The sequence below is a fragment of the Epargyreus clarus genome, unplaced genomic scaffold, assembly GCF_041222505.1.
Source record: "Epargyreus clarus isolate Ecla_fem2 unplaced genomic scaffold, WU_Ecla_fem_2.2 ptg000015l, whole genome shotgun sequence".
Taxonomy (NCBI): Eukaryota; Metazoa; Arthropoda; class Insecta; order Lepidoptera; family Hesperiidae; genus Epargyreus; species Epargyreus clarus.
The window spans coordinates 4140560-4262455 of record NW_027332223.1 but is presented as its reverse complement, the minus strand read 5'-3'; the positions used below and the strand labels follow the sequence as shown (position 1 = coordinate 4262455).

Here is a 121896-nt window from a genome sequence, read left to right as displayed (position 1 = left end):
ATATACGCGGTTGGTTGGTACAAGATACTATAATACATACTATAGTATAATACTTAATTCTAATTTCATTTCTTCAATTCATGTTAGGTATTAGGTACTTAATTCTAATTTCATTTATTCATTCATTATATCAATCTAATGCTTCAAACTGAGTTTCATCATTAAATTTAAATTAATTTCTACTATTTTTTTTACTTAAAATATATTTTATGTAGATGTACTTATATTGGCTAATCAAGATAGTCAGCGGCGGTTTTATTTGTTATGTTAAAATTTAACAAAATTATTATTTAATAATAGGTTGGGAATTTCGCACTTATTTACTGAATTTTCTATGACTGCAGTAGCTAACGAGCATGCAGTCACTGCTGCTCATGGATACCTGACACCAACTCCATACAGCAAAGGAACTAAAGATGATTTGCCACTTTTGAGGACTAAAGGAGGGTCGGCTGATACCAAAGATTAGTAAAGATTTACTCACTCCTAATAAGAAAATATAATCAGTTTTGACATTTGAAATTGTCACTGTCATCTATTTTCGTGTTAAAAAATATTAAAAAAATGTAGTTTTTAGATCATTTACGAATGAAACGATATTTCTCCGCACTTTTTCTTTCTTCGATTTCGTGTTTTTGCACCACTTACCTGCACATGTCGGCATTGTTTTAAATGGCTGCCACATTGTCAGCCGTTTAAGCCATTTAATGGCTTCCTTCAATTACAAGGCGGTGAGATGTCTTTACTTATCTATGGCTGATACGCAAGGCAGTCACCATCTACACCCTTCCACCAAAAGCAAAATAAACTTTACGCTATAAATCCTTATTTATAGAGTGAAGCCTTTGATAAGTAAAATAAAAAGAAACTTCACCGTCTAAGTTGAATGAAGCTACAAAATGATTGTATCATTTATTATTTCAATTCTTTACAAATAAAAAAAACATTTTTAGAGAAAATTTACGTATAAATAACTAATACTTCGTAATTTACGTAATAATTGAATCCTTATTCATTCAGACGTGGCAACACTTTATTTACGCATCAATTTCAATTCTTAAAACTGGTTATACTTTCTTATTAGGAGTGATCAATCTATATATTTTACTCATCTAAGAGTGAAGCAGATTGCTCTTGTAGATTTTATTGATGGCTTTGGAACGAAGGATTGATGTAGGTCGTGGAAGCTGATTCGTAGTGGGGGTTGATGCTGACGGAAGTCTGCAACCCTTGTTCTTTGACGAAACGCTTATACTCCATACGATCACGGTGCATGGTAAACAGTTTCCAAATTACTATAGTGAAGAGCCCAATAGCGATTAGAGCCCCAAGACAAGCGCCACCATATACTGTAAGCAATAATATTCATTAGCATAACATAATTAAATAATTGGCCAAGTTCAATCCGAACGCACACGAAGGAGTCCGTATCAACTAAATTTTCATTTTTTTTATTTTTAATATTCGTTATTATGGCAAGCATTGAAGTAAATGTAAAAAATTGAACTGTCTACCTATGACGGTTCAATAGAAAAAGCAAAAAACGTCGAAAAATAGCGGTTTCTTGTATGGCGACCACCATTTGATTGTTATTTTTTTATTTTCAATATTTGTTATTGTAGCGGACACCCTTATACCCAAGATAGAACCCTGTGACAGACGGACAGACAGCGGAGGCTTAGTAATAATTCCGTTTTAAGTGCAAGGGATGGTGACGCAGCCGGGCAGGCCAGCTTAAATAAATAAAATTACTTACATAAAATAATTAAGGCTGTTCGAATACTTACTAAAGTAACTATCAGCGCAGTCGCGTTTGGTTTGAATTATAAGATTTATTCCATAGCTCAACTCGTCGTATCTATAAGTGTAATTGGTGTAGCATCCAACATCTGCTCTAACGTTGGAACATACGTGCCAGTCAGTTAGATTCAGGTGAGCTAGACTGCTGACGGAGGTGACATTGACTCTATCCTTGCATAGCGAGTTACCATTTCCTCGTCCAAAAGCGAATGGTTTCAGCAAATTGCACTGCCGCTCGTGGCATTCTTTAGCCGTGCCTGAGCAAGCAAGAGGTCGGCAAACCTCATCATATGAACTCCTGGCGTCCCATTCGCACATTGATGAACATTTACAATGACCGCATTTGCATTCTCCGTAGTCGAAGCAGATCTGAGAAAAAAAAGTTTCAGGCTGCAAGTGGTGTCTGACTGACCGTCTAGTCCATAACTTTATTTTACGGCAATTTTGCTTAGATTAGACTCTTAGATTTGGATAGGTTCTACGAACGGCACACGAAATTAAATAAAAAATTACCAACCTTTACATCAACTTCGATTGGCAACTGATAAATTAATACGATTTCAAATGCTTCAATTTATCAGATTTATGTAAAAAACAAATAAGACAAATTGATTTTAATTGATAGTGAAGCATATTAAGAGGGAACAGGGTGAAAAATACTCACATTACTATTACTCTGACAGTTTTCTGTGTGTTCATAACAGTTGCACACTTTGGATCTACTGGCTTCACTGGACCACGACCATCCATCGTAGCATATGCAATTACCACACTCACAAGTACCGTGTCCTCCACACATGCCATTCTCGTCCGAAGGGCAACCCATATTGTCACACTCGCAGTAAGCACCTCTATACCTCCTGTGGAATAGAATCAAAGATCCATTTATAAATGTGTTTATAGAACTCTTCGGGACTCGATTCCAGAGATACCATTACCACACTTTTTTATATGATCGTAATAGCAAATTAGCTTGTAGTCCAAGTGATGTTAAGTAGTCACTGTCGCCTATGGACAGCTGTGTCTATCTCCATACAGAATAATGACTACCTGAAGTCGATCTTAGTTGCATGGCCATTCCTGTAGACTAATATAATCGCCTTCATCAATTCATCGTAACACTACAACTCTTTTACGCAAGAAATAGAAGGTATGGTGTTAGTTCATACCTCCTTCATTGAATAATACACGTTCTCCTTATAAATTAATGGTATTGTAATGCTTTGTCTTATTTAGTATTTAATGAACAACATACCCTTCACAGATGCAAGTACCACACAAGCACGAAGCACGGCCGTTACAGATGAGATTGCTGTTCGGTGCTTTGCAAGTTGTTTCGTCCTTGATGGTACTGTTTGTTGAATCACAAGAGCATAGATCACCGTACCTGTAACACCGAACAAAATTAAAAGAACTTGTCCATCACAACGTATAGTAACATTACTGCTTTGTGAGGTATTTCGTTCTTCAAGAAGCTGCGAATGAAACTCATTACACTTATGTGGTATTGTTTCATCGTTTTAACCAATTTCCCAAAAAAAAGAGGTTATCTATTCGTCGCGTATGTATTTTTTTCTGAGGTAGAAAATTATTTTATATGATTTGACTTTTTACACATTTCATATTTGGATACCGCCAATGATAATGGAAACCGCCTGTTTATTTAGGTATACTTGTAGTCTTAATTAGGTTACAATGGAGTATTTTATAAAATACTAGCTGACCCGGCAAACGTTGTGTTACCATATAAATATCACTTAGAGGTATGAGAAATAGATAGTAGCCGATTCTCAGCACTGAATATGCATATAAAATTTGGTGAAAATCGGTAAAGCCGTTTCGGAGAAGTACGGTAACGGTACCTATATATAAGATATTATAAAATAATTCTTACCTATTTGGGGGGCACTCACAAACTCCACATCTTCGTATTGCTCCCCCTTTACATGGGTTATCATTTTCTTTCGTGCAGCTACATTCACTTATTACCTCTAAATCTAATATCAGTCTTTCTTTTATTCCTTTAATTGCTATTTCAACAATGACGTTACCTTCTATATATTCTGGGACCGTTATTTTACCAACAATATCTTTTTGTTCCCCAAGTTTTACTGTACATAATTTTTTATCAATATTGACATAGCAGTCAGGAGCGAACGATAATTTAATTTTATTGCTGACGACGTTTCCTTGTAAATAAACTTTGAATTGTAAAGATTGAGTTATTTTCTGCGAAATAAAATATTTTTAACCAGATATTAAAAGTTATGCATATTTTTTAACGCAATATCAGCGATATTGAATAAAAATAAAAATTAAAACAGTATCTTAGAAAATTTTACCTCATATTCCTGTTTTAATATCTTTGGTATATCCGATTTCTTGCCTTTAAGTTCAACAATGCGTGCACCTAAGTCTCTTGCCAGAAAATTGTACACAGCTTGCACTCGTTCAATTAAAAAAACTATTGAGATTTCTGCGTCAGACGCTAATTTATTGATTATACTTGGTGATGGATAGTCCATTATTGCTTCGTTCTTATATAAATTGTCATCGAATGTGTAGCATTCGCCATCGTAAGGGTTAACTAAACCAGCCCATTTTCCGTCACCTACCACGTGGTACGGACCATTTGCTACGTATAGAATAATTTTTCTGGACTCCCCTCTCCAACCAATTTTATCCTTACAAACGATTGCTTGTGCCAGCGCATCTAACCCAGCTTCAGGCGCGTCGTAATTATATCCAAAAGGCGTGTCATTAAGCAAATTCCTAAATTTTGTGTGATCTTTAGATAATGTCTTTAGATGCTTAAAAGAATACGTCTTATCGCTATCCTTTTTCCTAAAAGTAAAATTATAAATATTATAATTACCACTTTCGTTACTACATTGTTATTAAAGTTTTAAATCATGAATATTGTATAAAGTAATTAATTTATGGTTATAGTTTAATATAAAGTTTCTTTTATTCTTTTTAGAGCATTTAAATATTTGAATATACTTAAATATATATTAATTTGTGAAAAGAGAGAGTATTTTTTTACTCTGTGACTTACATTGTAAATGGTGGTAAATTTTTGTCTACAAAAAAACCTAAACCTAATTGGACGTCTTGTGTTATTTCATTAATGGCTTCAACAATTTTTTCCGTCTCATTGTAGACTTTTTCCCGAACATCGCCCATGGTTTTCGACGCATCAAGTAGAAAATATAAGTCAACTGGATAATTGACGGCTGGTTTGACATAAAACTTAAAATCTAACGTGTCTCCTGCACGTATGGCCATTTTAATTCTTTGCGGTTTTATTTGTACAATTTGTTTATTTAAATCTGAATTAAAATCCACTTCAATTAGTGGGTGTTGTTTACTTTTAGGATTTTCAGGAGAAGAGCACCAGTTTTCGGGAGCTAGGTTCGGAGACACACATCTACTTCCGTTTATTTTCTCGTCCTGTAATGGAAATAGTGTCAATATCAGCAGGTTTTTAAGAATCGTCCGTATTTTTCAAAGTTTTATTTAAAAAAAGGTGAAAGTGAAATCCGGTTAAATCGTACTTGGTCAGCGCGGTGCATAGTATAAAGGTCTCTCGCTCTGAATATTGTTCAAATACGCTTTTACTAGTCGCCTCTTACGACAGGCAGGGGATACAGTAGCCCTATTCTGGTCCCGGAACTACAGGGACAACCTATTTCTGTTTATTACCTGTTTATTACCTAATAACAGTGTTAAGCGTTGTTGGGTTTTGGTGTGGTAAGGTAGACATACTTTTCAGATATATTTCTCTTAGTCGTCAGAGGTAGAGGTATCTCAGGTAGGAATCTAATTTTATATGGGATTGATTATAGATGTCTATGGGTAGCCACTTATCATCAGGTGGACTGCACGCTTGTCTGGAAGTCCTTCAATCTGTTTTTTGGTTTCAAGTTTATATGTATCTAACTAACAAAACGAAGAAACCGGAGTCCACAGCGGGGCATTCAAAATTAAAGGTAAAAAGGGCGTGGCAATGATTATCTAGGTTATTGTACTCACCGAGCACCAAGCACATCTCGTAGAATCCCTAATGCATTCATAGCATATTTTGTGATCATTACAAGGATCCAATGAATAAGTAATTTGAAACACTGTGCAAAGACACAAACAGATAATTAATTTCATGTTAATTTTACGGGCTAATGTTACTTATATCTCAAAATACATAGTTATGTCGAATGAATAATTTAAATTAAAGTGTTACAGGAAAATAACATATTACTCACCTCGTGTTAGGGTTAAGGCACATACGCCATAGGTACAGGTTCATAAATGAATCTTTCCCATAACAATATTATGTAGATTGTTTTTGTAAATTCCAAGTTCGTCGTGGTACTTACGAGACACTCGGTATAAAAGGCTTAAAGAATTTGCGAAACATGTTAAGTCTATAAGATAACTTAATAATGTAACCCCTAAGATTATTAGGAGAATAAAACGGAGCACGGCAGTGCTGAACAATGTCGTTTGTTACCACAGAGAAATAAGCTCATACCACTCCTTTCAAACAGAACGCAGCAGTGTTGAACAATGAACACTGCTGTTTTCTGTTTGAAAGGAGGCATTAGGCTGTAATGAAGTGGCTATGGTGCTTCCAGTGTCGACCCACAAAGGTGTCTACCACCTTCAAATATTGTGCTGTACTAGGTATTATATATATATCCTCACAATTTTATGTCAGACTTCTCCTTAATATAAAAGGAAATATAACAACATTTACAATTATATATATAGAACTGAATGTAGCTGACGCACTCAAATGTGGTTTATGATACCTATTTTTTAATATCAGTAATAATAATGGTATTTAATAACTTACTTCAACGTGCTAAGGTTCAAAATCCTTTTCATATATTTAAGGACGTGTTTATAGTTACTGGATTTAAAGTTTTTATCATTTGACAATATTCACATGTATACAATGGCATGATTTATAAATTTAATGAGTTATTCAAACGTCCAGCTGTCGAATGGTTATGAAAATGAATTTAATAATCTTAATGTTAATGTTAAAATTAATTGAAATAAATTGTGCGTCGTATTGTGAAAATTTAAAATCGTGTGGTGAATGTATAAGAAGTACACGTGATAACTGTGTTTGGTGTTCCCATGTAAGTAACTTTAAATGACAAGTTTCATCCATTTATGAGTAACTAGAGAATTATAGAAAAACATTCATAAAATACCAACTGCTCAAAGCACTCGTAGCACTCCCAAAATTTAGATCCGTAAAACTCGTAAACCCGTTTAATCCTTAAAAGCATTTGTGCATTTGCATTTGTAGGGCGTGGCAAGTAATGAGACATACATAGGTACATACCTACATTCGTTCGAAAAATCTTACCCTCCGCTATCGGATAAAAAGTAGCCCATTCCTTCCCGTAAATAGTAATAATAGTTTTCGAGATGATCCCTTATAGGCAGACAGAAAAGAATCTTCTTAGGATATTTTCATCGATTTCGTATGTTAATATTATACCTGTGGTAAGTACCTAGTATTGTAAATTAATGACATTTAACTGGACTTAGCTGAAATATAAAATAGTATTTACGTAATTTAGACGACAATACAATAACATCATATTTTTGAGTTGATATGATGACGGGTCCGGATGCTGATTATAGCAACGCCTCAACTAAACAAGATAATTATCCTCGTCCCGTTTTTACCCAAACGCGTATGAGTTATTGAAACAATGATTCAAGCAATTAATATTATTAATTGTCATACGATGTATACACCTGCACATGCTTGAAAAATTTCACCTCAAACGGATACCTGGAAATGGCTCAAATTTGACTAGGAAGGTTTGACCCGAACTAACATACATATTATACAAGCATATTATACATGTAAATTACATACAATACAAGTTTGTAAAATACATTTTGTTTTTATGTAGATTCTAATAGTAATATCCCATATATTATTGGTCACAGATGTCCGTGGGCAGGGTAAATAGCGTGACCACTTACCGTCAGGTGGACTGCAAGCTCATTTGCTACTCTACTGTAATGTAAAATTGATTACAACATATAGATAAAGACCAAAGTTATTCAAGGTGGTAATAAGATCTAATACGAGTTTTATTTTTAGGATGATCACGTTGGAAACAGGTGCAAATCAAAGGATTTAATTAACAGTGACTGGTGTAAAAGTGCGATATATGATCCTCAAGTTGAAAACACGGTCGTAGAGGATGCCAACTGGAATGCCGGTGAAGATGGCGCAAAGATAGTTCAGTTTAAGCCACAATTTGTTCGAATTAAAGCACGACCGGGTGTTCCTGTGGATATTAAGATGTCTTACAAGCCCGCGAAAGACACGCAGTTAGATGTCTACTATCTCATAGATGGCTCAACTGCAGCTAATGCATATATCAAACGAATACAAGAACAGTCTCAGAATATCTACGAAACACTTACTAATATAACGAATAAGGTAATTTTAGGGGTTGGAAGTTTTGTGGAAAAACCTGCGCTACCATATTCTGAGTAAGTGATGTTTCCTTATTTTCTTATCTACTGGATATTTTATTGTTTTATGTAGTTTTATCTTACCTACCATTCTGTCACATTTGTCGCTGAGTCATTACCATTATTTCGGGATTTGTAGTGCAATAAACATTTAAAGTACCCACCTGTGATAATTATACTTGAGACTCCCGTATATATGGTACTTTGTGGCTTGTGTGAATAAAATAATTTAAATAGTAAATAATGTGTCTTGCAATTAATGTGCTTGATAATATATTAGTGTTACTTTACATGCATACTCATACAGAATCTATTGTTACTATGTAGCATAACCAGTAATATATAATTGATACATATTTTTATAGCCCAAACCTGATGAATGCGTACTCCTTCAAGAATAATTTACCTTTAACCAACGATATAACGAAGTTTAAACTTGCTCTGAAGAGTCGAACGGAAGGTTCTAACTACGGTACCAGGAGAGCAGTCTTAGATGGTTTGATGCAAGCTATGGTGTGCAAAGATAAAATTGGCTGGAGAGAACATTCGCGTCGTATTATCGTCGTCTTCACTGATGGATTCTACCACAGCGCAGGAGACGGTAAAATTGCAGGAGTCCTACAGCGGCATGATATGAAATGTCATATAGACGATAATATGGACACGTTTCTAGATTATCCATCTATAAGCCAAATAAACAGAATAGCCAAGGACAATAGTTTCACTATAATTTTCGCTGTTCCCGATAAAGTAAAAGAGGACTATGAGGCATTAACGCGTAGTATAATTGGCGCAAAATATGTGTCCGTTGACGGAAAAGAAGATGTTGCAAAAATGGTAGCAAAGGAATACCTCGTAAGTTATTTTATTATTATTTAAGTTAGTTAATTTTATTACATTGATTAAAATATATATTCATTACTAATAATGCTTATGCTTATATTATTAGCCCTGTACAACTCTTATCCACCAGTCTTATATTGATACTCTTAATTTAGTGGCATTCATGAATTACATGAGATTGTTACGCCGTTTGTCCACCGCCATCGTCCCCGAGCCGATACCGATAATTAATGACGGCGCCGAAGTAGCGTACATACATTTAGTATAGCCGCTTGTCCACCGCACGTCATCCCGAGCACCCGAGCACCCTCATCCGGCCGCCGATATTTCGAGTAGATCGGCATGACCGCTAGATCGGCGCCGAGATTAGGACGGTCCGATGTGCTGGCAATATCAAACACGTTGGGATTTATCCATACCATGCCGTCACACGCGTGATAGCTGGAACAAATTAAACCGCCGATATCGGTCGCGGTGGACAAACTATCGCCGTCACGACGTATTAAAATCGGGCCGAAATAATCTCGTTTTTGGTATCCGCTCGGTGACTGTACGAGCGGATACCGACCTTAGGCACTAAATGTTGCAAACATGTTTCTTCTATATAAATACTATTATGGCCGTTCCTTAAATATTGTAATTTGTAACAATAATGGTGAAGGAAATCTAGCAATTTGCACTTGGCCAGCGCGGTGGACTATGGCCCATTCCTTCTCATTCTGAAACAAGACCCGTGCTCAGTAGAGTAAAAGTAATAGGTTGGTAACGACGAAGACAAATAAAAAAAATAAAGAGACCATGTATTTATCGATTTTAGGATATTATTGAAAACGTTGAAATTACGCAAAACCCATCCCCGTACATCGAAATAAAAATAAGACGAGATTGCGCAGATTGCAAGGCAACGTCCTTGAAACCAGTGGACTTTATTGCTACATTAAGAGTTTCTTCCTGTCCACCTTCGCACCCTAAAGAAACTGTAAAGATTGGCCCAATATCCCTAAATGAGGACTTAACAGTTGAAGTTGAATTTCAATGTGAATGTGATTGTGAGAAGGAGGAGAACCGACAACCTCGTTCAAATAAATGCAACTTGGCCGGAACCTACCAATGCGGTATCTGTCTATGTGACCCAAACAGGTATTATATAAAATATATTCTATAACTACTAGCAGTAATAACCTAGTGGTTAAGAAACTCGGCCTCTCGATCGAGGGGTCCGAAGTTCAAATCCCAGGCACGCACATTTTTCAAAGTTATGTTAGATATTAGAAATTAATTAACACTTGCTAAACGGTGAAGGAAAACATCGCGAGGGAACCTGCATATATGAGAGATTTATAAAAAAAAAGTCTCAAATGTTTGAGAAGTCTACCAATACGCACTTGGCCAGCGCGGTGGACTATGGCCTAATCCTTCTCATTATAAGAGGAGACCCGTGCCCACCAGTGGGATAGTAATGGGTTGATGATGATGATGATATTATATAATGCTTGTTATAATAGAAGACAATAAAACTAAGATAATAAAAAAAATATCATAGGTAGAAGGTACTTGTTACACTGATTTTTTTCAGATATGGCGATGACTGTAAATGTGAAGGCGATACTTTGAATATCGAGGACTTTAATAAATGTAAACAAAATAGTAACGAGACTTCGTATTGCAACGGACGTGGACTCTGCAGGTTAAGTTATTTTGAAATCCTTTTTGTGTCTCACTAAGCACGGGTCTCTCGCGAAAACATGGGCTAGGAGCGTACACCACTAGCTCTAATGATTGGTGCAGGTAAGAATAATTACCACCTGTGGCCACGTTGGACGTTTTCAAACCGTATCACTTTCGAGAAGACTAAACGATTGCTATTCAATGATAACAACCGGATCGACGGCGTGCCCTCCGAAGCACAGAAGCCTGCCTGACACTTAGTCTTGACTTGACTTGACTTAGACTTGCAGTCACTTATTCAATTCCCAACTGCGCCTTTCATTTACAATTTAGACCAGTATTAAGGAGCTATTTATGATTTATTTTTATTAGTAAACGAGTTTGCTGCTTGCAGTCCATTTGATGGAGTCCTATATTGTAAAAAAAACTTCCATCTTTTTCAGATGTGGAAAATGTGATCCGTGCAACGATGGCTTCTCTGGTCAGTTTTGCGAGTTCTATGACAAAACATGCAAAAGTCCTAGAGGCGTACTTTGTTCCGGGAACGGAGTTTGCACGATGGGTGAATGTGTTTGTAAGCCCAATTGGTCAGGAGATGACTGTGGACGCTCAACTGACGAACGAGCTTGTATCGCGCCATATTCCCATAAAGTAGGCAATATACCTAAGATTAATTATAATCATCATTTTTATCAATCCATTACAACTGAGTTTAGTTCTCTTAACGGAATAAAAGGCTAAGGCCTTAATCCACCATGCTACCCAAGCATGGATTGGTAGACTTCAAATATCATTCAGAACTTAAAAAAAGCTCCCAGACATGTAGTTTTATCTCTAGAGTTGGAATGTAGAACATTTACCGCCATACTTATTTTATGTCGCAACGTGACGATTTACCATAAGTTGGACCAAATGTTCCGTTGGCTACCACTGCTTTTCATATTATACATATTCTAACTTCACTTTAGATACAACAATTTAACTAATAATAATAATAAACGTTTATTGCCATAATAATACAGTTTACACAAATAATAAATGTACATTTACAGTAATATTAATATGACAAAAGGACAACAATTTGAACTAATGTAAAAAATCATTTTTAAATTAGTGTAATGTCCTTTAATAGGTATGCTCAGGAAACGGTGACTGTTTCAACGGCAAATGCGTTTGTAAACCTAAAAAAAATCCGGATGACACCTGTAGAGGACGATACTGTGACGATTGCCAGGAATTCGCAACGAAACGTTGTGAAGAATTACACGGATACGCCTATTGCCTTTTCTTGAACGAAACTCTATGTAACAATATGTTGGCCAATGAGACAGATACGCATGTGGTTTTTGTGAATAAGAGTGAAATTAATTCGCCAAACCGTGATTGGTACCTGGCTAATTGGTGTAGAATGAAGAAAGAAGATGGTAGCATCTTCGTTTTCAAGTACTATTATGTGACAGATGTGAAAACCGATAAGACCACACTCCAACTTGTCATTCAAAAGGAGTTAGAAAAATCGCCGCCGGTGAATGTTTTGGGTAAGTTATCTGAGGCCTACCATATCTGGTACCTACAGTTTATAAGTTTATAGGTATATTAATTAATTAAATTTATCAGGTGGCGATTTGTGCACTACCGTTTTAATTATACTACCTTTTTCAATTATAATTGCGATTGTCAAGTAGCTTCTAAATATGTCACTTCCCAAATTGTTTTGCCTCTGCTGTTCAACTCCAGAGCCACCATAACAAAATCAATTTCTATGTACTTAATAACGGCAGTGTAATAAAGGGAATCATAATTATCCGAGGCACACCAGCTTACTACCAATGCACAGGTAGTAATGCATTCATGGCAGACTTCTAAGATTCTAATCTTAAGTGGGGTGATTATATATTCCCATGGGCAGCGTGTTACGTAATGTTTAGGTTAACTTTTTTTATATAAAAGAATTTGCAAATGAGCATGCAGCCCACTTGATAGCCCAAGTCATGGATATCTGTAATCAAATCCAGACAGGAATACATTACATTACAATACAGGAATAAGTTGGAACGCCTCGAAAAAGTATGACTCTTTTACTACACCCTTCAAACGCGAACACGGCAACTCTACTGTTTCTAGGCAAAAATTGATGTGGCGGTAATGCCATCAGAGTCAAACCACAAAGGGTTCACCTTAGAAACTGGCTGTCTTCAAAAAATCTTTAATATAAAATAACTTCGATGACTAATTCTTATTAGTGATCGAAGTAAAATAACCATGTTTCTAAAGACACGTGAATCGTTTCAGTTGCGGTGGGCAGCTCCCTAGGCGGCATCCTGCTGTTAGGGATACTATCGCTCCTGCTTTGGAAGTATCTTACGAACCTGTATGACAAACGGGAGTACGCACAGTTTATGGACAAGGCCCGCAACGCCGGATACGACGTGATCGTCAACCCGTATTTCGAACCCGCTGTAGTCAGTTACGTTAACCCTGTTCATAATAAAGACAATTGACAATTTAAATCTTCAAAATTATAAATTTTAATTTCGCTTACAAAGTACACACGGAACTTTATAATGTTTTTTTTAATAAGATGTACAACGCAGTTGTCACTTTTTAAGCTATTTGTTCAAATTGCGATTAACTCAGCGATAATTCCCCGAAAAAACGACTATTCGTACCAATTAATCTTAGTTGCATATCGTCGGTACCTCGTATTTATCGTAACATTATGATTATTATGTACTTATTTTATAAATAAAAAAAATGTTCTAATGAGTATTTTCTTTTGAATTTAACACGTTAATACTATACGTTAGGTTACAGGTGAGAAAATAAGGGTAATACAAAGTTAACATTATATTATGTACAAGTGCGTTACACTATAGGTACTTACTAGGTAGGTACTTGGAATTATATTAAAAAAAATAAACAACGCCATCTATTGACAAACGACTGATACTGAAGCGTGCAAAATTTTCACACGACTACAAAGAAAAATACTTTACATTTTCACGTTTTATTTATGACTCCAATAATTTATTGCCTTACAACCAATAAATACGTATAAACAATATTATAAAAATATATAAAAGTCCGTCAAAAAGCTTATGTACACCCAACAAATAATATTATTTGAGCTAAGTATATAGGAAATATTTAATTAACATTGTAAACAATTTTTCCTTGTAAATTAATTTTACCAATCATTTTATTCGGTTTGTTATGTCCGAAAACTCTAGGGGTGTCAACACTAAAAAATATGTGGTTCGATTTTTATATAAACAATAAAAACCAAATAATGTCTCGTAATTTATGGGAAATTTATAATACGTACGTGTCAACATCAAATAGAATATGAGTTCCTACTCTTGATAACTACGTTGTAATGTTGGTAAGAATATTTGTTAAGCAAGTTTAACATATGTTTATGTTATTGTGGCAGGCATCCAAGTGCTTACACCCATTAAAGTTCGAGTGCTGGGATAAGATTTTACATGTCTTTTTTAAGTTTAATAAACTTTCGTTACTTCAAGGTCTGTATTGTTCTTGAAGTAAAAAACGCAATGATATTATGCATGTCTAGACATTTCACTAGGAAAAAGGTATGCCGAAAAATGAAAATCTTTTATATTTTAAAATTGGATGTGTGCGCTCCTACACTTTACATGCGTTTGTGTTGTTGAGCGTTTAACACGTCTAATAAACTCACACTGTAATAGTTGTGATAGCATTATTTCTTTTTTATTTTTCCGGACACGCTCTAGACATATATAATTTCTTTGGTACTATAGGACAAGTTGGGTCATTTTTTTCTCAACGTGGGTCGGTCGTGCGACCTTTTCAGTCGAATAGGCGGATCATCATAGAACTTTTTGTCTCGCCGATCTTCGGAATCTAACTTCGCTAAGACAGCCTGAAAGAAAGGAATTAATCGTGATGTGGTGTCGAATGTTGCCACATTAAAAATAAAATGGCCCATTTACTTCGCATTTCACTCATACTGTCTTACTCTAACACCGATTTTTCCCTAACGACCGATTTTACCTATACAAAAATACACTCTATTTTTGTTTCTCGTTCGTTTACCGGCTAGGGAAATAGATTAAAAGCAAATTAATGATGTAGTTTGCAGTTAGTTTCATGAAAATCGATACAGCATTACCCGTTAACCTTTATAGTTTAGGATTGCCCCATGAATGCACACTTGAAAAAATCACGCCGTATAAGAACTAAAAATGTATTGAAAGTAACATACCCGGTTGGTTTCAACCTTCGTCCGTTTGGTCTTCGACACACCCGATAGCGCCACTCCGAGATCACCGGCGGATCCCCTGCCACCGACACTTGTGTTGCACCCGACAGGATTGCAACTGCAACTGAAAATAAAATAATTTGCCAAGTGCAAGTTAAATTCGCAACCGGGAGATTCCGTATGATCTAAGACCCGAGAGACCCGATATATGACGAATTTCACCGAGCCGGTTAATGAATGAAAAGTATTTTAAGACGAATTAAATATGTCGATATTTATACTGCAAATTAGTTGTCTAAAAAATTTCAGTCCAGAATATGTTTTTTTTTATATTGAACACGCTGTTTACGCCGTTATCCAACGAATATATTGGGCGCAGACTTCAGAACTATATACCTACTAAACCAACATTTATTTCAATTGTTTTTTACTTTCTTACTTTTAGAAGTCCGTTGTATTTTTCTGATATTTTTTTTAGTAATTGTTATTGTAATACATGTATTGTTAAAAGTTGTTCCTTGAAGACTAAGTTAGAACGCCTTGTGTTAGTCAGCTTTACGACACACTACAAGCCTACAGCTGTCCCTGACTTTGCCTTTATGAGGCATAAATACCGGAGTTAGGTTGTAGAAGAATTTGCCGCGTTCAAAATCAAAAACCAAAATGCACCATTAGATCAGTCTTCTCTAGTTTCAACCGAATTCAAAAATAAGGTTCTCTATTCGACCTATGTATGAATGTATATATTTGTATGTCTGCGATTTTCTCAAAAACTACTGATACAATTTTGATGGGGTTTTGGTTATAAAAAAGTATGTTTAAGTTGAGGTAGCTAAATAGATCTTTACATGTTCTTGTCACACGTGGTGGTTGGGTTGGCTTGGGGCATTATGGGTTCCGGGCTGACGTCACGCGACCCGTCCGGGGTGTTCCGACAGACAGCCTCCCGGACCTCTTGCAAGCGGCGCCTCTCCTCAGCCACCTTGCGGTCTAGTTCTGCCACTGTGTTGATAACTTTTGTTAAGTAAGCTTACTTCTAGTCTTTTATTTTTATTATTTTATTTATTCATTTACGATATAGGAGTAGCAGACGAGCATAAAGTCCACCTGATGGTAAGTGGCTACTGCCACTCATGGATATTTGTAATCAACTCCAGATAGGATTAAATATACCTACCTGAGGTCAGCCACACTTGCGACGCTACCCCTGAGGACCAAGCGGGAAAGCTCGAAAATGTGTGTCTCCCGTACCACACCCTTCAAACCAGAACTCAGCAGCGTTTAACATTGCAGTTATGAGGCAGAAATACATAGGTGGTGGCGCCGGATTCGAAATAGAGATGTGCCGAGTCAGGTCGACTCGAGTCAGTACTCGAGTACTAATAAGTGATACTCAAGTACCAGTGATACTCGATTACTGATTCTAGTCTCAGGTACCTTATATATTATAGTAAACGAGTGAATTTTGCAAGTTACAACTTTTTTAATTTTTTTTTCAGAGAGTTACCTTTTATTTTTTTGCTCTTCGTGCTATTGGACTGTGTGATACGAAGTACTCGAATACTTCATGCTCACTCGAGTACATTGTGAATACTCTTTACTCGAGTCCTGACTCGATTCTTTGTTTTATGAGTACTAAAGTACTCGAATACCAAAAATGGCCGACTCGGCACACCATTAGTTCGAACTACAAAGCGTTCTACCATCTTCAAATCTACTGGAATAATGGTAGTGGAGCTGTAACAGACCATTATTCCCGATAAATAAGAGAAATCGAAAAAGTCACCTTCAATTGTATGGTTATTATATAAATACTACAGACCAAGATGTACCTCAAGATTACCATGTTACAGTATACGGTAAACTTACTGTGTTGTTGCGCCTGACGTTGCTTGTTTAATAGTTCAATTTCCAAAGAATCAATCCTTTTTTGCAGAGCTTCTTCTTTGCTAAGTTTTGTTTTCCATGTGCGGCAAACTTTTAGATGCAGAAATGAGAGTTCTTGTGCATCCAGAGCCTGCTCAAGGATACATGAGTATAATATATAAACAGGATAAGTCTTTCCAATTACTCTCGAAAAATTAGAATCGGATGTTTTTAAATTGCTCATAATATAATGCGTCCGACAACATTTACTAGTATAATAACTAAGCTAACTTAGTTCTGGTACCTAAACTTTTTTATTTTTTTTATTTGGAGGAGTGGAGCTGTAGATTGAAGGATTTGGAGTTATAGATGCGACCTACGGATCTCGACTGGTGTATCTTTCGCGCAAAGCTTAACTTATATTCTTTGGTAAGCATTTATCTTGCACGCCGCTGAGCTACCTCATACATGTACATACCAATGAAAACAATGGGGAAGCGTGAATGAAATTTAGCCTATAGTGATAATCTTTTTTAAATTTGTATTTAACTTAATATTGTACGTCTACTGGGCAGGTATAAGCAAACATGAAAATACCTCAATGTTATTATTAGATATCTTGTTAGCGATGTATTTTAAGTACGCATTTTCAGCTACTTTCCGCTGCTCTGCATCGACTTGCTCGAATATGTTCCTAATAGTGTCGGATATGTTCATATCGAGGGAACAGGTGCATGGGCCGTGTGATTTGGTTTTTGGTTTCACGTTAAATGCCTCTACATTTGTTTTAGAAAGCATTTTCGTGTCTAATCGAGAACGACCTCTTCGTTTCTTAATTTCAGGTGTAGATATTTTTACCGGTTCCTGTAATTTATTTGTAATAGGGTATTATTATGATACGCTTAAATATTTTTACTATAATATATGTCACTCTGTTTTACCTCATCATACGCAACTGGTGGATTTTCGTAGATTTTGTTTTTAAGAGTGTGATTTTCTTTCTCCAGTTTTTCTACTTTACGCAAAGCTTCTATACTCATGGTTCTTAAGTTTTCAACTTCGTTTTCATGTATTTTAATAACGTCTTGCAAAGTTTCTTCATGGAGACCCTGTATGCTTTTGACCCCTTGGTTATGTTCATTGATTATGTTTTTAATATTGCTGTCATACTGTACTTTAACAGCGTCTATTTTCTTTTTGTAGTCCTTTTCTATATTTTCCAATGCCTTCGATAGATGTCGTATTTTGTTCTCGTAATCATAGACGGAATCCATTTTAACTAATACACCAAAGTCACTAAATGATTTCTGATGACCTTTCCCTACTTCATGAATATCATTAGAATTTGAAGTCATTTCCGTTTCTGGAAAATTGTCGAATGATTTCAGTGGCTCTAATTGATTACGATTCTTGCTGCTATTATTTTTACTCCTCGGAACTGTTTTTAATTTATTGTACAATGCAAAATTTTGAGGATTATTTTCACATTTCATAGTATCTAAAATATACTGCAAGCCAAAGTTTTCAGACTTCAGAGTCTCTTGACTATCGTTGGTATGTTGTGATGATGTGGTATCATTTGAACATTTTTCATCTGAATATTCTACTAATAAAACATTTGCTCCAACCCGGGACAGTTTATGGTGAGAATCCCGTCGAAGTTTTGTTCTTTTGGGTGTGATATTATTATCATTTTCAGCGCTAGGTTGATCACTGCCTAGTCTTGATAAGCTTGCATCAAATTTATTCGATAATTGGTCATTTGATTCTACCCTATTCCGTCCATTGGACTGATTGTTGAAAAAAATATCATGAATTTTTTCTTCGTGAGATAATTTATCTAAGGTGTCTGGAGAACCATGTAATGGAATATTTGACGAATCTTGTTTATTTTTAATGTTTGTATCTGAATAAGTCCGTTTAGGAGAACTGTATATGGCATATGTATATGAATCTAAAGATTTATTATCTCCATCAGAAGTCGTTATTATCGACGAACTTTCAGGCACTATTCTAGGTAACTCAATTTGTAACTTTGGTTTATTGTTATTTGTTTCATTTATGTTTTGGTCTTCTATTATTTGCGAATTACTTTTATTTTTTGAACGCTTTTTCTTTTTATTTTGTGAAGTTTCCGTTATATTTATATTATTATTATTTTGTAATTGATCTTTATTATATAGTTCCAATATTTCCAGCTTGTGATTAGTTTGACTTGTTATATTGCTGCTGCTATCTTTATAAATAACAAATAAATCTTTATCAGATTTATGTTTTTTAACATTTTCAACGTGATTTCTATCATTTTTCAAGTCACATAAGCTTGAACTTTTTGATTGATTAATAAGTATTTTTGATTTTTTTATCGGTTCGATGCGATGCGTTTCCTCTTTAGTGCTTGGAATCTTTTGGGAAGAACTTAAGTACACGGGTTGTAAATTGTAAACATCAATTATATTTGAAGTTTCAGCTTTATCACGCTGTTTTAATGGTTTCCTTAAATCAGAACCGCTAATTACATTATTTGGATCTTTAGATATTTTTTCAATACTAGAATCTTGGCCATTACTCACACTCGATATAGAACACTTTTCCATTGGCCCGTAATTCAAGCGTTTCATTTTGTAATTTCTGTAAGCATTATTGGTTCCATCTAATGGTAACATATCAATATTAGCTCTTAGTATTTGTACTTCATTTAAAGAATAAGGTTCATTTGTAGGCAATATTTCCGATATTACTTTGTCCTTTGATTTTTTTGTAACCTTAATATTAAGATTATTATCATCGTGTTCTATTTTTTGTATTGTTTCTGATGAAATAGTTTCAATTATATTCTCATCCCAATACTCTTTATTTGTTTGCGTTGATTGATCGCCATATTCATGCATAGGTATTTTAACTTCTGTACTAACTGATTGAACTGATTTATTCAATAAGGTTTGAAGTTTATCTTTTAAGCTTTCTACTTCCTCACATTTCTCGCGTAATGATAAATTAGCTTCTTCAATAAGTGCCATTTTTTTCTGATTATCCATAAAGTTGCTTTGTATTGTGGCTTGTAATTCGCCTACTCTTGATATTGATGTTTCATACATTTTTCGTAACGACTGTATTTCTTCTTCTAACTTTGAAATATAATCTGCTTTAGATTTGTTTATTTTATCAATTATAAGATTTTGATTTGATATTTCTGCTTCTAGATCATTTATTATGCGTCTGTCTTGAGAAATATCTTCCTCATACTTATGTTTTAACTCCATTAATGTCTTTTCCATATTCTGTAAATCTAGTACAGCTGCTTCTTTTTCATTAATCAATTTTTGTTTTTCAATATCAACGGTTTTCTTTTCTTCATCAGCTTTGTCTAATACAAGTTGGAAAGAGCTCTGTACTTTAAGTAAAGTTTTTTCTAGAGAAGTATTCTTTAATTCTCTTGATTCTAAGTATTTCATAATTTTGCTTATAGAAGATAGAATATCTTCAACGGTGCAATTGGTTGGTGACAAAATACTGTCTCCAATACTTTTTATTTCTAGCTCTTTAATATTTTTAACTACTGCTTCTCTTTCATTTTGTAGATGTGTAATTTCAGTAATATATTTGTTCATGCTTCGGATTGACTCTTCACTTTTTAGTTTAGTTACTGATAATTGATTTTCAAGCATATTACTCCTATTTTGAAGCTTTGCTAATTCGACACGCATGTTATGTGTGGCTTTGGAATCTAAAAAAAAATTAACAGAGTACAGATACAAACGCGTGACTTCTACGTTCATCTACATTTTACTTAAAATTAATTATATTTTATCTTCCAAAATGTTGTCATTTAAAAATGCAGATGTATATAGAAGTCATGCAGTAGGATTTTTAAAATATTATTTTATCAATATAGCATGTGAAAAATGTTACGGTGAGCTTCCATCCTTTTCAATGACTGGTCAATATTTTGTAAGCTATAATCTTTAATTTCTTCACTAGATTCCGTAAGTTCATCTAAAGTGGTGTGTAATCTTCTGACTTCATCTTGCAATTCATTGATATGATTTTCTAATAACGATATTTTATCATCCCGGGCCATTATATCTTCAGTCAGCTTAGAAATAGTGTATTCCTGAAAATGAATCACCTTTGTTGTAATATAAAAACTTAGACTAAAACCAAATAATTGTTTAAAATTATGTCCCTAAATACCGATTCATCAAGTTTATCCAGCAGATTCTTTATCTTTTGGTGATTCATATTTTTTTCTTGTTTCATATTTTCTATTTCTTTTCTAATATTCAAAAGCTCTTCAGGCGAACTCTTGTCGGGATTTGATAAATGCTAAAATAAACCAAGTTGAGACTTAATGTAAATAAAAATATTGATTAAGAACAGACAATATATTGATTTTATTATTGTACAAAGAAGATGTCTTTTTTTTAAACCAGCAGTAAATGGCGAATCCAAGATTTTACTAGTATTTGTTAAGGTTATAAATTTCAACATGAATGACATAAGTATAAAAAAATCTGTACAACAATATGCGAAATAAAATAAATAACCTTGTTTCTGGCTTCGATGAGAGCCTTCTCCAATTCTTCGTTATGAGTTAGTAAATTTTGGCTATGATTATTTAATTCCTTGTTTTTATCTTGTAAAATTTTAAAGTTAATTGTTTGTATTTCTATGTCGTTTTGAAGTTTATTATTTTCAGATTTAACTTCATTATAAGCAAGTTTTAATTCTTCCAAATCACTCAATGACTCATAATATTTGATTTTGTCGATCAGTTCAACACTTTCTTTTCTCATTGTGTCTAAATTGGTTTGAAAATTTATTTTTTCATTTTGTAAGTCAGCGATACTGTTTTTGTTGGAAACATCACGGTATTGAAGATTTTTTATTTGGTTATGTAACTCACGATTCTCTTCAATTTTATTTTCCAAATTGTTATATAAATTGTCTATTTCTTTTGTTTTGTTGTCAAAATCATTTTGTAACATATTTTTCTCTACTATTAAATGTTCGTAAGCATTATTTAAATTTATGAACTCTTGTTCCAAGTTGTATACGCGTTGCGATTCTTGACGCAATCTTTCGTTTTCTTTTTTTATATCATTTAAAGAGTCTGAAAGAATTTGTAATTGCGCGTCTTTGTGCGATAAATCTGATAATAATGTATATCTGTCACTAACAACTTCTTCATAATTATCATTTAATTGTTGTTGAACACTTTCTGATTGCTGCAGTCGGTCCATTAAAGTTTCGCTTTCTCTTCTTGTCAAATGTATAATGTTATTTAGTTCACATGTTTTGTTTTGTAGTTCTTTTTCTAATCTAATTTTATCTGCTAATAATCTATCATGAGACTCTTGTAGGTTATGAAATTGTTGCGATAAAGTTTCAAGATGCAGAAGTTTATGTTTTAATACGACGCTTTCCTTTCTTAAAACTTCGAGTGATTTTTTATTTTGAGTATTTTCATCTTGCAGTTTGCTAATGTTGGTTATGTTATCTGCCCGAAGTTGCTGTATTTCTTGTAACAAAAGGGAATTTTCATTATCGTGATCTACAATGTTCATTAAACATCTTTCATTATCTTCAATATCACGCCTATTACTATTATTGCCATCATCGTGTTGATACAAATGACTATGGGGTTCTTCGTAATGCTCTATTAACTTTTGACTATCAGTTCTGGCTAATTGTAACGAAAACAATGCATTTTTCTTTTCATTTTCCAATGTGGAAATGTTTTTGTCTAGGCTTTCCGTCGTGTTTTGTAATTGTAAATAAAGTTCCCTATTTTCATCTTTCCTGTGTTCTAATTCTTCCATAAGCTCGTTTATTTCCTGAGATTTATTATTTATTATACTTATAAATTTATCAATATCACCTGATTTTACACGAATCTCTTTTGATAGAGATTTATTTTCTTCTTTTAACATTTGAATTTCGTCTTGGTATTTTTTTGTATATTTCTCTAAGTAAATATGTTGATTTCGAATAGTATTTTCGTAGTGACCTGGATTAGAAAATGAAAAGAATTTCATAAAAAGCAAAAATTATATTTTCGGAAATCTTAGCTATGGAGCTAGAGATATTTCGATAGACTTAAATACTTATTATAGTGTTGAATTTGTAACATAGTGGACCATTGTAAAGTTTTATTTACATTAATTCGTATTATGTATGCTATTTTATTACTATTTAATAACATTTCAAAATTCAATCTTACTTTTCTGATCTTCTATATCCATCTTCAGTTCGTTAATTAGTTCCAGTTTTTTCGTAAATTCGTCTTGCAATTGTTGTTTTTCCTCATCGTCACAAATTAATGCGTTTTTCAAATTTTTTATTTGTTGGTTTAGTGATTCAATTTGATCAGTTAATTCTAGTGTTTTTGTAGAGTCAATGTTAGATGGTACCTGAAATGTTTATTAATTAAGTTATATTTAATTTCATTTATTGCATCTATTGATTTAACGAAACACTCACCCTATCTTGTTCAAGTAGTTGATCTATTTGTATCGATAAACTCTTGATTTGTTGCTCTTGACACATGATTTTACACTCACATTCTTTTAATTTGCACGTGAGAATATTTTTTTCTTTTTCAAAAGATATACCCATGTCGTTAACTTTCTTTTCTAATCCTATATTTTCATATCGAAGCTCATCAACTGCTTTAGATTTTATCCTATTAATTTCTTGTTCAGCTTTGAGTTGCGTTTCAATATTTAAGGTTTCTTCAGATAATATAAGAAATTTTTCTTTCAAAGAATCCAAATCTTCTGAACGTTTTCGATAATGCTCTTTTTCATTCCATAATAAGTTATACTCATTCAAACGACTTTTTAAACATTGGAATTCCTTTTCTAATTCGTCATAATTTTTACATTTAAGTACTAGACAATTCTTTTCATACTTTAAATTTTCGTAGCAATTTAATAAATCCTCATAATTTGCTTGCAAATTCTTCAAACGATGTAAATTTTCTGTTTCAATACTATAGCTATCGATTCCAAAACTTTCGTCGACTTGATCCTCGTCTGCTTTGGAAGAAATACTATTTTTACTTAGGATTTCTTTTATTTCTTGATTTTCCATTATATCAGCAACAAGTAGAGCTCTTTTACTGTCCAAATTTGTGTTTCTTGTTGGTGACGTAAGCGCGAACGTCGTTTCTACATGGGCGATTACTTCGGCCCGATAACAAGAGCAATCTACTTTAGATTGACTTGGTTGTTCTTGTGAACAGGGTGCTATTAAAGCTGTTGAAAATTTTTCTAGAACCTTTAATTTGAAAAGTATTTTTCCTTTTACATCAATGGCACGAGTGTCTTTTCCCGCGGTCTGCGAATTGTAATGCAAGATTAATTCACTCAGGTAAGACATATAGATTCAAAGATTATCTTACTCAGTTTTAAGGGAACTCACCAATAAATCCAAATATTCCTTATACTTTTCGTTCTGGCACAATATTCCAAAAATCTTTTCTAACGCCGTGTAAATGTGAGCATATATGCAATAAGGTTCACAGATATCGTTTTCCATTACCTGCAACAGAAGTACAATTTTACTAATTTTACCTAGTGCTAGAGTTGATTTTTTTTTATAATATAAGAGTAGCAGACGAGCATGCAGTCCACCTGATGGTAAGTGGCTACTGCCGCCCATGGACATCTGTAATCAACCCCAGATAGGATTAGATATTCCTACCTGAGGTCGGCCACAGATGCGCCGCTAACCCTGAGGACTAAGCTGGAACGCCTCGGAAAAGTCTGTCTACCACACCCTTCAAACCGGAACACAGCAGCGCTTAACTCTGCTGTTAGTAGGTAGAAATAGGTGTGGCGGTGGTGCTGCCGGAGTCAAACCACAAAGGGTTCTACCACCTTCAAATAATTAATAAATACTTACAGCAATGGTGTTTTGCATAGCACTTAATTTAGCATCCTTTGTAATAATAACGTCTTGTAGATCATCTATTCTCGAGTCACGTGCAGCTAAAAGTAAATTTAATTAATAAATAAGTTATTACTATAATTGGTACTACTATTCGTTATAGTAACACTAACAAACATATAAAATTTGTTTCAGCGATGTACATTAGATGTGCTCAAGAAGACAGCACCAATCCCCTAAATTGAAAGGTACATAATATTTCCGAATAGCTAGAAAAGTGTTATGCCTAATCGTGGACCCCGGTTCTTGAGCAGGAATATCAGAATTTTGCTATTGCTCTCGTATGTTCCGTGATATACAAGTACGAGTATACAGGGTGAATTTTTCAAACGGACCTTCAGAGCCAAATCTGAAACTATAAGGATTAGCGAAAAATGGAGAAAGAAGTTACGAGGCCGATTTTGATAAAAACTAAAACGGCATCATTGCTTTTTTTAAATATCTTTTTCCCTAGCCGGGAATCGAACGAGTTCATTTTGTAAAAAAAAACACTCCCTATATTATTCCACTATCTGATAGTGTTGCTTATAAGGATCAAATTCTGCGAAGTAATGATAAATGACAAAGTAAAGGTCGTAACACCTTCCAGCAGTTTTCGCTAATTCTTATAGTTTCGGATTTAGCCCTGAAGGCCTATTTGAAAGAAGACTTTAGTTGCTGTGACCGTATCCATTCTACTACTACCTGAACCGTAGTACGTGCTACGTCGCGTTAATCACCCCGATGTTAAATAAAATCGTAGACCTCAAAAGACTGAGGGATGAATATCCAATTATTAAAATCAAAGATATAATATTACATGTGCTCGCATCACGTGGCGTATGTGATGGACCAGTCTGGTTGGCTTTTGACTCCAAAACTCGTGAAGATGCCTTCTCAAACTCCCACTGAAATAGCATTAAAATATTAAGCATAAAATGATCTCGGATCCTCACACTAAGGATTAAATTTATTTAGTAAAAAAAATTACCTCACTTCCTTTTGTTCTCGTAACCTGAAAATATTAGTGTGTTAATAAAGTAGTAAATTACAAATAGGTATATTTTTATTAATATTAATACTAAAATAGGGTCTTTTTGAGGTTTGGGGGATTATTTCAATTTATATTTATGAATTAAAAAAAGTTAAAAAAAAACCAATATCGCACAAGGAAAATAGCAAACCCTGACGATCCTCATGTGGACAATAGAACAAAACTATTAAAATCGTGTGTTGTCATCGATTCTTGATAATTTTTAAGAATTTTCAATCAATCTGACCGTTCAAAGTGGATAAAAATCGAGTTAAAAGATTCCGTTAAATACCAAGATACATACATGTACATATCATACATACATGTACACATCCATCCAAACATAGGAACAGGTCAAGCTAATAAAAGCATGATCAAATAATATTCATACATTTTTTATACAAATTAACAAAAATAAAGTTTACTACTAACGTTTATCGATAAATCATTGTATTGGTATTATTAAGTAATGGTCATACATTATCACTCGACTTCGGTACCTACGACCCCAGCAGACATGCTACTTTTAGCATCCGCTATCCGCGTTTTTGCGATTGTATTGTCTTGCTGCGTTCGGTCTCGTGATATTCGCGCGCGTTTTAACGATTGCATCAATGTTGCATCGCCATAGAAGAGAAAAGTAAGTTTCTGTTTCATGTGCCAACGCCTTTTTCGCGTCGAGCTGTATCGAGCGTAGGTCCGACAGGCGCCTTAACGTGTGCAGGGTGTAGCATACCTAGTTGCAGTATTTATTCCTAAACGACTCGATTAACGCGACGGTATTTTAAGTCCATGATGTAGAGCGACTGATCGCAGCATATTGTTTCCTAAATTAATTTCACTTATCGATCACCGATGTTAATAGTAGTATGTCTAATAAAGCTTATTAGTGATAAACTTTACCTCATGGGCCGTGTTGACCTGAAAAAAATAATTAACAAAATTTAAGCTTTATTGTAGAACAGTATTATGTTACATCGTAATTATATTTAATAGGTAGGCAACGTATTTAAACATTATGTTTGGACATACCTCATCTCCTCTCGATTTTCCTGTCTGAAAAAATACATAATTATTAGAATTTTTTTATTAAAAAGTCGTATGTTATCCGATTATATGATTTCTACATTTATCTGATTTTTAATAACGATACATTTGAATACATATATCTCATTCTAGCAAATTTATTATTATAAAATCAAATATAGGTACTTATTATTAGAAATAATTCTATTATCATGATCATATATTTTACCTCAAACGCTTCAGAATCAATTCCCTGAAAACATTAAAAAAAACGAATTATAAAATTACATTAATCAGAATTTCTAAATTATTACGAATAATTCTGGAGATAATTCGAAGAATGTAATATTCTTGTTTGATACGTAAGAAGGAATATTATTAGATTAATTCCCCTTTCGATAGTTGGTTTCAAACATTAAAGGAAATGACGCCTAACAATCACTTCAGAAAAACAGGAAACGCAAAACTTAATTTAGTTGCAATAACACGCAACTGTAACTTTGGGAATGAGATATGCAAAATAATTAAAACGTACCTTTATATACCAATTCAATATAAATGAAAATAAATAGATTATACCTAGGACGACCTAGGTATGTCTCGTGTACAAGTAGATATTGGAATTAAACAAAATAAACATACCTCGGTGAATCCAGAAAGGTCCAAATCTAAGCACTGTCAACAACAAATAGGGATAATTAGATAAATAATTTATCGATAGGTCCACGCTAAAATACAATTAATCGGTATTTTTAATTCATAACGGTTTTAAAAGTTAAAGATTTTTGTCAAATGCCCTAGTAGCAAAATACATATAGCAGAGGAAAACATGAAAGTAGAAGGTAGTAGAAACCTTTGTGGTTCAACTCCGGCGGCACAACCGCCACAACTATTTCTGCCTCATAACAGGAACGTTACGCTGCTGTGTACTGGTTTAAAGGGTGTGGTAAGGGAGACATATTTTTCCGAGGTGTTCCAGCTTAGTCCTCAGGGGGAGCGGCGCATCTGTGGCCAACCTCAGGTAGTAATATCTAATCCTATCTGGAGTTGATAACAGCTGTCCATGAGCGGCAGTAGTCACATACCACCAAGTGGACTGCAAGCTCGTCTGCTACCCCTATAATATATATTCTATGTTAATAAAAAGCTAACCAAATCATCCAGTTCTTTATTCGCTGCTTTTATTGCGGCATGCTGAAACAATAGATCTTATTGTTAGATAAATAATTTAGAATGTTATTTACGATTTCATATGTAAATCGAGGCGAAATCTGACTTGGCACGGAAGACGCAATACGATGTGGAACACGTCGTTTTCAACGGTTTTCTGATTGATTTAAGCCGATTCCACGTCGATAGAATTATGTAAGTGGAACCTCTCATCAATTACCTCAAAATGGTCCATTGGTAAATATAGAAAGGATTCTTTTGGCTTAAGAGATTATTTTCGTTACCGATACTTTCTTATAGTATCTTATAAGAAAGTATCATCCTATAAGAAAGAAGCATCCTATATCCTACCATATAAAGAGTACTACAGTTACTAATTATCATATTCATAAGCAGCCACACTTAAAATTTCATATGCATTTTTTTAGTTTAACAGAAAATCCTAACATATTTTTTTATAAAATATGCCTCTTTATTTTTTATGTCTCTGGTTAACAACAAAATCCATATCCAAATCAAACAAAAAATGTTGTTCATATGTTATAGTAACTGCCGTGCACAGATGTTAAAAATTGCAAAACGAAGAATTAACTTTATTTCTTAACTGATGTAGGTTATGTAAGTAGAATATGTAAAGAATACGCCTAGCGGTGTAGTAGATTATGAATAGTATATTAACGTTTAATATAAACAAAATATTATAGAAGAAATACGTACTGCATTCGCTATTTCGCATTTCTGGTCGCAAGTGAGCTCCAGTTGGTCGTACGCAGCCAACATCTGTTCGAACGACTCGATCTTGCGTTTGAGGCGACCGATTTCAGCGTTTTTTGCCGCCATCAGCGTGTTTACTATCGCGTCTGTTGGGACATACTTCGGCCGACAGGTTTCATTGTTACGTTTTATAATCTCCACCAAGTGCTCGCTCTTGTCAGAGCAGAAATGGGACCACGCCCTCGCGTCCGTACAAGACGCATACGCCTTCAACTTCCCTTCATTCCTCGGTGGTAAATCAAATATATCGTACTCAGTAAACACGCGCTCCCTTTTCGTTATGAAAGACATTGCCAAGTTCTACTTTCACGGTCAATACGAATTTTCTAAGCGGTTAAACCTCGCCGCCGTCCATTTTAAGCTAACGATGTGATTTTTAAAAGCTTTAACTTAATGTATAATAAATATATATCGAAATTACAAATATTTTGATCTGTCATTAGAAATCAAGTCGAAACGGTTTGAAATGGAATGTCATTGTTTAAATTTCTTTTTTACTACATTAATGCAAATTTTACTAACCAGAATTACTTATATTTTTTTCGTAATTATTTATAATTACTATAATTATTTTTTTAAGATTATTGTGAGAACTCCGCTTATTGAGTGTTTATTAAGCTATTATTCATATGCGAACGACAAACCAGTCGGGCAGATCAAGTGCTAACTGGCCCTAAGAATTAAGGTACCACAGACAAAGTACTTTTTTACATCTGACGCTGTGGTCAAACGTATAACTTTGTCAATTTTTCGTTTATGAATACGTTCTCAAAATTACAGTACATCAATCCAGTTATTATATTTTAGACTCAAAAATGTGATAGGTACAAGCGTGGAAATTCAATGAATTACGTACGACCGAAACTGCGACTAGCGGCACGTAACGAGGGAAAGATAAAATCTTATGATTCTTGCGTCGACGTGAGGGCATGGAGTCATGATATTCGGAGACGGGATCGATATCTTAGGGATTGGATTAAACGGGATATGCCTTTATGCGTGTTGCCTGTTTGTACGCTAGCTAGCATCCTAACTATCATGGCCTGCAGGAATCATGGAAAGGTATGTTTTTGTGGCAAGAGAAAAATCACCAATCAATATTTAAAAAAATATTGGCTAAAAATAATTAGTCTATGCCACTTCCACAATTTACATGAACACATTAACACCGTACATGTTTCAATCCGTTTGGTTTGAAGGGAGTGTCAAGGAATGAGACATTTTTACATACTTAAATTCATACATACGCAAGAAAAACATTTTGCGGTATCATATACGAGTAAATATATAAAATTGATAGAACCCTATGTGAGTCGACTCCGGAGGTACCACCGCCACCCCCATTCCACCTCAGATATGACTCTAATCTTGGGTCGTTTATAGTTGTCAATTGGCAGCAATTGCCTCTTATCATTAGACTGACTGCATGCTCGTTTACTACTCTATATCTTATATATAAAATTCTCGTGTCACAATGTTAGTTACCGTACTCCTCCGAAACGACTTTACCGATTTTCACCAAATTGTATATGCATATTCAGTAGTAGGGATTCTCCTACTACTGAATACTATCTATTTTTCATACCCCTAACTGATAAGGGTTGTTCACCCTTAACATTTTTTTATTTATATGGCAACACAACGTTTGCCGGGTCTGCTAGTAATAAGATAAAGATGAAGTAGGTAAATCAGAAAATGAAATTTCTTTATCATAACTTCATTAATTCAATTGTTCATTTCAAGAATCATAATTAATTTCATAAAAGAATTTCAAAGGGTTGATGTGCATTGTGCAACCAGAGATAACTCAGTGTCTGCAGTGTTTGCTAGAAATATTTTTTGTAAACCAGGTGCCACCAACCCGATGCCACCCGAGTTGTCACTCCAAATTACTACTAGAGAGTATCTGTTCTTCATGCAGTGTCATGAAGGACTGCCTCAAAAACAACAAGGAATTTGAAAAGTTCTTGAGGGAGGTAAATTTAAAATTCTGTGATTTATCAAATCATTACCATCATCACAATATTTTTAATTTTTTATGAATACATTTGTATCACCCTTGGGCGCGTTTTTCTAAAACATTTATATATATCTATCAGTATAGTTTATACAACTTGTATGCTTGTAGTTAGCTTTAGTGGGTGGTAGAATCCTTAAATAGTTCGAATCCGGAGGCACCGACGCCACAACTATTTTTGCATTGTAGTGGTAGTAGTGGCAAGCTCTGCTATGTTTCTTTCTTGTTTCTTTAGATTTTTTGAGATTGTGAGGTCTTCTCACTATAGTGATGTTTTATGGTTTAGTAAATTATAATATTTTATTTAATTACTGTTACTCACCACACGTTTTCAGGAAGATATCGAAACGATTCACTGGCCTTGTGAAAGATGTTTAGAAATACTGAAAAGTATTAAATTGTTTTGGAAAATAGTAATTGAAAAGGTTTTAAAAATACACATTCCAAAAACGCATGAATTTAAAAGTACACATACAAGCATTCGAAATGTAGCGAAGGAGTGGCGAAACGAAATAGCTAAAGATGCCATGTTTGTCAAAAGTACTACTCTTTTATACAAGCAAAATGAATTGGATAAGAAAAACAGCACTTCAGTAGATAAATTTGAAATTAACGATAAATATACATTCCTAAAGACTAAATCGACGGAAACAGAATACGGGGTTAAATCTATAGCAACTCAAAAAGATAGTATGTCGGTGCGCAAAAAGATCAGCAAATGTACTTCTACTAATATACAAACAGCAGATACGGGGCTGGATGCGTATTGTGAAGAAATTAATGAAGAATTATTAAAGTATGAAAATGATATGGAAAATTTAGAGGAGCAATTTAATTTAAAAAAGCATGAAGTGGATCTTCTGAAACAGGAGAACACGGCGCTGAAAATAGAGTTACAGGAAGTTTGTAAAATTGATTCATTATTGTGTGATCCTAAATCTTTAAGTACAGCTGACAACACTGTCATACAAGTTCCTAATGTCTTTGGAAATGACTCAAAAGAAATGTTTGATTTCGATCGAGCAAAAGATACCGACTCCGAAATGATAATTACTCTCAAAAATTGCAAAAATGAGGTAAAGTTAATATAACGTAATATATCACATCGTGCTTTATGTACAGAATTTAATAATAATTATTTAATTTATGTTTGCAGACCTTCCGGCACGTATCGATGCTACAAGTGCTTCATAAAACGAACGGGCGATTCCTTAACCTAAAAGAGAGTATTTCTTGTAGTAAAGGAGAGGACCCTGTGGAAATATTGAACACAGGTTATTTAATTTTTATTGTTACAAAACGAGTATTGTATTTTATCATTCAATGGCTCAATTCTTTCAACTTACACATAAGCAAAAATATAAACTAAAATTTATATATATATTGCATTTACTACAATGTTGCATTTTTGCAATTTATGTTTTCTGTCCTTCTATATGACGCTTACTCATATTTTCAGTGCAAAAAACATTTGGAGCAATTGTCAACAGAGAAATGGCAATAGCAAATAAGACTAAAAACTTGAAGACTAACGATGTGGAAATAAAAGCTACTTTTCGTAATGTTGATCTAAGCAAGTCTGCACCATCGTGTACTGCGTCGTCTAATTCTATGCCTTCTGCTACTTTTGTAAGTATATTTATTCGTACAGCATAATATTGATAAACTTGTTTTGATTATCCTGAAATTAAATTCATTTCATTCACAGGAGTCAGCAAATGAACAAGGTGACATAATAATATCTACTTAGCTGTTGGTAATGTGAAAATTATTGTGTGTCTGTTTCATTGTATTCGTGTTTTGATAAATAAAAAAGTCAAAAACTTATTTTTGTGTATATTAATATGTAATGAAAGATACAGTACGATTTATAGAAATTGGGCCATGATATTAATTACCCGATTGTATATAAGTTTTTCTGCGTCGTTGGCGAAAACAAAGTCTAGATGGTTAAATTTAGCCAGTGGGACTCGGAATTTTCCAATTACAGATTGAACTTCTCCCATAAGTTTCTCAACATCAGGTGGAGTCGACAGCCAGTCATTATCAGCATAATGTAGAAAAACGGGTGTTCTTATAGCACTTAAATTATAGGCTGGTGGTTTAAAAGAACCATATTTAAATTTGTTTGAAATCCATCCATGGTCGAAATTTGTAAATTTATTGGAGTTGTATATTTGTCCAAAATGAATCATTTGTCGTGTTGATGCTCCAGCCGGGGTGTGACCAAGGACTACGGGCAGCATGGTCTGAAAAATCGTTACACATATAATTATATCGTGTGAAATATTTTACTGTAAATTTTGTGACAAATAAATGACAAGAGATACACATTTTAGCCTTGTTTAGTGTCTCCAATGTTGGGGAATACACCTCTAATAGCTCATTTTCATCCGTTCTCAGCTACTTTAAGAGTATTTTCCGCATTGTTTAAATTCTATCTCTGTAACTTAATTTAAACTGTTTTCTTCCTTTTATTATTGACTGTGATTATAAACGCTCTGCCACTAATCTCCACATATCTGCAACTTTTACTTTTGAAAACAGACTTACAGTATTGAGTTGTTCGTCGTTGAATCCACAAAGGAGGAAAAGGAGATTCTTGCACAATACTTGGGTAATGGCTTCCTCGATACAAAGTCGTTCTCCAGCAAGCTCATTAATCTTGCCGTTAGGTAAAAATTCATTAGCTCCAAGCAATCGGAGTACTCGCTGAAAAAAATATATTAAGTTTTTACATATCGATACCTTAATTCGCAAATCAGCCAACTTCACTTTTTGTCAAAATGTTTTTTTTATTTATTTTGATAGTAAATGGCGTTGGACGAAATCAAAATAATTAAAAAACATTTTGACAAAAAGTGGAGTTGGCTGATTTGCGAATTAACGTATCGATATGTCTTTTCATAGTAATTGGACGACGTCATTATTTAAGATTAGATGCTAACAGTGGACGTTCCGGTTACATTTTTGTTCTGTTTCATTTACGTGTCTACCCCAACATGAACTTAAAATTGTACAAAGTTTTTAGTACTTACTGGAGTATGTAGTTTTTTGATATATATTTAAGGACTTAGGTGATATTTCAGTAATACTGACAACTTCTACCACTTTCTAGATTACCAAATAGTGCTAGTAGCACTTGTTGATAACATTGTTAGATAATCATTTATATCCTTACACCCCATATTAATCCACATTCCAAATACTTTACACTGTTTGCTGAAGGATACAAGTTACAAGATAATACCACTTCAGATTTTCCGGTAGCTGGTCTAATCGTGTTTGTTTATGGAATGACCTATTTCGCATGTCCGTTTGTTATTATCCATCATATTTATCAAATCCATATTATCCTTCAGTTGGGCATACATTTTTTGTAATAGTGAAAGGGATTGTTATTCATAGTCTACCACGATGGTCACTTTCGGAATGATAAAGGCCCTCACCCTTAAAAACTTTTTAACAGAACTTTCATTCATGTAATTTTTTTTAGTGTTGTTTTTTACCGATAATTAATTTTGAATATACACATTATCTTCAAAAATCAGAGGTGATGACCTGAGATTCGAACCTGCCCGGAGATAGCCCAAAATTCATGAACTAAACTATGACTTCGCTTCCTGTATCACAATCACATCATAAGTTCAAATTTCGTTGTCTAAATACTTACTTCTAAAGAATTTGTGAATGGGCCTATGGCCCTAACAAGAGGACTTTTAACATTGCCGATAAAAGCGACTGGAGCAAGCGCTTGCATGGCCGTTACTTTATCATTGTACTCTGGTCTAGTAGACGTCATAACCCAAAAGGCAGTGGTTCCTTGAGAGAAACCAATGTATTGGATCTTAGCGACACCAGTTTCTTTGATGACGTAATCAATCATGGCAGGGAGATCGTAGTAGCCGATCTCGTGCCAGCTGAACTTCCAGAATGCTGACGAGTCAGGTTTTAAGGAAACGTGACTTCGGGAGTATGTGTTGCCTCTAGCGTTTCCCATCCACACGTCATATCCTGCTTCTGCTAGAAGGTACGCTGAAAATACTTTAAGATTAAGCGAAGTCATATGATAATATGAAGGTTTACCATCACCTTGAAATTGTAGGTATACCTACGTGAAATTATTTAATCAATCAATATTTTCTTATAACATCAGAAATTAAATTATTATAGAGATGTCGTTATGATCGGGGATCACAACTCAGTGCATGGCAGATTGATCACTACGCCTATTTAGTCGTCGTAATATTTTTCAATTAAAACAAATAACTTGTGAGCTAATTTATGAATTCGTGTAGTGTTTCGTCGAAAAATAACTCGAATCAATTTTACGACTAATAATAACTACTGTACTTATGTATGTCCATTATGAGCAAGAAAATTAATTGGTATGTACGGCTATTCTTGTGAGTTAGCCATCGTTACTTCTTTCTTTTTTATTTAATGGAAATAAGGATTTATGAATCTGGATTTTCTTACCAAAGCCTTTGTCGGGAGTCATGAGCACCCATTCCGCAGATGAAGACAACAGTCCATGTTGCAAGAAGACCACTGGTCGGGGTTCCTTCGAAACATTGTTTCTACCGTGTGGTACTCTGTGTATTTCGAGTATGTACTTGTCTTCAGTGTGGACACGGTGAATTTCACAGGGATATCCATATTTTCTTATTAAGGAAAACTGGGAAAAAAGAGGATGTCTTAAGACAACGTACGCATGCAGTAGGCACCTAATACTTAAATTAACATTTCGTAATAACAAAAAATATAATAATACTGCCATTAATATATTGCTGTAAGTAAATAAATGTAATATTTGTTTTTTGAAATTTACCTTCTACAATAATAGGCTTTTTTTCCGAACGTACTTCAGAACAACTTGTAATTCAATAGGACCTGTTGTAAGTAAGACATCGGGAGTATATTTATCTACCTCATCTTATGTAAATGGATAACAATCATCTATCGATATCTGAATGATAATAATTTATCTCCAAAAACATTATCAATAACTAAATAAAATATCTAAATAATAAATATACAAGTCAGTAGGATAAATGAATCTTGGTTAAATTGTTCTCGTCTTTTTTAAGTTCCCCACATAATTTAAAACAAAAATCTGTCACAAAAATTCTTTGTAGGTACTTGTTAACTTTCTAAAAAAGATAAGAATAATAGTCTTAATATTTTTTAAACTTACTGTATCTAGACCGGCATCTTCGATTACGCTAAAGTCAGTTTTAACATCCTGAAAAGGGTTCTGGGTTGTGGACACACATTTCAAAAGGAAATTAGTGATGATGTAAAAGTATACTAGCCTCATTCCTCTAGTATTAGGAATGTTTGGAACAGGAGTCAACAACACCACAGTAAGACGTTGACTAACAGTTAATAAAAACAGTTTTCAGAAGCCGATATTCGTTGATAAGCGATATCAGGTGTAAAACTAGTAAGAGTGTTGTTAAATCGTATTAATTGATAAGGCATCATTTAATCTGTTGTCTTTGTTGATTATTGTGTCATATTTTTTATATCTGTAAAATATTTTGACGCTGGGCGAGATATAAATTGGAATGCCATAAGCTGACCTTGTTTTATAACACAGTATTACTGGGAAATTAAGATAGATGGATGGATGTAGTTAGGTACGTAGTTTGACTGCATAGCACCGCCACATTTTGCTTGTTTTATAAGATCGAAGTGGCATACGTGCATGCACTCCACATGATGGTAAGTCACAGCCGCCCACAGCTGTAGCTAGTTCCCCTATTTTATTCACTGAGCCAATTCTATATAAGATAGGGGTTTTACCTGATGTCGAATTGATGCGTTGCCACTATAGTATAGAGGTAGTCCCCTTATTGTGATGATCTTATAGGTGAGGCGGTGGTAAGCCCCATTCCTTTTAAAAATTATAATTAAATAACTAAATGTGAATATTGAACGTCTCAGCGTTGTTTACGCGTGTGACCAACTTTCATTAATTCATCATTGACCTTCATACTAATACTAAACCAGACAGTTTGGATTTTATCTCCTTATCTCTAATAAAGAGGTCATGCTAAATAATTTATTATTAAAAATATGTTATAGTTTCGAAATGTTGATATGCCATTGCATTGAGGAAGTTTTCAAGGTAAATGGTGACTGTCGATTACAAACGGATGTGTACTTCAATTTTACCTACAAAATTGGCTGAGTATTGTTATGCGTGTATTAGAAAGTCATTATTAAAACATCGTGAGGAAACCTAGATACAAATGAGAGTTCTAAAAAAATCTTAAAGGTGATGAAAGTATTGTTAGGCACTGTTCGTTCACGTAAAGGGTGAAGGGGACGTACCAATCTTTTAATCGACTTTAGGCAGTAAGTAGGTGCCTAATTTCATTTTATTTGGTGTCATGCCCTGATATAGCAGTGGTTACTTACCTAATATTGGTTGACTGTCTTAATCTGTGAAATAAAAATTAACAAAGATGATAATATCATTATTAACACATAATTGAAGGTGGTAGAACCCTTTGTGGTTCGACTCCGGCGGCACTCGCGCCACACCTATTTCCGCCTCAAAACGCAGTGTTAAACGCTGCTGTGTTCCGGTTTGAATGGTGTGGTAAGGGAGACATATTTTCCGAGGCGTTCCAGCTTAGTCCTCAGGGGCATCTGTGGTTGACCTCAGGTAGGAATATCTAATCCTATCTTGGCTAGATTACAGATGTCCATCAGGTGGGCTGCATACTCGTCTGCTACCCCTATATTATAAAAATTAATCAAAATTTTATATGATTACCAAGATCTTATTATTTTTATTAAATATCAAGGAAAAATATAAATGAATACGTACTCGTATATCAAGGATACGTGCGTAAAATGCTAAAGGTAATTTTATAATTTAAACGTACCTACGTTTAATAGGTAACAGTTATAAATAACTACCTATTCATTAGTTATTGTCATAAATAAGCAATGTGGTAAATGTTTTCCTGGTCCCATTATATTATTTATAGTGACTATAACAGCAGTTCAGAATTGGGTTTTGTTATTTGGCACTCAAAATTAATCACAGTAAACAGTATATTTATCACAAAGCTTGTACTTGCTTGACTACTTAGCGCGCGGTTAATTGCATGGTTCTCTTCTATATTTAGTACAAGCAAAACATAAACAGCAATATAGAACCTCCTAATTTTTCGAAGTTTAGAATTGGGAACAGTGAGTTAGATTAATTAGAATATTACTAAAAAATTCAAACAACAGACGATAAAAAAGCTATTTTAAAGGTATGCTATTAGTTACTAAAAAACCCGAAATTCAAATTTATTTTATTTTGATAGGTTATATATTTTTTTGGTAACGTATATTGGTACTTCGCGCCAAAATGTACGTTATTTTTTTCTAATATCCGTTTACGGACATTGAGTTTATAAGACGGATATATCGAAATCCTTGCAGAAGTTTTTTTGGAAAATACGAGGTAATAAATAAATTTACAAATATACAAAGTTTTGCGCATAAACATAATCGGGTAATAAGCGACGAGTTACTTGACCACAACTATTTCTATTCAATACTAGATAGCGCTGTTTTTGTTTAGTTGTCCTATTAGATGGTAGATGGTGCTAATTACAGTAGACTATAGTAAGTAATATATAAATAATGTGTATAATTTTTTGGGGTATTTTCTTTTGTAATAATAAAAATATAATATGCTATCCTGGATATTGCCTACTTATTTGAAAAACAAAAAAAAATATATTTTGTGGTATCAATTTTGTCTATTACAGTATTCCTCAGTAATCTGTGCTTCCGCGAGTCTATGACTGCTGTCATTCTTAATCCTATCAAGCAGAAGTTGCATTTTTGGTTTGTTTGTTTTTTCATTTACGTATTCTTTCGTAAACAAACTTTCTGTATGTTCACCAAAGGATCGCTATGGCAAACCAGGAGATAAGTTTAAAGTGGAACGGATACCAGAGTAACATATTGTCTAATGTAAAGGAATTATTTAAGGACGAGGGATTATCAGATGTCACCCTTGTGTCCGAGGGGCAGAGTTTTAAAGCGCATAAGGTGATTCTTTCAGCTAATAGTTCGGTTTTCCGGACTATTTTCCAGGTAACGACCTTAATTTGTGCGTAGTTGTGGTATAATTGTCATATATTGATGTCGTATAGACTAACGCCCACTCATTTTTTTCGTAGCAAAACCCCCACAAGGATCCTATTATAGTTCTTCATGACATCAACACTGCGTCCTTACAAACGCTGCTTACGTTTATGTACAACGGCGAAGTAAATGTTACTGAGGAGTTTCTTCCGATTCTGCTGAAAACAGCTGAAACATTAAGAATATGTGGACTTTCGACTGGTAATGAGTCCTCTAAGGATGATGAGGTAAGTTCCGATATTGCAATAGCTGCTGCGTACATATGCCAAGGGCCAGTGACTTATTTGTGGCCAGCCTCAGAGTATGACTCCAAATCAATTTGTTGACTGCTGATTATGGACTGACCTTTACCTTTACCTTTACCTTTTACTATATCCTTTCAGGTAGTCTGCAAGCTAATTATTTCAATTCCACAAATACTCAATAGGAACACTTTGTGGTTGAATTCTGCAGGCTCCACTGCCAAACCTAGACTTATATCTTACTAAACTCATCTACGACTCTATGCCATAATACTATTATTATTTTTACAGAAAACAACCGCTACTCAAACGAAGAAACGTAAAAAAAGTGAAGCAGAAGACAACAATAATAAAATCAAGAAGCCAGCAATAGGTGCAACAAAATCGGACACTGCTATCAACCTTGTGAGTTCAGATTTAATTAAAAATGTGGGTGTAGGAGTAGTAAATCCTTTATTCAAAGCTTATAGCTTTTACTTGGGTAGTACATGCAGCATATGGCAGGATGCAACTAGTTGCAATAGTCTAGAACTAGCAGAAAATTATACTTTATTATTCTAAGCTTTTACTGGGGTAGTACATGTGACATAATTATATACATATATACATGTGCAGGGCACAGTTCTGTTATGCTGGATTGGAAGAAATTAAATCCTTTTGTTCCTTGTTCCTTTATTAATATTGCTCCATGGGTATTTTGCCAGTACTGAATGATACGGCCAAAAAATTGGCCTATTTATATCCTAGAATCATGAGTCACAACTACAAGGAGGTTCAGCTAGGGATATAGGCTTTTTAGCCAATCACAACTATTTTCTATGTCTATCCCTTTTGCTCTATTTTTAAACCTGTATGAACCTGTTCAAATCGTGGCCCTGAACTGAGGATTCACAAAAATAATGATAATTATCTATTTACTTTGTTTGGAAATTTACATATTTCTATTTTCTACATCAACAAAACCTAAACTATCAAAAAACATAATACAAATGACACTTATACCTATACCCTATAAAACTATTAAAAAATCTTTATTAAAATACAATTGTAAACATGAAACTATACTATATGTATAAAGTCTATTCTTCTAGTTCTTTATGTATAAAACATCTATTCTACTAAGTCTTTTATTTTCTTATAAATTACAAAACAATGAAACATAACTAATAACATTAAAACTATCAGATGTTTACAATATTAAACCCTATCACTATGATACAAGTATACAATATGTTAGCTGGCGTAAACAATGTTAAATTTATTATTAAGTATTGAGTTGGAGTCAGCTGTTTGTGTCGTCCCGCATAATAGCAGAATGTACTCGTAGTTAGTTGCGATAGTCCAGAACTAGGGTAAAATTTTTAGCTGTTGTCAATGTTATGAATCTCTTAAGATGATACCATTGTAAAAATTATAAAATGAAATGCAATTTAATTTGGCTTGCAAAATAATTTGTAGATATTATTATAACATGTTTACTTCATTTATCATAAATGTTATGATCATCAACTTCTTATAACTTAAATCTTACAACACCCTATACAATATTTCAGACAATTGTTCCCAAAGTTGAGCCTGTGGACTCTCCATTGACAGACTATTCCAATGAGAATACCAATGACACAGACATAGCGGTACTTGAAGACAGTTTGGAGAAGAAATATTCTGTGAGCCCAGAGATTCTATCTAGCAAATCTGTGTGCACGTCCGTCTCAAGCGATCGCAGCGTCAAGAAATGGATTAACGAAGTTAGCAGTACACAGCCATGTCTAAATATTAGTAACGAGAAAACTAACGGGATTGATTTAATAGAAGATGACAAGGATAGCATTGAAATTGATAAAGAAGTGGAGACAGTGTTGCAGAGTGGAACGATTGTTGAATCGTTGAGTATTACGACAGAGAATCTTAACTCAGTGTCCAGTGAAGCTCAAAGTATAAAAGGTATTAATCAGTTTATAATTTAGCTTTGGAAGGTAGTAGAGTTAGTGTGGTTGGTACGACTGTCACACTTATTTCTAGCGTGAAGCAGTTCTGAGTTTCGATGGAAATATGTGGATGATGGTTGACTTACATAATTCAACCCCTTCTACGTATAGTATCGTTTTCGTTGCATAAATTACCTTGTTTTAATGTGTTTTATCAACACCAGTAACTTTATAAAGCGTATAAAATAAAATATATATGCCAAATTTCATAGAGATACTGCAGAAATGCAGATTCTATTCGCATTTTAGTATATTCGAAACTTTGAAACTCTCTCTTGTAAAATTGTCATTTTGCAGTTACAATATTATATGTAGAAGGGGTCGAATATGAGGTGACCTATTGGTGATCTTAATTTTCAGGATTAGAAACACATCCATTATCAACTTCAGATAGAACCAGTGTTTTATGGATTTGGTTACAGATGTTCATATGCAGCAGACACCATTTACCACCATGTCGACTGCATGTTTGTTTGTTTCTTCAAACATATTTCAAGTATATATTGAAAATAAACAGAACTCATTGTAAACTGACTTTTTAAAATCATTTTTTCAGATAAGGCCAATACCTGTTATGCTAGTCCGTCATTCCCATGCCCATTTTGTCCCCGAGTCTACAATAGTTGGGGTTATAGAAGAAGACATGTGAAATCAAGGCATATGACAAACAGGTATGATACATCACTTTTCAGTTTATAAGTTATATTGTTATATCCAAAGTACCCTGATGGAGGTAAATGTAAATCTAGTATGTTTAATGGTACAAAAGATTGACTTGTTTTCACATACAATAATAGGAAGTATCATCACATACAATTAGTGAAAGTCAAACTCTCACCGATTTTTTTTAAATTTTATTTATTGTTATTATAGCAGCCATTAAAGTACATACATCGCAAAAAATTGAACTGTCTTTCTATTACGCTTCAATAGATAAAGCGAAAACCTTCGAAAATAGTTGTTTCTTGTATGATGAACCCCCTTTGTTTCCACAAAAAATTGCGAGTGTCTATCTATTACGGCTTAGAATATAGAACCCTGTGACGGTCGGACAGACAAAGAAGTCTTAGAAATGTACAATTTCTAAGACTTCGTTGTCAAGACAAGTTGTCTTCGTGAAATATACAAAATACTAGCTAACCCAGCAAACGTTGTGTTGCCATATAAATAAAAAAATGTTAAGGGTGAACAACCCTTATCACTTAGGGGTATGAAAAATAGATAGTAGCCGATTCTCAGACCTACTGAATATGCATATAAAATTTGATGAAAATTGGTAAAGCCGTTTCGGAGTAGTACGGTAACTAAAACTAACAGTGTGACATGAGAATTTTATATATAAGATTAATTTCTATTTAAATATTTTGTATTTTGATTTTATTTCATTAGTTTTTCAATGCTTGATCAATGTAGGTATATGTTTTAATTACGATTTTTTTAATTAAAGATATTTTTCCAGTACTACAGCTAATAACAACACATTTTTATCGCCTTAAACCAATTTTTATGTTTTTATTTATTTCTATTCACGATGTTTCCAGTCTATCGTGCAAGTGGTGCGTGCTGGTGCTGCCGTCGACGGGCGCGTGGTACTCGCACGCGACGCGCACGCACGGCGTGCCGCACGAGGAGGCGCGCAACTCGCTCGTCGTGATGGTGGAGGCGCACGCGGTGCTCACGCTCAACGAGCCCAGCGTCGCCCAGCTGCTGGGGCAGGTCGGCATGGATGGGAACGGTGGTGTCACGGAGAAGAGCAATTGATTGATTAAAGCCCATGGTATTTGTGGGGGCGCTGGACATACAAAGAGGAATTCATATTAATAAGATAGAGCTGAAGAGTTTGTTTGTTGGAACACTCTAATCTCATTAACTACTGGTTCAAGTTGAGAAAATATTTTTGTGTTGAATAGTCCATTTATTGAGGAGGGCTATAGGCTATATATAACATCAGGCTATGGAACTCGATGGCAAAAAACTAAAGTCCACGCGAACGAAGTCCCGGGCGACCACTAGTACAATAAGTAGAGGAATACAACATGTCAAGAACAAAAATATAAATCTATCATTAAGATCTTTGTCTGGCCAGGGATTAACGCGATGCTCACTATGTGTCATGCCGGTGTGGTAAATGCTCCGCTACGCTGGTTGTTATTAGTTGAAAACCCAAATTTGTGTGTGATGAACTTGAGATGTGCAATAGATTGATAAGGGTGATGTAGTGATGGGCAATTGATTGGTCGGACATAAATGCAGTGATTGTGAAGTGCAATTAATTGGTCCAATTATGTTGATGTATTAAATTGACATGAACTGCGTAAGTCCCTTTTACTTAGAAGAAGTTAAATAAAATACGTAATAGGTGTAAGGGAGAAAAGCAATTGATTGGTTGAATACTTTGGATAGCAAGATGCCACAATCAAGGAGTTCAATTAATTGGTCCAATTAGGACTGAAGTATTGTAGTGATGTGAACATTAAATCCGTTTTATTTACAAAATGGTAATGGTATGAGAAGACCAATTGATTGGACCAATTTTCCTTAGAGGAAGGTGGTAAGGAATCAGCTGAGTTTATATTCCAATAACACATGAAAAAAAATAACTGCTTTTTAGGCAAATAAGGCAAAAGAATGAGAAACAATTAATTGGTCCAATTTGATTGAAGTATTCCAGTGAAGTGATATGAGCAAAACTCTATGTAAGTAATTATTTTTTAATTTTCTATAAAATATAGAATATAGGGATGGGAAAATTATCAAAATCTTAGTCATATTGGATTTGTTCTGAAAATGTGCATAAAATACATATAAACGTGATGTTTGTGGAAACTTAAAATCGGCTATGTTCTCCACATATAAAAGATATTGGAAAACATTAATATAAAATAATTACATAACAACACAATAATTATATTAACAATTTTATTTGGAAACAACTAAAAAAATATAGTTTTCCCATTTTATTACCAAATTATAACTTGCTCTAATTTGATAAGATTGTGTGTGGTGTTGGTAGATTGAAAGAAAGATATTGAAATATAGTTGCAGCATTATACTTTATTTAAAAATAAATATAAAATGAATTTAAAGCTGTACTTAGTGTAGGTACATGCAGTTTTAATAGTTAGATTGTTTCATTTGTCCGTCTAAACCAGTATTTTCCAATCTTTCTGATGGCCTTGGCCCCTTAAAAATAATTTCTAAATCCTTACTGTCTGTAACCTTCATTTAACCAGTATAACATTTTTGTTTCTTTTTAATTAATAGGTGTAGTTAAAATATCTTTTGGACTAAAACTTTATACGCAACCCCATTATAGGCATCCTTAGAGGCTTCATTAGAGGCTTCCAAAAACACTGGCCTAGACATTGTCATTGCAAATTCATTATTAAATTGAGCATCATATTTATTAAGAGTTGTATAATCTTACTTATTATATTTCTATCATAGTGTGTTTTGAAGTGAGTGTGTGAATTTTATTGCCATAATGAATTGTATGGAGATGTTATATTTTTATACTTCAATAATATAGTAATCTGTCAGACTTTGGCTGAATAAATAAATTAGATCCATGGCATATTTGATATGCCCCATAGAAAGATATAGAAAACTAATATATAACCTAAATTAGACTATAAAACATTTTCATATCAAATATCATGTTCCACTTAATATTTACAAATATTATACTTGACTATTATATTCTACGTCTATCTCACAGGAAATCCATATGACTGTGGTTATTGCAATTGTTAAGTGGAATGATCCATTTATATAAATGGTTGGGTAAAAATAAATAATATATTGCCAGTAAACATATTTCATACACGAATAATATTACTATTGAATTTAGGCATTATTAAGCTATGATTTCTAATGATAAGGGTTTTTGTAGCCGATTATGGCATTAAATTTAAGGTCAGTAAAAATTTGAATATTTGCATTATGTAATAAGTTTTTATAAAGATTTTTAAGGGCATATATTTTTGTACTCGTAAGGGTTTTTTACTTTAATACATCTATAATGTATGCGTTTATGATCTCAAAACAAATAAGTCAAACAGTAATTAGTCATTAAGCTCCGTAATAATAGAATGTCAAAATATTTTATTTTATCTTTATTTTGTTTCTTGTCTTTCGCTGTGCATTCTTTCTTAAAAAAATATCTACTTACACACTACTATTTAATTTTAACTCTTACTGCATAATAAATAAATAGCAATTTTGTTTGTACTGCATGTAGTACATATTTATATGAAATAAGAATTTTTAATAATATTTTTCCTAAGTATGCGAAAGACGGCATTATTATTAAATTTGTAATACATTATACATAATACCCTGTAGGGTTGTTCAATGGGTAAGATTGGTACTCAGTTTCTGCATAAAAGAAAAAAAAATCTTCATTCCTTTGTAGATTTTTTGAAATTGATTTTTTTGCTAGACTTGTTTGATGACGCAAAGCATAATTAATATTTAAACTATAAAGCCCATCTTTAATATGGTTAATAAATTTTCACATACACGTCATTTCAGGATATTATGTATGACTGTAACAAAACATTTGAAATAACGACTGAACACTAAACAATAGAGCTTAGGAATTACGTAATAATAAAAACAAGATATTTTTATAAACATCTAGTTACATATGTTTAGTTTGTAAGTCAATTATTATGATACTGGGCAATAACTTAGGGTGTGATGTCTATATACGTAAGATATACATTATATTTGATAAAAGCAATATTTGGACTGTATTTATGAGAGGCCTAAATTTTAAATATCTGATAGCAAACGAAATTGATTTAGGAATCGAAATATATTTTTTTAAGTAATTTATAAATAATATTCCTTGTATGTATTTATAACGCATAATAAATATGTAATCTTAATGTTGATATAATGAAACTGCTCACACTTTAATCTATCTTATGTCATTGTAAAATCCGCGCCAAACTGCTAGTCCGCTCTGAAGTTAATGCGCTCAGGCGTAGGCAGAGGGCCAATGAAGTGGAACACAACTACAAGCATATACTCCATAGCAAAAGTAAGGGCACACTAACGCAGCTGTGTACCCGTAGGCGCGAGCGGGCAGCGGACGAGTGTCGGGGGTCCCGCGCTGTCTTCGTCACCTTAATATCTACTATTTGCTGTTGCAACCCGACTCATTTCTATATTCTGAGCGGACTACCAGTTTGCCGCGGACTATACCCTTCTACTGTTTTATTAACAGGGGTCATGTATGTTATGTCACATGTTTAGGGGAACAAGGGGTTTATAATATACTCTTTGCTTAAATCTGCGTAAATCTGACAGTACTTGACAGGGAGGCTATAACCAAAATTCTTCATAAACATAAAAATCATTCTAATATGTGATTCATTTTCATCGACCCGTTAGAGTCCCACTGCTGGGCAGGGGTACTCTCATAGATTTGGAAGGGTTTAGGCAATAGTCTTCTACATTGCCTAAATAGATATTGATAGATATGTTTTTTTTTTGAAAATATTATGTAGTGTGGAAAGCTTTCAGGTATGTTGGTTACCTCACGATACTTTTTCATCGAAAACACTAGCGATGACTCAGTTCTTAAGTAAATAATAATTTATACAATTAGTACATAGTTTAATCAATCGCAAACTAACATATGAAAACATTTTCTCAAAACATGTGTGACAGAATCACGTCTGACCTCTTATTTATTTTATACTATACCTAACTATAATTAAATATAATTTGTATGGCATATTGTGTAACATATCAAAATGTACAAATCATACAAACGAGCTTCATAAAAATAATCAAAGGGTACCAAACTGATATGAGTGTAATCATACAAATTAACTCGGCAATAATTTTGTTTTTTCATAATTTTCGGATTTAATTTCTTACCATAATTATATCCAATTTTAATCATTATATAGCAGTAAGATACAAAAGAGTGAATATAATAAAGTAATCGACATAATATACAAGTGTATGTAATTATAAATAATGATTTTTACATATAATGTATGTCTGTCAAAGCTCTATCATAGAATTAGATGTATGTCATGATGTAACTGGTAATGCTTAACAGGAATGTTATCTGCAATCACATAAATAGTACATAAATATCTCGTCTGTTTCATGGGATGGAATGGAATTACTAAGATTGTAACGCCGTATATTGTTTTTATGAATGAAGTTTATATAATGGAAGTTTAATTACACGCATGGCATTCAATAATAACATTATTTCTAAAATTTTCTGGGCACATCATGATATGTCTGAATCTATGATGTGTCGCTGTCTATAATAGTTCCAATAAAAAGGTACTAAGAATATTATTGTGATGTATAAATAAAACAACTTTACAACTGCAATTCTTTATTAGCTCTGTATGTATGAAATGTAATACTTATACTACAATCCGAATGAAACTTCCTTCCAAACACACATTTTATTAATAATAATCTTGAATGATTTGAATTATTTATTTCAGTATTGTATTCCTTCATATAAAGATATAATGTTTAGTATGTATACTACCGATTATAGTTTCTCCTTTTCTACTATGGACCATTACATTGTCTAAGTTATATGGGTCTATTCACACTGTTATCCGGTCTCGCTCCGTCATCACATAACAATCCAGAAATGTTGGAAGTCTTAACCAATACTTGAATTTCAATTCATGGATATATTTTTTATTTTATATCATTCTCGCTTTCTGGACTGACACTTGACGACAGTGGTTATAGACCCTTAATAAATATGACCACTTCTTTAATTTTAAGTAATGTAAGTTACCAAAGCAATTTTGATTAAGATGAGATATATTTTTATACGAAGTGATGAATCGCTAATATTTATTTTTAAGCGATACTATCGTGTTTAAATTTAAACTTGGATACGCCATCATTTAGCTACGTAAGATCTTTTGTATCTAATATACTTAACTCTATTGAGACATAAATTATATTTACTTAACGAGCATAACAGTATAATCTTATGATGACTTAATTAACACGTAACTTATGGCTTTAAAAATTGATTGTCAAAAATAATAATAGTTTTATGCCATAATAGAGATGTATGCGATCCAATGCAATGGAGATTAAATATATTTTTTACAATTCGAGCATTGTTTTTCATTTACAAGTCAGTTGCGGTTCCTTCTAAGGTGATTCCTGGCGCGATTTCAACTTTTTCGGAGTCTGCTCTGTTAGAATCAACGATGGAGTATAGATTCGATCTGGAATCTTTCCGAGCCGCCGCCATAATGAGGTCTCTTGAACTTTTCCTTTTGACCATCTTCTTTCCTGATGGCGGTTGGCCAGAAACGTTGGGATGAGAAGAAGTCTGCGGATGCACAATGTGTCTAGTTGGTCTTGATTGTCTTTCATTATATTCCTGGAAATCGTCTATTTCGCCATATCGCTTCATAGATGCTCTGTTTTTGGGCGTCTTTTTTAACATGGCTTGGAAGTTGTAGGGTGGCGCATCATCGTCGTTAAGGTTGCCAGTCGATTTGGCAAGAGCTTGAAGCTCGCTGATCGGATTCGGTATGTCGATTTGGTTGACGCCGTACATAGATCTCGTGATGCTGGCTTTGCGGAGACCCTTTGGAGCACTATTTTCTAGAACATTTTCATCAGTTGGAGCGCTCCATGGTTCTGGCGGCTGATAGTAGGTTTGTTCTTCGGGTTCGGGTTTCTTCTTGTACACCGCTGGTCTGTCGCTCGGTGCTTCTTTAGTTTTATCAGGCTTGGGAGGTAGTTTTGTTTCCACCGGCTCAGGTAATTTTGGCAACGGTTGGTCGGGATCCCTTACAAACGGAATACAAATGAATGTTTGCGTGCTGACTGACATTTTCGCGTTTATTTCTTCGACTAGCGCCCTGTGCTTTAACGGCTCGTCCCATTGCTCCTGGTCGGAGTCGTACTGGGTGGCAAATGTATCGCTGAAAATAAACCAGTTTGAAAACTACTGGCTTCGTGGATTAAAGGGATTCCATGGGATAGATTCCAAGTTGATAGAATAGCGATCTTAGGGTATTTACTGTTTTTGTGCTTGGACCTATTAATTATTTATGGATGGAAGGGTATTTGTGTGCAAATGTCGACGGCTTGCAGTAGTCACATTATATTAAGTGGACTACCTAGAACCATCTTAACGGAAGCCTTAGCAGTGTATACCTACATAGGTACGTTTGTAAACGTGTATGTTTAGATAAGTCTTCATATGTGTGTGTATCATAAATATGCGTGTTAAACTTACTTGTATTTAACACTAGGGTCACACATATAGGATGTATCGTAGTATTGTATTTGGTCGATTCTGAACGGTAGCTTCCAGACGGTCGGTCGCGTAGAGCCCAGATAGTCGGCTGCTCTCACTCTGGGATCTACGCGGTCGAGCAGCACAGGGACGCTGTTGCTCCCGAAACCTTCGAGCGCTGCTTGATTGTATATGTGCACCTGGAAATGGGGTCCTTACTGCTTATTGCGCTAGGGTACTTATCCAGGTACCTTTTATCTGTGTAGATACCTACCTTACTTAAATAACTTAAATGTTACAAGACTTAAAGATTTTTAAATCTGATTTGGTAATTGGTATAATTTTCGCGTATTTTTCTATTCGTGTACTGTAAGATAATTTTGTACTTACAACCATTATTCCTGCACAAGTGACCCCGAACTGATAAACCTCCTCTGGAGGTTAGTTTTTAAGATACTTTCTTTTATATAGTGCTTAAAAATCTAATATAAACTTGAAGATTAAAGGATTGTAGTATATATACCAGAATACTATAATTTTAATGTTCACTTTTGTATAAAAGATAGGTACATACGAGTAGATTTTAAACGCAACTATGTATGCCCTAGATTTAGTTTAGGCACACCACCCACTAACCACTTACCTGTTGTGAGAAATGGACGAGATCTTGATAACGGACAGCCCGATACTGTAACAAAACTTGGAACATAGATCGGCTTTTCCATTTCATTGCAAAACGCTTCAAGAATGCAGCCGTTTCTTCGTTGATTTCGGTTGAAGTTTTACTAACGAGCGGACCGTAGGCCTTACGCACTACGTGGCCTCTGTACGCTGAAATTATACATATCGAAGTTTCTGTCCCGCTATCTCAATCTGCCTTACTTGGATAAGAAAAGCAGATGTAGATAATTATAATTAAAGCTATAGCTGCAGCTGTAATCATTTGCATAGCATACTCCTAAACATAACTCTTGTATAATTGTGTGTCTGTCTTTACGCGATAGGTAATCTTGTGAATAACTGAATAAAAAAACATAGCTTGGGTCTAGTCATATTTTTTGGATTTTCAGCAATATTTTTATGAATTCTGTTATTAATTTAGTTTATTTTATGTTGCAGTGTATTACGTACCTTTCTGTATCAATAGAGCCGCGTCATCCTCAGAAAGATCTTGTGCTGTTTGTGACTGTTGTTTTCTCAGTTCTCTTACTGCAATTAAGTATGTTAACATTTTATTTTTTTTATGTAATTCCAATTACAACTAGTAAATTTGAAGAATTTCACCATACCGTGTTGTTGCTTAGATTTGTCCTTTGTAGCCTTTCGTTTCGCTATAAAAGCTCGCATCATGCTTTGCACTTTAACAATCTTTTTCACTTGTGTTTCATAGAGCCTGCCGAAAAATTTTACATTAGCCATTATGTTTATCAATCAATGAACTCTTAATTATCTTACTTACCTGGATAAGAACTCTTCATTATAGTATTTCAAGAATACCTTTGTCTGACCTAGTTCCCAACCCTCCATTTTTAGACGAATCAACAGCAATCTGCAGTTATCTTTCGTTTCTTCTACGTTCTCGTCAAAATCGAATGCTAAAAAGCGGTATCTGTAAAATAAATTTCGTTACGCAAAAGTAAACAAATAATATGTCTCATATGCTCAAGGAAAAGTGTGAAAGACGATATAGGAATTAATGAGAAAATTAAAATAAGATTTTTCAAAGTTTTGCCAGATGTCTCCGATGGAGGTTTCTATTTTTTTTAAGTTTAGGGCATATCCCCTATATATATAGAAATGGGTCTCTATATGACATATTTCTATTTCACAGTATAACTATGGTGAAACGAGGTTCAAAAGTCATGTAACCTACATCTTACCTACGAATGAATTCTGCGAAGGGAATTCGGCACGAGAATCCCTTCTGGCGTGCTTTGGCAGTGTCCAAAATGCCAAGCGCTCTAACTTGTTGCATCACCACTTCTACTTGGAATCCCCGAGGTTTATCGTTCAGGTCGGGTCTGATGCAACGTACGTAGTGGGTGCCTCCACTACCAGCTCCCACTGCCAGTTGCTTCAGCATCTCTAGACTGGTGGCTCGGTATATCGCAGCGGCTGTACGCATTTTGTGCACTTGGGAATACATGCCTTTGGAACCTGTGTTGTATTTCTGTAAGATTATTGTGGAAAGTTACTAGGTGTATCACCACTATTAATAAAATGTCTAGGAATGTAGGTACTTAGTCCCGTAAGAAAAATATCGTCCTATTCCCTTATATACGCCCATGGGTTTTCTTAACGGGTTAACTCTATCTATGGTTTTAAAGCTTACCCTTGTTTTGACATTTTGCTTCTCTTTTTCAGATTTTGTTTTAGGAGCTTCGGTTTGTGACTGACTTGAAGACACGGTGAGATTACCAGATTTGGTTAATTTGTTTTTGAACAAATGATGTAGGTTTAGGTTAGTTGAAGCTCGCATAGTTTCGATCATTTCTGGAGGAAGGAAGTCTCTGTTCTTGTCTGCCATCTCCCTGGCATCGTAATTGACTTTTCCTGTGTAATGAGCTACGCAGAATTCATGACTTCCAGCCAGCTTTATATAGGGACCTTTGTAGAAGGTCTTTATTGCGGCTAAAAGATAACATTCCCTTTAACAATTAATTGTATTTGTGTTATTAACATCTATGTATGTGATTTTAAACTTACTCATTATGAAACCTTGACCTCTTCCTGTTCGGCTCGCCTCATCTAAAATATAAAAAAGACCACGAGGTCTACTCATTAATTGGTCTACTGAATGTTTGTTGTCATAAAAATGAAATTCCTCAACATCGATTCCTTCTTCTCGTTCTTCTTGCATTTCCCAAACAAATGTTTTCTGATTGTACAAAAACTGCATTTGTTCATTGGTCGTATTTACAATCAGTTGTTCCAGGCGGTTTCGATAAAAACATTCGAAACCAAACATATCTATTAACGTTACGCAGAACTTATCACCGCTGTAAGAAAAGTTTATTGATATCTTCACTGAACACTTATAGATACCTAAGTATATGAAAGCATAATATTTTAGTTATAAAATGAAATCGGCACTTACAACACGGATCGCATAAAGGATAACTTTGAATTTATCAAATTTATCATCCAATCAATAAGTCTTTTGTACAAAGCACTTGCTAATACATCTCTGGCATCTCTTGCATCGTCTGTACTATGCGTCTTTTTGAGGCAAGTACCCTTTTCAATTAAACAATAGTTAAGTAAACACCATAAAAACTTGTTTTCTTGGAGCGACAGTAATTTGGCAATCTTTTTAGCTTCATCTACATTTTCTATCTCAGCTGTTCCACTTTTACCATCACGAAATCGTACATTACCCAAAATGAGTATAGCAGCAAGAACGGTTTCGAAGAATGTTATGTCTTCCTCTTCCCAATTTAATATTTTCAAATTATCTATGAATTCCCTATAAAGTCGGACATTTTCTTGGGGAGTTTCTCGTACTCCCTGTGGTCCTTTTATTGGTTCCTCTGACGTTCTTAAATATCTATGTCTTCTATCGCTTTCAAGATGTAAAGCATTTAATCTCCCTGTTGCTGCCATGGCATCATAAAAATAATATAAAAGGTTAAAGTTTGCGTGGGTCCTGTAAATTTAAAATTAATTTATTCAAAAATGTATGTATGATGTCTTGTATAAATTGTTCATGATTAAGATATACTAAAATAACATATTTACATGTCAGTAGAAGAAATACGCCATTTTTCTAGCTGGTAGAGCCAAAATATTGCACCACTTAATTTTCCAGAACTGCCGTAGGTTACTTGAACTTGAAAGATTGCACGAGTGGAATTAGCGTTAACTGGTGTTGCGGCATTGATACAGTCTTGTATTACTTTTGCTGCTTTTCGAATTCTCTCGGCTGTGTTGTTTTTCATAGCTCCTAAATAAGTGAGATGAGAGAGTGCATGAACCATATTTGTTGATTTCCCTGCTTTACTTTCGCCAGTAAAAACAATATACTGTGGTTCATTGTGATGTAGCGCATCTTGGAATGCACTGTCGGCCACAGCAAAAATATGTGGTTCGTTATCAGATCTCGATTTACATTCGTATTTTCTATGGTACTGAAAAATAAATGTTTCGTTTCAGTTAATAAACTGTTACCTAACTTACGTTCCATTTGTTAAATGAAATAATTTGCCAAAATACTAACTTGTTCGTTGTAAATATTATCATTTGTATTTGGATTTAATATAAGTAAAATATCTCCAATGAAAGATGTGAATGAACCTTTTTTGAGTTTTCTTTGAAGTTCAACTAACAAATATTTCTCAGATAAATGCTCTAAAGCAGCGAGATCTTCAACTTGCATAATCTCAGGTTTCCCGCCTTCGTTAATTAATAGACCGTTTTTGATGATACGCTCTAGTGGTTTTTCTGGAGTCACTTTGTCTTTTACATCCATTGCCAACTTTTTCAGTTCTGTCGTTATCTACAAATTAATTAAAATAATGAGATTAAATGGTATCTTCTGAAATAATGTGTACTGAATATAAATGTGTTTATGCTTACATGAAAATCATTTTCCGGTACAGATTGAATAAATGGATGCTCTGCTAGTTCCACCATAAAAGGTCTATGCTCAGGATTCTTTTCCAAACATCTGAAGTACAGTGTAAGAGCAAGTTAGTATAACTTCCAACTATATTAATAAAAAAGCACAAAGAATATCAAACTTACTCGGTGATAAAATCGTTGATCTCATTGGAAGACATCGATGGTTTCAGAAGACTCGGTGGAGGATTTCTGACTATTTGAAACAGTGCTCTAGTCGGATGCATATCTTGGAAAGGTGCCTTACCATCTACCATTTCAATAGTAGTTATACCTAAGGCCCAGACATCTGCTCTATTGTCATATCCTTCTTCGGTGCATGCGACTACTTCAGGTGCCATCCAGCTCGGTGATCCTATGTTGTTTATAGTTTTACCCATCTCTTCGTCCAACATACAAGACAGTCCGAAATCCGCAAGCTTAACGTCGCCGTCTTTGTTGATCATTATATTATCACACCTAACGTTACGGTGCATGATTTTGTTTTCGTGCAGATATGACAGCGCCTAGAAATATATGGTGTCGAATAGGATCAATTGGACCAATCGCGAGAGTCAACACTCAATTTTGACAGGGAGTGATGGAACGACCGCCCCTAACGAATGGCCCGTCTCGCCGCCTGCCGCTTGTCGAGACGGCTCGGCGATACTAATGTCAGTGTCAGTCAAGTGGCCCACGCCCATGAGATTCATTGGGAGCTATTTGCATACATATCAAGGCTGGGACCTGTCGCGGACTCCCTGTTAGCTCCCTTTACTGTCTGACGTATCAGAGCGCTTAATGCGTTCATTACTGTCGTAAAACATAGGGTTGCTAAGTTTAATGTCGATAATTTTAATCGATTCCATTTAATTTTACTACTGTAATAATGATAATCGTCACTAAGATTAAAGTTTTATCCTTAAATATTTTATCTTAGATGTGGTTACGTAATGAAATGCTTAATAGAAGCATTTAATTTCAATTTGTTGTATGTGAGTATACGTGGTTATTACTTAATGGGCGTATTTTTTATATGAACATAATTAAATTAGCATAAAAGTTGTTCTGAATGTCTCACATGCGATAAACTAACTACTAATTAATAGTAGTAGGTATGTATATTAACGGAAAACATGTAATATTTAATGTATTTAAATTGTATTGGATGAGAGGGATGGGGCATAAGCCGCATAAGTATAGCGAGGAAAGTGGTTTGCATAAAGATAATACGCATTTAACGTCTTCTAATTTCTTTGGAGCCTTAAGTATTGGATTGTGTTGGGGATTGGAGCCTTTAAGGCGAGCGTGTAAGAGGCATTATGGGTCGGTGGGAACGAGCCTGCGGGATCATTGGCTACCGCCGCAGAGGTCCGTATATCTTGTGTGCGCGAGCATTATTTACGATAATTGAGCGATGCGTCGCGATGGGGGGCCATCACGGTGTTGTCGGGCACGCTTCGACATTCGCATCGACAACTTCGACTGTTCCGTCGCGAATCACATCAAATAAAGCGGCATGCATTTTAAGTAATGGCCCTAGATAGTATTTCAACGTACGTGGATATTCTCGGCCATATTTTACTCCACGTCACGCGAGCTCCGATCTCTGGGACACGGATTCGAGAACAATTGAGTTTGCATTCAAAGTACCCTCCAATTGATTCAGCCGTTGAAAGGTGGACTGGCAGGCCCTTTGTTTTATAAACAGCCATCTCGACTCGGATGTGACGAACGACATGTTTATAGTCAGTCGAATATGGGCTTACCTTGATCGTATGTTTGAGTATGAAAGCGATGTGGTGCTCGGACATTTTTTTGTCCGCCTCTTTCAGTTTTTTGACAATGTCCAGGACAGACCCGAATTCGCATAGCTGGAAAGTAACGTAAATCTTAGTGTCTTATGCAAGTGATAGTCATTGATTTATACTCAATCTCAGATTCTTCATTACAAAATAAAAATATGATGTGATTTACCTCGGTAACGAACCATACTTTATCTATTTCTTCAGTATCATCACAGAACACGCCGTAGAAGTCTACCATATTGGGGTGTTCTGTAAAATCTCTTAACATTTTATACTCATCTTGTATGTAATCTTCTCTGTCTTCGGTATACTCTTGTATTTTGACACAAACTTCTTTGCCAGCGGCCTCGTTATCGATAGCTTTGTAAACGTCGCCAAAGACTCCAGAGATCAGCTTCTCGTCAAGTTTGTATCTCTCTAAAGGGCTTGGTAAGGACGATACTAGTAAACCGTCCTTCATTTTGTCTCATTACAGGTTCGATGACACTATAATGAAAATGTGTGTTTAGGGAAAATTATGTGTTACAATACGTACAATACATTTCAGGTAACATTAGTGGGACTGTGTTTGCTTAGTTTAAAGTCCATGTTACATGTTAAAAACAAACTTAAGGCAAAAATTTTGAAATTCAGGTTTTGGTTTGCTATTTGCAAGATAAGGTTTGATACATAGGTGCTACAACAAACGACTACTGTACTGTGTTTTCCACCTCCAAAATATAATAACTTTATTTCGGCTATAGTTATGTATCAGTTATAAGTCAGAAACTCTACCAGATCGGCGTCTTAAAACAATTCATACATTCACTTACAAAGGTAGGATGAGTATGGTTCAATCCGAGAGGAATCCCGTGATTCCTATGTGGCAGTCCACATCCAATTTTTGTATGGAGTAGGAATAGGAATTATTGCATGGCCTCAGGAATGGTAACGCATCTTCGACCGAAATCAGAGAGGAATCTAATCTTATTTAGACATTACAGATGTTCATGGGCAGCAGCAGCAACTTACCATGAGGCGTTGTATGTTTAACATTAAAAAATCTTCGCTTTCTACTTCGATAAAATAAGGAACTGTCAGGTAACAAAACGAAATTAATATAATTAAACTTACCAGTAATGCGACTGGACACGACTGATGCTCTACAACGGAATGGCTCTACGACAAGAAACCTTGTCAGTGTTGGGGCTTCGCGTATTAAGCGCAACTGAAATCCCTTAACGCTATTAGATCATAAGTCTCACTGACCTTATTGTATTTTGATTACTACTGCATGTTGATTTCTTACAAACGGTGCGTGAAAATACCAAAAAAACAGATTTTCATTTTTTTTTTCAGTAGAATATAAAATAATCCAGTGAGATTCTCTGATAGCCATGTGGTATGAATTTCGCCTCTACGTGCTGGAGGTTCAGGGATCAAGTCACGGACATATCGGTTTTTTTTAATTTATTTGGTTAATAGAAATTAATTATTACTTGGTTTATTGGTGAAGAAGAACATTAGGCGTAACGTATTTTTTATTTTAGTCTTTTAATTAAAATATGCTTGAAGTATGATCTAAATCCATTCATTCTGAGAGACCTGAAAAGCGATGAGATCTGCGTTCAGCAGTTGGACAATAGATGACTGATGATAAATCGGTTTTTATTATTATAATTGCTTTACAATGATAGCCTAGTGGTTAAGAAACTCGGCCTCTCGATCGAGGGGTCCGAGGTTCAAATCTCAGGCACGCACTTCTGATTTTTCAAAGTTATGTGCGTATTAAAAATAATTATCACTTGCTAAAACGGCGAAGGAAAACGTCGTGAGGAAACCTGCGTACCTGAGAGATTTATAAAAAAACATCTCAAAGGTATGTAAAGTCTATCAATACGCACTTGGCCAGCGCGGTGGACTATGGCCTAACCCTTCTCATTATGAGAGTAGACCCGTGCCCAACAGTGGGGTAGTAATGGGTTGGTGATGATGATGAATTGCTTCACAAAAAGCGTGGAAGAAATTCTGTACAGTGAATAAGTACTAGATAACATGTCCATTGTAAATAGGTACATATTATTAAACTACACTACTACTGCTAAAATGTCCATCCGTATTTACTACTACATATCTATTGTGTTAGTATTCATAGTAGCGGTTAAAGTACTACGATAAAAAAAATAGTTTATTTTACAGAACAAATTTTGTAAAACTAACAGATTTATTCCAGTTTTACAGTCTGATAAAATTGTGTGATTACCTGCTGTAACCTTGGTGTAGGAGGTCGTGGGGATAAGCTAATAATCTAACGTAATCTGACGTGTGTACTATTTATAAATAAAATGAAAAAGTCTGTCCGTCTGTTCTTTTATTTATCGGTAGGTTTAAATGCATTCAAAACATGTTATAGTTAAGACCCGCTAAGGGGGAACTGAGACATAAGTTTAATTAGTGCTCACTATGTCATAATGGTAAAATATCGAATAGTTGGTAGGTTCTTAGGTGGTAGAATTCTTTTATGGGTCGACGCCGGCGGCATCACCGGTATCCTATTTCTGCCTAATAACAGCAGTTAGGCGCTGCTGTGTTCTGGTTTTAAGGGTGTGGCAAGGGAGAGTTATTCCGAAGTATTCCAGATTAGTCCTCAAAGGTAGCAGGCAACGTGTGGCCGACCTCAGTGGGGAATCGTATCTTATCTTAATCACAGATGTCCATGGGCGTCAGTAGCCACTTACCATCAGATGGACTGCATGCTCGTCTGCTATTCCTATATTATATATGAAATCGTCTATTCGTCTAATGATTTAAAACCGTCCAGTATTGAAAGTTTAATTGCAATCCAAGATAATAACGGGGACGGAAGGTTTAACGTCTACCTACGTACATCAATAAACCTACTGAAGGGTTATTTATACAAAACAACATCGATACTCTTACTTATTTTCTCTTTATTATTCATAAAAAAACAGTTGCGAACAAAAAATATATTTTGAGCAACTTCTTACAATTCTGTAGTATCTTTGCGATTCAAATAAACATCTTGAACGGAACGCGTCGGAGCATCACAAAGGGCTACTTGAACTAAGTACCAAATTAGCTGGAAGTAAACGGATAATTGCAGGAGTATCCATTGAGCCGTCGCTTCAAGACATCTCGATGATTGATTTAATCGATTTTCAATTTTATGTTCTTGTGCAAAAACTGTGTAACACCCTTGTAAAATGAAAACATTTTTTTATTCACAGTGTATTGAATAGATACATTATTCTTCATATCGTTGTTTACGAAGAAACGGTACCTAGTATGAAATTGATATGTCTTATAAATAAGTACCTATACCTACAAGTAATGATCAGCATTTTAAAAGTGTATAAGAGAAGCAACGCGTCTGTAATTAATTACCCTCAGATACTACTCGTATCAGTGAGAGCCTAATGTTTAAGAAACTCGGCCTCTCGATTGAGGGGTCCAAGGTTCATATTCCAGGCACGCAACTCTGATTTTTCAAAGTTATGTGCATATTAGAAATTAATTATCACGTACTTAAACGGTGAAGGAAAACATCGCGAGGAAACCTGCACACGTGCTGCACACAGCTGAGAGATTTATAGAAAAAAAATCTTAAAGATATGTGAAGACTACCAATACGCACTTGGCCAGCGCGGTGTACTATGGCCTAATTCTTCTCACTCTGAGAGGAGACCAGCAATGGGACAATAATGGGTTGATGATGACTACTCGTATAATTAGGCAGTGATACCACCGATCGAGTGGTTGAAACTCAGCCCCTCAATCAGGGTGTGCGAGGTTTGAATCTCAGACACGCATTTCTGGTTTTGTAAGGCTAAGTTTCTGTTTTTGTATTTACTTATTAGAAGTGAATTATCACACACTATACCGGTGAAAATATCGTGAGTAAACTACATGCCCGTGAGTTTTTTTAAATAAAAGTTCCTACAAGGGTGTAAAGTCTATCAATTTGCACTTGAGCAGAGGGGTGAACGACCAAAAAGCTTTCTCATTCTGAGTGGAGAGCAGGCTCTGAACAGGACGATAGAGTACCTATTTGCAACCCAAGCGTCAAATCTCTTGACGATGAGTTATTTTTTGAGCTCACTTGTAGATTTCTACAGTATACCACCATAACCTCAAGTAGCCAACATCCACGCTTTTACTCGATAAAAATTCAATTAAGTAGGTACCAACTTAATCTTTAGTGATAATAGGTTTATAAGGACTGACTGTCTTCACAATATACTTTAGAAATTACTTTAGAAATTAGAAACTGGGTACGGGACTAAAAATGATAATAACAAAGATTTTCATAAATATTTTATTTTAAAATACAATTAACCCGAAAACATCAAAACCGGAAAATAGATTACATATTATTTTGTATTTATTTTTGTATATTCCACGTCATATTGGTTAACGCTCATACAATACTGTTATCCATCCATAATTGGATTTAAGACCTCTGAGATATGCTACTGTTGCAGGCCATAGAACTCAGTTGGAACACTGTGTCTTACAATATTGTGGCGAGTTTCCGCAGATCACCAAGAGATGGCGCCACACGCATCACTGAATCACGTTATCGAAGATTTCTCAACAAACTTCCATATATAAAAGTTTTGAATTGAAACACAGAACACGGCTACTCACAAGAATTCAACAACGCTTAACACTGCTAAACTCTTGTTTTATTGGGATAGGGCTATAATTAACTGTAATACATAATGTCAATTCCAATCTTTTTAGTTTAGTTTTTGTCGAATCTTTTAGATTCTTATATATAAGGAATAAATAAATTTAATGAATTCTTTAAGTATGTGTCATCGTTTAGGTGTGTCGGATAAAATATTTCATTTTCTTTTTTCATTCTTACTCCTTTAAAAGTAAGTATGATCTTAATTTCAAACATACATACGAAATGGTCATTTTGTAAGCATTTCAAATCATAACCAATACTTAACTCTAAAAATAAACATATTTTTTACTTATAATTAAGCGCAATCCAAACAGATATAATACTTGATATTGATATAAACAATTAGCGATAGTGCAGTTAATGTTCAAATACAATAAATATTATGTTGAGAATGAAAAGAAAATAAACTAACTTAACCTAAGCTTCATAGACTTTTATGTATCTTAATATTTAACCGTCATGGAATTGGATGAATATACTTTTTTATAATATGGGAGTAGCAGACGAGCATACAGTCCACCTGATGGTAAGTGGCTACTGCCGCCCATGGACATCTGTAATAAACCCCAGATAGGATTAGATATTACTACCTGAGGTTGGCCACAGATGCGCCGCTACTCCTGAGGAATAAGCTGGAACGCCTCGGAAAAGTCTGTCTCCCTGTAGAAATAGGTGTGGCGGTGATACCGCCGGAGTCGAACCACAAAGGGTTCTACCAACTTCAAAACGACTAATGTGTGTGCAAAAAAGGTAATTATCATCCATTATTGTGAATGATTGAAACTATGTGATGATAGTGATAACTAAGCTTGTAATATAAAGATTATATTATTTTATGTTATTCTACTCTACATTTTCGTGTGACGTATCATTACATTACATTAATTACATTAATGGGGTCAGATTTATTTATTCTGTATAGGTACATTTTGATCGCACATTTCCTCAGTTAATATAAATACACAAATCATGTACTAATTAAAATAAGGTTTTAAATTGCCTTAATAAGTCTGATTTTTTACGTGTAATAATGAGCCATTAGCGATTATAAATGTAATATTATTATGGCAGTGTAGTGTTAATGTTGTCAGAAATACAATTAGGAAATGATCAAAGAAAATTGATGAAAAGTATAGAACGGCGCTTAAATAATATAAATAAAATTAATCAAACACACATTATTCTACTACTTGGGTTACTTATACCATTGGATTATTTTTATCAACAACTATTCCATTTAATTTCACAGATGCATAAAAAACTGTCTCTTTGTATAATTCCTAGAATTGTTGGTTACTTGTTCACATGATTATTATCATAAAGAGCCATAAAGGTATGTTGGTATCTTAGGTAGGTAATTTAGTATCGAACAGATATAATCATAGCTTGAACTAAGTATTTCATTTTATCATCATTACACACACGTACCTTATAATTATTATTTTAACAAAGGAGGACAGAATCAGTGACAAGTGTAATTTCTGTAATTACTAAATCAATATTTCGACTTATTGTTTCCAATTTGGTGAAATAATTTTATTGATGACCTTACAATTATATTGGTGTTTTATTTTAACCATTTTTCTAATACTATATGATAATACCTTTTCATTTCATAATGTTAACACTTATTTTAGATAGCATCATGATTTTTACTTCTTTGCGGCCTTTCGTTTTGCTAAGAAAGCTCTCATCAAGCTTTGCACTTTCACAATCTTCTTCACTTGTGTTTCATAGAGCCTGCCGAAAAATAATATATTGGTTACCTTATTTGTCACAAAAAAAATTAACTTAACTGTGCAGTGAACGTGTAGTGGTTGAAACTCTGCCTCTCGATCGAGGGGCGCGACAACCTTTCAAAACTAAAGTTCTCAAAGGTATGTGAAGTATAAATACGCACTTGGTCAGCACGGTGAACTTTGGCCTGATCCTTCTAATTTTTGCAGCAATGGCAGTTGACAATGAATTAGACTTACCTGGACAAGTATTCTTCGTTATAATATTTTAGGAATACTTTAGTCTCGCCCAGTACCCAACCTTCCATCTTAAGACGAATCAGTAGCAGTCGACAATTATCTTTAGTCTCCTCTACGTTCTCATCAAAGTCGAATGCTAAGAAGCGGTATCTATAATTTAAAATAACAGTTACAGCTTCGCTTTGAAAAACGTCAAATATAAAATGTTGACTATGTTAGGTATTATTATTTTTGTTAAAGTGACTAGAAGATTGATGTCACTTAAAAATATAAAAAACTGGATCATATTGTTAACCCCCAAAGAATCAAAAACATCCAGTAGAATTAAATACTTATCCTACAAAAATACGACCGCTTTGCTAAGAAAATAGCATACGACATTTTGTCCATAAACACACTGAAGCGGTGTTATCGTCGAATACAATATTATAACCTGAAAATCTTACCTGCGAATGAACTCAGCGAAAGGAATTCGATAAGAGAATCCGTTTTGACGTGCTTTGGCAGTGTCCAAAACACCAAGAGCCCTGACCTGTTGCCTCACCACTTCGGAATTGAAGCCCCATGGCTCATCAGTCAAGTCAGGTCTGATACAGCGCACGTAGTGGGTGCCACCACTGCTGGGCCCAGATGAAAGATGCTTCAGAATCTCTAAACTGATTGCCCTGTAGATGGCAGATACGGTACGCATCTTGTTTTCTTGGGAATACATGCCTTTGCAACTGGTGTTGAATTTCTGCAAGTGTTAGATGAGACGAAAGATATGTGTTTGTATTAACATTACAAATAATAAAAATACAATTAATGTAGCATTTAGCTGATGATTTAAAATACTGTAAGTACTGCAATAATATATTTTGCTTCAAACATTATTTCATTGGCCATTTGATACATAATATAGCATGACGTGACATATCAATCTCAAATGGGCATTAAACTTATTTTACGTTTATTTTTTTAGTTTTAACCATATTATTAATACACCACATTATGACGTAAAATTGTCATAATTATTATTTATTAGCAAAACGATTTACCCTTGTCTTCACATTTTGAACTTTTTCACCTTTGGAGCCTTCTGGCATTAATTGGCTTGTAGATATTGTCAGATTACCAGATTTGGTTAATTTATTTTTGAATAAATGTTGAAGCGTAACATCAGAGGAAGCACGCATATTTTCGATGATTTCAGGGGAAAGGAAGTCCCTGTTCTTATCTGCCATTTCTCTGGCATCGTAGTTTACTTTTCCAGTGTAATGAGCTATGCAGAATTCGTAATCTCCAGTGAGTTTTATGTAGGGACCTTTAGGCTGCGACTTAAGATTGCCTGAAAAATAAATAAAATATTATATATCTTTATCTAATATTATCGTGTGTATATGTATACCATAACATACAAAACTTTGTTGTAAACAAGCAAAATTCAAGTAAAGTTATATCCCAACCCAGTTCGGTTATAGATATGTGGTAGAATATATTTAACATTTGCTCCGTATTTCATGTAGTCCACAAATATTTTTTGTTAATCAATAATGAGAAGAAAATGCATCATAAAATGAAATAAGTAACTTCATTCCAATTATAAAATTTCATTTTGTGATTAATTTTCTTCTATTTAACAATTAAAGGTAAGTGTCTACACTTTCAACATAATTTAATTTACCTTAATCGTCCTAATTTGTAAGTGTAATAATTTCAAACTTACTCATGATGAATCCGTATCCGCCTTCTGCGCGGCTTGCCTCGTCTAAAATATAGAAAAGACCTCGAGGTCTACTTATTAATTGGTCAACCGAGTTTTTATTGTCATAAAAACGGAAAGCCTCAATAGTAATTCCTTGTTCTCTCTCTTCTTCCTCTTCCCAAACAAATGTCCTTTGGTTATACAAAAATTGCATTTGCTCATTAGTAGTATTTACTATAAGTTGTTCCAGGCGATTTTCGGCGAAACATTCGAAGCCAAACATATCGAATAAGTTAACGCAAAACTTGTCTCCACTATAAAGGAAAAAATGGTTTTAAATGTTTTGAAAACAAATGGTCTAGTAGACTTTTATTTGTCACATAACTCTAGATTAATAAAGGATTTTTATAATTGTACGTGTAGTTACAAAACTCTTATACAAATAAGAAATTAATAATTATATTTTATGATAAAGTATTTACTTACAATACTGATCGCATAAACCATAACTTTGAATTTATTATGTTAATCATCCAGTCAGTAAGTCTTTTGTACAATGCACTTGCCAATACATCTCTGGCATCCCTTGCATCTAGTGAGTTGTGTTTCTTTTTAATGATAGTACCTTTATCAACCAAACTATGGTTAAGCAAAGACCACCAAAATTTAGTTTCATCAAGCGACAGCAATTTAGCAATTTTTTTGACTTCTTCCATGTTTTCTACCTCTGCTGATCCATTTTCGCCATCGATGAATTGCACGTTACCGAGAACAAGTATAGCAGCAAGGATATTTTCGATAAATGTTATATCTTTCTCTTCAAAATCTAGTTCTTTCAAGTTGTCTATGAATTCCTTGTAATGAGCGACGTTTTCTTGAGGAGTTTCCCGTGCTCCTTGCGGTCCTTTCGTTGGTTCGTCTGGTATTCTTAAATATGCGTGTTTTCTTTCACTTTGGAGACATAAATCATCTAATCTACCTTCTGCTTCCATAGCATCGTAGAAATAATACAAAATATTGAAGTTGGCATGATTTCTGTAATTTAGAATAAAATTTATTATTTTATTATTTTGTTATGAGGTCAACACTCAACCATGTTTAATTAGTATTTAAGATGAAAGATATAAATATATATTTACACGTCAGTAGAAGAAATGCGCCACTTCTCAAGCTGGTAAAGCCAAAATATCGCACCACTTAATTTTCCCGAGCTACCATAGGTTACTTGAATTTCAAAGATTCCACGAGTAGAGTTAGCGTTAGCAGGTGTTGCAGCATTAATGCATGTTTGAATTACTTTTGTTGCTCTTTGTATTCTATCAGCAGTATTATTTTTCATAGCTCCTAAATAAGTGAGATGAGAGAGTGCATAAACCATATTAGTGCTTTTTCCAGATTTGCTTTCACCGGTAAACACAATGTGTTGTGGTTCATTATGATGCAAAGCATCTTGATACGCGCTGTCGGCTACCGCAAAAATATGGGGCGTGTTATCAGATCTTGATTTACATTCGTATTTCTTATGGTACTGAAAAGTAAAACAATTTATTTAAACATATTCTAAATATTTGTATTTCGATATTATCAGTCAGATACTAACTTCTTCATTGTAAAGATTATCATCGATTGTGTTTGGATTTACTATAAGCAAAATGTCTCCAATAAAAGATGTAAATGAACCCTTTTCAAACTTGCTTTGTAGTTCGATCATAACTTGTTTTTCAGTTAATGTTTCTAGGGCAGCGAGATCTTCAACTTGCATAGTTTCGGGTTCCTTTCCACCTTCGGTAACGAGAAGACCGTTCTTTATTATACGTTCTGGTATCTTATCTGGAATCGTTGCTGCTGTCACGTCACTTGCGAGTTTTTTTAACTCTCCTGATATCTAAAATTTAAGTGAATATATAATATCGTGTAGAAATGGTAATAAAGAAATTCAAGTAGTAATTTCCTAAAACAGCTTACATGAAAATCATTTTCTGGAACTGATTGAATAAATGGATGCTCTGCGAGTTCCATCATGAAAGGCCTATGTTCAGGATTCTTCTCCAAACACCTGCAGTGCGATTGAAATATAAGAAATAATATGATACATAGTTTTTTACATTTTAAAAAACTTACTTACTCGGTAATAAAATCGTTTATTTGATTTGTCGACATTGATGGTTTCAGTACGCTGGGTGGAGGATTTCTGACTATTTGAAACAGGGCTCTAGTCGGATGCATATCTTGAAAAGGTGCCTTGCCGTCCACCATTTCAATAGTTGTTATTCCTAGGGCCCAGACATCAACCCTATTGTCGTATCCTTCTTCTCCGCTGGTAATTATTTCAGGAGCCATCCAACTTGGTGATCCGATATTATTCACGTCCTTGCCGAGTGTTCCTTCTACGGTACAGGACAGTCCAAAATCCGTAAGTTTAATTTCACCTTCTTTGTTGATCAAAATATTACTACAACGCACGTTGCGGTGGAGGATTTTGTTTTCGTGCAGGTACGAAAGCGCCTAGGAATAAATGTTGAAACCAGATCAATATGATAAATTTTCGAGCCGAAGTTTGATATGATTTGACGTTTTACCTAAAAATATGTTATTTTCTGTTTGTGGCGTGCTATATTTAGTATCGTGTAAGATTTTTGTTAAGAAATTTAATCATATACGTTGCTTAAAGTAAATACGACTGTATCTAATAACAGATGATTTGGTATCTCGAAATACTACTTTTAAATATTACTGTTACCTATTTTTCTTAAAAATAATTGAATCTGGTCTTACATTAATCGTGTACTTGAGTATGAAAGCGATGTGCGCCTCGGACAGTTTTTTGTCATCTAGTTTCAGCTTTGTGACTAGATCCAGGACAGATCCCAATTCGCATAACTGAAAACGAAACATTTTAAAATTAACCAATTAACTAATATTTGGCTTCACATAATTACACTATGATATAATGGCTTTCATTAGGAATATGCAAAGTGAATTTTTAACTGGACGGAGATGGGGAGATCCGAGAGTATAGATTGCGAAAAGTTCTCGAAAAAAATACGGGACCAATTTTGATATCGTGATCCGTATTCAATGCAGATATCAAAAGGCTAAAGTATTTAAGTGCCAAAGCGTTTCAGATAACTAAACTACTTAATTTATTTAATAAAAAATGTTTAAACACCTGTTTCTTTGCTGCTGCTTAAGAAAGTATAGTTATATAAATTTACCAAATTGGCTTTGTGTAAGTTGATCAGTAGGGGGCTACTAGATAATAATAGATTGAAATCTCTGCATTCAATAAAACAATTAATTAAGCAAGAAAAGATCAATATTAAAACCAAGTTTACCTCAACAACGAACCATATTTTCGGTATCGGCGCGGATTTATCACAGAACGCTCCGTAGAAGTCAATCAAGTTGGAATGTTCTGTGAAATCCTTAAGTATTTTATACTCATCCTGTATTCGGTCTTGTCTGTCTTCGCTGAGCGGCTGTATTTTAGCTGCAACTGCTTTGACACCAGATTCATTATCTATGGCCCTGTAAACCTTGGCGAAGATACCAGCGCCAATCGTCACGTCAAGTTGGTACCGCTCGGACGGACTTGGTAATGACGTCAACTCTTCACTCATTTTGACTGAGAATTTTCCTCATGGACACTGTAATCACATGTCACTCTTATATGTCTACTATGCCATGAAGATATACGAGTATGAAGGTGTATACACTTTATAGACATGCAAGCCGTTTTTTTTGAAAAAGTGTTGTATCATTAATGTTTGGATGTCACTGTGGTACTTTGATGTATTTCTTACAGTCTAAACTCATTACAGTCTCACTGCTGAGAATGGAAGCTCTAAACTCCTCTAGAGAATAAGTCGAAGCTTATAGCAGACTTCACATACCTTTTGGGAACGCACAGATGCATCTGTATTCTTCACCTCTACAACGGAATTAAATAATACATTCAATACTATAAATACTTAATTAATTTGAACTGTAGATGCTTGTGGTTGCGAATATTTTTTACACTTCAAAACCAATAACCAAATATGACAAACTATTAAACAAATATCAAATTATCTATATTTAATTATATATGTAAATTAAAAAAAAAACAAATTTTAAAAATAATAGAATTGAAAATTCTTTTTAATTACTGGAAAAGCTTGTTAAGAAACCAACAAGTATTTGTAAGGCACTTCCAAAATTTTACAAAGGTATGCAAAGACCAAAAATCTGGACTAGACCAGGGACTATAGCTTAGACCCGTATACAGTGACACAGTAAGAGTTAAAGACGATGATATAATGTTAATAAAATGCCACTTACCCACAATACGACTGGGTTGTCTTGATATCCACGACGGAATGACTTGCCCGTCGCGAAACCCTACGAATGGCTTTGGGAATTAAGACCAACTGAAATCCCCTAACCCTATTAGATGATAAGTCTCAGCGACCTTCCGATGCGTGTCCTAACACTTCTTCAAATTGATGTCTATGTTACGTAAAAACATTTTATCTGTCAGATGTTTCTTTGAATTATTGAAGAGTGTTATTGAATATATAGGATTGAATTTTTAGGTATATATATATATATATACATATATATATATATATATATATAAGTAAGTAGGGTTTTTGGGCTATTAACGCCTTTAATAATAAAATCAATTGATGCCCTCAGAGATCGCATCGAAATTTGACAATTTCTGCCTTATAGTAATTTTCAAATCAAATCAAAGAAATCTGATGGAATGATTATTAATAACAGGCGTACGTAAAATAAATCTCAATCCGAATGCGTGTAGTGAACTTATAAAATTCACTACATTTAGTTTTGATGATGGTATCATACAAATGAAGGCTACAAAATTTTATTGCTGCTGTTATGAAATCACAAACGGATAGGTACTTCAATTTTATTTAGTTGAACAGATTATAAAAATAGTCAGCCGTAACTAACAATTTGTTTCCGTAGTGTCAAGCGCTGCTGTGTTCTGGTTTGAAGAGTGTGGTAGGGGACACTTAGGTTTCCGACGAAACAACTTACCATCAGGTGGACTACATGCTCGTCTGCTACTCCTGTATAATATATCAAAAAATATGCTTGCTTGCATATGTGTGTGCATGGCAATCACAGTGCACAAAATGATACTGTATTATAAGTAGTGCACATTGTTTTGAAGTATTTTTATTATGGCCAAGTAAACATATATGGCTCGCAGGGCTTGCTGTAAATCCTTTGCGAGAGAATCCATTCAAACGTCGCTCTGTTATATACCTATATCTTAAGGTTGGCTTGCACTTGGGGTGCTATATTCATCAATTTAATATGTGTAAAGAGTTTATTAAGCACTATTAGGATTTATTAAGCAAAAAACCTTTAAAGAAAGTAATTCCTACAAGACCTTCAAAAACTTTAAGCAACTGACAGTGACTATAGACATAGCAAGACCCTTCATTCGGAATCGTTTCAAGTACCTACAGCATCGAGAATTCATGGATAGGAATACCCTTATAGGAATAAGTGGGCGCAATAAAAAGGTTTCTGTAAAAATATTTTCCCCTAAACAATACAGCTTTGTTAATTTTGAAGATGGTAGAACCCTCTGTGGTTCGACTTCGACGGCAGCACCGCTACACCTATTTCTACCTTATAACAGCAGTGTTAAGCGCTGCTGTATTCTGGTTTGAAGGGTGTGGTAAGGGAGACATACTTATTCGAGGCATTCCAGCTCAGTCCTCAGGGGTGGCGGCGCATCTGTTGACCTCTGGTAGGAATATCTAATCCTATCTGGGGTTGATTACGGATGTCCATGGGCAGCAGTAGCCACTTACCATCAGGTGGTCTGCATGCTCGTCTGCTACTTCTATATTATAAAAAAATTCAAGTCCGTCGTAGTCGTCGAAGTAGAACTGCTTCACGCTCAATATAGGTGTACGAAGCATAGCCGTTCCATCTTCCTATCATTTAGTTGTATCTTCTACCAAAGTTCTATCTACCAAAGTTCGTTCTACCCGTCTGAAGAAAAATCCCAGCCTTAGCAGTAGGCAGTTGTGCTATATGAGCGTGATACATGAAGCCAAAAAAATTAAAACCGTGTGTAGGAATGTATGTGTTCACAGAGGCAACTGTACGTAATGCAATAACTTAGTATATAATGTTTTGTTATATAAACTAACATAAGCCTACAAATCCTTTAAGGTTTCTGTGCTACAGAATTGTTTAGAGATGTGCGTAATGTGTGTAATACTGAAAATCGTTGAAAATACATTAACATCAGACGCACAGCATTATTAAGGGTGTTTACTAAGGGTGCGTCATTTTCAAAAAATATTTTCACAGGAATCATTATTAAATCTGCAATTATTTTATCTAAAGAGGGAAATAATAATAATCAGCCTATATCAGTACTATATTTAAGACGAATCTAATGATACCTCGTATGTATACATTTTTTTTTTAATATGGGAATAGCAGACGAGCATGCAGTCCACCTGATGGTAAGTTTTTTTTTTATAATAAAGGAGTTGCAGACGAGCATGTTGTCCACCCGATGGTAAGTGACCTCTGCCGCCCATGGACATCTGTAATCTACCCCAGATATGATTAGATATTCCTACCTGGGGTCGGCCACAGATGCGCCGCTACCCCTGAGGACTAAGCTGGAACGCCTCGGAAAATCTGTCTGCCTTACCATCGGAACTACCCTTCAAAACGGAACACAGCAGCGCCAAATACTGCTGTTTTTAGGTAGAAATAGGTGGGGCGCTGGTGCCGCCGAAGTCGAACCACAAAGGGTTCTACCACCTTCAAAACATACATGGTCGAAGAACATTACCTTCCGCAGTCGGATAGTAATCAATAATAACACTAAATATTTTTAAGTAATATATTCTTAAATAAAAAAACTGCTGGTACAAATTTGACTTAAACTACAATAAATATTAAAGACAATAAATATCACGGCATTGGGAATGTTGTCAATGAATGTAAAGAAAATATTATGAATATTTACACTGAATGGAATGACATTCTACCTTGTAACGAGATTAGGTACATTTTTCCTAAATTTAATACTGATTGAATTAAACTACGCGAATAACTTAACACTAAGAATATAGTATAGAGCCTAGTTTCAGTCCCTTTTGCTATGTCTTTCACAGTTAACAACTTTGTGCTTATAACGTAAAACGATAATAGGCATGATGACAAATTTTGAAAACCCCTTCTATAACGTAGGTACATGTCTACCGATTCAAAAAATCGTATTATTTCAGTTATAAATTCAGTATTAACGAAAATAATAGCATTTGCATTTGTTTATAGCCATTTTGAATTAAGCGCGAAAACGTTCGCGAGTGTCATGGCGTCCGTTGGTGACGTCACGTTAGAACATCCCATACAAAATTTCAAGCAATTCAGTGATATACCCAAAAATGACGTCATTCGCGCCCCGGTGTTTCAGACAAGATGGCCGACTGCAATATTTTACACTTTTATTTAATTGAAAATATAATAAATCTTAAAGTTTTTTTTTAAAACAGAGTCATTTTTGAGAATTCTTTTAAATATATTGTGTTTTCTTAAATCATTTATTCTTTGATTTTTTAATACTGTCATCATGCCAATTGTCTGTCTTTGCGTTCCTCTTGATGATCATAACAATGACTGGCAAGATATTTATACGTCTGTCGCCGTTGTAGCCATTTAGCGGAACGTTCAATTTGTTTGCAGTCAATTCCTTAGTAAGAACGAATAAGTACATACATTATCTTCTATACATCAGCATCAAATAATTGAGCGTAGGTACTTTTCGCCTTTTCTTCATTATACAAATCTTTTCTTGTTTTCTTTTTTATTTTCTTCAAATACAAATGTAAAAACATGTTTTTCTACTGAACTCATTCACTTTTGTCTTTGCTTTCTACGCTTCATACAGGAATTTGAGTTCATTAGATTATTTGGAGCTGCATTTGGTACCAGTATAATGTGGTCTTGATCAAATCTTATTTGCAAACGGCAATCCATTTATCATCATGACATCTCTCGCAGTCAACGCGACAGCACCAATGGAAGGTGCAGTTGCAGGGTTTGATGCTGGACTTCCTCATGAGAGCGTGTCCTCGGCCGCAGCAGAGGAGATCACAGGATCCGGTACGAGAAGTCCTGCCAATGCGACAGACACGGCTTGAAGTCCCTGCTGAATCCATTTTGGGATCTGCTTCGCAGAAACTAGGTGACCTGGATTGATTTACAAGGTTTAAATATGGTTTTCATCGGATAATGTTAAAATATCGTAGAAACTTGTTTATAAAAATATTATAAACATGTGGGTAGTATTTCGAATAGATCTTGTGTTCAGACGTGGAAGAAAACAGTCAGTAGCATAATGGTACTAAAATTATTTGATGTATTTATTTAAAATTAACTAGTATACCTATGTGTAAGTTTTGTGCATATTTTAATAATTTGGTCTGACTTACTTTTCGAAAAATAGTAGACTGGTTTTCGGTGCTGGTCTCGCCCGACTTCGCCTTCGTCCTCGTGGTCTACCTCTCAGAACTGAATAACCGTTGTTCAGTTCTTCTTGTGCTACCATTAGCGCCTGTGTAAAAATAATGTTTGTTATAGTACCTACTACATTAATGATCTATGGGTTACTATTACTTGAATGATAGTCGGACAAAATTTTGACGATTAAACTGATAAATAAAATTATTTATACTATTTTATTAGAAAAACAAACTGCTAATAGAAAGAATCGCAGAAAAGTTTGACAGTTGCATTAAATATAAACTTAACGCTAAAGTTGCTCAACGATAGTCGCTAGTGTTAGTCAGCGGTAAGTCGTAGATCATAAAAATGTGGTACATCAATTATCTTATCCGTCACTTATTTTATTACATTTAAGAAAAATAATATGAACAAACTTTTAATATGCCAATTGAAGTATCAATGACGATAACTAAGCCCTCGAGATACTAAGAACCTTGAGTACCTTTCGATACTGCCTCTTAATAGTGGAGGCTACTATTCTGAAGTCAGGGGTGGCTCGCCAACACGTCCTCAACTGGCAGCTACCGGAGAGACCATGGCATTTACAACGGACCTCCATGTGCGATGATAATATCTGAAACAAATATTGAACATGCTGAAGATGAGGATATCAACTATTACGGTAAGTTACCAATAATATTTCATACGTAGGAGTCTATGCGCTTTGTCCCTGTAGTTCCGGGACCAGAATAGGGCTACGGTATCCCCTGCTTGTCGTAAGAGGCGACTAAAAGGGGGCTTCCAGGGTTGCGGGCGGCAAGAGTGGGAGCGCGAACCGCCCGGCCAGTGGCCCTGGGAAAGACGGCGGTATGTATGATCGCATTCCGTCGTACGCACCAGACGCTGTGGCGAGCGTAAATCTCACCTGGGCGGAGCCCGACGGGGCAACGCGCTAAGAGGACTCCAGTAACGTTCCTTTGGAGATCCCGAAGCCCTCTACACATACCCTGTGTCGCTCCCACAGCACCGGGTACCTTTTGAAGGTTCCCCCTCGATAACAAAAAAACAAAAGGGGCGTCTATGCGATTAAGCTTAAAACTTTATTCATATAAAATATATTATTATAGTGGCCTATTAGATGTAGATACTTTATTTAGTCTCATTGCTTGTATCTTCATTTGTAGCTAATTACATTTTTAACAGAACAGGTTTGTATATAATACCTCGGTACAGGAGGGCCCTAAAGAAAATAACCTCTAAGTGTGTAATATAATCAATCACATCTCCAAGCGCAATTGAAACTATCTCGATCCGTTCACGAAATTGCTCACTGCATTCCGTTGCATCAGTTTTCAAAGGCGGCATCACGGAATCATAAATCTGGATTGTCCTACGTGACCGCATCTTTCGCACAATCACGGAATTGCGCCACCCACCGCTAGTTCATAACATTTACATAATTAAACGCCTCGCCGCAATCATGCTGACGTCTTAATTTCGCGAATGCCGCGGGCAGAACAATTTCCCAAATTGAGTCGGAGCAAAAATTCAAATAAATCGGTGTTTCGGACCGCCCTCCGGTCGGGTGCGCCTTAATAACGTGGTATTAAGAGCGTTCGCGATAGAATTCGCCACCCAAGACGTTTGTAATACGTAGTAATGAAGCTGGAATATTAAAAATGGACCCGAACCGCTTATTATGTTCTCACCTCGGCTGGCGGCTCGTGAGATACGGTGTAATGTGGGCCTCACAGGGCCGGCCACACCACACTCAATAGTTTTAATAGTGGCGCCCGATTTAACTTAGATCCGGTTCGAGAGCCAATATTTTTCAATGTTCGAGTTTTGAAGGCCAATCTAGCTTGGACTTTTGTTCTTATTTTTAGGAATTTCGAAATCTGAAAATTTAGTCATTAGTTTTGTTATCGCAAGTAATTGACAGTTTATTTTACTAATAAAATGACAATTTTTAATCAGAGAAATAGTAATTTTTATACGTGTAAGTATTAATTTTATTATAGATAAAGATCATTTTTTTAGATGCTCGGTAAAAATAACTAAAACAAATAGAATAAGTATCTTCAATAGGTTTAGGTTTATAACCTATATTAATAAATAAATTATTATAACTATAAAAAAAAGTAACAAAAAGAAAGTACACGAAATTGTTTATGTCAGGTGTGGGGTTCGAACCCACGCTCCCTCGCGGGAACCAGAGCTTAAATCTGGCGCCTTAGACCACTCGGCCAACCTGACACAATAACATGTGACGAAATTTGCAATATAAACACTTACTGTACTTCATAATTATTTGTAACCATGTAATGAAATTTAAATAAATGATAAGAATAATGGATTAAGGATGGACTAAGGATTTTCAAATAGATTTATAATTTGAGAATGCCACGTCACTATTTCTATTAAAATCAGTCTAACTACAGTACTTACAATAATAGAGTATAATTGTTTACCATCAATTTCCAAGAACCGATTCAATTATCATGGTGAGTATATTTGACGGCATATAACCATCATCGCCTGCTCAATGAAACACTTTTGGTAGACAGGTTGTTTGTTTGCTAGACGAGGATTGACGTGGCTACCAGCGCTCATTTCATTATGACAGACAGAAATATAAATATGGTGTCAACTAGAGGACGTATACCGTTGATAGATTAAAGTATAGACGAGTATTAATCATAATTATAATATAGAGGGACTACAACTGTAATTGTACGTGCGTTTATAAGTAGGTATAGTCCGCGTCAAACTGCTAGTTCGCTCTGAAGTTGTTGCGAGCAGATGTAGTCATTCATATAACCAAAATGGGCAACTATATTGTGCAGCATGCAACAAAATTTTTAAAACCAAATTTGGCTTTGCAAGTCACCTCAGGGCGCACGCCAAGTGCACTGCTGAAGGGTCGCCGTAGACGGATACGTCTTGGAGGACAACAACAACAACAACAATTTGCTATGGCGACGCGTGATTCATTTCTATGTTCAGAGAGGACTGACAGCTTCGCGCGGACTATACTTGTATACTTATATCAAAGTTATCTTCGCAAATTGCATCCTGCATTTTTTATTGTATTTGAGGAGAAAAAAGAGCTTCCAGTTCACGCTATTGTAAGAGGTCTCTCCCGCCCATACACACTGAACAAAAATAACAGATTCTACCTGAAGTTGATCACAGACGCGTTGCCACTTCAAAGGACTAATGAAATGAAATATTGATCAGCTGCATCCACACCTTTCCACTGCGTGTTTCAAGCTAGAAAGGTGTGCCAGTGAAAGATCCCTGATCGAACCATACCGACTCCACCACCCTTAAAATTAATTTATAGTTATTCCAAAATGGTGGCTCGATAAAACTGGGTCGATTTTTAATGAATACGAACAATAATCGAGGATAGTTGTTGTCTAGTTTGTTGGATCATAGTTTTTAACGGATTGTGTGTTTAAGTGAGATTAGGTATGTCAAATCTTATATATAAAATTCTCGTGTCACAATGTTAGTTATCGTACTCCTCCAAAACGGATTTACCGATTTTCACCAAATTGTATATGCATATTCAGTAGGTCTGAGAATCGGCTACTATCTATTTTTCATACCCCTAAGTGATAAGGGTTGTTCACCATGAACTTTTTTATTTATATGGCAACACAACGTTTTCCGGGTCAGCTAGTAATCATTTAAATGTATCAAAGTCACACACTATCTTAAATTTATTTATTTTAAATTATAGCAAGTAATCTCACAACCAAAAAAAATCGGACATATTTTTTGACAGATGTGTCTTTTTGCGGTTTGAAATGTATTTGGTGTGGATTATCCGACAATCAATAAGGTTTCGTATTAGATATCAGTCATTAATTCTCTAATCTGTATTAAGCCAATTTTATGAACACTTACCTTTGAAAGCTATAAAGGTTGTTTCACTGTTTCTGTTAAATTGAATGTATCAATGAAATTGAATTGTATTTAAAGATAGATAGATAGATTTTCTTTATTGCACACTTCAACAGATCATAACAATAGTACACAATTATATAGGTTAATTGTATGCAATAGGCGGCCTTATCGCTAAGTAGCGATCTCTTCCAGACAACCTGTGCATGGAAAAGTGGGAAAGGTAAAGAGGATAGTGAGGAAAGGGGGAAGTGTGTATGAAGTTAGGGAAGGAATATTAAACATAGTATACTTAATATAGTACACAAACAACAAAAAAAGAAATAAACACAAACACATAAAGCAAATCACAAGATAATAAATATTGATAGTAGAAAGCGAACATAATATATTTTTGAACATAATACATATATGCAAATGACGATAGCGAGAAGGAAGGTCATGGATATGAATAGAATTTCATAACTTCCTTTTTAAAAGTATCAAGTGATATAGCACGACGTATGGGGAGAGGCATTCCACAAGGTAACAGCAAAAGTAGAAAAGGAATTTTTGAAGAAGGATGTAGTATGGGAGGGAGTTTGGAGTGAGAGATTTATAGAGGAGCGAAGACAGTGATCATGAGTAAGGTGGAGGTACTTAAAACGATCTTTTAAATAGGAAGGAGCTTTGGAGCTAAACAGCATGCAGTAAAGTGCAGAAAGTATATGCACATTCCGGCGAAGTCTGATTGGAAGCCACTTGAGTTTAGTTCGATAATCGGATATGTGTTCATATTTGCGAATCCCAAATATGAAACGAATGCATAAGTTTTGAAAACGCTCAAGTTTATTAAGTTGCTCTTCAGTTAAACCAAGATAGCAAACATCGGCAAAGTTGAGAATGGGAAAGAGTAAGGATTTTTCAACGCAATTTTAGTTGCTGTTGGGAGAAAGTTACGAAGTCTCCTGAGCGAGCCCACCACGGAAAACATTTTCTTACTTAGCTCATCAATTTGAGGTGCCCATGATAAGTGTTTGTCAAAGTATAAGCCGAGATTCTTGACTTTATCGCTATATGGTATGCGCAATCAATTAAAATTTACATTAGGTAACACATTGAGATCAACCTTAGGTAATAGGCGAGAACTACCTATTATAATAACCTGTGTTTTACTAGGGTTAACTTTTAGGCCTCGAGCATCACTCCAAGCTAAAATACGAGCAAGATCATCATTTACCGAGTGGATGGTGTTAGGTAGATCTCCTAATGTAGTTTGCTGGTATATTTGAAGATCATCTGCGTAAAGATGGTAGGAGAAGTTAAATTGTGACTTACGGAGTTAATAAAGAGCGAAAAAAGAAGAGGGGACAACATATATACGTTATAATACGACTTATTTCCATACGTCTGTCTAATTTAGTCCTCAAGAGCAGTAATGTCAGTTACAAATATCCGTAATAGCAGTTTGTTGCACAATTTTATTATCATTGAAATTGATAATCATACCAATTTTATTTCATTTGTTCACTCTACATAGCTCTGTTACTCTACCTTCTTGTTTCTCTTTATAACGGCTAGAAGTTCCTATTTAAAAATAATTAATACTTATGTGTACTTATATTATATTTTATTGTAAATAAATCATAAAGGAAATACTCGAGATTCTCAAGTCGTGAATCCCGGTACAATCAATTCGAGAATGGGTACATCACTAACGCTAATAGGTTTAAGATGACCGCATCTAATCCGAACACATATTAACCATTACTTAAACCGCACACGGTGGTACGAGTGAGAATGTGGGAGTGGTACAATTAAGGTTTGATTTTAAGAATCATTATACCATCAGATTTGTTTTGACTTAGGCTTTTACGTTCGTCACGATCGTTCAAGCACCTACTTCACTTCAACAACCCATCACTGTCCCACCCGTGCCCCGCGTACGGGTCTCCTCTCAGAATGAGAGGAATTAGGCCATAGGCTACCGAGCTGGCTAAGTGCGTATTGGTAGACTTCACACATCATTAAAAACTTTTTTTTAATATTTCTCAGATGCGCAGGTTTTCTCACGAACTTTTCCCTCACTATTAGATAAAGTGATAATTAATTTATAATACGTACATAAGTTTGAAAAATCAGACCTGTATGCCTGGGATTTGAACCTCGGACCCCTCAATTGAAAGGTCGCTCAATAACTAGTCTATCACTGCTGTTAGAAGGATTAAAAGGGTTGCGGGTAATATGGACCGATAACGTTGAGGTTACGATGTTTCAGCACACATGTTTCACCTTTACATACAGGCTTTTCTGAAAATAATATTTAAGGGGTCTCCAACTGTTTTTGATCTTGATAGATGAAGGTTATAAAGATGCGTAAAACTCAATGAAAACAAATGTGTTTGGTTATGTATGTAAATATTATTATTTTATGATAAACAAAAATCTTTTGGGATATTATGTACTTATTATGAATTTATGATTATATATTTCACTGTTTATCAATAATTACCGTCGTATTGCAGCAGCATGGTGGAATATAGGTACTCTAGAACTCGTCTGGTGAAAAGACTTATACCCGGCAGTTGGAACTAAAAGGCCATGTGTTAATAATCGCTATTTTCTCTAAATCTAACCACAAATAACCCTCAAAACTGTAACAGTAACATTAAAACGTCTATATAACAAAATATTAACATCGAATCCACTTTTTGTAACATAATTATCACCTCTGCTCTCTAATGTGGTACCTAATTTCTTGTGTGGGTCCGCCGGGGTCTTTATAGTCCCGCTGAGGGAGCGGCCGCCACTCACACTGTGTTGTAAGCGTTTTTATAAGTGTTATAAAATCTTAATAGAGTTTTTTGGCGTGTAAGTCTATTTTGTTTTCTTGTAATCAGAGCTTAAAGGTTTTGAGCGGATAAGGAATTCGGGGATTCGGTACTAGTTCTTTTTTATTAGGTCATTGAATATAAATTATTTATTGATAGAAAACAGTCACCGGGAATGTAATTTTAAAAGTATCCAACGTAGCTTAAAGTGCAAATAAAGTTACTTCGTTATTTCAAATCATGACAATTCAATAAACAAAGTATTTAATGAATACCAACCACAAACAAACGAATACACAAGATAAAAAAGATATAAAATATAAAAAGATATATGTATATGTCTATTCAAAAATATCTAACTGGGGATTAAACCTGAGATCATTTACAAGTCGTGAAATGAAACTCATTAAATACTTATTTCACTGAAACACTTAACCATTTAGCAATCAAAGTAGCGAATAGAAAAACGATGCTCCGCCCGGCGTGAGGGCGGCCGACTTTATTTTGACATTAATAAAAATATCATCGAGGGTTATTATAACCGAGCGTGTCTAACTGAGATCTCACTGGGCGGCTGTTAATTATGTACCCACAAAACAAAATGGTAGAATGCCGATGGAACAATGGTCAGTGTGGGGTCCGGACCACCGAGGACGCACCACACCTCAATTTACTCTGATAGAGGGAATAGGTGTATTAATATTGATATGCTGTGATTGGTTGTTGTTACTGAAGGAGGTAACGGTTCTTTTCCAGGCATGCACTCGGGATGAACCTTGCAAATTCTGTGTTAGTATACATTAAAGAATTTGCTAAAGCAAATAAGCTTAATAACAGTTTTTCATAAGCTAACTTTTATGCGTCAAAAAGAACAAAACATAAAACAGTAATCTAACTAGCATTCTTTGTATCGTATCAAAACATCATAATTCTGCGTTAATTTAAAAAACAGTACTAAATATCTCATAAAAGCAACATTGTTGAAACGAATCATTAGGTTTGACTTAATTTTATGGCAGCCACAGTCTGTGAATCGTAAAATGTCAACTAAACTACCTGTTAATATTGAATTATGGGTGAATTAAAATGTCATTTCGCGTACTCGACCGCTTCCGAAGGTTTCTAGTAGTTAATATTAGTTGTGGTTGGTCCGGGAGTTATAATTATAAATTGACTTAACTAATTATGACCATCTGATGAGATGATCACCACTTAGTGATTATCCAGCTGTTTTATGACAGCTAATGATGTTTTTAATGTATGTTTAATATGCTTTAGCTTTATTACTGTAAACAAAATATAATAAGGTAATTAATGGATAAATAATAGTTGAAAGTTGTCGAAGTGGGAATTAACTTATTGCTCCGTTGAAATCCATGATATTGTACCTACATAAAAGAAAGATGGATATTAATTTTGATATGAATTTTTAAAATCCTTTCGATATATTTTTTCGTGGTTAATGATTTCAGATCATTTTTAAATACGTTTTTGTCAATTTTTGTGGTATACCTACTCTGTTGTCTACCACCTGTTTCTAAAATACTCGAATTGGACAGATTATTCAATAATATAAGATACATTTTACATAAAACTATCTATTTTGTAATTAAACAATTTGTTACCTATTAAGATTAAAAATGAAATAAGTACTATTAAAAATACATTTTACGACACAAGATTTATTACAACCTATTAGGCCGGTGTAAATTATGTGTAAAACCTCTATTTAAACCACAAACTATTTAATCATTTTATTTTAACAAATGTGTAAGCGGCCTAACAGTTGCAATAAATGTCACTACGAGCCGGTGGGTCCAACATCCATATAAATTAGGCACCGACTCCTACCATATAATTAACCACTATAAACGAATTACAAATTAAATAATTTGTTCCTACGTCGTGTTTGTATTATAAAAAACGTACAGACGTAAATAAAATTGTATTAATCGTAAATCCCCCTAATAAGTAAGCGAGACATGGCACGCCGTTTTAATGTCAGATTTCGTTACGAACACTAATATAATATTTCAAACAAACTTAAATTAGTTGTTACCAAACCGACAATGACAACTATGTCATTGTTATAGAGAACATAATTGGTCGTAGAGTTGTATGACAGCTGCAAACACAACTGTGTTAAGTTGTATTTAACATAGGTTTGACATGTTTATTATTAGATGGAAGAGGCCTATTAAATTATTAAAAGTAATCCCGCACGGTAGGTCCGGCATTTTGGCTTAGTCGGATACCCGGTGACGTGTGTTCACTGGTAGATTAGTAGACAATAACAAATCAGATTCTGACATATTTATGTGACAGATGCGTGCTCTGGACTGTACGGAAGGCGATCGTAATTTTGGAGCTATTTGTAAGCTTAATGTGATGTCGCGAAAGGACTTGCTTAACCACGGTGACGCTAACGATAGATTTGAGCGAGTTAATAATAAAGGTTACAATGTTGCCATACGTAAAATGCTCATGTCTGCATTATAATATCAGTAGTGTGTAGTTACCGTGTTGTAAGATAGTAAAAGAAGTATCGAAATGAATGAGTAGGGCATTTTCAGATAACACACTAGTTATTAGTGTCTCATGTAAACCTAGGCTTGCAAATCTTACACTTTTCTGATTGGTGAAAATCTCTTCAGTTCATACCTACATATTTTTTTCAGGAAGTACTTTTTCCATAAAAACCTCGTCGCAATTTAGCCTTTTTTAAGAGACCGTTTCATATAAAAAATAATGTGCGTTTAAGGAAAACTTAGTACTTAATCAAGTTTTACTATTAATATAGAAGGATTACTTAGAAATATTTACTTTGTAACATACTTTTATTAGAATTGTGCTTTATTTATGTCGCTATTGTGTGTTAATTAGCTTACTTTATTACCGTCGGTAAACTTAACTCTTTGATGTGTGGTATATTGGAGTCAGAAAATTTATTAAATCCGTGTCTATTTCTTGAATGGAAATTATATTAGTGGGCTAAGTGGACTTAGTCACGTTAGAATATATTACAGTCGTATTATCCGTCTCTATTTATATATTTATGAAAATAAAATATGTGATAATTAATACTTAAGATAACTTGAATTATTTGTAAGTGTATGATTACTTTTAAATTGACGTTTTCAGAAATTAACTCCAAAATAATTTTGTTTCAGGTTAATAATATACGATGAAAACCAACCTGAAACCTTATATGTACTATATAGTAGGTACTACGTGCCGGGATTTTCGATGTCAAGTTAGTACAGATACTAAAATAATTCTGGGAATATATTCTATTTATATTGATTTCGTCTACTACTAGCCTTACCTAATATTACAAATATTTTAGTACTGTAAAGTCTGCTGTTAAGGTATTTGGAATTTTAAGGCTGTTTTATTTTATTTTATTATTTTTGGTTCATCGTGTAGACAACTCGAATAATTTAAAAAACATCTGTGATCATGGGAACAGGTCATTCAATTATTATAAGGCACATGCGTCTGTAATTACACACGAAAATGAAGTCATAAAACAAAACGATATCCCAAAATCGATATTAAAATCACGAACTGCGCTTCATTACGTTTCGAAACGAAACGATATAAATTGAATCATTTGACTGGTTTCAATAAAATCGATTATCTTTATCGAGTTACGAGTACCGAGTGGGATCAATTTGTATGCGATACCGTAAGTTAAAACGTTATAATTATTAGTGGGGTGAAGGCATAATGTGGTCCATGTGGTGGGGATCAGACCACCCAGATTGGCTCCGACACGCCTATCTAACACCGTTTCAATTTGAGGTAACTGCTCCCATTATGTAGATAGCTATGTTAGAAAATGCATCTTGTGGAATTTCAGCGTGAGCTTTGTAATAAACTACTAATTTTATGTCTATATTGATGTTTTTATAAGACTGAAGATACAAACGAATATGTAGTTCATTGATGGTAAATGGTCATTGTCGCCCATGTACATCTGTAAAAAATTTCCATTTTGAAAAAAGATTCTACCAGAATCATATACGTTGTATACAACTCTGCCTTTTTTTAAGAATTACATACTTTGTAAATATGTATAATTTCAGCCTTGTTGCTTTGAATGATATGATCATTGCATTCAATAATATGCAAAGTCTGTGCGTTTTTTATGGAATTCGCGTGACAGATATGTCGCCACTTCCGATTAAGTTGAAGTCGTGTAAGCACGTTCGAAGTAAAAGACCTTCTATCTTAAATACTTAAGTCAGGAAAAGATAAAAAATCAATATTTATATTTATGTTATTACTAGCTGACCCGGCAAACGTTGTGTTGACATATAAGTAAAATAAAGTTAAGGGTCAACAACCCTTATCACTTAGGGGTATGAAAAATAGATAGTAGCCGATTCTCAGGCCTACTGAATATGCATATAAAATTTGGTGAAAATCGGTAAAGCCGTTTCGGAGGAGTAGGTACGGTAACTAACATTGTGACACGAGAATTTTATATATAAGAAAAAAATATTTTAATAGCTTCAGTTTGCTAATTGAGTTAATTTTCACGTTACTCGCTTAATATTCACCCCGTCGAAGATCAAACTACGGTTATGCGAGGGCGCGTCCATAAAGTACCTAAATTGAAGGGCCATTGGGCCTAGTGTCTTTTTGTCTTTGTTCTTCCTGTTATTATAGATCAAAGAAATCTCAATTGTCGTCGAGTGGATGATATCAAAGCGTAATGATCGACAAAAGATAGCGACAGATTTTTTGTTTCTTTATTTTGTTAGCTAATCTACAGTGGAGCTGCGTGATGAAGTATGTATGCGCCTACTCGTACCATGTCTCGTCTAGTTGCAGTGAAGTTAGAGTCTAGCTAAAGGAGAAGGGTTGTATATGTAATCAGCATTTTTTTGATTTAAAAATTATTGTATTTTATCTACCGATTATGGTATAGTTTGTCTTGTATTTAATAGCACCTACAACCTTTGTACATTTTATGCAAATAATATGCTTACATTGCTACCTACTCTGATCAAAAATGTAAAAATAAAAAAATTTCATTGTCACAGGAATACAGACATTCAGATCAATAATACATACCTATCTATATAAATTATTAATAACTACCGAACTGCAGAATGCAACCTAGGAAAACCAGCATTTTTAGCCTAAGGCGCTAAAAATGTGTCTAATCTAAGACCGAAATAAATACTCCTTGTGTTAACACTTACCGATCTCCCAGCAACATTGTTGTGCAAATTGATCTTCGACTGTAGATCATCCATCTTCTCCCTGACATCCAAAAACTTCTTCGAAAAATCAATTCCATAAGCCAGGTTATGGGAACAGCCGCTCCACTCCCATTTATTGACCCTCTTCCTTCCCCGTGGGTCGTGGGCGGCGCGGTAGCCCAGGGGGTCGCAGCCGCAGGAGAGGAGACGCCCTTGAGCACAGGCACGGGCGACGGAATGGGCTACACCAGCCGCAGTCAAGGCGTACAGGAATGCAGATTCCCGGAAACCTGTAAATGGGACGAATATTTAGTTTTCTTCGAAGACCTTAGTCTTTGGATCAAAATATTGTTAATGCTTTAGAGTAGTAGAAGGTATAAAACTATTTTGTGGTTAGACTTCAGAGGCAGCATCGCCAAACCTATTTCTACCTAATAACAACAGTATTCAGCGCTGCTGTGTTCTGGTTGAAAGGTGTGGTAAGGTGGAGACACTTAAGCAGTTCTTACTTAGCCTAATTGTGACTTCAGGTCAGTCACAGACTTTTTCCTAGACCATGTTGGTTACCATTCCACGGGTAACAGTAGCCACACACCATCATTTGGACTGCATGTGGCACGCTAATCCTATATTAAGTTGATTACAGATGTCCATGGATGGTTACTTACCATCAGGTGACTCGCACGCTCGCATATTAATTTCAAAAGCATCATTAAAACAAAGTACTCAAAAGAGAAAACAAGTGTTAAATGACTCAATGGGCATCTCGAGTTTAAAATAAATTTGTTTTTGCAACACTTTCGCTTATAAAGATGATCAGAGTCGTTACTTACAAATTATCTCAAATACCTGCATGCGAAATTTAATTACGACTATTGAATTTTCATGAAGCATGCCTTATATTGCTTTTCGTTTACATTACTTAAGATATTACTGGATATCCAGACCATCGGCGAAGGTTCATTGGTACGACGTACTAGTTTATCAATTTCCATTAATATTATGCACCTGCGTTTGTAGGAACTCAAAGTCTGATGGAGATATAACTGCTGGAAGGGCTTCGGGCGTAGTACTTTTAAGGAATTTAATTACATAAGAAACTTAATTAATGTGATTTTTTTTTATAATATGGGAGTAGCAGACAAGCATGCAGTCCACCTGATGGTAAGTGGTTACTGCCGCCCGTGGACATTTGTAATCAACCCCAGATAGGATTAGATATTCCTTTCTGAGGTCGGCCACAGATGCGCCGCTACCCCTGAGGACTAAGCTGGAATGCCTCGGAAAAGTCTGTCTCCCTTACCACACCCTTCAAACCGGAACACAGCAGCGCCTGACACTGCTGTTATAAGTTAGAAATAGGTGTGGCAGTGGTGCCGCCGGAGTCGAACCACAAAGGGTTCTACCATCTTCTGTGATAGTGGTATTCATGCTTGCCACATAATCTGTGATTGAACGAAGATTTCATTTTAGAAAAAATATTAAAGCGTAAGCTAATTTTGATCTATTTTTAGTGGAGCTGGAAGTACATTAAGGTTTAAATTGGAAGGGCTTCTCAGTTTGTTTTAAATTATTTAAAAAAGTATATATTACTACATAGGTTAAATTGACGAGATTATCAAATTTGCTAAAGAGCTGCAGAGATGAACCTTTAATGAATCAACATTCTAATAAAGTTCTCTATAATGCATGAATGTAGATCTCAGTTCAATCCAGATAATCTAAAAAAAATTACACCCGCATAATTTTATTTTTATGTACGTAATAAGTGTGTTTGGTAATTAAATTTGCAATAAAATAAACGTAAAGTCGTATCCAGTTAATAATATACAATGTTATAGCCAGTTCTGTTTCTTTATTTCCCTTATTCGGTGTGTGGTCGGCTCGTCGGAAGGTTGCCATAGGTAAATTCCTGCTGCAACATGCAACTCTCAATTTGTAAGTATGTATGCATTTCTAGGTGTGGAGTCTCGCATTCTTGGTTTTTGCTGCGAATACTTCGTGGACATTTTGTGACTTAGAATCAAACATTTGGTTGAAATAGTTACTTTGTAACTGATTACTTTGAATCAAACATGAGATACTTAGTTGAATTATTCTGGAGTTGTGACTGCAAAAAATATTGGTTCGATTCGGTATATTTTTTCTCAATTTGTAAATGTACACTGACAACCAGTATTCCTTGTTATACACAATATTTTGTAGTGGTAGGATGTGATTTACTTATAAAAAATAAATATTTGAACAGATAAAATATGAAATCGTAAGTTGTGCTCTGATGAAATAAAAATGTTTTATCATTTGGACTGTTCAATTCCCAATAGACTGGTTGTGATTTTTAGACAAACATACTCGTATATTTAGACAGAGTTTCACCACGCAGATCCTATAACTAACTCGTAATTGTTCATCCATAAATTCCATTAAACCTTCCGGCCAATGCGTACTAAATTTAAATATCAAGCGAGACATCGCTATCCAACTATCCGGTACAGTATCTGTCATACATAAAGCTAAAGCATTCGAGTTCGCATCTCTCCACGGAACGCGGAACGATTCTGATCGCCATTTATCTATTTTATTGCAATAAATTAAACAGAATCCATTCGAGATGCGAAGATAAGCTATTGGACTCGCACAATGTAATCTTTTTACCATAAACAGAATGATAGGCGATTTGCATTTGAGTTAGGTACGGCATAGTCGGTGCGGTTAATTGTGTTCAACTCTTCAAAGGTTAATAATTTGCTATTCTTGCTATTTCATTGTGTTGTACAGAATGGACCTCTGATGTTGGCATTAAAGCAATTTTAAGAGCTATCCCCGTTTAATAGGCAATTAAGCTACTGTTATTGCAAGGCCACCTGCTCGGCGGATCTTCGGGATGCCTGGTTTTTGTTGCAAGCATTAATCTGTACTCTGTACTGATATGCGCACTTAATTTTGACTGGGTTTTGCTTTGATCAATTACTGGCGATCCGCCCAAGCTCTACATAATTTATAAGAAATTTAGATACGTATGGAATACGACTAATCTTCGTGTTTTCTATGTCTTTGTAAAAACAATGGTTTACTGTTAGGATTGCAATTGACTTTATTATTATTATGCATGTAAATAAGCTTCGTCTGTCTGTCGTCAGAAAATAATTTATATCTTTTTAGCTTATTTGTACCAAAGAAATGGTTTTTATGGAGTTAGGTTTTTTGGTAATGTTTTTTTTATTGAACGGATTATTTAGAATATTGAAGAATTACACAGAAATTGGAAAAGAGTCCTATGGGTTTTCGATTTTAGGGCCAAATTCTATGGTGTTTCGATTTTTGCGTACCAAAGATCGACATTTGACAACTTCTGGCATACCTACTAGGAATTGTCAAATTTGGATTTTTCTAGGACAGATTTAGGAAGTTTGAATGTAATAACGGGTGATATTGAATAGAAATACAGAGGAATATCATTCAAAGAGACGGTGACTCACAAATTAATTCGATATAAGGAATGGGTAACGTTATCTATATGGATTAGCGGCTGCCCGTGGAATGAAACTAATTGCTTCACAGAGATAACTTTTATTGAAATAATGGTGTTTTATTCGATAGCCATGTCGCGTTAAGCTGATCTTTCACTAGACATTTTGCTTGTAATGTAGTTTAAATTTGACCATCAGTGAGTGAGATTCGAGCATTATAATATTTTAGTTGCCCCGAACGCATTAATGTCCCACTGCAGGACGTGGACACGTGTGTCCTTTTGGAGTAAGAAAGGTGTAAGTCATGGTCCACAACGCTGCCCAATAGCAATATTTCTTAAGAATTTAGTCGTGTCGGTTTCCTAACAATGTTTTCCTTCACCGTTAGTGAGCGTGATAATTAATTTCTAATCCGCACATAACTTTAAAAATCAGAACCAGAAGATTTAAAGTGCCTAGGATTTGAACTTCGGACTGCCGATTGAGAGGGTGAGTTTCAACTTTCAACCAATTAAAATAGTTTCAAATTATATTTCTGTGATGAATCAGATACTTAAAATCGAGTCTTGATTTGTTATATTACATGCAAATTCCCTAGTGTGATAGTACCATTAAACTATTTTCAACTAAGGAAATTTAAACCGATTTTTAACGGACTAAGGTTAGTTTTGCCTAGGAAGGGCAGGTGTTATTTGTTTTGTGGCTTAACTTTGTATGGTTTCGTCTTGGTTTCATCCGATTACAATGAAAACGTCTTATCACAATCCTTTCTGGTCGTGACGTCAGCTTAGAAACAACAATATAAGGGTTTCATGTATGTCTTGTAACATACGTTAGTAAGATTTATTACAAGATACATTGTAACAAAAAATGTACCTGACTTTTTTAGAAATTATAAGTTGCAAACGAATAAGATGTCTATCTGATTTTAAGTGGTCTTTTGCCGTTTATGGATATCAATTTCAAAGTAGGATTGGAGTCCTATCTGAGATTGGTCACAGGCCCTTTGCTTTTTCTAAGGACTAAGTGAGAATACCTCGTGTATGTTTTTAACAAGGCCTTTAAAGCCGAACTCAGCAGCCTTTGACTTGACTGCCGATGGAGTTCATGACCAGGCCTTTCATTAAGACTTTAGAGGGTAGGAGAGCTGAAAAGATCTCTTACCCTCAAAAAAGTCTAACCAAAGGTTTTGAATCAACAACCCGTTTGTTCCCAGCTTAGATGATGATGATGATACTAGAGATATTTAGAACAACTTGAATAGCGCGTTGCCGGATACATGTGCTACCACCTACTAGGAACTAGTAGAACGTTACATTATTGTTGCAATTATGTTGTATTTAAATATGCAACTCCACGGCAAAAAAATCAATAGCTTTTTCTACTCTCTGGGATAAACAATAGGTGCTTAAAGTGAGAATTTTTACAAGCTCTTCAATTACTAACTATGTATGGGACAAAAATTCGATATATTTTGACTACTTGCATCTACTTAACCGATTGGGGAATATCTATGTAATTTAAAGACAATGCAATAATGTAAAATAATTAAATTGTTATGTTGATCGGTCGGCATGCTGATCATAGCATGTCTCAACGGTGTACACGAAATTACCTCGTAATGTGACATTTTGGGTCTCAAAAAATTCCATTCATTTTAGTGCTCGAGCTAAAAACCTTGTTTAAAATAGTGACCTTATTTCTTGGTAGTACTATTAAGTAGAGAAATATTATAGAGACAAAAAACTCAATTGCATTATATATAGTCTTTATTTCTTTTAATATTTATACAAATCTAAGAACACCTTTTTTATAATAATATAGAAATAGCATGGAGGGTATCACGACCCTCAGCATTGAGGACATCGACACAAGGAGGAGGAGAAATAGCAGACGAGCATGCAGTCCACCTCATGGTAAGTGGCTACTGCCGCCCATGGACATGTGTAATCGATCTTAGATAGCCTACCTGAGGTCGGTCACAGATGCACCGCTACTCCTGAGGACTGAGCTGGAACGCCTTAGAAAAGTATGTCTCCCATACCAAATCCTTAAAAAAGATCTAGCCGTTTGGCCTGCAACACGTTCCAAAGAATGAGACATACACTCGATAAACGTTACCCACAGTTGGATAAAAAAATGTTTTTGCAACAACGCATAAACAAACTAATCCAGAATACGAATAACCATGGCGAATCGTTTCTAGGTCATCAAACCGCGCAAAAACGCAACACGATTTAGATGATTCACGTATAATAAAATGAATAATCATTATAAATCAACCATTATCTGCGAAGTGATCTTCTGGAGATGAATTAATACAGCGATATATTCGTTTATAGCTAACGATTCGTTGGGATGAGAAAGTTTAACAACTTCTGTTCGCGGCTTTGCTTCCGAAGTTGGACTTCGAGAGTTAATATATTTTCGAACAAATTGCAGAGTATATACTGTTTCGTAAAATAAATCTACTTGACTACTTAGCAGTAGGTAGTATAGGACATTTGTTATTGTAGACTTTAGCTAAGGTTTTCATAGTAATTATATATTCGTTGAAGTGATACTTCTCAAATACATTAGGGACAAAATATGGATGTGAAATTTTAACAGTAACGTTGTCACATGCGATTTTCGCTTGAATATTTCATATTGTGAATATGTCTAAATGACATATATAGGACATTAGGACATTAACCTATATTAATAATCATTAATTAACGATTTAAATACAACAATGTTAACCCTATACTTGGCAGAGAATTTTATCCTAAAAAAAATATACTTTTGCTACTTCCCTGCGTTTATTGGGTTATAAGGATATTAGGAAAAATAAAATAAAAAATCTCTGAATTTCAGTTTTCAGAATATAGTATGTGTCTTTAAGTGCACACTGCCAGGTTCACGAGAAAAAAAATATGTGTCTTTAAATGCACACCGCCAAGTACTCACTAAACTAAGAACTAATTAAAAAATATAAAAAATATCATACATTTTGAAAATACTAAAGATAAAAGTCTCGGAAGTTATGACATGTCAACAAGTTTTGAGATATTTTAGTTGAGTTGAGAGATTAGAAGACCTCGTCCCAAAAAACACAGTGCCCTCATAAAGCGACTCGAAACTTTTTGAGTGGCAATAATTTTTGTTTACCGCTGTTCCCATGACGAAACAGCAACCAGGAATTACAAACGAAGATGTCCAGGATCTGTGTGGACAATACTAACAATGGCCTATCACATTTGTACGCTATAAAGCGACTTGTCTGTTTAGACCTGCATCCATGTTTCCGTTAGAATGTTGTATTAAATTTGAGCATATGATTGGACTTTATTCCACTTGTTTGAAGGATGTGGTAAGAAGATATACTTTTCTGAGGCATTCCAGCTTAGTCTTCAGGGCTAGTGGCGCATCTATAGCCGACCTCAAGTGGGAATTTGGTCTTATCTGGGATTGATATTGCAGATGTTCTGGAATCATCATTATTGGAGATGTTTACATTTTTGACAGAAGACGCTATTGATTGGACAGGACTTGAGTTCAGGGACGTCTTTATGAGACCTAGACATCTGGAATTCATCTTTCTAGGGATTTGCTGGATTCTACATCCGATTTAATTACGCAATTTAGACACCAAAGCTAGAATTTTTCGGCCTCCAGTCATCTGAAAAAAATATTGCAAGCTAAGGACTGGGAATTTAGTGGAAACGGGGAAATATTAATTCCAGTCATGAATTATAAATAAAAAACTCTGTCTGAACTTTGTTCACCCAACCCCCTACCTTGTGTGCAGAACCTTAGTATATAGTAGCAAAGTTGGCAGTGTGCATTTAAAGACACAATATTGACAAACAGTAATATTGTATGTCGTTGGCCGTGTGCATTTAAATGCACACATAACAAAAGTCATGAATTACTATATATTCAAAACATTATATCTCAAAAAAATATCACCAAAACATTGCATAAAGCTTGCAGAAAGTAAGATTATATAAATTTCGTACATATAACTTAATTTCATTCAGATAAAATAAGATTCTTAGAGAGCGTTGCGCAGGCGCTGAATGACGGCTCGCTATTTTGTTTACCATTTACAATGTGTGAACGAGACAGATATTGATTTCATTTTCTGACATAAAGAAACGTTTGCTAATTCGCTTTCAGTTATTATTAGTAAGATTCGATGTCGCATTATCCGAAAAAAAAAATCTGATTCTAATGTGCATTTAAGTGCACAATGTCAAGTATAGGGTTAAGTAATAATATTTTTGTTAGTAGGTATAATAATGTTGTTAAGTATAGTAATTACAATACATATTATACTTATATTCAATCAAAGAAGTGTGACTTCCAACACTTGTATATACGACGGCAAGTTTTTATTCAAATACAAGTATGCTACCCAATTTACAACTGGCGTGTGATTGTTCGACATTCGAACAAAAAGTCGTGTCTTATAAACTGAGACTTATCATTTGAGATGGACTATCGGGAACAGGACGAATGTTACGGTGTACCGTCCAAATAGGGTTGTTATTGTTTATTTATAAGAGCGAGTCCGGCCGGACTTTTTCCGAGTGGCCAGTGACAAATTTATATTTGTCGAGCCGTGGAGACGCGATAGAATCGATATGTCGCGATTTATAGCACGCTCGATTGATCGATTTTGATGATTTCGAGTTATGGGTGCCCGGTACGGTTATGCTGTACGTTTTAAATGTCACTCGAATTACTTTTGTTGTAAACGATGTTCCGTATAATGGTTAAGATGTTAGTGTTGTAGAAAACGTTGAATTATTTTTAATAAGATGAATAAAAGAATGATTAACCTATTTTATTAGGTTAACTTTGACAATCTAATTGTAGATTATTTAGAATATTTAGAAAATTACATGAGAAGTTTGATATTAGAACAAATAGAGTAGCATGTTTGACCTAAATTAGTGAAACTTTACAGTATCATCCAGTCAGTGTTCGGATGTGGCGCATCGTATACCGCCATTGATCTTCAATGAAGATGGTTTTAAGTTCAACCTCCGACCCAACAAATATAAAATTATATCGACAGATTTAAATTTCAATAAAAATAGAAGAACTATAGATTTAAAAATAATTCATTTTCTATATGATAAATAAAACTATACAACAACTAGTATTATCATAAACGCGTGTTTATTATTTATTCATAAATATATATCTAAATTTAATCATTAATTATTTACAAAAAATATCTCTGTTTATGCGGTATGTAAAAAGTCCCAATTGATTATTAAGAGGACCGCGTTGTATAAATATACTGATTAGCGAATACATCAATTAAAGTTAAATAGTCCGCAACTTTGAATTATGCGCATTTAATACATAATGCAATGAAAATGTTTTAATGACTTTAGTTTAATTACTAACCGACTTATTTGTGGGTCGTATTGGGACACATTAATTGTGAATATGTACAGTAGAACCTCTGTAGTCGAGCTTCAAAGGAGAGACCAAAAATTCGATCAGTAGAGTTTTTGACTTATGGAGGATTCGAGTTAGCGAATTTTGTAAGGAAACATATGAGTCGTAGAGGTTAAAGATAAGTTCTAAATAATAATTAAATAATTTCATAAATGTGTTCAAATATTCGATTTATAAAGGTTGTAAAATTCAAGATGTCCAATTTATTATTTCGAATTACAAAGGAAAATAACTACTGAATTTGATTATACGGACTCACTAATTATTTCGATTTATAGAGGGTTCAGATTTCGAGCAACGGAAGTAGAACGGCATGAACGGACTTGAAGAAGGACGGCTTGAAGCTAAAGATGTGTTCTTACCTCTGGGGACTAAGTTGGAATATCTTGCGCACGAGTCTCTCTCTTAAACCAACCTTTAAGCCAGAACACATCAGGGATTAACGTTGTTAGTATTGATACTACAAGTCAGAATTGGCCGCAGAGCCACCGTATTTCAACAGGGTTGTATCACCTTGAAGAGCCATTATTAGTATATAAATAACAAAATATGGACCGATGACATGACCAGAGCCCTTTCCTTACGGGGTGATTCCTAACAAAAGCACCTTTAGATCGCGTGTTTTTTTTTAATTTATTCCGATCCAAATGCAACATTAACAATTATAGAGCGGCATTTGTTTTTTGCGTTAACTATATTTGCGACGTGTATTTATGAATATTCAATTCATTTCTTCAATACAGACACCCATAGAGCGAGGTGCGAGCATCGATACATACCGAATAGTCATGGTATCCAGTAATGGAATGCCACACAAAAAACTTGTAACCGATATATTCTCGTACAAATAACTACATGAACTTTCTTAACCGTTCCCCTAATTAACTGCGATGTTTTAATGAGTTCTTTCAGTTTTTAGGAAGACCAGGTGGTTGCCGTCTACGGGGCAAAGGTGTGTGTGGTTTAAGGTTCAAATAGTAAACAAGCTTGTAGTCCTGATTGTAAGGACACTGCTAACCTTAGACGTCTGTAACCAACTCCACATAGTATAGAGGTTTTATTTGAAGTCTTTGATAAGTAAAATAGAAAGATACTTCATCGCTATGAAATTGGATTTTGGACATTTTTAGACAAACTGTACATATAACTTTTTTTTTATTTTTTATAATATGGGAATAGCAAACGTGCATACAGTCCACCTGATGGTAAGTGGCTACTGCCGCCCATGGAAATCTGTAATCAACCCAAGATAGGATTAGATATTTCTACCTGAGGTCGGCCTGAGATCAGCCGCTAACCCTGAGGACTAAGCTGGACCGCCTCGGAAAAATATTTCTTCCTTGCCACACCCTTCAAAACGGAACACAGCAGCGCCTAACACGGTTGTTATTAGGCAGAAATAGGTGTGGCGGTGGTGTCGCCGGAGTCGAACCACAAAGGATTCTATCACCTTCAAATTACTACGTTATGAAATTTACGTAATAAATGACTATTTCAAATATTTTAGGGCTATTTTATCAAGGAGACGTGGCAAAACTTTATTTACGCAACAATTTCAAATCCCAAAACTGTTTACAATTTCTTGTTCAATTTCAATCTATCTATGTATTTTACTCATCTAAGTCTGATACTAACAGATGCAATACCACTCTGAGTACTAAGATGGTAGTGTTATTTTGTAGCTCAGTCAGCATCCACATTCCACCACCGAAACTCACGTTAGAAAAGGTAACTCGACTGAGACGCAGGTGTGTTACCATCAGGCTTTAAGGAATGCTCCATACGGGAAATTGACCTATTACCCTCACGCACAATGCAACTATGCTAATTACTTACATTTAAACACATGGTATTCGAGAGCGGAAAATAAGTCATTAATTTTGTAAAATAATTCTATAAAACATTAATTATTTGTATATTTAATTAATGTAATGTATTTATCTGAATGTGAAATTTATATTAATATCTTTAAATGAGTAGGTGTATTAAAGATTTAATAATTAAGAGATAATTATTATAATTATTATTGAGACGTAATTATTTTACCGAATGTAGCCTTGAGTGATTAATTAAGTATTAATATCATATACTCGTATGTAATAGCTCTTTAAATCATTGACTGACGGATATAATTTAAAGTATTTGGTTAAAAAAAATAACGTTTTGTACGTGATTCTTAATACATTGTAATGACGAGAAGAAAGGATTTTTGAAATGTATCTCTTGAGCGGAATACAACGTATTTTTATAATGTAGAAGTAGCATACAACATGTTGTCCACCTGATGTTAAATGATAACTGCCGCCCATGGATATCTGTAATCAACTCCAGATAGGATTAGATATTCCTACTTGATGTCCACAGATGCGCTACCCCTGAGGACTGAGCTAGAACGCCGAGGAAAAGTATGTCTTCATTACCACACAACATATCGCGAAAAACATATTCCGTGATTTCGAACAAGCTCTAGCCTATTTAAAATACTAATTAGAGAAACATGTTACGTGCAGCAAGTAACCACACACACTTACGGACTAAATGAATGTTACTTAATACTTTGTTATCAATTTCATCTCCGTTTTTTCTCAGGACGCATTCATGAAAGCAGATGCTGCTCTTCTTTAACTTTTCGATTACTTCAGCTGTTTAAATTTAGTATCGATTTGGTGCAATCGATCGTCGATAAGATCTGTTTTCGACCGAGCGCTCCGTGGCGAATCTTAATCGACTCTAATGTATTCTCCACGTACGATCCTCACTTTTTCGGACCGAATGCTCTGAATTTCGAACTGGTGACAGATTTTAAATTCTTCCCTTACACTTGTACCTTCGCTTTTTACGTCTTGTTTGTTTTAATAATGCATGACATGTAATTATTTTCGACTACGAGATGCCAGCAAAAAGGATCATCGATTTACGACACTCGCCGTCTGCAAGTTAAATTTTGAGTTTGTATAATTCTTTCGCGGATCCGATGTTAATTTAGATTCGTTTATCATAATGCTTAGACGTAATTTATGCTTTATTCTTTTTAATGTGCTGCCTTGTTTTCTATTCAAATGCTATTTTTATAGAACACGTCCATTTACTGTAATATTTATGAGATTCTAAATTTTAAATAAGCTGCTCAGCTGAATCCAATTTGAGCGTCGATCACTAGAGTAAACGAGCTCGTCGGTCCTGCGACGGCAGCGCCACCTCGATTCCGCGAAGCGCGGATTAAATTGGCAAATCTACATTCGAGCCATATACGGTAACTCGGCGCCGGTGGGTAAAAAAATTCACAAGCTAAGTAAATACAAATTTCAATTATAATTTTAAACGTTTTATTTCATTCCCGATTCTTTATTTAAAAATGTATGGTGAAGGCGAACATTTATTTAATGGGATGCGCATACTGATAAGTTTTTCCGAGTGCCTTCGGCGGTGGTCGGCTTTTTCCGCGTTGTGTAACATCGTTTTTGATGCGCGCACACTGCTGAGCGCCGTCGCGGATGCGCGCGCGCACATCGGCCCGTGATTTACGATTGTGCACTTTGCGATTTTAAAATGGTTTTTCACGATCCTTCTCGCTTTTAAATCGATAGCCTATAAATCTGGTGCTAAAATGAATGAACTCGCGTCGACTTTTTCTTTTGCTTTAAGAATATTCGCCTTTTACGGCTAAGCTTAAGGTAATTAGCCTTTTGTGTGACATGCATTTACCTAAATACGTAAATATGTTAAACTTATTTGTGGGTAAATTACAGGTTCTTTATTTCGGTTTGCAAGTTACGGATATCTAAATTTAATTACTTTTAATAACGATTGCAATAAATTTTCGCACAAAAGTATAAAAATTTAATGTTCATAGGAAATTGTAATTTAATATAATCCGCCGAATACTGTAAATAAGATTTTGGATATAAACCACAATATTAAACTAATTTCGATTGGCACATTTTTATCTCAAGAACCTTTTAACTTATGAACCTGTCGATTTTTCACTATATTCCCCTTTCTCCATTAAAGTAATTCACTATTTGGGTCCACATACCTCATAAAACATTCTTTCAAAATCATAGGTGAGTGCGTGAGATTCGAACCACGACTCCCAATGACTTATAAGGTAAATAAGTTACGATTTTACAGTTGCATTAAATGTAATTAAAGCAATTTAGTTGTCTACTCCCCTATTTATAACGTAAAATAGTAATTATGTAAAGACAGTTGGCCTCTTTATCATAATTGAGAACTTTATTACTCTCAAGCATGATTTTCTTCACCGTTAGAGTTATTGCTAATATTTAGATCTTAGTGTATTTGTACACTTAGTTTAAATAGTATAAGTAAATAAAATAACTTATTTAATTAAAAAAATGTTAGACTAATATTATCAGTATTCAGATACTTCATTATGTAACTTTTTTTATAATATATTAGTAGCAGACGAGCATGCAGTCATACAACAATGCCTTGAAACAGTATGCCTGCCTTACCACACACTTCAAATGAGAACACAGCAGCGCTTAACACTACTGTTCCTAGGCAGAAATAGGTAATTGGTGGTGTCGCCGCAGTCGAACCACAAAGGGTTCTACCAGCTTCAACTCACTACTCACGATACGCGGTTTTAAATATCAGCAAGAAAGAAATTAAAAATGCTACATATTAAAGTGTAAAAGCAGTTATTCATATTTATATATTCTTATCATTGCATAACTCCGAAAACTAAGCTTACGATACGTACTTAAAATGCGAATGAGTCTCAGTGCTTTATAGGGTGCATAAGCGACGATTACGAAGTAAAACTGTAATTAATGTTATTTAGTTGTCCTACTTGTAATGTAAAACAGTAATTACGTGGACTCGCTTTTTCTCTGCCCCCCACTGTATCTGGAATCTAGTCTCTCCTTACCGTCATGTCCTCAACCAATTTGGACTGTGTTAATGGGTTTATTGAGGAACCTAATTATATTAAACCGGTTATTTTTTGTACACATTGTTGCTGGCAAAAATTACGAGCGTTTTGTAATTTAAACTGGGTGAAACGTGTTGATATATACGCTTTTGGTCGTACGTTTCCTTATTTTTATACTCTAATGACATTAACACAGTCATTATCATAGTTCGGAGCTTTTTTAGCTTCTAAAAAATACGTTTTTACACTTATGGGACTACAAGTGTAAAAACGGAGTAGGATAACACGTTGTGTGTGCCATTGGTATATAAAGATGAGTTTGCGGACACCTCGGTCGAGAAATGGAGTTAAAGTATGTTTCAATTCATCCTTTAGCTGTCTGGCCTAGGATCGATACTCGGAATTTTCTACAAGCTGCATCGGTAAGATAGCTGTATGATATAACATTAGGGAATGAAACTTTTAATAAAATAATTTGTTTCATATTTAAACCTGAATGTATGTTGGTTTTGTTAAAAAATTGATTTGAGAAGAATTTAAGATATTTATATAGGTAACTTCAATCCATATAAGACTAATAAGGCTTGATTACTTAAAAACTTTCAATATTAACAATCAAAAGTAATTCGTTTGAAGTTAATTTAAAATGCCCAGAACTACACACGCAAAGTTGCTGAATATTAACCGACTCTATAATAACCTCTACTAAACTCTAAAAAAACTTTTAAACCCAAATAGATATTCAATAATAACATAAATCATCCAATCAAAACCTAGCCAATAACGTACAAGATTAATATAAAAAATCCAATATTTCATCTGTAAGTCATCATGTAGGTGTTTTGTAAATCTGCACTAATTAGGGTTCGCTTGTGGAATGCAGGCTGTGTTGCGAATCGCTAATTACCGAAACCTAACGACCAGGCCGACCTCGGTGTGACCAGCATTCGAAATGGAGGCCTAATCTTCTTTCTGTATATAAAAATGGAATGTCTGTCAGTTTGTTATAAAGTACAATTTTACATATGATAAGTAGGTAGAAATTGGGTGGATATAAGTGTTTTTTTTATAAAATTTGAGTAGCACACTTAAAATCTAGTTGGATAATCACAAATATCTATGGGTATATAGGATTATTCATAGGTGTTAGTAGTAATGCACTTACGGTGTGACATATTTATCTACTCTAGGGAGTAAATAAAAAATAATTAATGCTGTTTACAGACTATACTTTTTTACCTAGCTTAGCTACCTTATTTTTGGGGGCTCCCAGGATCGGGGGCCCGGGGTGGACCACCCCTTCGGGCCCCCCCTTAGTCCGTTAGATTAAATAGGTTTCAGCATGTTTGCCAATACCGTTTTAGCAAGTGAAAATTAATTCATAAAATGCGCATAACATTGAAAAATCAAGGGACCTAGTTTGAACCTCCCTACGACCTCCTAGGGAGACTGTATTTCAACCAATAATTCTATAAATTCAACCAGCTCAATACACTAAACAACTAATTATTGGTATTGGTAGTAGGTAGATATTTACCTACTACCAATACCATTATCAGTCCCATATAAGTACGATTACGTCATAAACCCAAGTAGAAATTCACAGAATATTTAAAATATGAACAGTAATCAGACTTGATTGTTTTAATATTAGCCTATAAAACTCAACATTTAAGGTAAGATGCTTCTTTAAAAGAACATAAAAATAAAATTAAGGCCGTTTACGTTCGATGACCACGGCATTAATGTTTCTAAATTCTGCAACATCACTTATGCCATCCTCGACTTAATTAACTCTTAAAGCGGCCTTCATAATCCAAAGGGAACAACGAGACAAAAAATTGGCTAAGTGGAGTCGAATCCGCAAATGGAGGGTTCCGTACCACGAAATTTTTAGTTTTATTTTTAGTATTTGTTATCATAGGGGCTATAAAAGTAAATTCTATGTGAAAAGTTGGACTGTCGACTTAGAATGGTTCAATAGATGTCGCGAAAATTCTGAAAAATAGCAGCTGCTTGTATGGCGACCCCCATTTATTTAAAAGCTTTTTTATTTCTACACACAACAAGTACACAAGCAAGTGTTATAGACAGTAACTGTAATAGACAGTTAAAAAAATCGAGACTTATGACAGACGGATAGACGGAGAAACAGCGGAAGCTTAGTGATAGCTTTCCGTTTTTGCCCTTCGAGTACGGAACCCTAAAAAAAACGCCACTCGACGTCACGTCCAAAACCGGGAACTCTGGACAAATTCATATTTTTATGGGGCCTTTTGTGTGTTTTTTCTCACAGTTGAGGTATCTGAAGGAGCACGACTCAGTAACGCACCGGGCTGATGTTATCGCGGCCATTAGTTGGACCACATCTCACCATTGAGACATTTTGACACGTCCCTTGTTTCAATCCCTTGTTATTTTAGGTCATCAATGATGCCCAGTCACTACAGCTCAAATGTTTTGACGCATGTAAACCGAATGCAATTTTTTGTTGGCACTGCAAAATCTGCAGGATAATGACAGTACATCCTAAAATAAAGCCATCACACGCCCAACGACATTCCCACGACTCGTCGGATAAGCCTTAACAACGCATCTCGTTTTTGCAGCATCATAACTACACATTGTCCTCGTGAACACGTTGTTGATATAAAGTGCCAATAAATGTCACTTTTTATGACATTCCCGTTCTGAATTCACGTCACGTGCGCCCGTGCCGTCAGATCGGTATCGGAGCAGCTCGCCACCCTGGCTGCCCTGACGAGCGCCATTCTCTCATGTCACACCGACATTCGACGCGTCGTCACATCTCGCGCTAATCTCGCCTCCATCGCCGGCTATTAACGCCCGAGGCGAAACATTTTCTTACAATCGTCTCATTAGCTCGACAAAGGTCATTAAATCGTCCACATTGTCGCTCCATATTGTACCACCGTCACGTACAACAAGAGCGCTAACAACGTGTGGAGGATCTCAGGGAAGCGGAACGAATCCCGTGATCTATCCAGAATGCCATCCGTCGCTCCTTTCATCGATGTATCTACACGATCCGGCAAAAAATCCAACGGTCCCGAATCATTATTATCTTTCTTCGTCGATCATCGATCGCCTTTATCCTGTTTGAAAGCCTCTCGATTTGTTCTTGGGATTTTTTCGCTTCGTCCACTAGTCGGCGTTTCAATTCGGGACCCTAACAATGGGCGAGTTAAGAAAGATGTTTAAGTGTTTAGTTACGCTATTTTTTCATTATTTTTCAATCTAAACGGAATCGTGTAGTTGAAGGGCCGGAAGGTGTCGTCACGGAGCATTTTCAATGCTAATAGTGTTCTATGTCTATCGCACAATAGACCGGTTAACATATTTAAGGATTATCCGTGTATAATTTATGTCTTAATCTTCGAGTGAGTGAGTACATAATATTTAATATCTTTAAGACGTACTTATCACGAGTTCGCCGTTCATCGGCACAGGTACGATAGAATTCCCAGGTGTTATTAAAAAGCGTGCAGCCATAAAGGGCGTGGGGGAATCGAGTGAGTCTGATGGAGCTCGGGCTGAGGCAATTCCAGTTAAAATATTAATTGGTAGAGGCTGGAGGTGCGGGGCGGGCGGCGGCCGGACGCACACGTAGCGTGAAATCGCGGGGTGCGGGAGCGGACCCACACCTGGCCACAAGGACCGTCTTATTATTTGTTGTCTCCCATCCTCCATGCTCGTAAATTTCCACGTCAACGTGTGCGATGATTGTGGAAAAAATAAGATCGACAAAGCCTTTTCACACCCGGGGATATAGACATAAAGACATACGGCGTTCTGTAAATACTACATAGCATAATGCGACGATCGCCCGCGCCGGTGGGATCTTAATATGCGTGAATAATTTTTCGTCGTAATAAATTCGGATTGTAATGGCCGATCGCGATTGGTTTGAAAGTTTAGCTGCGTTTATTTTAATAAAATTTTCTTGTGATATTATTATGCGTCGTTCGAGGCTGGTTTTAGCATTACGTCGATGGTGATTGCTACCACCTACGAGCTCGGTGGAAGCTTACAAGTTATTGGCGTCCCACGTTGGCGAATCAATAAATAAATACATGTGTTTATTGTCGTCTTGAAGTTTTTAATTCACTGTTAATTTCTTTATGGAATACTGCGTATTAAGGAGCAAAAACATAAACACTTTACATAAAAGTACGTGTATAAACTTAAGTATATTGTAATTGTTCAATAATATTATTTAGATTTTGAAATTTTATAACTAATTTTCTTGTTGAGTTTTTCTTGCCTGCCCTTGCCCTTGCATGCCCATTTCACAGACATGGTAGTATGAATTTATTTATGTGACATTGTAATTTAATACTCTAGGGCAACATGGAACCCCTCGTGTCTTTCTTTACAAAACCTTATCAGCTAGAACACAACAGCGTTTATCGCTGACGTAAATTAGCTGAAAGGTACAGCAGTGATGCTTGTAAAGTCGAAATACAGTCCTACTACCGTCAAAAGCTTTGAACTTACCTCTCTTCATTATGGCACTGGCGTGGGGATTGGAGCTCTTTGTAGTCAAACTGGAGCAGTTCCATCGGTGCCATCGGAATTGGTGCTGGCACTCCTTGACCGCCAGCTGAAGACCCTCGAACGCCACTGCTGCTGTATCAGCCGCTTCGTGGCACACGGATCTCTGTTCCCTGGTCAGTCCACCGACCAGGCGACACGTGAGCGCCGAGTTGAGGTTGAGATTGTGTGGGAGTAGGTTGTCTCTAGAACTGTGGAAGAAATTAATAGAATTAGACTTATTTCTGTGCTTTATGACTTGATGAGTCGATTATTATTTAGTTTTGCAGACAATCTAGTGTTACGATAGACGGATACCTCATGGGTAGTCACCACTTTCATCGACATAATTTAAAACACTTCCAAATAAACCAGGTGTTCTACCTGAAGCCGATCACAAATGCGTTGTCACTGTTGAGGACTGAGATGGTCGCCGCAGAACCCCTTTTCTACATGGAGTTAGTTACAGGTGGGCGGCAGAGATCACTTATCATAAGATGTTACTATAATCTTATAAAAAAACTCTGTTCGGAAGGAGACCTTAAATTCGTAATAAAGTACAACTTGAAAAGCATCACGCGGGCGACACCGCGTGCATTTACTCATATACGATCAATGTCATAATAAATTACTTAACAAAAACCATATACATTTTAAGCCTTAAACTCTTTTAATTAGTCGCTACCACAATAATTTGACGTGAGCATAATTAATTCTAAACAGATGGTATCTCGGCATGAAATAGTTTATTAATGAAACAATTTGTTCAACGGCTACCGAGTTTGAACAAATATTCGTGAAGTATTCGACGAGGAATGAATAAGGTTGTGGAGGTTTAATTAATAACTGTATGGCGAAGCGTTGTCTACTCACGGATTCTCTAGGAACTCTTCTGAATAGCTTTGTTTAATTAAAAGCCGTAACGGGCTAAAATATGTCTGTAGTTTACGTCGGCCACCCATTTTGTTATTAGACTACATGAGATTAAAGGAAATTTTAATGTTTTTTATTTCAAAGTTCTCGGTGCAGTTATGGGCCTTCTAATCGATTGATTTTTATATAGTGTAAAAGAAACAAGTACGGCATTTAGCTAATGAAAATTGGTTATTGCGACTCAAGAACGCAATCTTAAAATTACCCAAAGTCCATCAAGAAATTGTTTACAGATGAGATAATGATATATAAGGTCCTTCTTGTAGGTACTGGCTAGTATACATATTATGAAGAGACTATTTTAAGTCCTCGGTAGTAACAACGAGTCTACGATCAGCTTCAGATAAAACTCTAGTCCAACGAAGAGTTGGTTACAGGAGTAAGTGCTACCGTCCGATATGATCACGGGCGGTAGCACTTAACATCAGGAGACTGTCACTTAAATTTTATAAATGAATATTGAATACCCAGCTCATTTGATCCTGTGACAGACGGAGGGACAGAGGGATTTTTCATTATATCTTACGGAACCCTAAAAATAGTTGTGGCGGTGGTGCCACCGTAGTTGGTTAAAAAGAGTTCTACCACTTTTATAAGTTTTTTTTTTTATAATATAAGAGTAGCAGACGAGCATGCAGTCCACCTGATGATAAGTGGCTACTGCCGCCCATGGACATCTGTAATCAACCCCAGATAGGATTAGATATTCCTACCTGAGGTCGGCCACAGATGCGCTGCTACCCCTGAGGACTAAGCTGGAACGCCTCGGAAAAGTTTGTCTCCCTTACCAAACCCTTCAAACCGGAACACAGCAGCGCTTAACCCTGCTGTTATTAGGTCGAAATAGGTGTGGCGGTGGTGCCGCCGGAGTCGAACCACAAAGGGTTCTACCACCTTCATATACCAATAATAATAATAATAATAGAACAATTAAAATATTAATGCGCGCCAGTAGCATTATTATTAAATACATTCATTCATTCATACTGTTACTTATATGTATTACTAAAGAATATTATGTAGACACTTATTTTAATCTAGATGTAGAGTCGGGTCGCGTACACATGTCTACGTGCTCTCGACACTTCCGTCTTCTGGATTATCAGATTGTTCTTTTATATTTTTATGGTGTTTCTTCAAACCAGGTTAAAAGAGAAATCGTTAAATATATGTTTATTTTTAATTGCTATGCTCATCTGTACCCTAACTATGAGTTTTCAAAACATCCCACAATTTTACGTTACGTTAACTCAATCCATTATTCTGTTCCGTTTGCTTAGTAGACTTAGTAAACGTAACAATAAGTGAGTGCTCAAGTCTTTTTGTCTACCTAACATGTTCGCGTAAAAGAGAGACAAAACATAAAGCTCCATTTTGTCAATTTAGACATTTAATGTTACGTTACTGACACTATCGTTCTGATATAATCCGCTAGGTGCGCTAATTTGAATTTGTATGGGCAATTACGTAAACAAATACATATCATATCATATTCATAGTCATAATTGTCAAAACGTAAAATCTCATTGTAAGGGTACTGTTAATTGTATGTTTTTAATATATTTATGACATTGCAAATTATTTTCATAAACGATTAATGCGTATATAACAGAAATAATTTCAAAATAAATCTAAGATTTGTTAAAGATAAGAAGATATACGACTTTTATATATTGTTAATTGAATAAACCCATTCGACGGATATAGCAATAATTTTGGTAAAATGTCGATGCCACAAAGAATCCAGTTTTTATTTTTCGGGTTCCCTACCGATAGTAAAAACGCAACCCTATTACTAGGCCTCCGCGGTCTGTCTGCTATGATAACAAATACTAAAAAAAATATGAAAATTTTGATGGCGCGCAACCCTTCTCCTGGTGTGCGAATTTGACTTCGCATTTAGCCAATTATTACGTAATCATTTTTATTTACATAGTTAAACACCCTTTATGTCACCTAGTTACTATTACTATAAGCTTAGTATATGTTAAACTTTCGTATTTAAACTAAAACAATGGGAACAAACATCACACAATGTTTTCCGTGTACATAACTGTGAGGTTATCTCGCCTTCCCACGCTCAGAGGTATGCCGGCTATCATTAAAGTGGAAGACGAATTATAACCCTAATGATCTTAATGAAACTTAATCATTATCATTGCAATATTGTTATCGTTTGCCATTATTTCTTTTGCGCTTTAAGCTACTTGACTTATGTTGGGATTAAATATTGCGATAGCGCTCCTATTGGTCTGGATAGCTTGAAAAAAATATTTTCTTATGGCCTATTAAATAACTAATTCGCATTTTTTTAATATTCCAATCTTTTAGGTAAATGCATGTAATTAATACATGCAAATATGGCATTATCAGGGTGATATGGGGATTGAATTAATATCTTATTTCCAGAAGGTCCTGTGTTTATGAGTGGCGGTAGTAGTCAAGAGTCCATGCTAGTAAGCAGTTATTTTAAAAGTATTGACAGCCCAGTGGCTAAAAACTCAGCCTTTCAATCGGGAGGTCCGAGGTTCGTATCCCAGATACGCACACATTTTTCGACAATTATCACTTGATTAAATTGAATTGTGAAGGAAACTATAATATTATTGAAACAATATTCAAGGGTGTATAGGTGTAGGTATGAAGTTTACTAATTCGCAAAGGGCCAGCGTGGTGGACTACGTTTTAAATACCTCTCTCTGAGAGGAGATTTGTGCCCAGCAGTGGGACAGCAACTGATAAGCAATTACTTATTTTAAACGAAAGAAACTTGTTCTAGGCATGTTCTAGGGTAGTTCCATAGACGAGGCATTTATTTATTAATTTATAGCTAGAACTAACGTACTTTCTTGCTCAATTAAATACCATTTTCTCGTTATTCCCGTGTATCAGAGGCGTAAATTTTGAAATAACGCAAACAGGATAAAAGGAATTTATCTCGCGAGCGGTTGTTTACTTGCTTGCAATTTCGCTGTTTTGTGGAGCTCGGGGAATTATCAGAGGATGTCACTAGATGTTTTTTCCAACGAGTCGTTAAACCCGACTGATCCAATTAAAACTCCAAGCAAAGCTTAATATAATTGCTTCAAAAATACCACCTGACGAGATAAAAACAATAATTCTGTGCTTTAAAACCACGCAAGTAAAAAATAATAAATCTGATGTCGGGCCTGGCCGATGAAATGCTACGATACCCATTCAGAAAGGTTATTTCAATACAAATTACAGCTACTTGGACTACTTCTCCCTGCGTGCCGACAATTCTGCAAATACCCTTCTTCTGTCTAACACTCCGCGGAAAACGTCGCATGTGTTGATAGCCTAATTCAAAATCAACTATACAGCGCTCGTATTAAGTTCAAAGTCGGTTTAAGAGCGTTGTTACATTCAGCTTTTCGGATTAAAAAGCCGTCGACTTGATTGAGATTCCGTGTATCAACAATGTGTGCCCGTACTTAATACCTATTTGTTCAATTTATAATCTACTATGAGAATGACTGAGATAGAGCGAGTGATTTGTGGAAACTTTTAAAAATGTGGCCAATGTAGGCAATTAGTCCGTCAGATAAGGATTGCGTGGTCCTCGTACCGAAAAGTGGGCAATAAGGTTATTTATCGATACGATACCGTATACTATCGTGTCGATTGGATACTAAGCCTTAAGTAACCACCACTGTTAACTTGAAAGAGCTTTGGAATTATTCAGATAGCTCATTACTTTACTATTATTTATTTGGCATTTATCGTACGTAGCTTATTAGCGACCGTAGCGGCGAGCAGGGCTTTATTATTTATAGACATAAATTTAATAGTTAGCGAAATGATATTGATTTTGTTAAGTAAAACTTGATTAGGGATGAAATTGTATACGATTTAAAATGAATTATGTTTTTTTATTGTATTCAAGGAGTTGACTAAAATACATTAAGTATGGTAGCTGTCATATTTTGTTTAGAGGTCATTGTACTTAAGATTCACATTGATTGAGCCTTTCAAAATTTCGTCCCACAGTTTCATATAAAATATAATTTAGGATATATATATTGTTTATTACATACATGGTACATTTTGAGAACGAATATTAAAACTATTTAAAAAATTATTCCTTAAAATATACCTGTTTGGCATTTTGTTGTTAAAAGATATTATATTTAGTGGCATATCTGCCATCGAGTATATTTTATTGCTTCGTACAATATTAACTATGAAATAAATTATTATTGACCATATTAGTTAATGGTCGTTGGAACTAAGGTCTCTATTATTTAGCAATTTATCACGTCGTTCGTACATAGGGCTCCGCTCAAAGCGACCGACTCCGTTAGCTTAATCAATATTCATAGTAATAACCGCAGATGTAAATGTACTGGAATTGTCTTTATTTTGTTTAAAGGTTTTTGTTTTTATATAAATTTTATTAATAATAGTAACAATGCTATCGGTAAATTAATAATATGTATTATTGCATCGTATTTAAGTAGGTTGTAAATAACCAAAACTCTATCCAAATTGTAGCATTATGGCGTTTGTATTGCAGTCGTTTTTGCAAAAATCGCGGACGCACAAACTTACGCACATACATAGCGGTCGAATACAGAAATTCCTTTTTTAAATCGGTAAAAAAAATGAAATGAATTACCATAATGTCATATAATGTTTTAAAATTCAATCAAAAATGATGATTGTATTTTTTGCAGCCACATGACAAATATTTTTAGACACACATCAAATTAGTCATCTAATCGTTTGTTTGTTTTTAATTATAATTAATAACATAATATCGATGACATATAATACGTCATAACATGTTATTATTTGCACTAGTTGGTAATCAAAACACTATTTATTAATGCTAATGTGGTGAATGACTTATTTGTACATGTATTAAGTGTTTGCCGTTAGAAAAATAAATAATAAGATATTTTTTTAATAATCGTTGCGGGAATTTTTCTGAACCGATGATGAATTTCTATTTAAGATTAGCAATTGCTATAAAGTTCTTCCCAAGAAGTAAGTGAAAATAATGTATTATTTAGATCATAATGTTTTACACCTACATAAAATATCCTAACCTCATAGAAATATAACTACTATTGTTTTCTGCTGCTATAGTTGATCTACAGTACCACTTGCATACATACAACTAGAAATAATATGAAAATTTGGCATATGGCAGTGTTTCTATAAACTATAGATGTCTACAATATACTCGTAACTGCTTTCCAAAAAAAACTTAGATAACGACAACGCTCATACTATATTTACTAACGCCCCTTTTTTAATAATTAAATAAATTTTTGCCCACCAAATATCAAAATTTGGTCGTTTCTAGTAGACGGCAGAAAATGTCAAAACATTGAAAAGATTAATTATTAACAACGGGCATAGATAACATGTCAACTACGCTCAACCCCACCGCCGTTTCTAGTAAAACTAATTCCACGGCACATGAATATCAATCACACGCCAACCAGCCGGCAATTATGCATTCCCGTGCAGTGGCATATCGCCCCGATTTGCATACTCCGTAAATCCTACGCTATTGGGTGGCCCGACAAATGATTGTCACCTTTTAAATTTGCATTCATTACCATTTACATTGGTGTAGTGGTGAATGGGTTGCGTGTAAGCCTATAGTAACAATGGATGTGTTTAGAACTTACAGTAATGTTGTGCATTTAATTTTAATTCGACATGGAAGGAATTTATACAGTAAAATATTGAGCATCTATTATTATGTGTTATAATTGGTTTTAGTTTTATCTTAGGTTTTTGATGCACTTTTTAATGAATGGTCCACAAACATAACTATACCTTTATTGCTTAGGTACCTACCCTACAGGCCTATTCCATTCCTACATTCATAATAAAAGCTAAATACGTAAAACTGTATTCTATTAGAGCGAAAAGATGGTGTGTTATTTCCTTTTTGCTTTATATAATTAAACAAAATTATATAATGTTAAAAACGTCTCTATAGTTCCTAGGGTTTGTATTATTCTCATCTGTCTCGAGTTTCATGAATTTGACTGTTAGGACCTAAAATTTTTCACGCCCTTCCATGCTTCAGAAAAATAATCAAATGCTTCAATGATTTTGTAGGCACTTTCGTTGGTCCCGGTTATTATGATTGCATATGACTCAATAAATCATATCAGAGGCCTTATTGTCAGTTTAAAAATATCCGAAAAAACTGGCCATTAATTCGTAACTCCCTACATTTATCATTTGAAGTACTACTTCTAGGTCTCCTTCAATTTGTACCTTTTGAAGGTAAAGAAAAAAAAAACAATTCCAATAAATCTGCTTCAGTTATGGTGAGAGTGCTGAGCCCAGCCGTGGGGCAAAAAAGTAGCTAACTAATTATAGTACCAGGAGTAAACAACCGCAGACGTACTAACATTTTGCATACATTTAGAGCGCTAATGCCATACCTCTATTACAGCTACTAAGCATTAGGCATTCAAAATTCATTTCATTGTCTACTTATCCAGTTTTGCATGATTAGTGTCGTGATGTTTTCATTTCGTATTCATCGAGACGCCCCCTGAAGCTTGTTTGTAAGTAGTTGCAACGTGTCTGCGATTTAACGTCTAATTGCCTGATGATAGAAGCGAAAGTTACATGGGTATGGCTGGTTGAAATTGACACTTGCGTTCTATAGGCGACGCGGTTGTGATTTATTGTGTCTACTTGCGAGTCTACAGCTTTGCACTGATAGGTGGGTATGTAATATGTATGTAGCTACTTGGGTATAAAAAGTAAAGTAGTCAATAAGATATACGACTGATTCGCGCATTTATTGATTTCTGATTTAAACCGCATTCAACGAGTTAGTTTTTCGAATTTACATCAATCCTAAAAACTAGTAATTATGATAAAAACTACAAAAACGACTGCTAAAAGCATTTAACTGAAAATGGAAGTAATAGGCTACTACGTAATTGGCTACTTCTTGTACTAATAATCTTCTTAATAATCGGTTTAAATGAATCCAACGACGTCCTCATAAGTTAAAATCCGTCAAGATGTTTGGACCATAGGGAGTACCAAATAATAAGATATACCTACATAGTGCTTTCTGCAGTCGCCCTATGTAGATTGCTGAATGAAAGAATGATTTAAATAACTTAGTTACTGATACAGACAGAACAACGTGACTTACGAATCAGGGAAGAGGATTCATTTTCCTACCTTACACGAATTTTCTTAATTGTCAATTCGTTACCATATACAAGTAGGTAGGTAAATAAGTTGCGAAGTTTTGCGCGCTTCAATTAATGTTAATTTTCTAAGTTAAAGTTGTGTGTTAGGTATTTGCCATGCTGTAATACACATTAGATAGTTCATATATATGATGTATAAATGGTAAATTCTTAAAGTATTTGAAAAAGCTTCCTTTCATTCCTACATCTAGCCTTAACCCTACAAATGTAGCGTCTCCAAATAGTCTAATTTTAAAGTAAATTTGAATAATTATACGATTCATATTTAGGTTTATCAAACCTTTACATCATTTTGTTTTATTGATGAATTATTGGTAAGCAACACGTTAAGTTATAACAAACCATATTATACTTATGAAGTATAGGTATTAATAAAAAACAGTAGAAGATAAGAAAGTGTTACTTCTGGTTACTTTAACATTTAAATAAGCCCTCCATTGGGGTAGCACGTAAACGTATTGCGGTTAGGTACAATTTTAGGGGCAATAATAATATTGTTACTTATAAACTCAATGAAGGTACAATTGACTCACCTAGCCATACTTGAAAATAGGACGAGCAAAACGATTATTACAGCCGGGAATATCTTGTGCATTCTGTATTCGTCACCTACATAAGCTGGCTTCATGTTGGCAACACTACATCCTGTTTCGGGCTCATCGTTTCCGGTTGTCACTTGTTTTTGCCGCGAAAATCGCTCCGAATCTGAACCAATACGCACGTTTGCTCACTTAATTCCTATTGAAACGTAAACCGGTTCATTGTCAGCTAATTGTTATAGTCAGGGATGTCTGGACCGTTAGCACTTTAGGCAAAGCTTGTATACGATCGGCACGACACCGGTTATCTATCGTTACGACCGGCGGTACGTTCGGCCGCGTGGGACGCGAGGCGTGTTCTCGCGCCGCCCAGCGCCGAGAAAAAAGTCGAGGGGCGTGCGGTACAGACCCCACCTACTTGTTTACGTCTTCGGTATTTCGACTAAACTAAGTAACACTAAAACACCCGCGCACAATGAGCTCTCGTTTCACAGTGCCACTGAGCACCCAATCCCTGCTATAAAATACCGCCCCACCGTTCCATGGGAACGATTCCCTTTATTGGTTTTTTGGTTTATTTGCCACTGCTAATCGTATTGATTGTCCTGTACTTGTCATATCAGTACGCTATAGTTTGGATAGTGTGGGAAGTTTTACGCCGTAGTTAGCGAAATACCTGTAATCGACTTTAAGAAGCTTTCGTCATGGTATTCATTCGTTGCAATGACCAATGTCATTACTACTATTATTAAAAGCGTCATAAAAATATGTGCAAAATGTATTAAAGAAATTATTGTACCGGAAAGCTAGCATGTAAACCAGTCACGAATTCAATTCTACCAATCTTAATCAAAAATGTAACGATAAACACTTCCTTTTCTATAAATTATTTTGGAAAACGTCATCGTGTTAATGTCACTAAAAATATGTATACTAGTCAAGAATACAGTTAATTATAATAAAATATGTAACATAGTACTAACACATAATAACAAGTAATAATAACACAAAAAGTAATTGAAAAAAAAAATGAAGTAAGTACACTTTTTCACTATTATTGAGACCCTTAATCAGAGATATTCATTAAAATGCATGGTGCAATCCGTTGACAAAATAACCCATTGAGCTCGATGATAAATTGTTTGGTTATTGAGAGGGTTGTCCAGTGACAATACCCTTAAGGGTTACAGCCCTTCATTAGGGGCGAGTTGGTCGCGTGCGCAAAAAAACTAATAATAGTGCTCATGACAATGTTAGGGATCCATGGTCACGTGGTGTCCGAATAAGGGTCAATTGCGGATGATTTTTTTATTTTTTAATAATGAACTCCACACGCAAGCTTTTTCTATTTTAAACTAAAATCATAAATATTTGTACCATCAAAAGTAATTTATGTTGTTCCTCAAAATATCATCTGTCGTTTCGTAAAAGTTTCATCAGAATTGGTTTGGTGGTTTATGATTAACTTGTAAATACAGACAAATTACGAAGCAGGGACTCACTATTGTTTAAATAATGTAGATGTAGGGCCTTAATCGAACTGAGATAGATTTCTACCATTAACAGTCTATTTTGCACATATTTTTTTCTTATTTTTACACCTTCAACTATCATCGACAAGAAAATCTTATTATAAACGTACCTTAAAAAACATAAAAAAGTGAAGTAGAAAACGTATTCTATAAGGAATTTTGGAAATAAAAAAGTACTTACCTACCCTCCATTGTACAATATTATAGACATTAACCTATATATCAATAAGTTTACAGCTCATTCGTACTTGCAAAAAACAGTGCTAAGTAAAAAAAATATTATAAAATTAACCAAAAAATGATAACCTTCGAGGCTCTTATCACCTATTTATGCGCGGGCAGGTCTCTATGCAAATGGCGCCGTCACCTTTGATCTAGCACGTTCTACGCGCTTTATCATTAAAATTAATTTTATTTCGCTATTCCAGTGTTTCACTAATATTTCTAACGATATACAATAACTGCGTTAACGATAAATAAACCTACCTACCTATACCTAAATACCTAATACCTAGCATAAAAATATTCTAAACTTTTTCGCAAAGCATACCACCGAAAAAGTGTTGATACCTTCTATAGATAGAAGTTACATACATACGTAATTATTCTTAAGTAATAGGTACTAGGTAATGTAAAGTTATTAAAAAAGGTATAACTCTATCCACACGATTTACCCTTAAACTAAGATAGGTACAAAAAAATCGAGACAGTATTGAAATACAAATTTATCAATGATAGAAAATGAAATCTGGAAAACTATATGCATTAAATTGCTATGGTGACAGCTGTTCCACGTGGGGCGTCAGAAAACTTATGTAATTGTGTTAAAATTACTTTCTTGTACAGAATATGTAGTTTATTTATTAAATTATTTCATTTTATGTTAAAAATGGTCTAAATAAAAGGCGGTCTTAATGTTACAATTATTATTTATCAATCTTTAATCTAACCAGAAAACGTAAGTCATTTGTAGCATCAGAAAATCAAAATACATATATATGTATTAACCGAAGTAATAGTAATAAATACTCTTATTGGACTTCCCGTATAACTAGAAATATAGATATAAAAGTGGATACAACTAGCATTAGGTGTTAATTGCAAGAATCTTCCCATGGCAAGAACAACCTTTGATATTTAAATAAACGTAAAATAACTTTCAATGCACGCATAAAATTAACTTCATCTCTTTGTTGGTACGCGTATAAAAGTACATTGTAAGGATCGTGTCGTACCGCTCGTGAGTGAACGACAAAGATATTTTTGGGGAGAAAAAATGCCGACATTGTACGCAACGCAAAATTATTTATCAACAAGAAGCGATAGCATATTTCAGGTAAGCGAATAAAGGTACTTTTAATTCACAGCACCATAGGTACATATACCTATATTTCATCTTATATATAAAATTCTCGTGTCACGATGATAGTTACCTTACACCTCCGAAACGGCTTTACCGAGTTTCACCAAATTTTATATGCATATTCAGGTCTGAGAATCGGCTACTATCTATTTTCATACCCCTAAGTGATAAGGGTTATACACCCTTAACATTTTTTTATTTATATGGCAACACAACGTTTGCTAGGTAGCTAGTTTTAATATATATTTTTCATGGTTCAAATTTTAGGATAAGGTTAAATGTTATTCAATTTACGATCAGATGGACTGCAGGAATTTGCCATTTTCCCAAAAAATATAATTACCTAATATGGAAGTTTTATCATATTTTTTATCGGATAGAGTTAGGAAATGAGCATGTAGGTTACCAGAAGGAAAATAGCTTCTACTGCTCATGGACGTGTGTCATCAATGTCATATAGTTTGAAGCCCTGCAGTCTCTACCTGTAAGGACTAATTACTACTTTTAATTAAAACACATTAGCATTTAACTACTATTATAAAGTAGAATAAGGTGTGACGATGGCGCTTCCACAGTCAAATCACAAATTTATTACCTCGTGTTAATTTCATATTAACTTATTCGCTGTTATTTCATATGAACTTATACGACAGGTACCTAACAGACGCTCTTTTGACAAAATATCCATAGAGCTGCACCGGCGCCATAAAACTCAGGTGGTCAATAGCGGTTTACGACGTTATAAACAGCGTATGTTATCATAAACGATAGTATTAATAAGCTCTTAAAAGCTCCGGCTATGTTTCATGCGTTTGTACCACAGAGAGTTGCTCGTTATAATAATGTTAGGTATAGTTTTTTGCTTGTCCTATAAATTCATAGGTTATAAATATGAGCTAGTACAATATACTGTACCTATTTTATATGCTATTTGACATTTCAGATAAATTAAAAAGAGTAACTAAGTAACTAAAGCTTCCGAGATATAAATATGATAGTTAGTACAGTGTACTATACCTATTACGTATATTTTTTGACATTTTAGACAAATTTAAAATAGTAGTTACTAAGGCTTTATTATTAAGTCTAGTTTGTTCTGCACTGTAGTACTATAATTATAATCAAAACTGTTACATTGGTTGTATCCGTCGTAATCCGTACGTAATAGATGGCGCTGTAAGCATCTAATCAAAACTTTTCTTACACGAATTTTTAATTTGACAGAAATCGGATTCCAGTACATTTCAGGTTTGATTCCAGACATCCATAGGAGGCACAGATTACTGGCCATCAGTAGTCTGCATGTGCATTTGCTACTTCAACCCCATAAAAATAAAGGTGGTAGAACCCTTTGTGGTTCGACTCCGGCGGCACCACCGTCATACCTATTTCTGCCTAATAACTGTGTTAGGCGCTGCTGTGTTCCGATCTGAAGGGTGTGGCAAGGGAGACATACTTTTCCGAGGCGTTCCAGCTTAGTCCTCAGGGGTAGCGGCGCATCTGTGGCCGACTTCAGGTAGAAACATCTAGTCCTATCTGGGGTTGATTACAGATGTCCATGGGTGGCAGTAGCCACTTACCATCAGGTGGACTGCATGCTCGTCTGCTACTCCTATATTATAAAAAAAAAGTTGTAGGTATGTAGTGTTTATTATGAAAAAAGACAAATCCACTGAGTTTCTTAACGGAACGCTTGAGTTGAGGTCGCGTTCCGATCCGGTAGTAGTTTAACAAAAAAATATTGTAACTGACAGTTTGTAAGTGCCACCGTAGTGCTATATAAAATAAATATATTTCATTTGATATCGTAACAACAAGTAAGGCAGCGTAATGCGCCACTTAGTTCCCACATAACAAGAATCCATAAAATATGGTTTGAAGCTCAAACATCTGGTGGTCGCTGAGTTTATAACCGAGATTCAATTATCGTCCAGCTTAGAATAGTGTTTAGAATGTTAATGGACGGAAATCGATCGAGGAGATACTAGATTTAGTGATAAAGTAACGCAGAACTCAAAGTAGGTACAGTTTTGTAAGTAAGCAGCTGACTTATATGAGGTGCGTTAGTCCTTAGGAATAGGAAACGGGATCGTAGGCTTCAGGTGGAACATACATGGAGTTGATTACAGGTGCCCATAGACCGCATTGACCACTTACCATCAAGTGCATAGGTAGGTACTCGGTTGCTACTCAATAAAAAAGTAAACCAAATTCACAAAAAGAAAAATGGTCACTGACGCACAATTTTGATTGTATTAAAAAAACTGGACCAAATACTCAATTGCCACACCTTAATAGGTCATATTTATACCTACATCTTCACTACCAACATAATAAACTTTACGCAGAGCGTAAACAATAACAAGGACAAAAGAAGTGACCGGGGAGCTATTAATAATTTTTAATTATGTCGTTTTATCCAGCGCTGTTGCGCTTTCTTACAGATTAAATCGACGAAAACGAGTAGCGTGTCGCATCTGCAAATTTCGATTCTTGGGATGCGTGCAGGAGGGTTTATCAAGATGGCTAAATGCTCGCAATTAGCGCATGTGAAATGTCGCATGCGCATGCTAACGAGATCCCGAGCCACGCACTATTGCGCTATACGCCCGGCCGACGCACACTATCACTTTTTAGATTAAGTTTAACGCACATTTGCATGGATAAACGCCATGCTTGTGTAATCAGTTTTGATTTAAAGTATTTGCTTAGTAGGTTACGAAATAAAGCCTTGCTACATCAATTATGTGCGTGTGAAATGTCGCATGTGCATGTTAACGAGATCTCGAGCCATGCACTATTGCGCTATACGCTCGGCCGACGCACACTATCACTTTTTAGATTAAGATAAGCGCACACTTGCGCTGATAAACGCGTGATATTTGTGTCAATTTTGAAATGTCCCCTGCGCATGAACAATATCCCGAGCTACATACTATTGTGCTTTATACTCGGCCGACTCACACGGGAAACGTTACAATTATGAGTGTGGATGAATTACACCAAACATTATTTATTACCTACACTTCAATATCACACCAACTTAAATTGATAGAATGAATTCAAACACTGGAATGTTTCTTCTATATAGGCTCCAGTTTTCAAAGTTTTAATCATTGTTTTCTATTTTTAAAAGCGTTCTAACCGCACCATCGAGTAGCGTTTTCACGATGCAATGTGCGATGCGTTTAATCGTTCGACCCTCCGCTGATTTATAGCCCCTTCATAAAGTCCCCTAAAGTTTTCTAATTGTACTGGCGTGGAGCGTTTTCTTAACAATCTTTACAATAATTAGCGTGGGCTTATGAGAACGCTATGATAATAGGTTTATGTTAATAGGTATCCATTATATTGACAGATATATTTTTAAATATAAAACTTTTAAGCCAGAGCAGGAAAATGGAGTTGTAAAATTTAAATGGATTCAATTATTTTTAAATAAAGCACATTATTGTCAACAATCGACAATATCTGAAAAAAAGTAATAATTATAAGCTACAGCATCACAAAAACATTTTAAATCAATGATGTCTCAATTTAAAGTTTCACAAACATTTCGCTGTTGTGGTTGGTAATTTCGTAATGAGTCTGGCAACTCCGATACGCGGGTCGCGAACATTCGCGCGGTAATTGATAATAACACACAATGGGGCGTGCAGTGGCCGCAAGCGTCGCGTCTATGGGCTACATTGTCTGTACTCCGGGTGTCGGTTTTAATGTGTTGCCAGAATAAAACTTGAAAATTCGCTATTTAAATTTTTAAGAATACTGCAAAAGTATTTGAAATAATCAAACTAATTTATAAAGAGTTTTATAATGATTTTATGTAAAGTGCGTTCAATGAATAACAAAGGCCGATTTTGTGAAATGTGGAAAAATGAAAATGTGGTCAAATATTTATTATTCATGGTTCTTCATATATGAATGATCAAATGATCATTCATTTATGAAGAACTAACGCACGTATAAATATACGTGCGTTAGTTTATATTTTTGCAATTTATTAAGTGTCAGCAATATATATGTATGTATAATATACATATATATATGTATTCTGTATATTGAGCCTATGTGATTGTTATATTATTTTTAATATTTAACATTGGTATTACTTATTTTGATTATTGTTAGTTATGTAGGCATTGTTAACATGCATATACGATTCCAATCTTTAAAAGTAGTCCCTTAAAATCGGGAAGTCTCCCTAAAGCTGGCAACACGACGTATAAAATAACATATCAAAACGTAATCTCACAGGATATTTATTTAAACACAAGTGTTTATACCTAATAGCCGTTGAAGGTGCCCATTTCCCGACAATCGAACCGCCACCGCTCATTAGCAGATACATTGCCGAGACCTTACGTCGAATTATACTCATTACTATGCGTGATAGTAACAGTAATAACGCGGTAGGGCTGGCCTTTGAAATCTTAAATTACTGAGGAGTGATAGTATCGACTAATAGATACTATAGGATAGTCAATATACACATGATATACGTAGTTATTATGTTATTATTTATTTATATTAAGTTTAACACAGTTTTTAAATAGTTGGAGTAACTAAGTATTTGAAATTACCCGAAGTGTTTAAAGAAAAGTTTCCCGGAACTACAGGGACCAAACTAGGTACCTAATCAGATTTCCGGGACCAGAACAGGGCTACGGTATCCCCTGCCTGTCGTAAGAGGCGACTAAAAGGGGCTTCCGGGGTTGCGGGTGGCAAGAGTGGGAGCTCAAACCGTCCAGCAAGCGACCCCGGGAAGGACAGCGGCTTGTGTGGTCGCATATCGTTGTAATCGTAAATTGCTCCCCCAGGGCAGAGCCCGATAAAAGGACATCGCGTTAGGAGGACTCCGGTTGTGTTCCGTTAAAGATCCCGGAGTTCTCCACCAAACGCTGAGGTCACCGGGGGGTTTTAGTGTAGTAAAAATCTCACATAAACCGGCATCACTCCAATGGTGTCGGGTACCTTTTGAAGGTTTCCCCCTCGTCAACAAAAAAAATCTATCTATCGATGTTTACAGATTTCGACTCATTCTGACGACCAATGCGCCATGGGGTTGAGTCATCCATATTGTCATATTTATTATTTAGGATAGAAATGTCGAAATAATCTTTTTAAAATCAATTGGTTTCAGTTGTGCGTTGTTTACCAGTCAGTCAATTTTTAAAGTTTTATTAAGGTCAATTCGCTCCATAAAATACTTTTACCAACCACAGTTCTTTTCGACAATAATTAAATAAGATATATAATCTTACTTAAGATAAAACAAAAAACTATTCATAGCCATAAATCAATCGTACGAAGTCGTTCAGCTGTCGGCGAGTTGTCTCGCGGTGATGTATGGACGGGTCGCGCATACCGCACGCATACCGCAAGCATACCGCACGCATGCCGCACGGCTATTTGTTTAATTAACCAACCGTAGATATCTTAGATTTATCTATTCGCTAGCGGTGCAATTAGCACACATAGCACAGTGACTTGTGTATTGGCTTGTGTAGAGCTTGTGGTAAATTCATAAAGTTAAGTTACGTCGGATGCGGACTGGAATTGGATGGGTGATCGCTGGTAGATATTTCATGCGCTATTACGTGCTTCCAAGGGCAAGTTCACCTGTCGATCCAGTTTAATCATAGGATAGCTGAAGTTAAACTTTGTCTTAGTACTTTGGGTGGTTTCAAAATTACCTTTAGGTAAAATTTTAATTTTTTTTAAACATAATTATGTATTTTTTTAATCGTAACAAGAAATGAAACCGTACAAAGTATTCAAAGTTATGGTGAATGTTCAATCTGAATTGGCGATATAATTTTTACGACGAAATCTAAAGTTATTAAGAGTCGCGATTGTGTCAGAACATTAAACATTGTAGAACGTTTAACTAATTGAAAAACGTAATAGTATATTTACTAACCCAATTTTACTAAACGACGAATTAACTGTCATTCGATATCGTCAATCGATATGCTATCTTTGTTAATTCGTCTAATTTGCAATAGATCCAATCAAACTATGTACAACGTCATATGTAGTATTAATAAATCTCAGTAACATAAGCTCAGATCAATAAACAGAGGATAAAGCATAATTTGTCAGCATATCAGCGCTGTCGACTCGTCGGTACGTCGATGCGCTATCTGTTAATCGATCTAATTTCGTCGGCTCGTAGCGAGCGACGCGCCGCTGTGGGAACGCCACCGCGGGTGCGCAGTCATGCCGTTTTCAAAGATTACGTAGGTACAATTCGTTTATATAAAACTAGTCTACAAATGAGCGTAGGATTGTACTTAAACGTCCAGGGTAAATGCATTACAAAGGATAGAACGTGCTATAATGGATTCTCGTTTGCACAAGTTAGGAACAAAATTAAAAATACTGCAAAAGTGTAAAGAAATGGAATTGAATTAAAAAATATTTATTAGCTACTTTTAATTGAATGTGCAAAACAAGATTTAAAATAAAAATATTTTAATAATTATGACATACATGATTCTATTTAAATCTTATTGCTAAAAACACCATATTATTATTATGAAATAAAAAATAATTTTCTCAATCGGTTCATAAGTGATGGAATTATTCAGTAACAAGCATAAAAACAGTAAAATTAATTAAACATTATTTTTGAAGTGGGTGGAATATGTTTCCAAGTAATATTTTCTTAAATTCTATACCAGAATGCGATGTGGTGCGATGTGATGCAATTCAATAGTCTATTTAGGTCTTGGAAATCAAGTTTTAAATTGCAGCTTTTGTATTATTCTGGTGAAAGTAGTATTAACTATTGCTTATTCCATAAGAATGCCTACTTCATTTGCGTTTAACAATGCTTGTTGATGTTCAAGCCTCTCTGAGGCTCTTCTCATGTTACTATAATACCTAACCCACACTAGACCATATTAATCTTTGTTCTCATTTTATTATTGCGACCACCAGCGAGATATCCGCCTAGACACGAGAATATTTGGATTGTGGTTTAATTACCTCCCATTGTGGCCGGTGATTCGACTATTGTGCGCGCACGATTAATGTACATTAGTACCTATATAGAATTAAACTTTATTGTCTTCAACTGCTTCATCGTTGTGAGTAACGATTTCAAATGAATTGGTAGTTATTAAAGTATCAGCGATATATATGTATTAATTCGATTATATTTAGTATTCGATTATTATAGTAGGTATGGA

General features: G+C 35.0%; 8 protein-coding genes and 1 non-coding gene across 9 annotated transcripts; 3 read left to right on the top strand and 6 right to left on the bottom strand.

Annotated features, from left to right (window-relative positions):
- Positions 1–900: 900 nt before the first annotated feature.
- Positions 901–29329, bottom strand: LOC140747683 (uncharacterized). Its single transcript, XM_073080217.1, has 27 exons — positions 28812–29329; positions 28077–28118; positions 27567–27599; positions 27154–27177; positions 26931–26954; positions 26802–26819; positions 25857–25880; positions 25686–25773; positions 24842–24927; positions 24359–24478; positions 23417–24274; positions 23157–23346; positions 21481–22943; positions 21128–21259; positions 20846–21047; positions 17875–20660; positions 17531–17797; positions 16937–17084; positions 15916–16069; positions 15071–15191; positions 4859–5253; positions 4143–4644; positions 3695–4029; positions 3056–3187; positions 2465–2660; positions 1788–2169; positions 901–1349 (listed from the first exon to the last, which is right to left on the bottom strand). The coding sequence occupies exons 1-27, from the start codon at positions 29157–29159 to the stop codon at positions 1144–1146; spliced, it is 9276 nt and encodes a 3091-aa protein (XP_072936318.1). The 5' UTR covers positions 29160–29329; the 3' UTR covers positions 901–1143.
- On the top strand, positions 6623–13591 carry LOC140747684 (integrin beta-PS). Its single transcript, XM_073080219.1, has 8 exons — positions 6623–6947; positions 7934–8331; positions 8679–9168; positions 9974–10296; positions 10733–10843; positions 11268–11475; positions 11957–12362; positions 13117–13591. The coding sequence occupies exons 1-8, from the start codon at positions 6807–6809 to the stop codon at positions 13323–13325; spliced, it is 2286 nt and encodes a 761-aa protein (XP_072936320.1). The 5' UTR covers positions 6623–6806; the 3' UTR covers positions 13326–13591.
- A 250-nt stretch (positions 29330–29579) lies between the features above and the next one.
- On the top strand, positions 29580–32712 carry LOC140748371 (uncharacterized). Its single transcript, XM_073081232.1, has 6 exons — positions 29580–29930; positions 30719–30844; positions 31221–31961; positions 32042–32159; positions 32345–32514; positions 32594–32712. Exons 1-6 carry the CDS (start codon positions 29712–29714, stop codon positions 32633–32635), a joined length of 1416 nt encoding a protein of 471 aa, XP_072937333.1. The 5' UTR covers positions 29580–29711; the 3' UTR covers positions 32636–32712.
- Positions 32634–36767, bottom strand: LOC140748370 (lipase 3). The gene is made up of 5 exons (XM_073081231.1): positions 36083–36767; positions 35365–35563; positions 34559–34920; positions 33439–33597; positions 32634–33134 (listed from the first exon to the last, which is right to left on the bottom strand). The coding sequence occupies exons 1-5, from the start codon at positions 36203–36205 to the stop codon at positions 32754–32756; spliced, it is 1224 nt and encodes a 407-aa protein (XP_072937332.1). The 5' UTR covers positions 36206–36767; the 3' UTR covers positions 32634–32753.
- Positions 36768–38718: 1951 nt separating this feature from the next.
- LOC140747701 (uncharacterized) lies at positions 38719–45404 on the top strand. Its single transcript, XM_073080247.1, has 6 exons — positions 38719–38997; positions 39084–39275; positions 39582–39695; positions 40844–41234; positions 41835–41949; positions 42820–45404. The coding sequence occupies exons 1-6, from the start codon at positions 38815–38817 to the stop codon at positions 43037–43039; spliced, it is 1215 nt and encodes a 404-aa protein (XP_072936348.1). The 5' UTR covers positions 38719–38814; the 3' UTR covers positions 43040–45404.
- A 2484-nt stretch (positions 45405–47888) lies between these two features.
- LOC140747700 (neither inactivation nor afterpotential protein C-like) lies at positions 47889–56433 on the bottom strand. The gene is made up of 16 exons (XM_073080246.1): positions 56115–56433; positions 55907–56011; positions 54285–54664; positions 54117–54207; positions 53758–54036; positions 53280–53668; positions 52639–53187; positions 52248–52540; positions 51874–52172; positions 51422–51711; positions 51001–51150; positions 50831–50934; positions 50673–50750; positions 50185–50372; positions 49542–49741; positions 47889–49224 (listed from the first exon to the last, which is right to left on the bottom strand). Exons 1-16 carry the CDS (start codon positions 56403–56405, stop codon positions 48417–48419), a joined length of 4494 nt encoding a protein of 1497 aa, XP_072936347.1. The 5' UTR covers positions 56406–56433; the 3' UTR covers positions 47889–48416.
- A 5184-nt stretch (positions 56434–61617) lies between these two features.
- On the bottom strand, positions 61618–68767 carry LOC140748138 (neither inactivation nor afterpotential protein C-like). Its single transcript, XM_073080872.1, has 13 exons — positions 68619–68767; positions 67634–67945; positions 67074–67178; positions 66424–66803; positions 66264–66354; positions 65899–66183; positions 65438–65826; positions 64785–65333; positions 64320–64612; positions 63652–63941; positions 63061–63350; positions 62615–62764; positions 61618–62378 (listed from the first exon to the last, which is right to left on the bottom strand). Exons 2-13 carry the CDS (start codon positions 67916–67918, stop codon positions 62291–62293), a joined length of 3195 nt encoding a protein of 1064 aa, XP_072936973.1. The 5' UTR covers positions 67919–67945; positions 68619–68767; the 3' UTR covers positions 61618–62290.
- Positions 68768–71170: 2403 nt separating this feature from the next.
- Positions 71171–112294, bottom strand: Wnt10 (Wnt oncogene analog 10). The gene is made up of 6 exons (XM_073081170.1): positions 111800–112294; positions 103072–103319; positions 84727–85016; positions 73294–73425; positions 72779–72900; positions 71171–72536 (listed from the first exon to the last, which is right to left on the bottom strand). The coding sequence occupies exons 1-6, from the start codon at positions 111892–111894 to the stop codon at positions 72302–72304; spliced, it is 1122 nt and encodes a 373-aa protein (XP_072937271.1). The 5' UTR covers positions 111895–112294; the 3' UTR covers positions 71171–72301.
- Positions 74964–75047, bottom strand: TRNAL-UAA (transfer RNA leucine (anticodon UAA)). The gene has a single exon. It is a non-coding gene; the product is annotated as a tRNA-Leu (tRNA).
- Positions 112295–121896: the final 9602 nt, after the last annotated feature.

Coding starts and splice junctions, on each gene's coding strand:
- LOC140747700 (XM_073080246.1), bottom strand. CDS start 56,405: ATGAAGGACGGTTTACTAGTATCGTCCTTACCAAGCCCTTTAGAGAGA. Junction 54,037..54,116: donor TACCGGAAAATGATTTTCAT/GTAAGCATAAAC, acceptor ATTAATTTGTAG/ATAACGACAGAACTGAAAAA. Junction 49,225..49,541: donor GACCCTAGTGTTAAATACAA/GTAAGTTTAACA, acceptor GTTTATTTTCAG/CGATACATTTGCCACCCAGT.
- LOC140747701 (XM_073080247.1), top strand. CDS start 38,815: ATGGCAAACCAGGAGATAAGTTTAAAGTGGAACGGATACCAGAGTAAC. Junction 39,696..40,843: donor CGGACACTGCTATCAACCTT/GTGAGTTCAGAT, acceptor ACAATATTTCAG/ACAATTGTTCCCAAAGTTGA. Junction 41,235..41,834: donor TGAAGCTCAAAGTATAAAAG/GTATTAATCAGT, acceptor TCATTTTTTCAG/ATAAGGCCAATACCTGTTAT.
- LOC140747684 (XM_073080219.1), top strand. CDS start 6,807: ATGGTTATGAAAATGAATTTAATAATCTTAATGTTAATGTTAAAATTA. Junction 9,169..9,973: donor TGGTAGCAAAGGAATACCTC/GTAAGTTATTTT, acceptor TATCGATTTTAG/GATATTATTGAAAACGTTGA. Junction 12,363..13,116: donor GCCGCCGGTGAATGTTTTGG/GTAAGTTATCTG, acceptor GAATCGTTTCAG/TTGCGGTGGGCAGCTCCCTA.
- Wnt10 (XM_073081170.1), bottom strand. CDS start 111,894: ATGAAGCCAGCTTATGTAGGTGACGAATACAGAATGCACAAGATATTC. Junction 85,017..103,071: donor CAGTGCCATAATGAAGAGAG/GTAAGTTCAAAG, acceptor TCCCATTTACAG/GTTTCCGGGAATCTGCATTC. Junction 72,537..72,778: donor AGTCTACTATTTTTCGAAAA/GTAAGTCAGACC, acceptor AAATCAATCCAG/GTCACCTAGTTTCTGCGAAG.
- LOC140748138 (XM_073080872.1), bottom strand. CDS start 67,918: ATGAGTGAAGAGTTGACGTCATTACCAAGTCCGTCCGAGCGGTACCAA. Junction 65,334..65,437: donor CGCATTTCTTCTACTGACGT/GTAAATATATAT, acceptor TCTAAATTACAG/AAATCATGCCAACTTCAATA. Junction 63,942..64,319: donor CGGATACGGATTCATCATGA/GTAAGTTTGAAA, acceptor TTTATTTTTCAG/GCAATCTTAAGTCGCAGCCT.
- LOC140748370 (XM_073081231.1), bottom strand. CDS start 36,205: ATGAGGCTAGTATACTTTTACATCATCACTAATTTCCTTTTGAAATGT. Junction 34,921..35,364: donor GACTCCCGACAAAGGCTTTG/GTAAGAAAATCC, acceptor AAGTATTTTCAG/CGTACCTTCTAGCAGAAGCA. Junction 33,598..34,558: donor CATTCACAAATTCTTTAGAA/GTAAGTATTTAG, acceptor TATTTTTTTCAG/CGAGTACTCCGATTGCTTGG.
- LOC140747683 (XM_073080217.1), bottom strand. CDS start 29,159: ATGTCTTTCATAACGAAAAGGGAGCGCGTGTTTACTGAGTACGATATA. Junction 23,347..23,416: donor AACTACTTGAACAAGATAGG/GTGAGTGTTTCG, acceptor TAAACATTTCAG/GTACCATCTAACATTGACTC. Junction 5,254..15,070: donor CGAAGGTTGAAACCAACCGG/GTATGTTACTTT, acceptor TTTCCATTACAG/GACGAGAAAATAAACGGAAG.
- LOC140748371 (XM_073081232.1), top strand. CDS start 29,712: ATGAATTACGTACGACCGAAACTGCGACTAGCGGCACGTAACGAGGGA. Junction 31,962..32,041: donor TCAAAAATTGCAAAAATGAG/GTAAAGTTAATA, acceptor TTATGTTTGCAG/ACCTTCCGGCACGTATCGAT. Junction 32,160..32,344: donor TGTGGAAATATTGAACACAG/GTTATTTAATTT, acceptor TCATATTTTCAG/TGCAAAAAACATTTGGAGCA.